A 120,369-nucleotide genomic window follows, 5' to 3' on the forward strand; every position below is an offset into this window, starting at 1 on the left:
TTGGTCTCAGCAGTTATACTTCTCTGCTACCAATACTGTGTCTTGTTCTGTCAAGGTCTTTGCCTCTCCAAAGTTTGTTAGATATTGTACTCGGTCAGAAGCCATAACTACATGTTTAATCCTCACCTGGCCCATGCAGTCATCTCCTGTCTCCAGGACAGGAGATGGCACATATGCATATGTGCACATATGCATATGTGCCTTGATCACTGTCTTGGCTAGTGGTGCTCCAAGATGAGACTGCTTGATGCAGTGGAAGTGAGTCTCACCAGTGCCATACTGCTGCCAGATCTCCTTCATCCCCAGTGCTTGGAAATATGGGGTGTAGTATAGCAGTAATGTGAATGAGACAACAACTCTCTGGGGTCCGCTCATAGTTCCGACATCCCATTATTCTGACCATTAGGTTAGTGAAGGTTAGGGATAGGCTTAGTTATAATGGAGGGTGTACATGCACCAGGTGTCAGCCTCCTCAATCCTATTCAAGATGTCTGGGATCTCTTCTCCACTAGCCAAATCATCAACAGAGACAACAGAGCTGATAATGGTAAATGCACTGCATTTACAGTATATAGCGCTCTTCTCCAAAGCGCTGTACAATGTATTTCACATTCGCCCATTAACACACACATTCACACATAAATTCACACCATGAAACCATGCTTTGAAACCGTACTTCAGATTCCAAGGCAGCCGTTCTATCTACACCGCCACAAGCTTGAATGGACACCATATTCCGAACACACAGCTGGAGAGCTGTTTGTTCTCCTCAGACACCCAGAATTTGTAAAGTTGATGAAGGATGGGTGCGTCTGTCGACTCTGTTATCTCTGATGATGATGAGTGGCTCCCTGCAAAAGGGGCTGGAGGTGAAGAGATCCCAAAGATTGAACTAGATTGAGGAGGCTGTCACCAAGCTGCTGGTACATGTGGAGTCAACTGGCCCTATTATAACTAAACCTACCCATAACCCTAACCTAATGGAGGGAATAATGGGTCACCAGGATTATGAGTGGACCCCAGAGAGTTGTCGTAGTGATACTTCCAAGAACTGGGGATTAAGTAGATCTGGTAGCATTATGGCACTAGGTGTGCAGCGGCACATGCTTCTACAGCATCAAGCAGTCTCTCATCTTAGAGCACCACTAGCCAAGACAGTGATCAGGGGACATATGCCTTGGAAACTGGAGATGACTGCATGGACCAGGTGGGGACTAAGCATGCAGCTATGGCTTCTGACCGAATACAATATCTAACTTTGGAGAGGCAAAGACCTTGACAGAACAAGACACAGCATTGGTAGCAGAGAAGTACAACTGCTGAGACCAACAAGGCACCTTTCTAGTGAATGTCTTGCCACCTGCTTGCAACAGCCAAGGAACCTGAGGAAAGACTAGAACCAATGGAACATGGATGGATGCAAGGAACACTTCGACTCTCGATGATATGGCTGCCTTGCTGATGGATATCGGTGCATCATATTTTGCCATGGAACAATGGCAAATCCATCCTGTAAAAACACATCATACTAACTTGGATGCACACAATCACAATATGGTGCACTTTGAGGGAAATTGTTATTTAATTTTGTGTGTGCTTTTGTTGTGTGATTTTATTTGTCACTTTTATTCGTAAATAGTCTTATTTGCTCATTTAAACACCCATTTTAAACCCCCCTTTAAAGTTAAATGTGGCTGTTTACGTGTTGTATTTCTCACTAGTATGTCTTTTGTTATAAAGAAAACAAACTTACTATAAAATAGTAACAAACCTACAAAAAATACTATAAAATTGCAAGTAATGAACAAAATCGTTTTTGAAAAATGGCATTGACATTGATATTTCAAAGACAAGATGATCCTTAATGGTCAAAACAATGTCAGAAATGAATTATACATGTCAGCATTAGTTGATTTAGACCTAGTGCTCCTGTTTTTACTCCTAACAATGGCCAAGTTATGGCCCACGGTCTTCGGAATAGCAAAATGACCTTGACCATGACCTTTTGAGGTCCAAATCACCCAAAATGGTCAAAACAATATCAGCAATGAATTCCCCACACCACAATTAGTCCAAATAGAGGTATTACATGTGCATATACACCCAGAAACAGAAAAGTTGGATTTTCGTCATAGCCAATGGCAGCCATATTTGATTTGGCCATTGCGCCATTCCTGGCACTATGGCGGACGAGCACCTCTGTGATTTTTCATGTCTAGGGACCCACTGACTCAGTTCAGGTGAGAAACTCCCCTAACACCAAATTGCGAACAGGACTTTAAGCCAGATACTGTATTAATAGTGTAGCTTTAATGTGGGATGGAACAATAAGGAGTAAAAGAATGCAGACTCAGACTGTACATGCTGCATGGTACAGCTTGATGCTACAGAATTAGCTCTGTTATGCTTGGACTGAACCTACCCAATATTTGGCTGCTTTGCATCAAGGGATGTGGATTATGAAAAAAGGTTACCTACCCAAACAACCTTACGTAAAACTCAAAAAGATGTGCTACAGTGTACAAACAAACCAACACCATAATCATCTCTGTCTGGTGGAAACCTCATTATGTGCAAAACTGTTATTTTTCAGGATTCAGATTCAAAGGGAGCAAAAGTAGCAGATCTACAAGCTCTACTTTTGATGCTTTAGTGCAGTGACGCTGTAGTGTGAAGTAGGGGCATTAATTTACAAAAAAATGCCACGATTTATACAAGCTGTAGAAAAACAATATCCAAAATGCAAACAGCACAACATGCGAGTATTTTCATAATGGTGTATATATACAGTTACAGCGTCTACCACTTGTATCATGGCTACAGAAACATTTCTTCGTGGGCCTTCCTTGTGCAATAAAACAGAATAATTCTGCGACACAGGCCAGGGAGAGAGAGAGAGAAGCAAGGAAGGAACGCAATAAGGCATTCAGCCACTACGTGTTATGATGAAATAAAACAGCATTCCATCAAATGACGCTCAGCTTATGTTGGGAAGACTGCTGCAGAGCCTCTTATACCCAACTTAACCCTACATAAACCTGTGTATTATGTTGACCATTTAAAGGTCATATGACGTCAAATTATTTTTTAATTTTTATGTTTCCTGACCTTAATTACACACAAAATAAGAAGAACTTTCAACATTCTGTGTTTTTTCTGCAATCTGTAGTTTTTTGAATAATTAGGATCAGAAAAGTGAGTTCATTGGCCTCTGGATGTAGGCATCATTGTCCAGGGGAGGGCGTGGTTTTATCACATTTGCTGTTACTTTACACCGTGTTTGTATCGTTGCAATTTACCATTTACCCGTTACTTTCCACTTTGTATCGTTCCAATTTTTACCATTAACATTTACCACTGTGGTTGTTGCGTTCCAAAAGAGGCGACGATTAACAGAAAGTTCCTGAACTACGACACCTATATGAATCTAGGTATATTATCTTTGCAAGACAAAATGCAACAGAAATCCTGCCATGGCTCACTGGAGTGGAGTTTTCCGTTTTAACATTTTAATACACATTTTAAGGACCAGGACAAAGACTGATGTGATTGGTAAAAACAGCATGTCATAATTCCTTTAAGTTTCTAATTAGTTTACCTTGTATTGAATTGAAGTACAATCCTGGGTGTTTTATATGTGGTGTATATTTATGTATTGTCTTGTCTTGAATGTACAGTATGCATTGACCCGAGCAAATAATCCCTTGTGAATAATAAAGACATCTGGCCCTGGTGGTTGGCATAACCATCTGGGCACCTATAGGCTGCTAATCCAGCCTGACAGCCAGGGACGTGCTGGGCCCCTGATTCAGCCCGGGAAAAAGAGTTGGAGAGGCCCTCTCCAACTTTTTTTAGTTATATTTCGTTGTTGTCGGGTGGAAACCTTGTATGTCCAAAACCGTTTGTTTTGTATTTATCATTAAAAAAAAGTGATTTAAACTAGTGAAAACAGCCGATCTACAAGCACACAACGCCTCGCATCGCGAGGCGTTGTGTGCTTGTAGATCTGCTGTTTTCACTACTTTTGTGCAACAGCCTTGTATGATGAAGCAGCCGCACAGCCCCCAAAATGGAACGAAGGCCGACATTTTATTTTCATTTTTTTCCTAATGGCCGGCCTGGACCGGCCCGGGAATGAACCGGCCGTTCGGGAGTTGTCCCGCTTTTCCCAATGGCCAGCACGTCCCTGCTGACAGCGTGTCGCGGGTTCAAGTCAAGATCCCTGCGACCTTTGCTGCGTGTCACCCCCCCCCCCCCCCCCATCATCTCTCTCCCTATTTCATGTCCTGTTTACTATAAATATATCAATAAAGGCACTTTAAGGCAGCTCCAAAATATCTTTAAAATAAAGACATCTACTGTAATATAGTCGCCACCAGAGTCGCCACCAAAAGTCATTTCAGCATAGGGTATGAATGAACCATTTGAAGGTATAATCTAGGCACAAATATAATGTGCATTGTGCAATCTATCACCATAAAAAAAGAACATGGTAGATATGCAGCAATAGATCAATATGTACATAATACTCAAAGCTGTTTGTATTTTAGACTTTTGAAAACTTGTGAAATGGTACATTCTGCATATTTTACATTTGTACTTTTACTCAGGTACATTGTGGTATTGATATTTTTACTTAAGTAAAACAAATATATATGTTTCCACCATATATTTACCACTGGTTTGTATTAGCTTCTGTTGAAAGGCCTGTTCTGTGGCTCTACTGTGAAGCTGCTCATGTGAATCCAGACACTAAGTTGTTGATAGGAGTGACTCTTAAGTAGGAATAAACCGGGACTAGAAACCACTACTCCTCCTGCCACTTAATGTGTTATTTAAAGGAGGCATTCTGTTCTGTGCTGCAGTTAATGGGTCCACGTTAAAACAGACAATATTGCTGCTTTACAGTGCATTAGCTTTATATTTACTATGTTCTCTGTATACATTACAGATTTTGGCACAGATCTCAATAAACAGATCTCAGTAAAAGAGGACCAGTGGTTCCCAAACCTTTAAGCTAATTTGTGACCCAAAAGAGAAATTAGACGTTTGCCCAGGACTCAAAACTAGTGAAAACAGCAGATCTACAAAAAAATAAGGGACCCACAAAAATATGTCCGCGACTCACAAATGGGTCCCACGGAGCTGGATTTTTCATATATCCTGGTTTTTCAGATATCCACATAGAAAGATATCTATGTCCACACAACAAAGATATCTACCTCTAAAATAATCTGATTCCCCAGACCTCCACTAGGGGGACAAGCACACACACAGTAAAGTCTTCAGAGATATCCGGGTTCCATGTCTACACGGATCCAGATATCCAGATATTTTTCAATGTCTCCACTTATTCATCCGGATTGAAAAATATCCAGATTCACTGCCAAAATATCCAGCTTCGTGTGGCTGCAAGCCCCAACAGCACCAAAAAATGTCTAGATTCACAAATATCCAGCTCCGTGTAGCCATGGCCTCAGTGTTGGGGAAAACAGTGGCGTTTACAGTATGCAGGCAGTCCCCCCCCGTCCAGGAACCCCTCCCAAGCCCTCAGAGTGAGAATGGCTTGAGAGAACTCTCAATGGACTGTTTCCTGGGTCAGAGGCCAACTCACACATCCAAAGCACCAAAAAGATATATATCGTCGTCATTGTCGGGTGAAAACCTTGTATGTCCAAAACTGTTCGTTTTGCATTTATCATTTTAAAAATGATTTTAAACTAGTGAAAACGGCGGATCTACAAGCACACAACGCCTCGCGGTGCGAGGCGTTGTGTGCTTGTAGATCCGCTGTTTTCACTACTTTTGTGTGACGGCCTTGTGTGATGAAGCGGGGCTTTACTTTGCGAAAGAACGGACACATTTGAAACTTGGAGATACAAGGTTTCCACCCGACATCGACGATATATATATAGAAACAAAACACAGTGGCACTGAGAAATATTCCTATAATCCACAAGCGTACATTTGTCACAGAGAATCGCAGATCTACAAGCTCACAACACATCAATATACATGAGCTTGTTTATTGGCTATTCTTGACATGCGGACACTGTCAAGTACAAATCAAGCGTAACTGCATGTGTAATTCCCTGCGAAGGCAAGGCAACCTTTTATTTGTTTCCGGATTGGGCTTTTCACTTCGAGTTCTTTGTTGAGAGGGACGTTAAATCAAATAATAAACAGAACATTTGCTGTTTGAAATGTGCACGCGAATGCATTAGTCATCTGCCATGTACAATTCACATTTTGAGCGCTGAGAAATATCCCTTTTGTCTGGCTCTGAATGCATTATGCAACAACCTAGATACATTCTAGATGCTCCATTCCAGCGGTGATCATCAAGCAATTCACTCTCTGTCTTTTGTCTTGCTCTTTATTCTGAAATGTGTTCATTTTTGGGGGTCTATTAGGGTTACATTTGTACACTCTCAAGAGTTACTGGGTACACCTTATAATGGCTGCCGTTTTGAAATTATTTTTCATTTTATCCATGTCCACACAAAGGAAATGTCATACATACAACCACACATGCACACACAACACGACCTTGCAGGCTTATGCAAAGGCTAAAATGTAATTTAGATAGCATGTTATGTAGACAGATGCCAAGCTCATTTGTAGATCTGGCATCCTATAGTGTGTAAATCAGTTATTGGTTTACCTACTGTATGATCCTAGATGACTAAGTCTACGCATTTGATGTATTACCTTATGTTGTTGTTGCTTAATGTAAAATCGCTCTGGATTAACGCATTATTATGCATTATTACTTTAACCATTATTTGATGTTTTAGCTATTAAGAAATAGCAGATCTACAAGCTCACAGCGAGCTTGTAGATCTGCTATTTTTGAATAATCGAGTCTTTGAATATATTGACCCAATTATATAAATGTCTTCTCCTTCTTCTGAATCAGTGGTTCTCAAACTTTTTAGCGTCAATGACACCCAAAATTACATGTATTTGCCCCCATCTCAAAATATGTTGTTGCAGGGACCCCCCCAGAAGCAGATATTTGACTTATAAAAGTTTGCTTTGAAAAATATCAAAGATTTGAAAACATTTATCTGCTGTTTTTCAATAGTTAAACTATATTGTGAATTGATGTCTTCTGGTTGTTGCATCCATAATACCAAATGACAAGCTGTGTTTGGCCTAGTAATGAAAGAAAACCACACCAGCCGGGACAGAAGCCAGTGAGCAGAGATGTCAGCTATAGGCATCATGTCAACAAAGCCAGGCAGTTGGGACTCGAGTTGGGGAGCATCTTTTTCCCTCATGTGCCAGCAGCAGTACAGCATTAATAACAAACCAACGCACGTACGGGCAAACGGCCAACGCCACTCTGGCTCCTCATCTAAAGCCTACGATTGCATTTCAACCAGGTTCTCTCTCTACTCCCTCTTACCAAACATCAGCAGCCCCCATGCACTGCAAGCAGTCAATTAAAGAACGGTAAACATTAAAAGGCAACAGCCAAGGGCGTCACAAGGGGTAGGAAAGTGGGACTGAGTTACTAGGGCCCAAGGTGGAGGGGCCCTAGTAACTTTAGCTATTGAAAAATAGCAGATATACAAGCTCACAGCGCGGCACCGAGTGCCGCGCTGCGAGCTTGTAGATCTGCGCAAATCTTTGAATATATGTATTTTTTAAGTGAACATTTGTAACTCAAAGTTTGCTTCTGGGGGGTCCCTGGAACTAAATATTTTGAGATGGGGGGGTCCTTCACATGAAAAAGTTTGAGCATCACCGACATGGAAACATAGGTTTCTTGGCACACATTTTCAAGATTTTTCAAAAATAGCAGATCTACAAGCTCGCAGCGCGGCACTCGGTGCCGTGCTGTGAGCTTGTATATCTGCTATTTTTCAATAGTTAACATTCATGGGGGGCCCGCAGTGAATCCTTGTACCCAGGGCCCAGAATTTGGTGTGACGCCCCTGGCAACAGCTATGGCAATAACAACAAACATTGACGACCCATGCAAATCAAACGGAAAAGAAGGCACGTGCGAGGAGAGAGAGAGAGAGAGAGAGAGAAAGAGAGGAGAGCGTCTCTGTTGCTTTGTGCAGCTGAGCTGAACAGATGAGCGTAGCGCTAGTCATTAGCCGGGGTGTACTTTAAAGTAACCAAGTACATTTACTCAAGTACAGTACACTTCAATACAATTTTTGAGGATTTCTTTTACTTTAGGGTACGGTCACGCCAAACGTATCCGCAAATGTCAGATTTCTCAAAACATCTGCTCCATTCCCATTGAAATGCATTGGCAGAATCCGTTTATCAGCTGGCAACCATACTCAACCACTCATTTCCCTCCATTAGCCCCCTTCCAATACAAACCCATTGTAACTTCAAACTCCATTTTAACCATGATAGATTCAATGAAAACACCTGTTCTTTTTTTCTGATGTATGAAATATGTATGACAAAAGTTATCGAAAAAACTCGGCCTGTAGGTGTTTTCATTGAATGGAGTTTGAAGTTACAATGGGTTTGTATAGGAAGGCGGCAAATGGGGGAAAATGAATATCAAATATCTAAATGCTGAATCAAGCAATTCAAAAACTGTCCTTGGTGCTCCCCATACTTGTAAAAGAATAATTCTACATTTCTACTGAAGTAAAAACATGTGAGTACTTTTTCCACTATACTGGTCATTAGATGCATCAGGCTGCACCGTATCCACACCGACCGCCGAGACATTTTCCAGAGCGTGAAAAAGCTTGTCATCCCACACAGCTGAAATACAAGTCCTATGTAGAGAGGAAGAGCCGCGACTGATCTATCTGTCTGGATCTGCTACCGTTGAATGCTTTTGTGTGACGCTGTAGAATGATCACGTAGGATTCAATTTAATTTACCAAAAAACACAAAAAGTTAATATTGAGATGAGAGGTTTCTGCAATATACGATTATGCAATATCAGGAGATGAATCGTGAGATAATCAGTAGGTGGCACCATGTAACTACACTTTTATAGAGTTAGGACTTTATTGCAACCATAGGTCGCAGTTTAGTATGAGAAACGGTACATCATGTCTCCGTCCTCCAATATTAAGTCATATCTAACAGGACTTCATATGGGAATGCCCTTATATGGAGGACAGCCCATATCTGTGTGGCAGGTACAGTATGGATCTCCATATGTATACGGTATGTAACTGGTCCGATATACATCACTGGCCAGATGGCCAAGAGAAGGCGCGACCTCGCCCTTTTGGGAGAGGTCGTTTGTCCCCCTGAGGCGTCTTACTGGTAGTGTAAATTGTAAATTGCATCAATGAATGCATATCAAACCGGTGGTCCATGAACATTTGAAGAGTTTGACAACCACTGGCATAGGACTCTCCATAAAAACCAGGCTCGGCATCAGATCCGAACATTTGCCATGGGCTGGGCTCTAATCCAGACCGTGGAGACATCTTCCAGAGCGTGAGGCAGCTCATCATCATCATCAACCCACACACAGACAGCTAGCTGTTACTGTAAAACAAAGTCGTTGCCGCTGGCAGCGTTGACACACTTACGTTCCGAGGGTCTCTTTGAAGTCATAGTTCTCCTTTACATCTGAGGTCTTCTTTTTCCAGTCGTGGCATTCGTCACCCAGTGGCATCTTCTTCTTTCGGTGATGACGGTCGGCTACAATGCTGGTGTGAAGGAGGAGAGAGAAGAGGAGAGGAGAGGAGGCAGATCATTAACACCTATGGGGTTTAAAAGAAACGCACAACCCTTTGGCAAGAGAGGTGAGATGATGATGCAAGCTCTCTTCTAGTCTAGGAATGTTGGAAAGGAATTAATATACCCGTTTGTGTGTTTTTAAACTACAACTATCTTCTAGTCTAGGGAAGGTTGGAAAGGAAATAATACCTTTGTGTTTCAAACTACATCGCGGCACATATCGCATTTCAGTCCATAAAAACTTACAGATGGGAAGAGGAAAATCCAATTTACAATTTAGGCATTTAGCAGACTAGTAGTAGTTAACCGGGTCAAAATTCTAATTTTCACGATTTTTCAAAAATATTTTTTTATATTTAAAGCATAAAATATTGCGTCATAATATGTTCAGGCCTAAATGGGTTAATCCAGAGTGACTAACAATAAGCAAGGACAGCACAAGGTAATACATCAAATCCATAGAAATAGTAATCTAGGATCATATGTAAACCAAGAACCTATCATCAGTCAATAATCTGTACATTGAAACTATACACACTATGACTATAGGATGTCAGGTCAACAATGACCGGCGTCTGTTTGCATAACATGCTATCTAATTACATTTTAACCTTTGCCTAAGCCTGCAAGGTCAAAGGAAAGACCTGGAACATTGACCACTAAGCCAGAAGTGGAACGTTTATGAAAACTAAATTGTTTTTCCAACTGTTGTTGTGCATTTCTATTGAACTTACCTGTACCACAACTAAGCCCAACAACAGAACACAATAGGCAGTTTACAGGCACGCGACGTTGTAAAATCTGAAACATTCAGGCAACACAAAGGAGTGCTGCTCCAACTCCTATGAGACGACAGAGCTGATGACCTAGTAGTTAGTAGATCTGACCCCTTAACATCTGTGTAATTTTAGATTATAGATATATATTTTTTTTATATTATCTGTTTATTGGTTTTATACAGGTTTTTTAAGGACATACAGGCATACAAATGAATCTATACAATATTGATTATACTTTGTAGAAGAGTATACCACACAAAACAAGCACACACCCTCCCCCCCCCCCACCCTAGAAACATACAGATTATAGATATATTTTAAGCACTTTTTAAATACCGGTATATCATGTTTTGAAAAATCGTGAAAATCGGCGCAAATCTTTGAAAATATACTGTATGTTGTTTAAAGCGAATCAATTTGGGGGTCCGTGACGTGAAAGGTTTGAGAACCACTGATACAGCATCGCCAAAAGATGCCTGGTAAAAGTATTTCTGAAAACTGTTAGGATTTAGAAGACATTTTGTACAATGGGGTCCTCAGCAGGTTTTAACGGAACAGACATGAAAATATGCCAACTCGGCGGCAGCTAATATTTCCGTGTCACTTTTTGTCTGTCAACTGTTCACATTCCATGACACGAGTCAACGTGCCGTTTTGTCCTTAGGGGACACGAGGAAGCACAGAGGACAGGCACAGAGCTCCATATCATCATTATGTAAACCCATAAAAGCCTAAAGCACAATACAATGTATATGTTGTTGTATGCAGCGGCGTTATCCCAACTTGTCGCACGCACAGCGAAAATAGCGGATCTACAAGCTGCTGCTGCTGCGCAGCCTGCGCCACACCACAAACATTAAGGGGGAAAAAAGGTCCTTTATTGTCAGTCTACTGTTGATGTATTGGTGATAGGCATCAAAAGTGATAATCAATGGACAGGCAACATTCTCAATTTTTGTCCATTAAAAAATTATTATAATACAGATTACAAATATTTAACAGTCATTTGTATGGCAATGTTTCGCGCACCAAGCTGGAATCGAACCCTGGCAGGTAACAGGCAATGCCAAAAGAGCCTCTTATGACTACTGTACAATCTCTCTGTCTCTCTCACACACACACACACACACACACACACACACACACACACACACACACACACACACACACACACACACACACACACACACACACACACACACACACACACACACACACACACACACACACACACACACACACACACACACACACACACACACACACACACACACACACACACACACACAAGCAGGTTACTGTAAGTGGTGTAGCCGGCTCTAGCTGCCTCCACTGAGGCCAGAAGTTGGCTTCATGTGAGTGGTCATAGAAACCCACAGGAGACGCTACATGCTATGCTATATTGAGAGGCAGGCATTGCACTATAGTGTCTATAGTGGCAGGTGGCACAGCTTAGGTGGGAGTCGCTTCAGTCACTTTGGTATAGCTGGCAGCAGCATGGTGAGTAATTATGCTTTTCCCTACGTTACACTGAAACACACAGAGGGAGCAGCTAATATTGCATAGGCCAGTGGTTCTCAGCCTTTATAGGCTACGACCCCCTAAGACCTGAGGACCCAATTCTACAAAAATGTCTTCTAAATCAGATTTCTGAAAAAACGTATGTTTCTATACTGTATCTGTGTTGCTTTTTAATGTCCAGGACCCCTAGAATTATATGCATTTGACCGCGGGCCCCCATCTGAAAATATTTTGTTCCAGGGACCAAGAGAAAGAAAGATTTGCGTTTCAAATGTTCGCTTTAAAAATATATACATTCAAAGATTTGCACAAAGGTTTCTAAAAAATAGCAGATCTAAAGCTCACAGCGCGGCACTCAGTGCCACACTACTGTATGAGCTTGTACTGTATATCTGCTATTTTTGAATAGCCAAAGTATTACAATTAAATAATGGTTAAAGTGGTTACGTGACACAAATGCGTGTTCCCGGTCTTGACGGGTTTTAATAACCATAATTTGAACTGGGGGGGCTCACACCCTGACAAGCACATGGAATTGTAGGAGTTGAGGCATTACATTTTTGTTTGACTAAATATTGTGAAAATAGCCTTTCTAACTTTTTTCTTTCTAACTTTTTGCCTAGTGATAAAGTAGGGAATGATTATTAAATAATTATTTTATTAAGTTATCTACAATCTATCTTTTTTATAATCTATTAAATTGATTAGTTTGAATAACACCCCTAGAACCCGCACAATGATATTAATATAGTTCTTTATGTTACGGTTTTGACCACTATACAGTAGGTGCTGCTGCATTCAGTACATATTCTTTAAACACATTTTAAATCTGAGGCTTTTTTGTATACTATTAAAATAGTTTTGAGGAAAGAAATGCTACTATTCATCCCAAAGTGTCACTACAAACAAAAAGCTTCATACCCTATACATGTATATGCAACATGTATATAACGACGCAAGGTGACATATAGCTCTGTTTACACAATGCTGTAACCCCTCCAACTGTACAAACATTCCCCATTTTCAACTGTTTTTATCATATTGTGACACTGGCTGGCTTTGGCAATGTAAACATAATGTGTTCTCATGCTCCTTTGAATTGAATTGAAATTGTTCCATATACCGCGTGGTGCCCCTGATTTGCCTGATAGATCTCATGCAAACTCATCACCGTATGTCTATAATAACATAATGTCTTCACTGAACTAATCCTTTGCGTATGTTGGTCCAAGTACAGTAGGTTGGATCCTGTTATGACAATAAAGTTGTGCTTAATGCCTTATTGAGTCAACAACAGTTTCATGAACAAGAAGAAGACCTGACCTTCCAGTTTGCTTGTCATTTCATTTATGGAGGTATTTCTTTTACAGCATTTTTACTTCCTCTACAACATTAGTTCTGCCAGCTCTGCTGTGAAAGCTATTTAAATATCAAATGGACAGCGATCTAAAGTGGTAGACCGGCATGCAAAGCAGTGTGCTTTAGGGGAAGTGGTGCAGAGGAAGTCACACATCTGTGTAAGAGCTTACACACTTACAGTACTAAAGGAAATCATCAATATTGTTTGTCTTCTGGCCTATTCATTTGAAATATATGTTTTGTTTTGTTTTAGCTTTCCATGCTGTACTAACTGGTCTTTGAAACAACACCTTAAAGGGATCAAATTATCAAATTATTGTCTCTGGAATGCAACAAAATTACAAAACATATCCATGAATTCGACTTAAGTTTCCATGGGGTGAGTAATCGATGGGGAAAAAAAGTCATTTTGGGGGAGAACTATCACTTTAAGAAACATTGTACGATACTGCTGTTACTTTTTTTTTACCTAGCCTCATTATGGCGTCAATGTTGGTCATGCATATGATGCAAATGTTCTAAATACTGTGTATATACAGTATATGTATACAGTATAGGCCTACCTGCTTTCACATACAGTATGCTATATCTGCTCCTATAGACCTAATGTATAAACCTGGGATGTGACAAACTAGAAAGATGCAATTGGAAATTGCAAGTGTGGTGACGCAAGTCACACTTGCAAATGAATTTCGTCTTACCATTTGAATTTTCCCCATTCAAGTCAATGGGGAAAGTTAATTCACCAATAAATTAATGGCCATATATGGAGATCTCTGTGTCAGTCCTTGTCCCTTTTATGCCCATATATAGAGATCCCTGATGTCATCAATATTAAGCCCATATTATCTTGGAATGCTTGGTTTGTTTGGTAACAGGGGTGTCCCCCATCTCTCCAACTCTTTGGCAGACAGAAAATACTTATTTCAGGAGGGATATCAATTTCATAGTGTCTACTCTTCTTTCATTTGTCCCACTCCCATCACCTCCAGCCCCACTAGACTTATTTATCCTGTACGTGTTCTCTATCCGTCATGATTGGATGAAATTGATATCCTGTCCTGAATGTTTTTTGTTTTTTTTTCCTGTTTACTAAAGAAAGAGCTGGATAGATGGGAAAATCCCGTTTGGCCGGTGTAGCGATAGGGCGGTGTAGTGACGGCGAAGTGGACTAACAGGGGCAAATGTACGAACGGGCTCTCCTACCGTACTGATGAGCAATACAATGGTTATATGTCACAGTTATTGTCCACGACATTGCAAGCGGCGCGAAGGCCAGCGGACCTTGGTCCTGCTCTTCGCGCCCGAGCGCCGCAGTCGCGAGTGCCCGCGAAGAGCGGGCCAGGGCCGCGCGGCCGGCGGAGCGCCGCGCGAGTTACGAAGCCGTGGTGAATGCACAGGCCGTAAGGCCTGGGCAAGCGCACGATAAACGCATGAATGGGATGAAGATCGCTTGCTTTACAGTCTCACTACACCGCCTTATCGCTACACCGCCTTATCGCTACACCGGCCAAACGGGACTAGCCTGGATAGACAGGGATAAAACCCTGTAACTGAGCAAACAATCTACTGTATCTACAGCAATAGTTACTCTGGGAGTATACAGCCATTTAACACTTATTTTAACATCATCACTTAGAGCTCCTATTTAACCACTGTCAACCGTGGGTCCATATTAGACGAGTAGTGAACTTGTAGCTATTTACCAGTATTCTACGATGACAAGGCTGTAGTGGTTAACGCTATTCCAAAGTACTCCACTATGTTGATGATCATGGTGTTATTTTTATGCTATGTTGATGAATTGAATACATAGGACCACAATGGAAACAAATCCCCGGGACTTTTTGGTGTTATATCCTTTATCCTCTTAGCTCAAATGTCTGACTTTACCTAACAAAGTATTCAACCAATAAATCAATCCTCACATTTACATAACTATCTTGCGCTAGACATTTAGAATCCATTTCTAGGCATAATGTTTTATACAATAATCCACAAATAAACACATCTGAAAGAAGAAAAAAATAATAAACAGAGCATCTTTGGGGTTTTAAACTGTATATGCTTTCAGTGCAATGAATGCACCAACCTCACCAAGACAAATTCCTCCTATGTGAAAAACATATCTGGCAATACAAAGAATTCAGGAATCGAATTCTTCCTATGGACTTCTACCAGCCCTGCTTTTCAAATGTTGCTCAAATTGTTCCAGTTCGAACAATTCCTGGAAGATTTGATTTGCGGTGCAACGTAATTTCTAACACAAGCTTGAAAGGGCTTTGACCCAAATGTATGCCTTGTAATAGAGGTTTTGGACTGGACAACAATGGACTGTAGATAACAGCTGTGACCAATAAGACAGGTCAGTGGCAACACAATCTGGCTAGCCATCGTCAAAGAAAAGGTCATTTTCTGGAGCTCAGTCTGTTCTCGAGAGACAAGTGGCAACAAGACCAGCAAGTTTGGGGACAAATGATTATTTTGTCCCCAAACTTGCTACTGTAACTCTGAACTAAAGTCATCAGAAACTATAAATACATCAACACCGGACGGTAATAACCTCAGAGCTGCTGTGATATAATTGTCTATATTCAAATAGAAAATACCTAATTTTACACAAATGAATGTACACAATTCAAATGCTTAACCACATTTGCTCTTATACACACACACACACACACACACACACACACACACACACACACACACACACACACACACACACACACACACACACACACACACACACACACACACACACACACACACACACACACACACACACTATGTGACATACCCCCTCCAACTGTATATATGTTCCCCTTCCCCATTTTCAATAGTTTTTATTATTTTGACACTTGCTTTGGCAATGTAAACATGTTTTCTCGTGCCAATAAAGCTCTTTGGAATTTAACTGGTTTCCTGCCGTGGTGTTCAGCACCTCACCATCAACACTGGTCGGTCGTGTATTCAAGATATCTGACCTCTGACCATTGACCAAGAGTTAAAAGGATCCCCTTAATACATGATATAATTGCCCTCTATAACTAAAATTTAAAATTTAAAAAACACCTTAAATATTTTATTTATTTCAGAAATAGTTAATCTTTGACTAAATAGAACAGCTCCCATCGCAAATTGATGATTTGTCCCATCATGTATGGTCCAGCCCTATGGAAAATAAATACAATATTTAAGGTGTTTTGAATTTTCAAGTTTAGTTATAGAGAGCAATTATAATGTATTAGGGGGCATATACAGCTTATTAGCCAGGCATCCTTTTAAGAAAGTAAAAGATCAATTGAGAGCAAAGTAAAGACTTACACAGGACAGTATATAGTACATACATAATACAGTACATAGTGATAAGGAGATAGGAGAGATTGATTCATGCAGGTACAATAGTACAAACGACCCGTAAAAGCCTCCGTTCGTTTGATGAAATAACTTGTGTCTAACAATGGCACAAGTTAAGCCTGATGTATGTTGTTGCTCGACAAAAATACGATTACATTTGAAAAATGTGTTATTTTTGTGGGAAAAAAAGAGAAAAGAAGAAGAAGAAAAAAAGCAGAGGCATAGATCAGGCTTTTTTTTTACGCCACTCAAATAACCTGGAGGCGTTGAGGGCAGGATGAGGGCTGAGTCTTCAGGTGTAACAGTCAGGGAGAGGCACAATAACTAAACTGAACAGAATCCCATTGCCTACGTTCTACTAGGGCTGGGCAATTAACCCAAAAATATAGAGAAATTCAAAAACGATATTTAGAAACCAATAAAATGTATCTTCGGGAATCGAGAAGGACAGTTTTTTTTGTAATAAATGTACGAATTGAGCCAATTGACACGACAGAAATCGAATAGTTTTATCATCGACTATATCGAATTGTCAGATTAACCACTTAACCCTGTAATAAACTTATTTGTACAATGATGGCGTACACAAATGGTGAAAATAGCTGAGCTTGTAGATCGGCTATTGCTGTGATTTAGATTTGAAGTCATATCGCCCAGCCCTACGTTCTTCTACTAAACATGCAGCATTCATATACACCCTCGGGAATTACAAAATAAAAAAAATGGTTATTCATGGATAGAATTGCTGTGTACTCACTGATTTCCCATTCCTGTGAAGAGCAGTGGATAGAAGAAATGCACACACAAACAATACACACAAACACAGTAAGGTGGCTGTATGACATATTAGATGAAGACTCTGAAAATGATGATGTGTGTGTGCATGCTTATGTGTGAAGCCCTGCAGTCCTCGACACACCAACGATTAGCAGTGAGTGAGCAACTTGCAACCAGTTGCAGGCAGCGGTCTCTGAATTGACCCATTCACTGCAGGTCGGTGCAGTTTGGGGATTCTGTTGCAAGTGGTTGTTGCAGTTGCAACTTGTTGAGTTCAATGAGTTGCGAATCATTGTTGTGTGTGGAAGACCACTGCTTTTAGATAGATAGTAAACCCCCAAGCACAAAGAAAATACTCATATGCAATAACACAGTACTAGACAGTAGACACGCGCAGACACGCGCAGACACGCGCACGCACGCACGCACGCACGTGCGTGCACACACACACACACACACACACACACACACACACACACACACACACACACACACACACACTTACTTCCTGGGTGGTATAGAGCTTGTGGTTTATTGTAATTGTCAGGGGGGGATGTGCATAAAGAATGTATCACAAAGGAAAGGGTTATAGAACAAACATAATGCTGCCCCAGTGGCCCACTGCAAGAGATGAGCTGATTCATTCATATTTATACTCATTAATTATGAATGACATGATATGAATAATACGAATTATCATCATTAGGCTATTATTGATTGACTTACTTAACTTCACAAACAAGAATCCACTATAAAAGCCATTAACAGACAAAAACAGAAAACCGCAAATGGCAACAAAAACAAACCGCTCCATTCCAACTGAAATGCATTGGCAGAATGCACCCTCATAGGTAGAATTATAGTGCGGTGTGACCGTGCCCTTAAAGCCTTTTATCTCCAACCAATGAGTCTAATGGAGTTTGAAGTTACAATGTGACTTTATATTATAGGAAGGGTGGCATGTTTGATAAAATACATATCAAATATCTAAATATTTAATCAAGCAACTTAAAGAAAATGCCTGGGGGGGGTGCATAACAAAAGGCCTAGTAGACGTAGTAGTGTTTTAAAGTGAAACATTCCCCTTTAGAGGAGTAATTGATAGAAAATAAGTAAATTATTTTGGGTGAACTACCCCTTTAACAACCAGGGGTTGACATTAACTCACCCACTGCCTATGACTAGTTTGACGAGTTATACCAGTAAGACTCCCTAATCGGGAGATAAGCGACCGTAGGTGGCTTATCTCCACAAATAGGGCAAAAATGTGTTTTTCCCAAATCTTCCTGATCCATGTTGATGACATGAGTGTAGACATGCTGTGTAGTGATATTCGTGATTTTAGGGCAAAAACTGTAGGAGCAGTGTCCAAAAATGTGTTTTAAAAATCGGCCTGAAGGTGGCGCTAGAATAGGGCCATGTGAGAAATGAGGGGTGGGGTCTCCGCGTTGCCTTGGCGGACGAATAGGTACCGGCCCCGGCTCTCCCGGACGCTCCTAGCCCGAGTTACGGCATTTTATGTGCGCTGCAGTGGCAGGGGGTCCTCCACTGGGGGCACCACCACTTTTGCATCCGTTCTGGAGCACCAGGAGTCGGTGGTCCCCGGGAATTCCCCGTGAGCAGCCCCGTTGGGGTGGTCATTTGGTCATTTTTGCACATTTGGTCATTTTTTACGGTCCCTGGGGCTCCGGGGGTCCTTGGAGGTTGTAGTTTGGCAGGCAAGGACTGTGTGTGTAAAATCTGGCATGGATCGGGTCAACGGGTGCGGAGATATAAGCAGGGAAAAAGTGTGACGTGTGACGTGTGAGCACATTTGGTCATTTTTTACATCTGGGGGTCCTTGGAGGTTGTAGTTTGGCAGTCAAGGAGTGTGTGTGCAAAATTTGGCATGGATGGGGGCAACGGTTGTGGAGATATGAGCAGGGCAAAAGTGTGACTGACGGACTGACTGACTGACAGACAGCCCGTGGAGCTTTTGGTAGTAAATGCGACCTACGATCGCAATAAGTGTGTCCACTCTGCCAATGACGAGTATGACTAGTTAAAACGATTTCAATCGCGATTTTGCATGTTTCACCCCCATACAACCCCATCTTTCAAACAGGGCAGCCATTTTTGTTTACATAACATGTAAAACATAATGGCATCTATCTCATGAATGCCTGAACGGATTTCCAATCGGACTTTTTTGTTTGAAAGCTGTGAACAAACTGCACAAACATGGTGCATCATCTGTGCATGGGCGTGCATGATCCGTGCACTATAAATTACATGGAAGTCTATGGAGGCCTCTTGGCAGGGAGCCCTGAAAGTAGACCATTCAAAATGGCAGTGAATGAGTTTTTAAGGTCTCAGAGGAACTTGCCCGTTTGGGCAAGTACAGGTCAGGTTCTGCTTGCCCAAAGGCCATGCCCACTTAAAATGTAATTACCGTACAATTTAACACTTAATTATACCTATATTTTTATGCCAAATACCTACATAGCTATGAATGTTATAATCTCAAGTGTAGCAACAGTGAAAACAGCACATTGTATAGGTAAACAGTCCTCTTATTTTTTACATTCCACACTAGACCAGAAGACAGAGCGCTCTGGCCAGGTTCAGGCGTTTACTTTGGACAGATATCTGGTGTTGTGTTCATATAGACGGTTGAGTCCCCTCTCAAACGAGCACTTTCATGCCCGCTCAGGCAACCTGAAAGCAAACTCCTCCACCTGCCCAAAAGGTTTATTCACCTGCCAGGGACAGGTGGGCAACCCTTAGTGACAACATCTGACAATCATTTGTCTGTGATGGTTATTTTTACAGTTACTCCACCACGAGGAACCTCACTACAATAGGAAGCGGAATAAGAGTGTCTGTTTTACCACATTGTTGCCACATTGGTTCTCTATTTGCTACCAGGGCTGTCATGATTATGACATTTTACACGACGATTACTTGTCACACAAATAATTGCGTTTGTGTTTTTGTCGCTGAACATTGGCGCATATGAATAAAAATTACATTTCTGTTTCAGTTTGGCTTTGAAGTTGCACAGGACAGATATGACAAATAACCTAAATATACAAAGGAAGGACTGGCATGTTTAATAACTTTATTCTTACATTTATAGTAGAAATAGCTGATCTACAAACTCACAACGCATCGCATCGCGATGCGTTGTGAGCTTGTAGATCTGCTATTTCCACTACTTTTTCTGCTTGAAACTATATGAACATTTCTCAACATGGAAATGAATATGACGACTATGCAAAATAATTGCGATTAGACGGTTATGTAATCATTGTGACGGGCCTATATTGCCACGCCGTTAACGGTCTATCGCAGACAACCATCGTGAAAACAAACACTAGGCGTTAGAGGTCCCTCGACAGCCGCCGAGCACTTGGGTGTCACAGTGGTTGCCTGTCCTGTCTGGAATGTCCTTGTTGTCACTATCAAATTCTAAACAGCAGCAGCACGGCCACCACGCATGCAGGCGGCTGGCAGGGTTCCACTGGGACTGACAGCGGTGTCAGTGACTCCCTTCAAAAATAATGAGCTTATTAATTGATTAAATTGGGTTGAGGGGTGGTGGGGTCAACGTTGATGGAGAGATCTCGCTATTTCTACGTGTCATTGTTTCGACTAAGGGTTAGGGTTAGGTTTAGGCATTAGTTTTACTGAGGTTAGGGTTAGGTTTAGGCATAGTGGTTAACATTCACCACCAGGTTAGCATTCACCAGCGTCGGCAGGTTAGCATTTCACCAGGTTGACATTTACCCTCGTCGAAACAAATCATGGAACGCTGAACAAATTTTATGTCGAAATATCGACGCCCTCCCAATGTTGATTCCGGATGGGGACCCAAATGCATTTGATTTTGGGAATCAATGGGGGCCAATTTACTATAATAAATGTTGTGTCCTGCGACAAATACAAACATATATTATTGAACTCAAGTCTCCATGGCGCGAGTAATCAATAGAAAAAAAGTCATTTTGGGGGTGAACTACTCCTTTAACTAAGGTCTAATATTTCTACAATTGCTGTATGCAGTCATTTGGAGGTTGAAGGATACAATTAAATCTGATTATGATGTACCGTGCAACAAACAAAAACACATTTTGACAATCGAGTGTGTGTGTGTGTGTGTGTGTGTGTGTGTGTGTGTGTGTGTGTACAACTGTACTTGTAGGGAAAGAGTGTAGGTGGGAAGGTGAGAGACAGGGCGAGAGGGGAAGTGAGAGGGGAGGAGAAGGTAGAGAGAGATAGAGAGATGTAGGGATAAAGGGGGGGGGGGTAGAGAGAGATGGAGGAGGGATATAAAGAGGGAGAGAGAGATAAAGGGGTGGAGAGAGATAGAAGTGAAAGCAGGCAGGGAATCAGGGAAAGTCAGAGAAATCCCCAAACGCCCAGTGGTATTTGAACTATGAAATATGAAATCATATACAGTAGGCTACACAACATCAAGCTATTACCACAGCCTCAGTCTCCTCCAGTGACAGTCTACACAGTACATACAACAAGGACTTTCTGTGAAGATTGGACTAATACTGTTTCTTTCTATTTCTGTCATTTGTAGGGTTGACTTCACATAACTGGAAATATAGAGGAGTCTAGCCTACTTCTGAAGTCTATCAGAGCGCAAGCAGTCACTTGTACATACATTATTGCATCAACCAAGCCACAGCGCAAGGTGTTGGAACGAGCGCACCATCATAACAAATGAGCATTGAGCCCAATAAATAAGTTTGTATTTCCAATGAATTTGATATGAATAGGATAGATCGCTACATTGGCAGAGCTGAACCCAAGCTGCTCTCAGTCCTGCTCTCAGTCCCATAGCAACGCAATTCTAAAGATAAGATAATACAGTAACACAAGGGAGCCTGTAGAGATGATAAGGGGGTCAGCTGTCAGAAAGCAGCAGATATGCATGGGGAGCACAGCACGGGGAGGAGGAGCGCTCCTTCTACATTTCCAGTCCCAACGTGATTCCCCTCTCGCATCATGTGGTAAAATAGAAAACAATTGAACATTCAAGTTCATAAGAATATAGTAACAAAAATAACAGCCCGGGCATTTACCTGCAATGTGACGGTTGGTTTCAAAGGTCGGATCTCTCTCTCTCCCTCTCTCTCTGCTATGTGCGTTGCTTTCCAACTCGTTCAGAAACAGAAAGCTCTTCTCTGCTGTTACTTGACTCACCAGCAGCACCACGCCCCCTCGTGACGTCACTGTAGGGGGGTCGGGTGGAAGGGGCGGAGGCTTCAGAGCTGATTGAAGGCTGCGGCAGCCAATCAAAGCGCGTACTGTAGCTACTGTACTGTACTGTAGTGTGGTACAGGTAATGTTGTTCTGCATGAGCAGGTGCGTCTTGTCAGCAAGAACACTTTTTTTTAGAGTGGTGGAAAAAGTAGGCTAATACATTTTTCAAAAACATTACATACAATACTTTTATAAAATCAAAACATCATAAAATAACATGACAACATCAAGAATCTTCGAAAAGGAGTAGGAAGAAGTATAAACTATCAATCAATCAATCAATCAATCAATAGCCTAAATGTTGTTTGAAATGACCAAAACTGCCTACTTGTCACTAGGCAGATTTCTGAACACAGCCCTCCTCTGAGATTCAGACTGAATAGACAGAACTCGTATCTTTATAATAAGCATAATACTGAGGACCAATTATATGAAAATAGGCTGCAAATGGGTGAAGTGAAACAACATGCTACCCTGGAGGTAAGATGGGGTGGGATGAGGTGATGTAGCTCTCATGATGGGCTGAGGTTAGGTGGGGTGAGGTGGGCACAGTTGGGGTGGGGTGAAGGGGGGGTCCCCAAATGACAGCAAAGTGGCAAATTAAGGACATTTAAAGGAGTAGTTCACCCCCAAAATGTTTTTTTCTTTTCTTTTTTTTATAATTATTTTTGCATTATTTGATATAAATGTGATCATGATAAATGTACTCCCATTGATAGACTTCATGAACCCAAATGCATTTGGGTCTCCATCCATAATCAATGAGGCTAAATTTATTGAAATCAAATTATTCTCTTAACAATGCGACAAAAACTAAAAACTATTATTGAACCCAAGTCTCCATGGGGTGAAAAAAGTCATTTTGAGGGTGAACTATCCCTTTAATATACCTATTTCTTAAAAAAGGGGGGAAAAGATAAAAAGGAGAATAAATGAAATTAATAAAGAACATTACTGCATCAAAAGTAACAACAAACTATACTACAAAAACTAGTCAAAAATGATATAAGAAAGAGGCAAATTTAAATAGGCTAACTGATCCACAAGCTCACAACGCCTTGCAATGCAAGGTGCTGCATGGGGGTCCTCAGTTTAAATACGATTATTTTGGGGGGTCCCAGCTTGAAAAGTTTTAGAACCACTGCTGTATTATAGGAGCATAATTCCAAACTGTTATTATATTCACTATTTCACATAAAGTTAGGGTTGTATTTTATGTGTTGTCTACTTGTGGTCCAATGCACCATCTAGTGGAGGGAAGGCAGTATCATAATCAGTCAAGAGACTGTCTTCCATTCAAAAACAAACATTTAACAAAATGCAGCACACCACCAGGAACCAATATAGGCCTACAGTATTTAGCATTTCAATTCAGATGTATCAACAGTTGTATCAACTGTTTGTGTTCACTGTCACTCTGGTGAATAGCCATCAATTTAATGCCGCAGTGATGTCATTACGTGCGCATCCCGCATCAAAAACTCATTCAAGTCGCCCAGGGACTCATTCATGTCATGGTCCTGGGGTCCCGGGGATGCGCCTCCATTGGAGTCCATGTTAAAATAATTTACTTCTTCTACTTAAGTTGCTATATTAGTTTAGATAGTTGAATTTGTTTTTTAATGTATTGTGTAAGATAAACAGTTAAACCTGGAACAGCTAAAAACTATTTTCACTAGTGGTTCTCAAAGTGGGGTCCTGGGTCCCCCTGGAGTTCCAGGGGGTCCCCAGATAAATGTAGTCTGGGATCACTTCACTTTACGAGGTTTGATCCTGTCGGGAGCGGAAACCACTTTACGTCATGTTGTAGTCCTAAGACGGACTACACTTTGGCCGGAACTATCAACCGGATTCAGTTTTAACCCAAAATTTCCCCTGCACCCAAGGACATAGTTTTAGGGCCTACCTAATAAACACCTTGATGCGACGTAGTTTTGCTTTCGAAAAATTCGTTTGGTATGTGATCTTTTAGTCAAACTCATAGCGACTGGCAAGACTACACTAGGCTTCTCGAGCATTTTAATAGTGATTGGGGAAACAAACAAGGGGAACTGAATCAAAGCAACGCCGCTTCTTCTAGTGGTTTCCGTGCTTTAGGCGGAAACCAAACGGTCTGTTGTGAACGAACACCAGGCTTTCTCCCGATAAAGACTGGTAGGCGAGGTTAGATAAATGATAGTTAGGAACCAAATAGAACTTTATGGGTCTGTAACTCGGTGAACAAATGGAACCAAATGGACCTGTTCCATTTGTACTCTAGTATTTTAACATTTAATATAAATTGGGGTCCCAGTGATATAAATATAATTAAATGGTGTCTGTAGCCTAGTCACTAGGCTACAGACTTAGAAATAGGATTTCTAAATACACTAGGCCCTAGTGTATTTAGAAATCCTATTTCTAAGTTCAAACATTAGCCAAATTGTAAAATAAATATAAGAAATAGGCAAACATTTTGAAAATAGCCGATCTACAAGCTCACAGCGCTCGAAAACATTGTATTGAGGACTCATAAAACTTTTCTGGGACCCATTTGAATGACCACCTGTGGGTCCCGGACCCATTACATTGAAAACCTAGTAACATCACTGAATGCCCATCATAATTCACCCGATTCACCTTACCCTCCTTCTCCAGGGCGGTGCCATTGCTTTGGCCTTTTCTGCTGCAATATCTGCAATATGTCCGTACACAGACAAATGTGTCCGTGGCAAAGATTGTCCTTGTCTGTGGCAAAGTTTAATTTTCTTTTTTACACACACCAATATAATTATTTTGATCATAAGACCCAATTAGGCCTACTGTATGGCCATGTTTTCATTAGAATATGTGACACTGATTTACTATGACAGTATGACACTATGGCACATGTGCCACTAGTAGGCTTACTTACTTCTCAAATATTTTATTTGCAAGGAACACCATGGGTCCATTTGGTTCCTTGTGTGAATCCACGTTCAGTCTGGCTAATGGCAGGTCCACACTGTGATACTATGGCCTGTCAGTCTGTGGTTTAAAGTACATTTGATTTACTCAAGTACTGTACTTAAGTAAAATGTTGAGGTATTTTTTACTTTAATTATGTATTTCCAATTTTCAGTACTTTTCCTTATGAGGGTGGATTCTGCCAATGCATTTCAATAGGAATGATGTGGAATAAAAGTATGAATAAAGGTACATTGTGACATGCCCTTACTCCGTTAGATGACACAAAACACTGTACATTAATACATACAGGATCCCTCTCACCAAATGGTATTACAAATACAACAAATATGAATCTATTTTTCAGTCATCGTCTCATTCTCAATTAACTTAAAGGGGAGTACCACTCATTTTCAATTTTGAAATATGTAGTTGTGAAAACGGTGTGGTCTGCAAGCCAAAGAGTACATCTTCATGATGTCACTGATCACATGACCCCATAATCAATCATCCAGTTCTATGCAACACAACAACTCAACACAACAACTCTAAGGTATATTAATAGTTCAATGTTGAAAATTAGTGGTATTCTTTAACTTCACATTAAATGAACTGTAAACAGTATATTTTATATTTGAACTTAAACCTGGAAATATCGTAATAACATCTCAAATCACACCTAGTTTCAAATGTTTAAAGAATTATATGCACCACGTTTTCTTCTGTTCAAAGCTGATTCAGTATATCTTTTAAATAAAGTATAGAAAAAATATAAAAGTTATGTATTTTCATTTACTGTTGAATCTCCTTCAGTCATTCGCTGACATATGACAAATCAGTTTGATCATCATATACAATGATGAGTTCACACCAACATATATAAATATGTTCTTATTATAATAAACAGAAAAACACATTCCTTTGTGTTCAATAACATCTTTATTTGTTTGACCGTTTGCACAAGTTTGACCGTAATCAATACCGATTGATCATCAATACATATAAAAAAAAATGATTACCTGCAGGCAAACCTAGCTAATTTAACACAGTTTAATATGTGAAACGGCACATGCTGACTCTGTCTGTCTGTATGGACGTGTACACCTTTTTACGGTCTGTGGGTTTGCCGCTCTGACATCACACTTTGACATCACTGTGATATGGGAACCACTCTAACAGAATCCCTTTTATGCCCATATACTGACTGTACATGGAGATCCCTGATGTCATCAATATTAAGCCCATATCCAACAGGACTTCATATGGGAAAATTGGGAATGCCCATATATGGAGGAAGACAGCCCATATCTGTGTGGTTGGTTCAGACAGGGATCTCCATGTATGGGCATGAAAGGGATTCTATGTATGATGTCAGATGTGATAGAAGTCATTGGATTTTCACACAACGAATAACTGAGTAAGCATGTTTGGGGTCTCACAGCATATCTCCATATACAGTACATGGATCTCCATGGGTACCAGGAGTCTCCATAGATGGGTAACTGGACCGATATACATCACTGGCCAGACGGCCAAGACATGTCGCCCTAAGGCAGGGGTCGGCAACCCAAAATGTTGAAATAGCCATATTGGACCAAAAAAACAAACAAAACAGGAGCCGCAAAAAATTATGAAAGCCTTATATCGTCGTTGTCGGGTGGAAACCTTGTATGTCCAAAACTTCGTTTTGTATTCATCATTTACAAAATGAACTAAACTAGTAAAAACAGCCGATCTTCAAGCGAGGCGTTGTGTGCTTGTAGATCTGCTGTTTTCACTACTTTTGTGCGTCAGTCTTGTATGATGAAGCAGGGCTTTACTTTGCAAAAACAAAAACATACAAATTTGAAACTTGGAGATACAAGGTTTCCGCCCGACAGTGACGATAAAAAAAAAACGTTAAAACATTTTCATACATTTTTGAAAAAGCTCCAGGGAGCCACTAGGGTGGCGCTAAGGAGCCGCATGCGGCTCTAGAGCCACGGGTTGCTGACCCCCGCCCTAAAGCATCTTACTAGTATAGAAATACATTGTAATAAACACCATGACGTTAACAGCAATGAAACCAACCTCAGGTTGATTTGATCAAAGTTTACAAAAGAAAATAATGAAAATATTCCTGTTTTCCATCATAGTTTATGACAGACATAAAGGTTATTATTACCTAAGGTTTTGAAGAAGCAACTTACTTTACGGCTGCTTCATGAGGAAGGGTAGACTTAAAGCAAGTTGCTTCTTCAAAACCATGTGACTTCCATAGGGAATGAATTGGACGCTGCTTTACTCCCTCACCTAGAGTTTTATTATCTGCTGTAACATGACCGTGACCATGGCTTGTCCTTTTCCTAGGTTGTTTTTATGTTGCTTCATGGCCTCCTCTTGACCAGATGTCACTTGTAAATGTAATGACTCTCTGTGTGTGTGTGTGTGTGTGCATGCGTGCGTGCGTGCGTGCGTGCGTGCGTGGCACTTTTGTTACAAATACGGGAATGATTGTGAATTTAAACTTTACAGATGGTCGGAATAATAATTTTAAATGTTATGAGATTTACTGTTCAATATGATTTTTCTGACATATAGTCTTTTTATGAATAATTTAATCATACGATTTACATTTTCTTGTTTTCTAAAGTATTTAATTGATCTGTAACTTCTCAACTATGGTCAGAGACAGTTGTTTCAAGTTTCAAACCCGGCTACTTGAATAATTAATTTAGTAATTCATTCTATTATGATTATGTACAGTATATTTTGAGTTGCTTATAGTAATTTGTAATTTTCCACCAGGTGTCTCCAGATCAGTTGACTTGCAAGTGTTGTTGTCGAGTCCACCTAAATCAGGGGGTCCAAAGTGTTGCCCGGGGGGCCAAAAGCTGGCAGGGCTGGTTCTTCTGGCTCCGTCACCACAAACTTCAGCAACTTCTCTATCATCTCCTCCTGTCTCCTCCTCCCTTCCTCCTCTCTCTTCTGGATTTCTTTCTTGAAATCTTCTTCTCGTCGGTTCCATTCTTCAGCAGTAAATGTTTTCTTTCTTCTTAACAGTGCCATCAGTCTTGTGTCATGTCCATCCCTGAAGTGTCCTGTGTCTCTCACAGATCTCTCTTCTCTTGAGTCTGAAGGTGCAAAGTGTCCTCTGTGCCTCGTCACCATGTGTTCTACTTTCTCCATCAGCTCTTTTACTTCTGAAATGTCCCCGTTGCGGTCTAGAACATGGTACGTGTAGCCACATTTATCCAGGAGCCATCTCAGAGGTTCTCCTTCAGACTCTATGTACTCCTCAACACATTTCTCTCCCAGCCAGCATCTGTCTCTGAACAGAACCAGAACGTGTCTCCATACTCTGTCCCCCAGCAGCTCCATAAATTCCTCCACTAATCTCCTGTCAGCTTCAGAGAAACTGGACGAGAAAGGAACAATCACCAGGACAGCATGGGGTCCAGGAGAACACAGAGACACACCGTGTAGAAGGACATCTTTGATCTTCTGTGATGGAGGTGTAGTTGGCCAGTCTGGAAAGATCACCACACTCACATTTCTGTCAGCAACTTGTCTCTGTTGTCTGACACATTCTGTCTGTTCAGTCTGGAATGTGAATTTTACAGCATGTAGTTAATAATAATCAATACTGTGACTTAGGAGGTGTTAAGCTAAACCATAAATTAAACGGCTATGTTGTTTTTATTGACACCAGTCAATAAATAAAGTTCATATAATAATACTCACCTTCCATACTTCCTCCTGCAGTATGTAATTTCCAGCCCCATACCGGCCTTTTCCAACCAACATCAGCCTCACATCTGGTAGACTCTGATGTTTTCCTGACGTGTGCGTGCACACACACACACACACACGCACACACGCACGCACGCACGCACGCACGCACGCACGCACGCACGCACGCACGCACACACACACACACACACACACACACACACACACACACACACTCTATTAGTTCACTATTTCACTAAAGATTAAGAGATGTAGCTACAGTGCTTATACCATATCCAATCAATATTTGTCAATTTGGCCATTTTTGTATTTAAAAGATCTTAAATGTCATTACATTTGAACTTACCTACACTTACACTGTACTGTATTTCGGTTTGTTTACTGTTGAGTGAGAAAACAATGTTGCACATTCAGATAATCATCTGGGGATCCCCAAAATAATTTAGGAAACCCCTAATCTACAATGGATGTATTATTGTTATTTTATCAATTTAATAATTTGCTAGCCTGACTAGAGTTCTCAATGGGCCTGAAAATTAAGGCCCAGCCATAACTGGGCCCTAACTGGGCCGGTCCGAGGCCATGTCCGGCCCAACTAATTAGCATACATTTTAGACCCTATACCCAGCACGACATGTCGGGTACGGCCGAGTTCAGGCAGAATTTTAGAACTCTAACTTGACTGACTGACTGACTGACTGACTGACTGACTGACTGACTGACTGACTGACTGACTGACTGATTGATTGATTGATTGTGTAAAGGTCACCTTCAAACAGAGCTTTCAGAATAGTTCTCTGTTTGTGTGTCTTGGTCATCAACGTGTGGACACGTTCCTTTATGTTCCTCTTCCTCTCTGACAACTTCTCTGCAACATCTCCATCAACTTCATAGTGTCCACCTCTGTTTCCTGCCACCATCTGGTCTATCTTCTCCAGCAGCTGTGTGACCTGAGTGTCATCTCTCTTCTCATTGTTGAAGACATGAAACCTGCTCCCACATTTGTCGACAAGCCAGTGGAGGTCTTCCACTCCAGCCTCAATGCGCTGCTCAATGCTTCTGTCTCCAAGACAGTCTGCATGGGTGAACAGTACTGTAGCGTGACTCCACACGCTCTGTGGCAGAAGCGACATGTGTTGCTCTACTCCTACTTTATCGATTCTGGTGAATGCTTTATCAGCACGAACCACCAGAAGAACAGCATGTGGTCCAGGAGGACAGAGACACACACTGTTCTGGATCTCCAGTTTGTCCATCTCTGGAATGTACCGTAGTGGTCTGGAGAGGACCCAGTTTGGTGTGTCCACTACTGTCAGTTGTCTCCCTGCTACTTCACCATGTTTTACGTCACACTGCGCTGACCTGTGACCTAACTGACTAGTTTTAAAAACACTTCCTCCCAGAATGGTGTTTCCTGCTGAACTTTTTCCAGACCGAATCCCTCCCACCAACACAATCCTGAGGTAAGCCATTCCTGTCAAGAGAAAATATTACTTAGTCACATTGTAATTAGTATTATTATCCTTTCCTCCACCTTTTTATCTAAATATTTGTGTACACTGGTGAAGTCTATTACAAGTCTACTACAATTTTAATCTGTAGGCTACTTCCATCATGTGATCTACTATAATGAGAAGAATTTGAAGATATACAACAATGAGACACACAATGGTCAAAATTGGCCAGGACAACCGTAACTTAACTTAACTTGGAATAAAACTCTGACCTCTAATGACAATCCTAGGGCGGGGTTCTTGTGCTGCTTTTGCTGTGAGCACATGCACACCTAATGCTTTTTGCACTGACCAATGGACACTTTTCGATTGGCACTGCGCTGATAAGTATTGTATTATTATATTGTTATGACGAGATAACAGGGAGACACTTACAGTATGAGGCACTGTTATGTTGTGGACACTTTATTTGGCTTTACCTCAGTTTACCTTTGCTCTGTATTGTTGATGCTTCTTACGTTTTAGCTTTGTTTGCCGTTTTTTCTCCGTACATAATAGTAGGCCTACTTTTTCTTTTTCATACTTGTACCTAACTTTGTAACCTTAACTGCTGTCCTTCTCTGGGCGACGCATTGTCCCCCGTGGGATAATAAAGGTATCTAATATAATGTGATATACGTATAAAAACACATCTGTAACTCAATATATATATATATATATATAATGTTTATAGTCAGATCAGCACTTACCTTCTAGTGTCTACATCAGAGTTTGTCTTTGAAGAAACAAGTCCAGACTTTATTTATAAGCTTTGTCCTCCGGTGTCAACATATACAACTGAGAAGTGATTCCTTGAAGCGAGTTTATATGCTGCATGACTTATATAATCTTCCATCCACCATGTATTTACTGTAAATACATGGAAATAATTTACAGTAAACAACGATACCTATCCCACAGGGGGAAATCAGTCGCCCAGAGGCGGTACAGCAGTCAAGGTTACAAAGTATGAAAAAGAACAATGTACTAGTATTTCTATCAGTGAAATAAATAAATGTGTTCTTCAAGTCAAAAAATAATGTATTGGTACAGTATTTAAAATAATTAAAAAAATAAACAATAGGCCTATTATATCCTGAAGACAAAAGTTCATGCATGCTCAGCCCTGGACAAATCAGTTAGCCTGGAATCAATATGTTCTTAGATAAACTATGGATACATTATCAAACATATGTCTTTTCATTTGTAATCATTAGCTGACATTAGAGTTCACACCAACACATAGAAATATGTTCATAATATAACAAACAGGAAAACACTTTCATTTGTGTTCAATAAAACCTTTATTTATTATTTCATGCAGGTTCAACCGTAATCAATGCTGATTGATCATCAATACATAGAAACAGTGTTTACCTGCAGGCAACCAAACCTTATGGAAATACATTGTAAATGGCATGCAAGTTAATAACATTTAAACCAACCTCAGGTGGATTTGATCAAAAGAGTCGACAGATCTGACAGTGTGGAACATTGCTTATTTTAAGTTATTGTTCTCGTGTTGTTCTTCTGCACTAAGATAAGATTTAAGATTCATTTTGGAAGTGCAAATATTTCCCTTAATGAAAGAAGGAGTTTGAAATAGTGCTAATAGTCACCCTCACCACTCTTCACCCATGTCTTCACCTCAGTCAGTGTCTAGCTGGCTGGGAGCTTCAGTGTCATATCCTGAAGAGGGCGCTCTTGATCCAGCATGTCTCTTCAGCAGCCAATCACTAACCTTCTCATTCCATCCCTCTGCTTCAGAATGTTCAGAAGGTGTTCCCCCACTCACTGCAACACAAGACAACGCACAACAAAATCGTCATCGCCATGCTGGCTTGTGGTAGACATTTTGTCAAAATTCAAGATTTGCCCTGTATTTTCTCCCTTGTCGCCCTGCGGGGGCAACGGGGCAACCACACCCTGCTAGAAAAACCAGCACAGACCAGCACAATTTTCATGCTGGTCTGTGCTGGTCTATGCTGGTTTATGCTGGTTCATGCTGGTCTGTGCTGGTGCTGGTCTATGCTGGTCTGTGCTGGTCCCATGCTGGTCCACCAGCACAGAGCAGCACCAGCACCAGCACAGACCAGCATGAACCAGCATAAACCAGCATAGACCAGCACAGACCAGTACAGACCAGCACCAGCACAAACCAGCACATGTTGTGTTTTACTGCTGGTCTGTGCTGGTACTGGTGCTGGTCCAGCATAGACCAGCACCAGCACCAGCACAGACCAGCATGAACCAGCATAGACCAGCACAGACCAGCACCAGCACAAACCAGCACATGTTGTGTTTTACTGCTGGTCTGTGCTGGTGCTGGTGCTGGTCCAGCACAGACCAGCATGAACCAGCATAGACCAGCACAGACCAGCACCAGCACAAACCAGCACATGTTGTGTTTTACTGCTGGTCTGTGCTGGTGCTGGTCCAGCACAGACCAGCATGAACCAGCATAAACCAGCACAGACCAGCACCAGCACAAACCAGCACATGTTGTGTTTTACTGCTGGTCTGTGCTGGTGCTGGTCTGTGCTGGTGCTGGTCTGTGCTGGTCTGTGCTGGTCTAAGCTGGTCATATATTTTAACTAACAGGTTAACTAACAGGTTCCAGTGGCGCCAAGGATAAGTGCAGGACTGAAGTGCCAGAGGTAGTAAGTTCGAATCCCACTCACACCCACAATGTCAAAAATAATGTCACAATCTAATATGGTCAAATACAGAACAGGATTCAAGCACCAGAGCAAAGAGCAAATTAAACCAGCAAAGACCTGGTCCACTTCTCAGGGGGGTCCCCTGGGGGTCCCTGACCACACCAGCACAGACCAGCACCAGCACAGACCAGCAGTAAGCGCTGGTTTGTGCTGGTGCTGGTCTGTGCTGGTTCATGCTGGTTTAGATGGTGGGACCAGCACAAACCAGCACCAGCACCAGCACAGACCAGCACCAAAACACAACATGCGCTGGTTTGTGCTGGTGCTGGTGCTGGTCTTACTGCTGGTCTTGTGCTGGTTTTTCTAGCAGGGCACTAATAACTCTATTCACGGCCCGCCCACCTACTTCCGTTTCTCAGTTTTCCCCGGGTGCTGACTTCAATTTAGAAGGGGAAACTATACTGGACCTAAAGCCAGCAAATCGTTATTTCTAACGGTAAAGTAAATTATAATGCTTTGTGCCGTTTACTATCTTGTGTTCTTGATCATGCTAGCCGTATTTTATACTTTACTATTCGGAAATTGCATTAAATTTGCGATTTCTGTGCTAACTCTATAGGCTCTAGTAGGATTTACCCCTTCAAAACGGGACTTCAGCACCGGGGGATGCTGAGTGGGCGGGTCGTGAATAGGGCTAATTGTGTGTGAGTGTGTCAGTGTGTGTGTGTGTGTGTGTGTGTGTGTGTGTGTGTGTGTGTGTGTGTGTGTGTGTGTGTGTGCGTGCGCGCGTGTGCGTGCGTGCGTGCGTGCATGAGTTTATCTGATTGAAGTAACTAGAGGTTCGCGGCCCTTCGGGCCGCTCACATCTAGAGGCGCTCACAGCTACGTTGCAGCAGTGATCCACCCACATCCATCCATCCATCCATCCACATCCATCCATCCATCCATCCACATCCACATTGGTGCGCTGGTACAGGGGCTGCACCGCGACTCAGCGTGTCACGTATGCCTTGATGTGTTACAAATGTTTGTATATATGTTTTGAATACATGACTGCTGTGTCGTAAGACAAATTTCAGTGTGAACTGACAATAAAGTACTATATCATATCATATCATATCATATCTATCCATCCATCCATCCATCCACGCATCCATCCATCCATCCATCCACATTCATCCATCCATCCGATCCATCCACATCCATCCATCCATCCATCCATCCACATCCATCCATCCATCCACATCCATCCATCCATCCACATCCATCCATCCACATCCATCCATCCATCCACATCCACCCATCCATCCATCCATGCATCCATCCATCCACATACATGCATCCATCCACATCCATCCATCCATCCATCCACATCCATCCATCCATCCATCCATCCACATCCATCCACATCCATCCATCCATCCATCCATCCATCCACATCCATCCATCCATCCATCCACATCCATCCATCCATCCATCCATCCACATCCATCCACATCCATCCATCCATCCATCCACATCCATCCACATCCATCCATCCATCCATCCACATCCATCCATCCATGCATCCATCCATCCACCCATCCACATACATCCATCCACTTACTGTACTGTACTGTACTTTACTGTACTCTACTGTACCTTACTGTACTTTGCTGTACTCTACTGTACTCTACTTTACCTTACTGTACTGTACTTTAATGTACTCTACTGTACCTTACTATACCTTACTGTACTGTACTTTAATGTACTCTACTGTACCTTACTATACCTTACTGTACTGTACTTTAATGTACTCAACTGTACCTTACTATACCTTACTGTACTGTACTTTAATGTACTCAACTGTACTCTACTATACCTTACTGTACTGTACTTTAATGTACTCAACTGTACTCTACTTTACCTTACTGTACATTGCTGTACTCTACTGTACTCTACTTTACCTTACTGTACTTTGCTGTACTCTACTGTACCTGACTGTACCGTATTGTACTTTGCTGTACTCTACTGTACCTTGCTGTACCGTATTGTACTGTACTTTGCTGTACTGTATCTTACTGTACTGTAATCTACTGTATTTTACTGTACTGTAATCTACTGTATCTTACTGTACTGTACCTTACTGTACTGTATCTCTCTCTCTCTCTCTCTCTCTCTCTCTCTCTCTCTCTCTCTCTCTCTCTCTCTCTCTCTGTGCAGCTGACCCCCCCCCCCCCCCCCCTTCCCTCTTGTAACCTGAGACTTTGGTGATGATAATGACACATTGCTCTACAGAGGATTGCGCAATAGGTATTGCGAAATAAGCATATAAACACAAACTGTACGGTAAATATGCATTTTGAAAAGATGACACTAAGTGGATTACGTTCAGCATAGCATGCAGTATATATTTCTGTAATAATGGTGACTTCCAACACGACCGTGAAAAGATGACACTAAGTGGATTACGTTAAGCATAGCATGCAGTATATATTTCTGTAACTCTTACAGTGCCAATCCCGAACTAGTTCGGCTTTATTTGGCCGTATCAGAGTGCCAATCCCGAACCAGTTCGGCTTTAAAAAAAAAAAGAATTCGTCATCTGTTTACACGGCCCGTGAGAGCGTCGCGCCGCCGATATTTACCATCCACTCCAATGCAATCCAGGATCTTTAGAGCTCATTTTCTCTGTTCCATGCATATCCATATTCCATGTATGAGGTGTGCAAGGTTTAATCATGGCTAAATTGACGAAAATAGGTCTTCTAAAATGCTTGGTAGCCAATAGCTAACTTCAAGCTAACTTCAACCTCTTCCTGTACATGCACAAAGGAAAGTGTTCAGGCAAGTCATGGCTGCAGGGCTTTTGCATATACCAGCATATCTCTATGGGATTTTCTATGGCCACTGGGCGCCCTCTAGTGGTGAAAGGGTGGCATTGAATAATGGTGACTTCCAACACGACCGAATGTTGGGAATAGCCGAACAAAAACAGTCTTTGGCCGTTTTGATTTGGTGTGGCTAAGATGTTTCATTTAGAAAAGTCACTGAAAGAAACAATCACATTGAAGTGTGTTTGCAGATACATTTCTATTGATACTCACTGCTCGGATTAACTTGGTCATCTTTGCTCATCCTTCTCCTGACAGTTGGCAGGGCTGGTTCTTCTGGCTCTGTCACCACAAACTTCAACACCCTCTCTATCATCTCCTCCTCTCTCCTCCTCCCTTCCTCCTCTCTCTTCTGGATTTCTTTCTTGAATTCTTCTTCTCGTCGGTTCCATTCTTCAGCAGTAAATGTTTGCTTTCCTGTCAGTCTTTCAACCGGTGCCATCTGTCTTGTCTCATGTTCCTCCCTGAAGTGTCCTGTGTCTCTGACAGACCTGTCTTCTCTTGAGTCTGAAGGTGCAAAGTGTCCTCTGTGCCTTGTCATCATGTGTTCTACTTTCTCCATCAGCTCTTTTACTTCTGAAATGTCCACCTTGAGACAGTCTAGAACATGGTACCTGTAGCCACATTTTTCCAGGAGCCACCTGAGAGGTTCTCCTTCAGACTCTATGTACTCCTCAACACATTTTTCTCCCAGCCAGAATCCGTCTGTGAACAGAACCAGAGCGTATCTCCAGACTATGTGCCCCAGCATCTCCATGTGTTCCTCCACTAATCTCCTGTCAGCTTCAGAGAAACTGGACATGAGAGGAACAGTCACCAGGACAGCATGGGGTCCAGGAGAACACAGAGACACACCGTGTAGAAGGACATCTTTGATCTTCTGTGATGTAGGTGTAGTCGACCAGTCTGGACAGAGCACCACACTAAGATCTGTGTCAGCAACCTGTCTCTGTTGTCTGATACATTCTGTCTGGATGTAAAATGAGGTTTATATGTTAATAATCAATACATGTGACTTAGGAGGTGTTAAGCTAAACTATAATTTAAACGACTATTCCAGGGGTAGGCAACCTTAGGCACGGGTGCCAACAATGGCACACTGGCAGAAGTGTGAGAGAAAGGATTTATATTTCTGGGGACTTACAGTAACACAAATCAATTAAACTGTAGTGAACTATACCTATAATCTAACTATATCTGAAGATGGTTAATTGCGACCATAGGTCGCAGTTTACTATCAGAACCGTCACAGCATGACTGTATCCGTCCGTCCGGACGGGTAACACCTGACACTGTGGTTCCCTGACAGTGTGACATCACAGGTGACAGCATAGTGATGTCAGATACTAAGAGCAGGGATCTCCATATATGGGCATAAAAGTGATTCTGCTATGGATCTCCATATATGGGCATATAAAAGGGATTGTATCCCAGATGATTCCCTGTTAGGAAAACCACACTAACAGAATTCATATATGGTCAAGACAGATGGCCAAGTAATTACCAGTAAGACGCCCTTAGGCGTTGTATTACAGACAGATCTACAACATTGAAGTAAGACCACGGACAGGGATATGCACAATGTTAGAGGGATTAAAAAGGGTACTTTTGGTCGGAATTTTGTATGACATTTCTAAGCTGAAAATATCCGTTCTGCAAGCTCACACCACGTCGAAGCTCTGCAAGTTGTGAGCTTGTAGATCAGATATTTTCAGTGCGTTACACCACGTTCAACTAAGTACCAGTAATATGCAAAAGGGTGAAAAGCGACCTCGCCCTAAAGGGCAAGGTTACGCCATCTGTCTTGGCCATCTTTCTTGCATGGCCATATATGGATTCTGTCGTCTGACATCATACATACAATCCCCCCATACAATAGAAATGTCGTACAGTACAAGTAGGCCTACAGTTAAACACCCTGTCTAAAAGGAACATTCCAAATAAGTCATTTTACGGTCTTTTTTACTTTGGAAGTCCTTGGTATTAATTAATTCATGGACAACAAATAGCAAGCAAAGAAAACATTCACTAATATCAAAGTTATAAAAACACTATATGTACAGGATAGGGGAAACAAGGGGGTGGGGCTAAGGTAAGGGGGTGCTCACTTCTGGCCTGTCTATGGGAGAAGTGATAACTACTTCCTTCTCTGGCCTCCTGAAAGGTGAGTTTTCAGGGCAGTTTTGATGGATGCCAGCGAGCTACATGTTTTAAGGGAGGTAGTCAAGGAATTCCACACCTGGGTGGCAGTGTTGTAGAAGGAGAATTTACCCATATTTGTCTTATGGATTTGTGTTATCAGATCATTGTGTGCACTCCCTCTGGTGTTGTGGCTGTCGCTAACTTTTTGGAGATGTTTGGTCAGATAGACCACTGAGGGGATGGATGGCAGATTTGCATTGACTATTTTGAAAGTCAATCCCATTTTTTGTTGTCTTCAACGCTGAGCCAGCAAAATGTGTGGGAGAAACATGGGTCATGTAGATTCTACAGTCAAGGTTTTACAGTGTAGCAAAATTTGTGGGAGAAACATGGGTCATGGGCCCCAGGTCCAGAAGTAGCCAAATCAGTTCGTTTTGGGAGGTTTGGACTGGAGCTTAGTCTTTAGTGGCGAGTACCACAAGGTGCAAGCGTAGTCAAAGTGGGACTGAATTAGCCTGGTGGTGCCAGCCTCTATCACACACTTAACACCACCACCGCCATCTGGTTTTTACCAGGCTAGGGCTGAATGAGGGCCCCAGCAAGAGTCTTGACTCCTGAGGGCACTTTTGTTGACAAAAGTGGAGATTCTGCCCAGGAATCTTGTTCTTTGATTTACTTTTTTGATCACCATTGTTGCCATGCTATCCCCAGACAGGTATTTGCCAAGAATACAGCCCAAATAGGTAATGTCTTCCTTGCAAGAGATTACTGTGTCATCAACTTTGACCTTGAAATTGTTTACATTTATCTCACTTAGAGAATGTCTGGTCCCAAAAAGAATGGATTCTGTTTTACCAAGGTGTAGAGACAGTTTGTTATCAGTAAGCCAAGTACGAATTTTGGTGGCTTATGAGCTGAGATCTTCCTCAACCTGCAATTTGTCCTCTCCTGAGATCAGGAGTGCTGAGTCATCAGCGAACAGGAACAGTTTGCAGTTACAGGCAGCATTCATGTCGTTAATGTAAAGTAGTAACAGTAACGGCCCTAGAATGCTTCCTTGAGGAACGCCGCAGTTCACCGGGAGGAACGAGGACATGGTTCCATTGCAACAATTTGTTCTCTTCCCTCCAGGTAGGATATGGAGATCCCTTTTATGCCCATATATGGAGATCACTGCTCTTAGTATCTGACATCACTGTGATGTCATCTGTGATGTCACAGTGATGTGTCGGCCTTTTATGACCATGGAGAATCCCTGCTCTGAGTATCTGACATCACTGTGATGTCACAGTGATGTGTCAGGGGAACCACAGTGGCAGGCATTACAGACAGTCAGACAGAGCAGAGCCCTAGAATGGAGAGTTGCGTCACTCCCGTTCACTTCATGGGGCCAGGTCTTCTACGCACACATCTATTGGCGTATAGTGACAAACGGCCAACCGGAAGTTTACAAAATGCATTGAAGTCTATGAGGTGTACAGCATCGATATTGGCATACACAGAGCTCTAAATGCTGTGCAAAAGAAAATTCTGTATTCAAGTTCAGAGCAGTTTGGAAAAGACAATTCTCTTGAATGCAGCCTTCGAGTACGGCATGGAAAGTTTTCAATTATTTCACCAGAAAATGCTGAATTCGTGGTCTGGAGAGGATAAGGCGCTTAAAAGGGCACGGGCTCAAGCCCCCTGTGTCTATATGTGCCCCTGCCTAACCACAGAAGGAAATATTACAGGGAGAGTGAAAATATATATTTTGTTGGACTTTCTACAAATCAGCTTTTAACCACTGAATATAAATTAAACAAGTGTGTGTGTATTCATCATTGACAGTTCATGATGGCTCAAACATTCATGACAATATACTTTGACATAAGCATCAGTAAACATTGATATTTTATCTATTCATTACATCAAGGTCATTCATTATTACATGATTTCATATAATAATACTCACCTTGGCTTCCATCCTGTAAACACATTCTCCTGCAGTATGACATTTCCAGCCCATCTCCTCGTGAACTGGTCTCCTCCAACCAACATCAGCCTCACATCTGGTAGACTCTGATGTTCTCCTGACACACACACAAACTCTACAGTGATTGTATAAACTTCAGCTTCAAACAGAGCTTTCAGAATAGTTCTCTGTTTGTGTGTCTTTGTCATCAACGTGTGGACACGTTCCTTTATGTTCCTCTTCCTCTCTGACAACTTCTCTGCAACATCTCCATCAACTTCATAGTGTCCACCTCTGTTTCCTGCCACCATCTGGTCTATCTTCTCCAGCAGCTGTGTGACCTGAGTGTCATCTCTCTTCTCATTGTTGAAGACATGAAACCTGTTCCCACATTTGTCGACAAGCCAGTGGAGGTCTTCCCCTCCAGCCTCAATGTGCTGATCAATGCTTCTGTCTCCCAGACAGTCTGCATGGGTGAACAGTACTGTAGCGTGACTCCACACGCTCTGTGGCAGAAGCGACATGTGTTCCTCTAGTCCTACTTTATCTTCTTTGGTGAATGCTTCATCAGCACGAACCACCAGAAGAACAGCATGTGGTCCAGGAGGACAGAGACACACACTGTTCTGGATCTCCAGTTTGTCCATCTTTGGAGTGTTCTCTAGTTTCCTGTGGCAGAGCCAGCCTGGTGTGTCCACCACTGTCAGTTGTCTCCCTGCTACTTCACCATGTTTTACGTCACACTGCGCTGACCTGTGACCTAACTGACCAGTTTTAAAAACACTTCCTCCCAGAATGGTGTTTCCTGCTGAACTCTTTCCAGACCGAAACCCTCCCAACAACACAATCCTGAGGACAGCCATTCCTGTCAGAGAATTCCATGTTTAGTCACATTGAAAATATCATCATCATCATCATCATCATCATCATCATCATCATCATCATTATTACATTATTGTTGTTGTTGTTGTTGTTGTTGTTGTTGTTGTTGTTTATTGTTACAGGTTCATATGATAAAGTTCTATAGATTTAGACATTTTTCATTTTTTATTTGTATAATTTATATTTGAATGCACTTGTATGCATCTGAAATTATAGGCTACTGTAAAAAGAACGTTTTTGCAGACAGCCAAATCATGCAGCCAAAAGACAAACGAACACACCAGATCACAAAAAGTGCAGCTTGTAAAATTAAACATTCAACATTCTACACAATGAATTAAACAGCATTTAGTTTTGTTGCTGGTAGTGGTAACAGGGCTCATAAGTAAATATGACTAGATCAGTTGTGCTAAAATGTTTCCATACAGGACACACAAATTAATATCTATTTGACAGCGGACCCCCATCTAAAAACATTCAAGTTTTGTGTTGTGGTTTTGAAGCTACATTAACCCATTTTGACCCCACTTGGAGAACAATACTAAACTATTCATGTTATTTAAGTTTTTCCAGTCCCTTGATCTGGGAGTAGAAACTGTTCCTGAATCAGCAGGTTGTACGAGACCTGATCACCATGTACTTTTGAACAGACGTCAGACGCACAATCGTAATCTTTACATCATGTACTATATAATCTCATGTGATCTACATATAAAAACACATCTGTAACTGGATTGAATTTTATATATTTGTATTGCCAGTGCTTACCTTATTAGTGTTTACAGAGTTTGTCTACAGAGCTTGTTTACTGAGTTTGTCTTTGAAGAAGTCCAGACAAACTCAACAATGTAATGTGCAGTAGGTGCAACAAAGCAGTGCCAGGAATTGATGGAATGATGGTGCAGATATCTCAGGGTTAGGGCAACCACTGGAACTGGTTTATCTTGATTGGTGCGAGAGTGTTGGTTTACCGCAGAGAATTATGTTGGTTCCATTTGTTCCCTCTCAGAGAGATAAATTAACACTGCAGGATAAGCTTCGTCCTCCAGTGCCAATGTAGGCTACGACTGACAAGTGATTCCCGTAACTGAAAAGATTAAGTCCTCAGTCTTTATTGTTTTACAGAGAGCTGGAGATAGGCCGATATCACCAGATAGCCTATCGTTGCTACACTTGACATTTGAAGTGCATTTATCCTGCATGATCCTCCACCATGTATTTACAGTAAACAAAATTGAGTAGTAGCCTATTGTAACTCATAACAGAGGTCCATGTTCACACATTAATAATTATACGGAATGTCACAATAGATAGATACTTATCGGGCTAAAATCAGTCGCCCAGAGGCGGTACAGCAGTTAAGGTAGTTCCACGTAAAAGTATGAAAAAGAAAAAAGCACGCTAAAACAAGCCAAATGCTAGGGCCGAATTCATGTTCCAGCCCAGCCCTGTTTTTTATCATGTAGATCGGCTACAAATCATCAAATGTATGATGATAGTGATGCTATATTGACTCATTTTAATGGGGACCCCCCTCAAAGACCCCTGGTGGTCCCCGGACCCCACTTCGAGAACCATGGGGCTTGATTACTTTTCATCTGCACAGATATTGGTCTGATAGAGTCCAGCACAAATGAGTTTGAAACTTTGAACACATTTAGGGGTTGAGTTCAAATACTTTGGGTTGAGCCAGTCATGTTTTACCCCAGAGATGCAGGTCAAACTGCGGGCCCCCCATGAATGTTAACTATTGAAAAATAGCAGATATACAAGCTCACAGCGCGGCACCGAGTGCCGCGCTGCGAGCTTGTAGATCTGCTATTTTTGAAAAATCGTGAAAATGTGTGCAAGAAACTTATGTTTCCATGTCAGTGATGCTCAAACTTTTTCATGTCAAGGACCCCCCAAAATGATATGAATTTGGCCACGGACCCCCATCTCAAAATATTTAGTTCCAGGGACCCCCCCGGAAGCAAGATTTTAGTTACTAATGTTCGCTTAAAAAAATACATATTCAAAGATTTGCACACATTTTCACAACTTTTCAAAAATAGCAGATCTACAAGCTCGCAGCGCGGCACTCGGTGCCGCGCTGTGAGCTTGTATATCTGCTATTTTTCAATAGCTAAAGTTACTAGGGCCCCTCCACCTTGGGCCCTAGTAACTCAGTCCCACTTTCCTACCCCTTGTGACGCCCCTGCTTGTTCGAGCCCTGATCATCATATACGTGAACAGTCCATTGTACAATTGTAATCTGTAGGCTACTTCCATCATGTACTGTAGGCTAATATAATCTGAAGAGTTTTAAGATATACAACGAGATACAATTGTTGCTGCACTTGACATTGAAGTGCATTTATCCTGCATGACTTATAAAAGTCTTCCATCCACCATGTATTTACAGTAAATAACATTGAGTATTATTGTAAATCATAATAGAGGTCCATGTTCACACATTAAAACTGAATGTCATAATGGATTATCATACGGGGGAAATCAACAAAGTTCCAGGTAAAAGTATGAAAAAGAAAAAAGTAAGCAAAAAACAAGGCAAACAAATGCTTCATTTGTTTTATAGAGAGCTGATAATAGAACTGCTGACCTCACAATACCTTGCTGCCCTTTACTGTATAAAGAGAACAGAACACAACAGGTGTTCACAAACATGTCCAGGTGAAGAACCAAAAGACAAATGCGTAGTGTCCCCATGGGACCAAAACTTGATCTACAGGCTTGAAACACGTCACTATCTTCTCTATTTCATTATTTCTTAAAAGTTTTCAATTTAGTTTTTATTTTATTATTATTCTTTTTATTTTCTGAAATTCTTTTGAAAAATGTTGATGTTAATTGATTCCTGTTATCTCTACAGAGGCACAGTGAAGTTGTACATGGAGCTGCCATGAGAAGACTGAAAACATTCACAATATGCAGGACTGATATGACATTATTTTAGAGGGACAAGGACATTTCATCTTCCATATTGTCAATTATTTGAGGGCACAAAGGTCAAATGCCAAATGCCAGGGCAGCCAGGAAGGAAAACATGGCTACAATCCAGGACTGGAATGCTCAATGCTATCATTTTAGGGAACTGACAACTTGACCTTATAGGGCTGGAGGGCATGCAGGAAGGTCCTCAAATCAAACAGAAGTCCACATAAATAAAATAGGTCTACTTCACTTTTTTACATAGTAGGCCTATTTCTATCAGTGAAATATTTTTTTTTTTTAAAAGTGGTTAATGTCACAAAAGAATGTATTGTACAGTATTTAAAATACATAAACAATATTAACTCCTTGAGTCAAAGGTTTGTGCATTTTCCGCCCTGGACTAATCAGAGTCACTGGTACAGATGAGGAGTCAGAGGTTGATTTTGATTTTTGCTGGTCAGACGTGCAGTCCTGCTCAAATGGAAGCTCAACATCTACAAACGTTTGTAGATCTGCTATTTTCAAAAGATAATATTTTTGAACATTTGAAATGGGACATTCTGCACAATGAATACTTTTACTTTTGGTACTTTTGATGCCAATACCTTTGCACATTTGCTCAAGTATGCAGTATTTCTACATTGCCGCTGACACTTTTACTAGGACTTGTCAACCTACCTTCATATACAGTAATTGGTCCTCATTAATGTTCATGATAAAATAGCACATTTCTTTTCTACTCGGTCTGTGTCTCATATAGGGCTGTGGGCAGTTGAAAATCGTCTACCAGTGACATCATCGATGGGGAACCCAAGCTAATAGAAACTGCAGGCTTTCCATTCCTGATAAGCTACAATGTTATAATGGAAGCCATTGTTCTTGTGGTAATAAAAATCTAAATATAAAAATAAAAATCTTGTTTAAAAAAAAAGAAATCTTCCAAACGAACTGTCACTGGCAGACGGTTTTCTGAACTCCCCTGCAGAGCCCTCCTATGAGACACAGACCGAGAGAATTGTAGGCTACTATTTTATCATCCAAATGCATATGGGTCAGAATCAATGGGGTAAATTTAGGGTCAAGGGTCAATTAAATTTACCCCCATTGATTCTGACCCAAATGCATTTTGGTCCCCATCCAGGGCCTTGTATTTGGGTCCCCATCCAGAATCAATCAGTTTTTTTTTGTCTTTATAGGAATGCGACAAATACAAAAACATATTATTGAAATTTAACTCAAGTCTCCAAGGTGTGAGTAATCAATATAAAAAAGGTCATTTTTAGTAGGCTACTTCTTCTTCCATCACTGGTATAAAATAGAACAGTAGACAGGTACATACCCTCTGCTGCCTGCAATCAGTGCATCTTCCATCCAATTTAGACCATTTTCCTTAGTGTGGACACTAGGTGGGGCTCTACCATTAAAAAGCATTTTATTTGGGGTTTAGTAGCCCCCCTCACTCCCTCTCGTTGGTGCAGTTGCTTAGTGACGGAAAGCTGTGTATCAGCTACTGATGCGATTTCCTGTGTTTTCAAAGTCGTCTTGTTGGCACTCTGCTAAAGAAAACAGATTTATTTAAACTCCAGATTCATAAAGTCCACCGCTTCATGTGTCCACTAGATGAGAACAAATCATCATTTGTGCTGACCTCTCTTTGTAAAACGTTAGCCTTTCGGACTTTGGTTGGATTATTAAGCAGGACTTTGGGACGATGAGTTGATGATGAATAATTATCTTTTCATCAGAGTCGTTGGGAAAGGCAGCTATGGAGAGGTGAACCTGGTGAGACACAAGACAGACCGAAAACAGGTGAGGAGAACGAAATAAACGTTTATGACAGAACAAAATCTTTTAAAATACCCAATTCGTCAAGGTATAGCTAAACGTTGAGCTAAATCAGCTAAAGCTAACTATTCAACTTTTGTTTGACAATAAATCTCAAACGACTCATTTATAATCCGCAGTACGACGGTGTCGCTTGGATACAAAAAATAATAACAAATAAAAAAAAAAGAAGAAAGAAAATGGTTTAGCTTTGTAGAATATAATTTCTTTTTGACAATCGACACTATAGTAAACTTTGGACAACAACGAATTTGTTCAGTTTAGCTGTTTAGTTGTTTAGTTGCCAGTCTTGCTATGGTGTACTGTTAACGTAGGCCTATTGATTATATATTTTACATCTCAGTCATAATAATATACAAAACTTATCTTTGTCTTTAAATGTATTGAATACACAGGACCATAATGGACACAACTGCCCCTATAGCCTTTTGTGTTATCCTTTTAACAAAATCAATCAATCAATCAATCAATGCAACTAAAATGTGGTTATGTCCAGTCAGACCAGGCCAATCAGCATCAATGTTAGATTTACATAAAATAAAATATAAAACCTGATGCCTCATCTTACTGTACAATAATACTTCACATGGAATTACTAACTCCAAACACAAAGCAAATTATGAATATTTTTTGGGGGGGTCACAGTCTGGGAGTAAAAGTACATCAGAGGGACAGAGCAATGCCATGTTAGATGTTTTGGAGATAAATCAGAGGCCACACTGAGATGGTTGGGACATGTATAGAGGAGGGATAGTGAGTATATCGGTAGACGGATGCTGAGGTTGGCGCTGCTAGGCAGGTGGGGACAGGAAGTTATAGTTGGAGTGAAAGAAGAGGAGGCAGAGGACAGGGTGAGATGGAGGCAGATGATTGGCTGTGGTGACCCCTGAAGGGAACAGCCGAAAGGAAAAGAAGAAGACCGTCTGAAAAGGATCAGAACCACTTCTCCAGTGGACTGTCCTACTACATAAACCAGTAGGATATCAGGTTTAGGAATTGGTAAAACCTCTGTAACTTCCCATGATGAATCCAGAAAGGATTTCTTAATGTTCCTTTTTTTTGTTTTCTCGTCTCTTTCCTCCTCTACAACCCAGTATGTGATAAAGAAGCTGAACCTGACCACCTCCTCCAAGAGGGAGCGGCGTGCGGCCGAGCAGGAGGCGCAGCTCCTCTCACAGCTCAGACACCCCAACATCGTCAACTACAAGGAGTCCTGGGAGGGAGACGACTACCAGCTGTACATCGTCATGGGCTTCTGCGAGGGAGGGGACCTGTACCACAGGTAGGGATCATGGGACCATGATCCTCATTATCGCTTATCGCAGTGGTTTTCAACCAATGGACATTAACTTGTTTACTGCCAAAGACGTAGACTGACAAGAGTCCTTACATAAGCTTTTGTGATTTGCCCCCCAAAAAATAGAAGATCTACAAGCTCACAAAGCGTTGTGAACATGTAGATTGCCTATTTTTGGCAAACGTTCCCCGCAGAATAGGGATGCTCGGGGGGTCAAGTGGTTAAACAAATTGCCATTTTAGGTCTTAACCATATTTAGGTTGTTGTGATAACATCGTTAATCGCAATAATGTTTTGCCACAATAATCATGACATGTGCATTTCATATGGTCCCGTTCCTATGACGATAATCGTTATTATCGTTCATTGTGATAAAAAAAACACTAATTGTATCGTGGAGATTTAAATTTATCGTAAAATGATCCTCCGTCATGCACTGGGATCAATTCACCTTTTATTCGCCGAGCTGCATTTCCGGTACCATTTAAACCCTCTATAATTGGAAAAAACAGACTTGGAAATAACATACTTGATACAGTCTTTTCTTCACTTTCTACCAAATCTCTTTGCAAAAAAAAAAAAAAAAGCCGATCTACAGCTAGCTCACAATGCTGTCGGAACGCTTGTAATGTTTTGAGAATTGTTCCGCCCCAGGATAATGGATATTGGGGATATTTTGATTATCGTGATAATATTTTAAATCACAATTTCTTCGGTCACGATAATCGTGACATGTGATTTTCCATCCCTAACTACAGGCTGAAGCAGCAGAAGGGAGAGCTCCTACCAGAGAGGCAGGTGGTGGAGTGGTTCGTCCAGATAGCCATGGCACTTCAGGTATGTTGGCATTAGGTCTATAGATCAGTGGTTTTCAGCCCTTTTCACATCAAGGTCCATTATGAAAAAACAGTGGCAAAAGAAATATATACAATTAAATGTCCACGTTTCCTGTTCTACTCTAACTCTGTATACAGTATCTGCATGAGAAGCACATCCTTCACCGGGACCTGAAGACGCAGAACATCTTCCTGACCAAGACCAACATCATCAAAGTGGGCGACCTGGGCATCGCGCGGGTCCTGGAGAACCAGAACGACATGGCCAGCACGCTCATAGGGACGCCTTATTACATGAGCCCCGAGCTGTTCTCCAACAAACCATACAACCACAAGGTAGGCTGCCACAGCTGTTCTCTATAGCAAACCGTACAACCACAAGGTATCTCTAAAAAAACATACAACCACAAGGTATCTCTTAACAAACCGTACAACCACAAGGTATCTCTAACAAACCATACAACCACAAGGTAGGCTACCACAGCTGTTCTCTAGCACAGTGGTTCTCAACCTGTGTGATGATCTACACACTGAGCTTGTACAGTATATCTGCTATTTTTGGCAAAAGTTCTCCTCAGAATAGGGATTCTATGGTTCAAGTGGTTAATTAGTTCCTATCACAAAAAGGATTTGGCCCACCCCCTGTTGAAGACCTCTGCTCTGCTCCTTTGTGTGTTTCAGTCAGACGTGTGGGCGCTGGGGTGTTGCGTCTATGAGATGTCCACACTGAAGCATGCCTTCAACGCCAAGGACATGAACTCCCTGGTGTACCGCATCGTGGAGGGGAAGGTATGTGTCCTCTCTTCCAGCTTGTAGTTGTGTTTGAACACATTGTGTGGGAGTTATTTTTTCCTGATAAACCTGCTTGAGGATCACTTACTTTACAATCAAAAACTAGCTGACCTGCTAACCGGGAAATCATCTGGGTCATTTAGATCTTAGCATTATATTTAATAAAGTACATTGTTTGGCTGTTAAAAAATAGCAGATCTACAAGCTCACGGCTGCAAGTCCTGTTTTTAAGTAGTAGTAATACATGCATTTGTATTTTTTGTTTTTAGCTCAGACAGGACAGGGTAAACTGTGAGTTTATGCCTTGGTTAGCTTTTTTTGTGTGTATTCAGTTGCTAAATTCTACCATTCTTGCTAGGCCTTTTGATATCTAATGATTTTCTGGATTCAAATTTGTGTCATGAGTTAATTAAATGGTGGCTATGCGGAACAGTAACACATTCATGTGTTGCTTTCTCTTCAGCTGCCTCAGATGCCCAGTAAGTACGACCCCCAGCTGGGAGAGCTGATCAGAAGCATGCTGTGCAAGAGACCTGAGGACAGGCCTGACGTCAAGCTCATCCTACGACAGCCATACATCAAACGTCAGATCGCCATGTTCCTGGAGGCAACCAAAGAGTAGGTGATGCTCTCACTGACCAAAGAGTAGGTGTAGGGCTGTCACGATATGACATTTTACAAATAATTGGCGATTAACGATTTAATTGTGTTTTTGTCATTGATAATTACATTTCTGTTTGGCTTTTGGGCTTTGAAGTTGTACATGGCAGATATGATACTTAACCTAAACACACAAATACATTACTGACATATTTGACGACTTACTACTTAAAAAATAACATTGATAGTGGAAATAGCCGATCTACAAGCTCACAACGCGTCGCGATGCGACGCGTTGTGAGCTTGTAGATCTGCTATTTCCACTATTTCTGACATTTTTCAACATTCGCGATTATGACGATTATGACAAAATAATTGCGATAATGTCAAATAATCACGATTAGGCGATTATGTAATAATTGTGACAGCCCTAAGTAGGTGATACTCTCACGGACCAAAGAGTAGGTGATGCTCTCACATAATGTTCCTAGAAGCAACCAAAGAGTTGGTTAAATGTTCCTGGAGGCAACCTACTCACACTATATTGCCTCAAATCTTTTAAATTGCTAAAATGCATCCCATCCTGATGCTTTGTGAGTAGGGATGGAGCTCGTTAATCTTTATTGATAATGAGCACCTTATCGATCCTGCTTATTGAGCCGGGCTTTTATCGAGCCCACTATTGAGCGTTTTCTAATATTTTGTGGAAAGATGTGAGAGGACAAATTCAGAACAGAACTGGTATCTTTTTTTATTGGCCAGTTGTTGTGACTGTGAGTTTGTGGCTGACCACCATCTATGAAATGACAAAAGTAACAAATTGATACCGGCTTATTGATACCGGGTACTCAATACATTTGTTATCGAGTTAATAGCGGGCCATTGTTTTGAGCTCCATCCCTAGTTGTGAGCTTGTAGATCAGCTTTTTTAGTTACTTTCAAAATGTTTTGAAAACGTGGTTAAATAATTCACTGCACTACAACTATCCATTCCTGCCCGCTTCTTCTCCCATTGCTTTCTGCTCGGCTGCCACAAGCTACTGCTCCTAATTAGAGACGACTGATCCCGTCTTGGATGTCGGTGTTTGTTTGTTTTGCTTCTCGCTACAACCCAGGAAAACCGCCAAGTCCAGGAAGAAAGCCGCGGCAGGCGGCAGCGACGACAGCAGGGCCAACAGTGCTAACAGTGCTGCGGTTTCAGCAGTGTCACCTCCTCCTCAAGCCAAAGCAGAGCTGCAGTCCCAACAACAATGTCCCCAACCTGAGCCTTTACCCAGGGGAAGACGGGTGAGAGAATGAGGAACATGTCACTGGTTTCATGTAGCAATTTTAATCCAGGGAGTCTCCAGCTAAATGTGTTAATATAGAATCAAACTCAGTTTACCGATAACCACTTTACCCCTAATGAGAATAAAGAAGAAAGAAAAACTATGCATAATATATTTGGGGTCCCTGGCACAGTGGCACATTATTATCAGATGGAGGTCCGTCCGTGGTCACATTTATTTGGCGATGCTTGACATGAAAAAAACTTTTAGAACGAAACAGTGAAGCCTGCACACTGCTAATGTGATCTCAGTTCATTCAGGATTCCTTATGAAATTGACATGAAATGTTGAAATGTCGGCCTTGCATTTAACTCTTTGAGTGCCAGCGCCCTCTAGGGGCCAAAGAATGCCAGCGCATCTCTCATAGGCGAGCGCTTTAGCTTCCAGGACTTCACCTTCCAGGACCTGACGTGCTCACGTTCATGCACGGCATGGAAATGTCCCGGATGAAGATGCTAACAGAATGGCTATTCCCATTTTGTCATCTAAAAGATCATTTTTGGGCGATTTCGCCGTAAATAAACCTCGCGCCGCTTCCCTAAAACACAAAAAAGAGATATAAGCCTTTAAAGATGCGGTCTTTCATTGGATTAGGCGGAGATTGGCGATTGCGTTCGCAAATTACGGCCGGCCGGGAGGTTGCTAGCTTTCGGCTAGTAGCTAGAAAAATCAGGCCAGGCTTCAGAAGGCCTCTTATCATTTTATTCATTTAATTAAATAAAGCCGAACTACTTCGGGATCGGCACACTCGTGTACTCATCGGAAGCGGCGCCGAACATCGGGTGAACATTGGGGAGCTCAAAAATGTATTTTAAACCATTTTTAATGGAATATATCGTCGGACAGAGTAGAACGGCTAGCTGGCTAGCGGCTAGCGAGCCAGGACCACCCACGACTCTACAAGCAGCTCGGGGTAAGTGAATTAATAAAAAAAAGATTGTATTGGATTGAAATAAAGCCGAACTAGTTCGGGATCGGCACCAGATGAGTTAAAAGTGGCACCATACTGCAGATGTTGTTGTTTTCTTTAGTATCGTCGGTGTGAGAGATACCAACTCACTACTACCCCATTGTAACTCCCCACGTTGTAAGCAGCTAATGTGTTCATGTGTGAAATGACACCCTCCTGGTATTGTTTTGCTCTTCCGTGGCACTGTGAAGGGATGTAAAACATATAGGTCAGGGGTCCTTCAGGAGAATGAGTTAAGATGCCACATTAAACAAGCTGTCTGGTTTTTCTTCCCTTGATCTTCAGAAAGAGCAGAGGTCACAGCAGAGTAAAGTGGAGAACGGCGTCGCGGAGCGTCACCAAGTCCAGACACCTTCACCCACCGACACTCTGCAAGGCAGCGTCGTTTCCATGGCGACTATAAGCGGTGTCGACATCGCCTTCCAGCCGCAGCAGGATGCCGACGAGGACCGGGAGGAGAGACTGGTTCAGAGGCCACGTTCGGCCGGGTCAAAACCGCCGGCTGCTGATCATCAAGAACCTGTGACTCACAGTGGCTCGAGAAACAGGAAGGCCAGAGAGAAACCACCGGATCCCTCCTCACCTCCTCCTTCATCCCCCTCAAAACAGCACCGCGTGAAGCCCCCACCCTCATCATCAGGTGTTGTTGGGGAGAGGAGACCTCCCAACGGCTTGCGATACCATCGCTCACAAGCCGCCGCACTGAAGCCCGGGGACAATAAATGCTTGGCGTCTGTAGTGGACGATGAGATGTCAGACGCAGACGATAATAAGGACGATACCTTGGAGTTACTGAAGGGGGCGGCGGTGGTGGAGGAGGAGGGTCTGAGTCCGACGCATGCTGACCTCCACAGAGAACGTGCTGTTTCTCCTCCCGGCGGTGCATCTTCTGACTGGTGGTCTGAAGACCCTAAACCCAGCAGCACAGAAGATGTCAGGAGGGAGGGCAACTTGGACAATAGAAATAATGACACCGTCATTCTCCTCAAGGGGGCGCCGGCACAAAGCCACGGCACGTCAGATATACACGTAAGTAAGAGCGCTCCAGTGATGCCGGCGTGCCGGGACGGGAGAATGGCCCGTCTGCGGCATGGGGGGGTTTGTGACGACTGACAACCCCATGTTATTGTATCGTCTCTGTCGGGTGGAAACCTCATATTATGTCCAAAACTTTTAGGATTCAAATAAAAGAAGCAGATCTACAAGCTCAAAACGCGTCTCTTTCGAGCCCGTGGAGCTGCTTCTTTTGATGCTTTTGTGTGACACTGTATGATCAATCAAGCATTCATTTAAGGGGGAAAAGAACTCCACAAAAATATGGAGATAAGGGGTTTCTGCCCGCCTTGAGATTTAGACTTGCCCATTGGTGTGCCTTGTGCACAGGAAGTTTTGAAAACCACTGCAATAGAGTAGTAGTTTTCCCTTGTTGCATTAGGAATAGTACTTCTACTTGTCTAATCATACACTCATCAGGTACTTTCTTTGCAGGAGAGCCTAGAATCCACAGAAAGACTATTGGAGCCCTTTGATCCCGTCGCAGCATTGGTGAGAATCCAGGTTCTCTTCTCCATGATCCATGACCTTACTGTATCACTTCTGCAATATAGTCCACCATAAAAATCAAGGATTCCCCTCAGAATTGTTGAATAATAATAATATACTATTTTCCTTTGACTGTATTTGGCTATAATGTATACACCTGCTGACTACATTTATATCTGTACCTGTTAATAATTAATAGCGCATACAACATGCAAATCTAGGATGGTCAAAGTGAAGATAGGGACAAAATGCACTATCCACTACAGCCCAATATATATATTTCGGACATTTGAAAATAGCAGATCTACAATCTCACAATGTGCATTGTGAGCTTGTAGCTCGGCTATTTAAAAAAATATTTTGAATACATTTTGAACTTGTGAAATTGGACATTGTGCACTTTGAGTACTTTTACTTTTAGTACTTTAAGTACATTGTGATGCTGATACGTTTGTACTTTTAGTCTTTTACTCAAGTCAATTTTGAATATGGGACTTTTACTTGTAACAGAGTACATCTACATTGCAGTATTGATACTGCAGTACTTCTTCCATCACTGGTACCAATAAAGTTCTCTTTGTATTGGTTTAGGAATCTTTTCAGGAGGAATCTCTCCAGCATGTGACCAGGCCGGACCCCTCTGCTCCGTACCCGTCCTTAGAACCTTCCATCTCCCAGAGCACCAGACCCAAGGACACAGGACAAACACATGGCGCACAACACAAGGTATATACATACTTGAGATGGTTTGCCCTTAGAAACCTTCAGGAATGGAGATGATTGACTTTAACAATGAGCTAGAATAATTATGTGGATCACAGAACCCACATAGAGATGACGTGGCTCCAATGTCGATCTGGTCACTTCACGTGCCCAGCATCTAGGACGTATCTAGGACTCCACATTTATTTGGGCAAGGTTTCATCATCGCTACAAATTGGGGAGGTTCTTCTGTGGATTAACTGGTAGCGTGCACAAGAACTTTGGTGCTGATCGGTCCAGTGGGTTTGTTGTGACTTTAGCTACAGACAGACAGACAGGCAGACACACTACTACATTCCTTCCAAGTTTATGAATCACATAACTTGATGAATGTTTATGTTGAATTGTGTTCGTCTCTTGTCAAGTCTAAGGTGACAGTTACTAGACCTCTGCCTCCCGCTCCTGTTGACGCTGTTGCCGTGGAAGCGAGGAAGAGGAGCAAGTGGACCACAGAGAGGAAGAATATGACTTTAGAAACATCCTCCTCCTCCTCCTCATCGGTTTGTTCTTCTAAGGACAGACTTTTACCACTGCCACAGGTTGGTTAGCCCCTGTTTTACCACTGCCACAGGTTGGTTAGCTCTGTTTTACCACTGCCACAGGTTGGTTAGCCCTGTTTTACCACTGCCACAGGTTGGTTAGCTCTGTTTTACCACTGCCACAGGTTGGTTAGCCCCTGTTTTACCACTGCCACGGGTTGGTTAGCCCCTGTTTTACCACTGCCACAGGTTGGTTAGCTCTGTTTTACCACTGCCACAGGTTGGTTAGCCCCTGTTTTACCACTGCCACAGGTTGGTTAGCCCCTGTTTTACCACTGCCACAGGTTGGTTAGCCCTGTTTTACCACTGCCACAGGTTGGTTAGCCCCCTGTTTTACCACTGCCACAGGTTGGTTAGACCCTGTTTTACCACTGGTTGGTTAGCCCCTGTTTTACCACTGCCACAGGTTGGTTAGCCTCTGTTTTACCACTGCCACAGGTTGGTTAGACCCTGTTTTACCACTGCCACGGGTTGGTTAGCCCCCTGTTTTACCACTGCCACAGGTTGGTTAGCCCTGTTTTACCACTGCCACAGGTTGGTTAGCCCCTGTTTTACCACTGCCACAGGTTGGTTAGCCCCCTGTTTTACCACTGCCACGGGTTGGTTAGACCCTGTTTTACCACTGGTTGGTTAGCCCCTGTTTTACCACTGCCACAGGTTGGTTAGCCTCTGTTTTACCACTGCCACAGGTTGGTTAGACCCTGTTTTACCACTGCCACGGGTTGGTTAGCCCCCTGTTTTACCACTGCCACGGGTTGGTTAGACCCTGTTTTACCACTGCCACAGGTTGGTTAGCCCCCTGTTTTACCACTGCCACAGGTTGGTTAGCCCCTGTTTTACCACTGCCACAGGTTGGTTAGACCCTGTTTTACCACTGCCACGGGTTGGTTAGACCCTGTTTTACCACTGCCACAGGTTGGTTAGCCCCCTGTTTAGTGTTTTACCACTGCCACAGGTTGGATAGACCCCTGCTGTGACTCTCAAGTTATGACAGTTAGTTCATCTCTCTGATACAAAATAAACATGATTTGTTGTTGTCCTCACAGCACCGTCCACTCACTGCCAGAGAGAGAAGACGATTGAGACAGTCCCAAGACACTAACATCATCAGCCAGCCAGGTAATCAGCCAGTCACTTTGTTTTATTGTGAACGGGGCCCCATCAAATATTTGTGGTATAATCTTATTTTTTACATTAACCCCTGCATCCCTATTCTAATGTGAGCTTGTAGATCGTCTATTATTTTATTTTTTTTGGTCAAACAGATCTATGAAGCTATGCATGAAATCTATTTAAAGAAATCCAATATGTATTGGGGGTCCCTGCTTCATCTCTCTCTCAGCTATGGGGTCCTTGGGCTGAAAGGTATTGAAGACACTGCAGTAAAGCAAACTGGTGTCATAGGGTTGGGACTTGTGGAAAATGTATAACCTCATGTATTTAAAGATGAGATAAACATTTTGTTTTAAATGGTTTCGGTTCCCTTAATTATGGGAAGGAACAACCTGTTTCAAGTCATCATTAATCCGCTGCTTTGATTCTCTGCTCTTCCGCTGCTTTGATTCTCTGCTCTTCCACAGCCGACACTGCAGTAAGAAGGGCGTCTTATGATGTCACTTCCTCCACGGCGGAGGAGAACTACAACACATCAGTTGTCCGTTCTGTTTCTGATTCCATCAGTGAGATCAACAATAAGGTGTCTCTCTAAATCCCTCACTAGATCTAGGTCTTATGAATGTCACTAGAACTAGTTCTTATGAATGTCTTGTATTGCAATGCATTGTGTTTTCAACCCATTTAGACGCCTTCTAAATCTAAGTTTACTACTACTGGTACTACTAGTACTTCGACTATTACTACCAGTAAGACGCCCTAAGGGCGAGAAGCGAGCACATGGGCAGAATTAATTTGCAAGTGTGACTCGCGTTGTGGTTGGTTGTTTAAGTTGGACACTGTGACGCACATGGGCTTAAAAGGGACAATGACGGAATTCATTTGCAACATCATTGTGATGTCAGAACAGATCAGCTATATACTTCTGCTGAGCTGGGATGAGGTGATGTCAGAACAGGTCAGCTACAGTATATCCTTCTGCTGATCTGTCATTGTGATGTCAGAAGAGTGAAGGACAGACAGACAGACAGACATGAGATGGAGGTTTTCATACTATGTAGCGACCTATGGTCGCAACTACTACTACTACTACAACTACAAGTTTGTGTGGTTTTGGGAGGTTGAGATCTCGTCTGCCTTAAGCTGGTTGCACACTGCTGCGTTTTTCAGGCCGAATATCGGGGTGAATTTCGGAGAGCGTGAATAAAAAAATCAACCTCATGTTATGTCAGTCAAGTTTGCACACTGCTGCCCGTTTCGTGCACCACTCGGTCCCTTGCTCTCTCTATCTCTCTCTCTCTCCTTGCCCTGAAAAACGCATTTCGCAACGAAAAACGCAGCAATGTGCAACCACCTTTACTCAAAGGAGATATGGTTCCTTCTTTAACGAGGCGTTTCCTTTCCCAGCAGGACAGGTTGCGGCGGCGACCGTCAGAGGAGGATTACTGCAGCTCCTCCACAAGTTCCACAGAACGCTCCGAGGGGGACTGGCACTGCAAGGAAGGGTGAGAGCACTGCCAATTACAAAATGTTGCAGTGGCTGAAAAGATCATTGTTCTGTTCAATCATCACACTAAGAGTCCATCATGGAGTTGCTTCACTGAGTACCAACTTGTGAAATGGGACGTTCTGCATAATGAGTAGCCTACTTTGTTACTCTTAGGTACATTTTGATTACCGGAATTGTACTTGTAACAAAGTGTTCCTACATTGCAGTATTAATTTTCACAATTTCTGACAATATTTGAAAAGATTCACCTATAATGACATCCAAATTACAGACACCAAAGGTTGAAAGTGCTTAAAATGACTTTGCTCTGAAAACCCCCCAGCTTGTTCTCTGTGCTGCTGCAGAACCTAATCTAACTTTACAGGTCATGATGTTTGTGGTCTGGATTGTTTCTCAGGAAGAGTGAATGCAACGACATGCAGGACCTGGTCCAGATGATGACCCAGACGTTGAGACTGGAGGGCAGAGAGGGTGTGAGCAGCGAGCCAGACGCAGACAGACTGGGCTCTACTGCGTTGCCTGAGTTCAAGCTGAACAGGAAGTACAGGGACACCCTGGTGCTTCATGGGAAGGCTCAGGAAGACAAGGACTTGTCACTGGGTGAATTACCACTGGGTGAGACTGAAGCACACACACACACACACACACACACACACACACACACACACACACACACACACACACACACCCATCACTAACACATACAGTAGTTACCTGCTACTATTAAGACCTGAGATCAGATTCTACAAAATAATGTCAGTTTTCTGAAAAACACATCAGTGGTTCTCAAACCTTTTCATGTCAAGGAACCCCAAAGTTATACCGGTTTTATTTGGCCGCGATAGATAGCAGATCTACAAGCTCATAGCATGGCACAAAAAAAAATAGCCAACCAATGAAAACCAGGTTGTCTTTTATTACTAAATCGGTGTGTATATAACATTTATATTACCTCAGATATCTTAGTTTTAGCAACATTGTTCATGTCAAGTAGTTAGCTTATTTGTTGAAAAGATAAAAATTGCTATGGTGGTCGGTGGATTACCACCCCTGCTGCTGGGCGGGTGAATGCTGGATTCCAGCCGCGGAGGAGGGAGCTAAAGACGGACACATATAGTGGTGGTGCTCGGTGACCATGACAAATGTGGCTCTGCCTGTGCGGTGCTCTCATAGTGATTTTGATCATTATAATGAATAAGCATGAACAGACTAGTTCACGTGAACGATATCGATGTAACTAAGATATTCTATTGGGCACATATATTTTATTTGCGCAATATTACAATCAAAATACATTTTATGTTAGGCCACTTCCTCAATTTCCTGGTCAGTGCGAGTCAGCAAGAGGCGCTGCTCTCTGCCTATTTCAGACCGTTTACAGAGGGACCACGTGACCTACTGTATCATAATGTAACATTTCTGGGCGTGACATCTCACCTTTAATGGGGTTAATAACTTCCATAATATTAAAATATATAAAAAATGTAAATGAAAATGAAAAATCACCAATCAATCATCCAGATCGAAGATCCATATTCAATGTTAATTGAGTTAAATGATGCTTAGTTTTGTGCACAAAATTAGCCGAGCTTGTAGACCTGCAATTTCTGTCGTGTAAATAAACCAGGCTTTATTATTGTAGAGGAGAATTCTTGCCGCAGCCACCAAGGTCTACACATAATCGCTAAAACAAAACAAAAACACATAACCAACAGCGTTCTGCTCTCGGTCCAAAGGTTCCAGCTCTGGTCCGGCCAAGATCCGGAGGGCCATCGAACACCTGAGGACAGACGTGGTGAAGGGTCTGGGGGTCAAACTACTGGACAAAGTCCTGGACATCATGGAGACAGAGGACGACGACGACAGACTAGAGGTACTGTATGAAATCACACCGCTGAACTTTTAGAATGGCATGATGTAATAGTTGATTTGAATTTGAAGCGTTTTGTAGAGATTTGTGTCTCTACCGCTCTGCCCTGATCAGCATTTTTTGTAAACTGCACTAAAATCATGGCAGCATTGTTCAGGGAATTATTGAGACACTTTCAGAATTGAATATCTGTAGGCTAGGATTTTGAATAGTTATTCTAATTGGTGTAAAAAATTAAGTCCCACTGAATAAATGATTTCCGGTGAATTTATAACATACAGTGAACTGGTCGCCTGGCATTGCCAGACTGATTACGTGGAGGAACTTGACTGGCGATGCCAGGCTAGTGAACTGGAACTTCTCCATTACAGTTTTTTTTTTATATCCACATGCACTTCACATAAATCAAGGGCACTGTTTAGGGCTTGACAATTTGAAAGTTGCCATTAACAAACATAGGCCTACTTGTGAGATTGTTTATATGAAACCAAAGATTCATATTGATCTCAGGCTAAATTAAATAGCATTTGTTTACAAAACAATCTTGTGTGACTTTGCAGCTGTGCCTTCGAGAGCAGATGGGAGAAGAGAAGTATCAATCCTTTGCTGTGATGGTCAGACAGTTGAAATTCTTTGAGGACGTTTCCTTCAAAGGTTAGGAATCACAATATATGCTCAAGCATTAGCTGACTTTGTATAGGCAATAGTATGCTATGCAATTAGAATTTTCTTTTTGTGCCTCACTTCACTTTCCAGCACATAGCAGAAAATTGTGCGACTTGCAGGCTACCTATGCAACTGTATTGTGCGTTCATTACAAAGTAGATATTGTGGGTTCATTGTAAAGTAGATATAAAATTCTACCTACTGTGTTAGAAAAAAAAAAAAAAATGTTATTTATAATTAAAACTAGAGTTCACAAGAATCTTTAGAACCCACATTTCATTTGTGCAGCCTTTTGTATTTTATTTTACAAAATGGACTGTAGATATTTTAATTGCAATCTTTCTAATAAACATAAAAATCTTACATGTTCATTTTTTTCTGTTCTCATTGTTGCCATTTTTATATAATGGTTGGAACAACCTTAAATTCACACCACATCTTTTACTTTGTAGCAAATAAAGGAGGTCTGAAAGAAATGTTACGACTACAAGTCATACACAACACTGGATGTTTATTGATTGTATGTACGATTGCGTGGCAGACACTATAACGGTTATATTTTCAAATGCTGTTATTAATGTTTTTTAGACAAAATAAAATCAGTCGTTTCCATTGTAAAAAAAACTAAAGAACGAAAAGCAGCTGCAGCGGTACAACGGTTCTGGTCGCGAGTTCTACTACTTGTGCTTCTTCTTCTTGAGGCTCTCCTGAGGTTTCTGGCTGACTTCCGCACAGGGGTCTGGGAGGGTGGGCTGCCAGGGGAGAGGGTTGGTTCTGTACATGGGCCACGGGGGCAGCGTCAGCTACAGGGGAGAGAAGAGGAGAGGGTTGGTTCTGTACATACATACCTCCAAAGCCTGATCAACCCAACCCGTTCACTCAGATCAGCTAACACAGGGATGCTGACAGAACCCTCGCTAAACACCCCAGGAAAAAACAATCCACTCGTCCTAGACAATTCGCCATCCTGGTCCACAAACTGTGGAATAAACTCCTTGTCGCACTTAAAACGACAGACTCACTCCCTAGCTTCCGCCATGGCCTGAAGACTCACCTGACCTCTTCAGACTTCACCTAAGCCCGTAGCACTCGCCTACCCTCAATGACCACACATGAAAGCTAGATAGCATTCTTAAGTTTTATATCAAGTTTTTTACTGATTAGGTGCTCTGTCTACCTACGTAATTTTTTTCTAGATTGATATTTCTATGCAATTGATGTATTACCTTGCTATTGTATTGCCTTGCTTGTTGTCAATTGCTCTGGATTAAGAGTGTCTGCTAAATGCCTAAACTGCCACGGGCCACAAGGGCAGCAAGATGTGGTTAGATTATAGCAGTGTTTCTCAAACTTTCAAATTTCAAGGTCTCCCCTTAACTCTGACAGTGCATAAATGGAACCAAATGGACCCATTAGGGTTCATTTGATTCCATTTAGTATCATTTAGTCCATTTAGTAGCTCGGGTAGCTCAGTCGGTAGAGCTCTTGCCTTTGTACCGCAAGGTCATGGGTTCGATTCCGGGCACCGCCAACTCAGCGTATGAGTAGCACGGCTTGGCAAGTCGTGCGGCAAGTACTGGGAGCTGATGGTAGGTGTGGCGCTCCACCTCAGCAGTCCATCTCTCAGGGGTCTAGCGCATTGTAACGGGGACAGACTCCCGCGTGTTACCGGCTGATACCGACAATAAGCCACTCCCGACCTACTTGATTCCATTTATACACTGTCAGAGTTACAGTCTTGTATGGGTCAATTTAGACACCCCTAAAGGAACCCACAGAGTCCCTGGAATCTAGCCTGGCATTAGCCAAACTGATAACGTGGATTCACACGCGCGTTCCTCCATGGTATCAGTCTGGACTTCGGCCCATAGGCAGAGAGTAAGAGAAATCAGAAAACGACCGGGCCAATCAGTGACTGCATTTGAACTAAACAGTGTAACACAGTCACTGATTGGTCCGGTCATTTTCTGATTTCTCATACTCGCTTCCTATGGGCCGAAGTCCAGACTGATACCGTGGAGGAGCGTGTGAGTGAATCCATGATATCAGTTTGGCTAATGCCAGGCTACCTGGAATCCACATTGAGAACCACTGGATTATAGTAATGATAAACAACTGGTTATACCATATATATATGCCCCCCCCCCCCCCCCCCCCCCCGACAGAGACCACAAAGAAATGTGAACAAAAGAAAACGTACCACACAGGACACGGCAAAACCTGCCAAAACGATGTACACCGTCCATCCAAACTGTTCAATGACGTAGCCATAAATGAATCCAATCACCTAGAAGACAATGTTGACGGTTTAGCTTTCAGAATACAGGCAAAAATAATAATCACAGTATAATGATTTTATGACTTATTTTAAGGGAATAATATCTTGTGTGCTTACCGCTGAGACGAGTATGATCCCCTGGAAGATCTGTTCGGCAAGCTTCTGACCTTTATAATCCTGTAACAGAGAAATACATCAATAAATAAAACATACAAAGTTAAATACAAAGCAGATAGTTAAATCCTCAATGTGGTTATCCACCTGTAACTATTGAGTGTACAACTGTAACCTAATGGACCCATGTGTATTGTATACACTCTGAAGAGTTAAATTAGGATTTTACAGTGGATAATTAGTGAATATGCCAGACAAAGGTTGATTTGAACAACACTCAGAGGGCAGTAGATTGTCGACAATAAAAGCTCAACACAAAATATGTAATCTTATCCCATTTTCTTGCACTCTGGCTGACATGCACAAGGACACTTTTGGCACCATTGGGTGTGTACTGTGGACGTCCAAATACCATAGGTTACATATTGCATACACATCAGCATCACGCAACATGACATAATGTGCACGTACATTTCTGAAAGGATCACATTGGAAGAGTGTTTTTTTTTGGTATTTTATTCTTTTGATAATGGTGTAACAATGTATGTATTTTTTACATTATGTTTATTATCAATAAAGATATCCCAGTCATAGTCAGTGTTCTCTGAACATGGGATGATGTCTAAATGATTAATAATGAATCATGAAAGTTATTCTGGATCAACTGACAGACCAAATCAATCTCTAACAATAGATAAAAAAAAAGATTGGTGTTCCAGAGATGATGTTAAATAGGATTCAAGGTGGCCTAATGCAAATCACACTGACTGGAAATCACTGAAAAGTAGCCTTGGATCAAGAATATCATAGATAATCCTTACCTCCCCCTGACCATAGTATTGTTTTATTTGTCTGTCATTTTTAATGTTGTATCAGTATTTATATAAAATACATCCATCATGATAGTCTTCAAGTCTACTTGAAATTAAACGTTTTAAAAAGCACTGGTTTGAACGAGGCAATGTGAAATCTACCAGATGGCAGGATGGCACAATGTGTATTTGAGAGGTTTATACAAAGCAAACACAGTGTGTTGTAGGCTAATATACATGTTATCTCGAATGTAAAATGTTATTTCATCTCAAATAAACAGTTGCTGAGGTGTAGGTAAACTGCAAGACTAAACATGGTAATGTGTCTTCTTTAGCAGCATAGCTACAATGTTGCAGTTTATCTACAAACTACAGCAGGAAACAGCAACATTATATCAATAGAATGATGATATAAATACAAAGTCTTACCATATGTGTTGGGATTGAGTTAAATATTGACATTGACAACATCTTTGTATCTTTTTGACAAAAATTACCCAAAAAACAAATGAAATGAACGCAGGTTAAACTTCCGGTTTCAATAAAGCTACGTCGAGGTTTATGAAGGACCCCGCAGGGTTGTTGGTGAGCGTCATAACTGCGCCTGGCTGCGGCGCATTCACAGAGCTACACAACATAAGGATTTGCCTTTGGTCTAAAAAATATAGAAGCCAACTTTTCCTTATGTGTTGCAGTTTGAGAAACGCTTTAATATTTTACGACAGGCGAACATACGAGATTAATATGCGAATGTTGTTATAATATTCTATTTATTTATGTATTGGATGATTTATTTAAAAAGAAGTGTGCAAAGTCATTCATTCATTCATTCAAAACTTTTGAATGAATAGTTATTTTGAAAGGAATGCTCAAATCAGATTTGTACATGTAATAAACAATTTGCTATTTTTTTGTACATTATATTTCGTAAAGGTTTCATGATAAAACAATATTATATTTAAAAGTATAAATACACACAAAACATAAGGTCTAGCGCATAAAATAAACTATAATTAAAAAGAAATACGTATAAAATCAGTTGGCATTTCCAGTCAGGCAGATGTCGGGGCGTCTAACAGACAACAACACATAACTTGATGATGTTGAGTTGGCAGTTTGGCTTTAAATGTGTTTCAGCTTCTGTTTAAACTGCAGCTTCTGTGTGTTTGTGTAAAGAAACTAAACTAACGAGCACTTTCAGACAGTTACATTTCACCTGGAGATTGAGCCGTTTGTTGTTTGCAGACGTTTAATTGATTTGTACCAAGAAAACAATACATTGTAACGGTTTTCATTCACACAACAATAGAAAGCTGCAGCTGTTGATTGTGGTTCAACAGTTTGTAGAGAATCTATGAGGACGTTTTATCATCATCATCATCATCATGACACTGAGGAGAGGTGAGTTTGTTTTGTTTTAACATTATAGTCTTGTGTTTTTGTTGGATGCAAGAACAAGAGTGGGCACCTCGGTGTAAAAATAGGTATTTTATCCAAGATGTTGAATGAAATCTTTGAAAATGTGTCTTAAGTATTGTAAATTATACATTATGTGAACCTGGACGGCTCATCATTTTCAGATTTAAATGTATCCTTATCAACTTATTGTTTATGCACCAAAATTACTTGATATACAGGTTTTGTAGTTAGCAATTGTAGAAATATTAGACATAAATTGTCATCTATCATTTTCTAAATATGTGTATACTTACTTTACATTAATATTATATTTTTTTAAATATATATATATATATATATATATATATATATATATATATATATTATATATATATACACATTTACATTTTGGATCAAATGTCCAATTTTACAAGACGATGCCCACTCTTTCTTAGTGCCCGCACTCCTTTTTGTTTTGTTTGTGTAAATATTATATACACACTGGCAAGTTCTAAGGTGAAATAACATAATTACACTATTTAAACAATATCTCTGAACTCTTAAACGCTGCAATAGACATACTCTAAATAGTAATGAAACCTTAATTGCTATTTAGAACCCCTCTGCTTCTGTAACACACACACACACACACACACACACACACACACACACACACACACACACACACACACACACTTACCCCCTACTTTATTTGCATGTATCCTGTTGACAAAACACATGTTAAATATGTATTGGTTTATGTGTGTGTGATCATCTCTTTCAGTGAACGTGGTGATTCTTGCTCTTCTGGCTGTGGCGTTTCTGATCATAGTTCAACGGAACCTCCTGAATCTCAATGACTTTCTGAGGAGCCGACAGAACCCAGGTACAACAACTTGTAAATGAAATGTAGTGCTCTGCTTTGTCATGCAACAGTGTCACACAAAAGTAGCAACAATTGCCTAGCTAATGTTCTTTTTCGTGGGTTTTATAAATATTGAACAGATGAAAAGTATTAACAAGAGCTTGTGACTAAATAATAGTGGTAATTGGACGGCTCTCCCCAAAACACATTTGCCCCCATTTTCTTCATGGACAGCTCGCCCCCTGCAGTTCGTGAGGATAAGCTTAGCATTAAGGTTAGGTTTAGGCATAGTTTCAGGTTGTTGTAGAACTGTGATTGAATTTAGGAATAAGGTTAGGTTTAGGCATTGTTTTTGTGAGGTTACGTTTAGGAATACCTGGTGGCGACCAGTTCGAGGTCACCGAATTTGACCCGGGCGAGCATGGAACACATGTTTATTCATCTTTCCTTTCTTTCTTTTTATTTTATTTTATATTTTTTATTTTTTTGCATTTCTTGAAAAGTAAGTTTATGACATGCAGTGCTTCCACCTGACAGCAACAGGATGTTAAACAAATATTTGCAGTGTATTGTTAATATGGCTGCAAGCTGTTCTGTAAGTTTACATTTTGCTGGTCTCCAGTGCATGTACGGTATTCGATCATGGAAACAAAAGATGGCTCATCTCTCTCTTATCTTGTGAGTAAAAGGTCCTCAACGATTGTTGTCTGTCTTCACCAGATGCAGTGCCAGGCATGGTTCTTCCCTTCGAGTCGGAGCTGTCCCCGAACCTCCTCCGGACAGAGTCCTGGAGGACGGGGGAGGGGGAGGGGGAGGACATCTCTGTGGTTCTCACTGCTGCTGAGGAGAGGCTGGGTGCCGTGGTGGCAGCCATGAACAGCATCTACCACAACACCAAGGCCAGCGTGGTCTTCAACATTGTAACCATGAATGACACTGTGGACCATCTGAAGTATGTCAAATAGATTTAAACAACTATATATAATGTATATTAATTATGCTATAAGCGTTGAATGTTGTATTTTTGTAACAGCCAGGAACAGTTCAGATATTAGTGTAGACAGCTGAGTCGACTAATAGTCAGGAATTTGTTGATTTACCATACTCAATAAACCTGTAAAATTGTATTTGCTGCAAACAGTCTCGTAGACTTGGGAACTGAACATCCTAATTTCACAAAAGCTACTCGCTATTGAAAGTTGTATTGACTGGCAGAATTGAAGGGTTATACCAGTAAGACTCCCTAAATCGGGAGATAAGCGACTGTCAGGTTGAGCCTCATGACTCGGCCGAGTCATATGGGACTCATGGCTCGGCAAGGCTTACTTACTTACAGGTTGCATACAGAAACTTTAGAAGGCAATGGTAGCAAATCAGTAGGGAATATGGGAAATGAGATCCATGTTGATGACATGACTTAAGAGATACAGTGTACCGCTTTGCGTGATTTTAGGGCAAAATCTGTAGAAGCAGTGTCCAAAAATGTGTTTGAAAAAATGGGCCTGATGGTGGCGCTAAATGGGACAGATCCATGTTGATGACATGAGTCTAGACATACTGTGTACCGCTTTGCGTGATTCTAGGGCAAAATGTGTAGGAGCGGTGTCCAAAAATGTGTTTTGCAAGAATCAGCCTCATGGTGGCGCTAGAAGAGGGACATGTGAGAAATGAGGGGTGGAGGTTGTGGTTTGGCAGCCAAGGAGTGTGTGTGTGCAAAGTTTGGCATGGATAGGGGCAACGGTGGCAGAGATATGAGAGTAGGGCAAACGTGTGACGTGACGTACAGACTGACTGACTGACTGACTGACTGACAGCTGGTGGAGGTTTTGATAGTAACTGCGACCTAACGGTCGCAATAAAGTTGATACAAAATAAAGCCCCCCAAATGACTAATAATCAACACAAAGTCTTTGTTGACTAAGACCATACCGGCCAATGAATCCACCAGCCCTAAAAACCTCAAGAAAACAATGGCCAAAATTGTTAGAATTTTCAGTGAGCTGTGCTTCTAGGGACAATGTGTGAGTTTTTTTTTCTCTTTCTTTTCTTTCTTTCTTTTTCAATGAACAGGTTGTGGATGAGTAAGACGGCACTCAACAATGCCAAACACAAAATTATTGTTTTTGAACCTCACATCCTCGATGGGAAGATCAGCAAAGATCTGGAGAGCTTGGAAACGGTGAAACCGGTGAGACAATTTATTCCATCACTCACCACTGCTATATAAATACTGTTTACCTACTAGCTGGATCTAAAAGTAGAGCTTTTCTCTGACGCTTTTGCTTTTGTTGCAGTTGACCTTTGCCAGGTTCTATTTGCCCATGTATGCACCCAACGCAGAGAGAGCCATCTATTTGGATGATGATGTCATCGTACAAGGTAGCAAATAATGGACAAATAATGTCTGATGTCATTTTTCAGTTTCTCTCCAAAACCACTAGGAGACTATTTTTGTCTTGTTTTTGCTATTTAGTTTGTTCCAAAAGAACAAACTTCATCATTTCATCATTCATCTTTTTGTTCAATGAGGCATAGCTGGAAATGTGTCTGTTTTCTGTGTTTCCTTAATTTTTAGACTACTCATGTATTGTGACAAAATTGTCTAAACGTCCAAAATAGGACCGTCATTTTTAGCTTGCAGCCCTTGGAGTTTTTGTAATTTGCAGTGTGGCCCCTGAGCCATCTTAAGTTGAGTAGCCCTGAAGGAACAGTATAGAGCAGGGGTTTTCAAAGTGGGTGACGGGGCACCCTGGGGTGCTGCGACGGAAGTCCAGGGGTGCCGCGAGATCATTTGATAATATTTGGAATTTATTTGGACACTTGAAAAAATATTTAGTATCATTTTAAACTTGAAGTACAAAGTTATTTTCAGTCGGTTCTAACCAAAATGGCTATTATCTCAACGTTTTCCTCGCAACATAATTACTAAAATATCGTCACTGTCGGGCAGAAACCTCGTATCTCCAAGTTTCAAATGTGTACATCTTTTGGTAAAGCAAAGCCCTATTTCATCATACAAGACCTTCGCACAAAACTAGTGAAAACAGCTGATATACAAGCACGCGATGCGAGGCGTTTTGTGCATGTAGATCTGCTGTTTTCACTAGTTTAGTACATTTTATTGACGATAAATGCAAAACGAACGGTTTTGGACAGGGTTTCCACCTGACAACGACGATATGCTATAAATATAAGGTGCTGGGAGTGAAAATTATAATGTAGGGGTGCCTCGGATTAAAAAAATATTTATGGGGTGCCCTGAGACAAAAATGTTTGGGAACCCCTGGTATAGAGCACAAAGTCTGACATAATTTACACATCCTACCTTGGTCGCGTTTCCCCCCCCCCCATTCTGAATTCCCATAGACTTTATTTTGTATCGCGTTACCGTCAAACAAGAACTGTGTCCCAAAAACAAACAAATGATCCCGGTGGTTTGACTCATATAGATTTGAAGCATCAACTGCTGCCCAATTAGTTAATTTTCGCGAGAAACGGACTGTACATGAATGACTGACTAACTAATGATACAAAACCACCTCCCTGACAATATCACCGGGACAGTTTGTTTATCTTTGGATCACAGTGCTTATATGAGACCACTCTAAAGTGGCCCATTGTTATTCTCCATAGAGGGAAACCTCTGCGACCTCAGGGGAGGAAGGAGTGACGTCAGGACCTCGGTACTCTATTGATAATGGGTATATTGTATTGTGTGTTGTTCCAGGGGACATCCAGGAGCTTTATGACACAGTCTTGAAACCAGGCCATGCTGCTGCCTTCTCAGATGACTGTGACTCTGCGTCTGCTAAGGGCATCATACGAGGAGCTGGGAATCAGGTAGTTGATTCTGAACACTGTATAGATAGACAGATAGTTTAGTTTAATTCTCAAACTTGTTGTGACAAGGACCCACCCCTTGCCCTGAACTGGGAACCAAAGTGGGCGTGTCACTATTCTACAGGTTGGAAGATGCAGATGTGATATAAACAATGGCAAAATAAAGCGAGAAATAAAAAGTGAAAAAAAAAAGTGAAACTGTATCTGCTATTGTCATTTCCCCCGTGAAATGGACAGTTCGACCGATCATATTCAACACATTGCTGGCCAGGCCTGGAATCGAACTTGGGACCAATGTTCACCTAAAACCAGTTTTAGAACCAAAGTTCTTTTGGTGGAAAAGGGGTCTGTGAGAACTGCCCTGTAATTTGATCCAGGTTTCAGTAACGTTGGGGAGAAGTTAACCCAAGGTAGATTATAGATAGCAGGCCATCATAATGACTAAATAAAGACTTTTTTCCCCCCAATCAGAACAACTACCTGGGCTTCTTGGACTTCAAGAAGGATTCCATAAAGAAGCTAACGATGAGAGCCAACACCTGCTCCTTCAACCCAGGTGTCATGGTGGCCAACCTGACCGAGTGGAGGAACCAGAACATCACCGCCCAGCTGGAGCACTGGATGGAGCTCAATGTCAAGTAAGACATTCAGTGTGTGGCCAAAAATCTAAAATTGCAGATCTACAAGCTTCGTGCCGTGCTGCGAGCTTGTACATGTGCTTATTTTTGAATAGCCAAACATATTAATGGATAAAGTGGTTACAATTAATGTGATGATAAATCCAGCAGATTCTATGCACTACAAATGCCTTCTATACCAATAGTTCTCAAACCAAAATCATGTGTTTGGCCGCAGACCCCCATCTGACAATGCTTTGCGCCAGGGGGCCCCCATAAACTTACATTAGCGACTTTAAGCAATGGACGGCTACGGCAGACAACAACGGTAACCGGAAATGATCAGCGCTCGATATATAAACCTGTCGCCGTCGCAGCCAACTCTAGAACGCCAGAAGCTCCCTTTCCAGGTAGCGTCTGCTGCATAGATGCATCGCCATGGGAACCAAAGAGTTCAGTAAAAGGGGTGGGACCCTGTCTCCAACGGCTGTTTGCTTAACGATTTTGACTGCTGCGGTTACGTCATAGCAGCCGTACTCCGCCTGGCGTTGCCGTCCTGAAAATCGTCAAGCTTAAACTCTATTGTGTCACCACCAGGGAGGATCTGTACAGCAAGACCCTGGCAGAAAGCGTCACTGCTCCTCCAATGCTCATTGTCTTCTACAAGCATCACTCCACCATCGACCCCATGTGGCACGTCAGACACCTGGGTGAGCATTGGCTGTTTTTTATTTTTAAATGAAGGAAACTCTGATTTGTTATCCAGGGGATGGTCATCTGGTTTTCTGCACAAATAATCCTGTTCTTTTCTTAGTGGAATATTGGCGTCATGTGCTGCCTTGGGCAATAAAGCAAGACATTTTTTCAGCCTGGTGTCCCCATCTTGGGATTGTGTTGTGATTACTGTATATAGTCAAATTTACCTAATATTTTCCAAAATGGTGAAGCGTTGTGAGCTTGTAGATCTTCTATTTCCACTATTTGTTGTATTATGAAGTGTATATAAGGCTGAAGCATTGGGATTCCAGCTGGACGGATGGTACAGTGGGCAGGAAAGTGGCAACATGTATCGTGGAATGGCCACAAAATAATACTGTGCAATCCTTGTTTGTTTTCTTTCCTCAAAGGCACCACAGGTGCAGGAAAACGCTACTCCCCCCAGTTCGTCAAAGCTGCCAAACTCCTCCATTGGAACGGACATTACAAGCCGTGGAGTGGAACGGCCTCCTTCTCCGACGTGTGGGACAGATGGTACCTCCCAGACCCCACAGGCACCTTTAACCCTGTGAGGAAGCACTCTGCAGACAAATGAAACCAGACTGGGATTGACTTTATCAACAATGGGCGACCAGCTAAGAGACGGTCATGATGATTCACGCAGGACCTTGCCTTTCTTCGACTTCTCAGGAAAAAAACACACAAGTGTGATGAGAGTAGGGTTGAGATCCTTTAGCTTTAGGATTTTTAAAGATTCCGGTTCCTTAACAATTCCTATATACAGTGTATAGGGACCCTCTGGGTTACTTGATGGCGGTTCCAAATGGACCCTCAAAGGTCTGTAACTCTGAGAGAGTTATGGTGGTCCTTGAAATTAAAATGTTTGTGAACACCTGGTAAATAGTAATTGTCACATTTCAGCTCTTGACAGTGTTATAAAACCTGGTTTCGAAAAAAAAGGTTCCAACTCAATATCGGAACCGGTTCCGGATCCCAACCCTATACTGTAGATGCGAGACCATTCCACGTGCCAGTCCTGTATTTGTGTCTTACCCTGTTGAAGGGTAAGCTGGTTTCGAAAAAAGGTTCAACTCAGTATCGGAACCGGTTCCGGATCCCAACCCTATTAGGCCATGGGCCATACGAGTTGTTGGTATCAAAAAGGTGGCAAAGGTTATCGTGCATTTTATAAAAGCTCTATATCTGTAGATTATATTTTGGTATGATAACCCTTTCTTAGACACAGCTAAATTGGTGTTATCAGCCACTAGATTTGTTGTCCCATTAACTTTACATTACAGGAAAAAAAGGCAAAAAATGAATCTGCTTTAAGTAGCATATGAGGGGTCAAACTAGGGGGTTTTCATGATGCTGAATCCATTGCAAGCATCTGTTTTGCACAAAAAAACATTCCTTGGGCTAAAAACAGTCCCACAAGACTATGGTTTAGTGATGAAAAGTGATTAGTCATCACTTTTCACACTTTTGTGGGGGGCGTTTTAGCCCCACAGATGTTTTTCGTGCAAAACAGATGCTTGCAATGGATTCAGCATCATGAAAACCCCCTAGTTTGACCCCTCTTATGCTACTTGAAGCAAATTAATTTTTAGCTTTTTTTTACTGTAATGTAAAGTTAATGGGACACGAACTCTAGCGGCTGATAACACCAATTTAGCTGTGTCTAAGAAAGGGTTATCATACCAAAATATAATCTACAGATATAGAGCTTTTCAAAAATGCATGATAACCTTTGCCACCTTTTTGATACCGACAACTCGTATGGCCCATGGACTATATAGGGTGTGCCAAATGTAGTTCTAAGAGCGGCCATTTCTTGGGTAAACACAGCCTTACACAGGTGTTCTGATTGGAGTAAAGCATTAGTTCTATGCAATCAAACAATTGAAGCGCCTGTGTTTTTACCTAAGAAATGGCCGCTAAGGACTACAATGACATAGCCGCTGGCACACACTATACTGTAGATGCGAGACCATTCCACGTGCCAGCCCTGTATTTGTGTCTTACCCTGTTGAAGGTAGTAAGACACCCCAAAAAAATAACTTTTTTTTCTATTGATTACTCACCCCTTTGAGGAACTTTAATTCATGGATTTGTTTATTTTTGTATTCCTAAGACAGTCATTTGATGACCAGCAGTGGTTCCCTATGGAGACACAGAGGGCTCTATTATGATCTAGGTCTTATGCCTTATGCCTTAACTTCTTTGCCTTTTTTTTTTACTATATATACATATTTTTTTAATATTTCAAATAGCTGATCTGCAAGCTCACAACGTGCAGATGTAGATCAGCATTTGAAGTATTAAAAAATGTTTTTCAAAATAGTAAAAAAAAAGGCAAAGAAGTTAAGGCATAAGACCTGGATCATAATAGAGCCCAAAGAGTCTTCTCAAATTATTGGCTCATAAATGCGACAAAAACGAAGACATATTCATGAATTCAAGTCTCCATGGGGTAAGTAATCGATGGTGAACTATCCCTTAAAAGTCACGTAATCATTGCCTTGGTACAGTAGCTGCGGTCAGGGGCTTCTTCAAGCATTTAGAAGTAGTTCACACAAAAAATTACTTATTTGCTTTCTTTTTTGTTGCATTTCTGAGCCAATAATTTGATGACCGTAGAGGAGACTACCGAGTCTCCAATTGAGTGTTACATTATTGGTTTAGAAATGAAAAACAAAAACTAACCTCAAAACGCATTCTATACAGTCTAGTACTATATGTATATACTGCAGAAGATGAACTAATTAAATGTAAGGGAATTTGTCTTCAACCCGAGCGTCATTTCAGCTGTTTGAAAATGGGTTTCTCCATAAACAGTCAGCCCTTATGTCATTTACAAGTTTCCGGAGCTTCTTTCAGAACACAATAGTGTTTTCATTGGGTATTTAACATTGCATTTTTCTTCTCACAGATTTGAAATATTATTTAAATATATCTTAAGCTGTTACATTTATTTTTGCGTTGTTTGCAGGATTTCTTTTTAATTATTCTTTTTTAGTTTTGTTTACAGGTCAACTCCATAACCAAGTAATTTGCTTAATATATAAAGTCAAAGTGGCATTTATACAATTTATCCTCTGACAGAGATGCACGCCAGACATGTTTCTTTTTTTGCTGTGCAACACAGACTAAGTATAAATCAGGCGTTAGTGGTTTAGTACAGTGGTTTTCAACCAGTGGCCCTTGAGGGGGTTCCAGATGGTCCCCAGCTAAATGGAGAGTTGGTAACCAAATGAACCCTTATAGATCTTTAACTCTTGAGAGTTTAAAATAAAACCAAATGGACTCTTAAGGGTCCATTTGGTTTCATTTTGTGCTCTTGTTAAATTATGTTTAAACATCTGCATTACTTAATTTGATGTAGAAGAATTATTTTGATCAATGTTTGCCTGTTACCAACATCAATACTGCCTGTAGTTGTGGACAAAATCTTTATCCAACCATAAAAAAGTATTGGGTCTGAGAAGCTCAATGTCATCAAATGGTGGTCCGTGGCTCAAATGCTGAATAAATGATGGACCTTGATATGAGAATGGTTTAATAGATGGGCAAGTTACAAGTTGATGGGTTGTATTTTAATGAAGTTTCCTGTGTTTCATAAGTATGTGAACCACTTCCTTAACTATGTGTTTGTAATACAAGGCAAGTTTTGCACAGCTATGATTTTATCCCTTTTTCATCAGGGATTTTTGATTTGTTTTTAACAATACCTTACTGATGTAAATATTTGTACTTTTGTAAGGTAGATTTAAATAAAATTGCTCACTGTTTTAAATTCTTCAAAAATGATAATTATTTTGACTCTTTAAAATTGCCTGTAGTAACAAGTCTTTCCATTTAGACCTAACCTATAGAATAGGGCTAAATCAGAAATTAGCCTACAAAACAAATATGTTGCTACATACTGTACATGTACTGTAAGCCCCTCCCAAACAGCAAAATGTGTTCCCGGCCTGAATGGGTTAAGTTCTGGGCTTGCTAGACATATTTTATACATTGGCTATTAAAAAATAGCAGATATACAAGCTCACAGCGCATCACTTTGTGCCGTGTTGTGAGCTTGTACAGCAGACCTATTTTTTACATTTTTCAACTGCTTATCTGGAATCAGATCACGGGGGTAACAGTTCCAACTGAGATTTCCCGAGTTACCTATCCTAAGCAACTTCCTCCATTCCCTTTTCCCATTATCGAAACGAAGCGGATAAAAGCGGCAATTTTTTAGGCTTCTTTAGGACCTCCTGATGGATTCTACCCTTGGGTAGCAAATTCATTTTGAAAATTATCCATATCAATATCCATTAAAAAAAACTGTCTGATTAACCTTTTGGCCTATATCTCTTGAACCGTAGGTCATAATAATAATATTTTTTTCCTTGTTAATTTCATTGCCTATACTGTCTAGCCAGATCGATTTATCACTAAAGGCCCATTCCCACTGGGACAGATAAAAGATAAAAAATCTCTCTATCCAGATAGATATTTTTCCATTCAAGTGGATGGTAGATACAGATAAAAAATATATCTGTCACAGATAAAACAAATATCTGTGACAGACAGGCCTAGAATTTAGTCATTTTAGGGACAAGGCCACTTGGCCTTTGGTGTTGTCCATCTTTTTATGGCACAAAGGCCAAATGCCAGGGCAGGAAGGCCATCAAATGAAACAAGGTTTTTGTCCATTGAAAGAATTAATTGAATTTAAGGGTTACGGAGGATTTAAAATGTAATATGTAGACTATCTGCTGTGAAACAAATAAATTGGTATTTACAATGTGATCCATGCTCAGCCCTGCACAAATCAAAGATACTGGATTGGTTAAAAAATGGGGACTCAACAAAAGACACTGGTGTCTACATGACAAGAAAGAGACAATGGTGCCTACATATTGACTAGACAGAGAAGAAAGTAGTACAGTCAGCTAGGGCTGGGTGCAATAACCGTTATAACGCCATACCGCGGTTGCAATGTATACTGTGTTCATAACCGCGATTATACCCCGATTATATTTTATAACTAAAGATATTATTTAAAAAAGGTTCTAGCTTAAGTTGATGAAAGAGTTCACAGCAGTATGACAACAGTTATCGCTATAGTGCTAGGCGTGAACTTCCCTTAAGGCCAGTCCACACCATTGCAACTAGTCGCAACTCCTTGTAATAAAACTGTTGCATGCAACTTTTGCAACGATTATCCCCAATGGCTGTTGCAAGGAGTTGCATTGGGTGCGACATGGCCTTAAAACTGTTATGTTGCAAGAGTTGCAACTATTTGCAAGGAGTTGCATTGGTGTGGTGACAGTCTAGGACTAGGTACAATAACTGCAATACAGCGGTTGAGTAATGCATAGGCCTACTACGTTTTTCTTTTCTTTCTTTTTTTTCTTCTTTTCTCTATCATTCAAAGAAACTTTTTGGGGGGGATACCGCCATACCGTTGTTAAACAGTGACTTATTACCGTGATAATTAAAAATCCATACCGCCTGTAAAAGAGAAATCTGATAATATCCAAGGTGACGAGTTGTAGATGTTTGGTTTATTTAGAGACAATAGCAACAAGTCCATTAATACAGCATAACTCAAATCTAAAGTCTTCTCTGCCCTCAGCCTTGTGCCAAGTACAGACCTCCTTCTCCCCAGCCGCGGCCTGGGTATAGTACTCTCTCAATACAAGTCATACAATCAGCTATATAGATAGGCCAGGCCTAATTTTAACACCCTTTGACAGCCTGTTGCAGCTGCTAGTCCTAATAGCCTACCTACACAAGGCACAGGTGACAATAAATAACAAGAACCAGGATATAGGAACTCACATCACTATGCTATATCAAGAATATGTTAACAGCTGCCGGAGATCCACTCATGCATCGTGCCACGGGAAAGAGTGACACCTAATAGTCACACAGTATGACAGTCATAGATCAAATAACATTTTTGTTCATTACAATGTTTTACTAAATACTTCATAATTTCCATGACACGCCCCAGGCCTACAGTCAGCTACTGGGGCATTAAGGCCACTGTGGCCTCGGGGTCATTTTTTGGAGGGGCACAAAGCCAAACTGAGGGGCAACAACGGCCATGGCCTTCATGGCCTCCCTGAAATTCCTGCCCTGGTGACAGATATATTTTTTTATCTGTATCTACCATCCACTTGAATGGAAAAATATCTGGAGAAAGAGATTTTTTTATCTGTTATCTGGCCCAGTGGGAATGGGCCTTTAAATGTATCCTTCAACCTCTTGTTTATGCCCCAAAATGATGGATACATAGGTTTTGCAGCAATTGTAGAAATATTAGAACTTAATTGTCGAATGTTAAAGCATGTAATGATCGCGTATACTTTTAGGCCACTGCAGATCTGCTATTTTCAAATAGGCTACATTTACTTTGGATCATCATCTGTATATTTTGATGCCAATAGTTGTACCTTCACTTACACAGGCCGTATTTTTATATTGTGGTATTGATACTTTTACTCACTTTTTCCATCACTGGTTAATAGAGTATAGGAGTTTATTTTATTTTTATATATATATATATATTTTTTTTTTTTTTTTTTTTTTCTGTAAAAAATGTTACAATCTCTAGTCTCACACGCCAGTCCAGTTGGTGGCAGTAATGCACCTCAAAACAAGACAAGATTTCTCTCGCGAGAGTTGGAGGTACTGCGAGAGAGGGGCGGGGCTCTCCTCAGTGCTTGTTTTCTGAACGCGCCAAATCAAAATAGCACCCAGCTGCGGACTCGCAGACCGCGTGAGCGTGAGCGGGAGCTGACCCTTCTCCGCCAAATAGATGATTGTCAAGTCACGCGACGAAGTGAGGTTTTTATTTCTGTCGAGGAAACAGGAAATAAACTTTTCTTCATTGAAACCAGAGAGAGACATATTGTAGACATATATGAGCACAAGTATTCTCTGGTTGTTTGTAAAGTCCAGTGCCTCGCTGCAGTTTAGTTTAAACGGCGTCCACTACAGTCCACTTTTAGTCTCGGAAAAAAATAACACGGAACTCACACGGACTGACGAACGCTGGGCCCAGGGTGGTCATCGCAGGGCCGGGTGGTCTATCATCGCCCGTGGCGTGAGCTGTGGGCTATTGGAGACCTGTCCGCTTCGCTGAGACCGTGAGACGTGAGTACTACTCTCACTCACTGAGTAGGATTGTGTGCGTGTGTGTGTCACCGTCTTCTTGAACATTGACTGTGGATGATTGACAGTTAAACAAACTGCCAGTGTATGTGTACTATTTGGGGTATTATTTATTAGGGACTTGCTAAAGGACGTTGTGTGTTATTATTGCAGGGGTTTACACACCACTGCAATAATCATTTGCGCCACGGACCACCATTTGATGACATTTAGTCCCCCGAAGTAGAATATTGTTGTCGTTGTATAAGATTTTGTCAACAATTCCATGCTGTATTGATGTGGTGGCATAGGGGAGATAACAGGCAAAACGTTTATAAAAATAACAACATTCTCTAATTGTATAGCCTACCTAATGGCCTATACTTTCTTGTAAATTAATTAATGCAGGTTTTTAACGGGTCTGTCCATTTAGATTAATTTTACACTCTCAAGAGTTAAAGAGATCTAATATCTCTCCATTTAAGCTGGGGACCACCTTAAACCCCCTCAAGGACCACTGGTTGAGAACACTGTACTAGGTGAACCAGCGAGTTATGCGTGTATCAAAAAAGCACCTCGGTCAAGGCAACCCGCGGAAGCTTGCGATTGGCTGAACCGCGAACCGGAGGCGATAATGGTGTCCGTAGGAGATCCGTGGTTTGCCGCGCTTGTGATTGGCTGAACGGTTCAGTCTGAACCGGAGGTAGGGAGCGCTCCACTGTGTTCACTTGGACCAAAGCAAAGAGATTCTATAATAAGAGACGGTGTCGGTAGAAGATCTGCCCTAGCTGAGAATCTGGCTGGGGTACGTCACTTCCGTTGCTTGCGCTGTTGCGATTGGCTTTTGGCTTTGAATAACCTTTATTGAACACGGAAACGATACATTCCCAAAACTACGGCAACTCTATAAGGCCAAAATTCTCCCCCACCTCCAGTGATAGCCTGATTTCAGACTCAGCTCACGCTTTAGTCTGAAACTGTGCTCCATTCTGAGCGATTTACGGGGGACTTTTTTGCGAGCATGCACGCGCGTGTCCGCGCGCGAGTGATCGCGACGCACGGTGATCGAGACGCACGGTGGACGCGACGCACCGTCGGGGAGTGTGTGTGTGTGATTGTGTGTGTCTCTGTCTGTGCCAGTGACTGCTTCCACACAGAACTGCGACCAGAAACTTGTAATCAACATTAAACAGCTTGGTGAAATCAGTGCGCTCGTGCGTGTGTGTGTGTGTGTGCCTTCCTCTGCCTGCCTGTGTGTGTGTGTGTGTGTGTGTGTTTGTGTGAACTTCGTTTGAATCGTTTCAACTGCTGCGCGGATTGGATATTCGTTAGACCCACCCCACCCCCACCCCGCGCGCTCATTGGACAGCCGAAAATAAAAACCGATTCATGTACTAAGCTCCAGACCAGAGAAAGAGTCCACTCTGAGAGTGGGCGGGGTCTCTGGTCTGGAAGCAGGCTACTCCAGTGAAGCTCTGTACTAGAGCAGTGTCTGCGTCTTTTATTGAATTCTTTATTCTACATTACATTATTATTTCTTGCAGTCGAATGAGAACATGATAGTGATGTTAACATTAAAGTTATACCATGTAACTTTTTTTATAAAACAAATCTTAAAATTGTCCTAACTGTTAAATCGCTAAAGTTTTAGAACACCCACTCTGTTATTTTCAGCTTCTGAAGCCTTCTCTTTATATGTTTTCTATGAGTTGTGAGGGGGGTAGAATTTCCCGGCAAAATGATGTCATCTCCCACATGATACACTACCGGCCAATCACAGCGCTGATCATACACCACCGGCCAATCACAGCGAGTCTTGCTGTCTCTAAAGGAAGTAGCTTCCCTCAGCAACTGTGTTTACATTGGTGAAGGAATCTTGCTTGCTACTCCCTCAATCCTGGTCTAAAAATGACGGGAGACGGCTCTACGGATGCGTATCGGCGAGGCGGAGGTGCTCGCGACGGCCGCGGTGGTCCGCGGACCCCCGTTCTGGTGTTCCGTGGCGACTCCGGCCAAAAAAGCAATGCCGCTACTGACCACTAGTTGAGCAGCTTCCACAGTACAGCTTTAAGAATTATATTGCTTTGAAATCTATTGCTAGGCCTTTTTTTAATCTATTGCTATTATATTTGAAATCTATTGCTTTGAATTTAGCATTTATCACTTTAGCCAGTCTGCTTAATTAAAATTGTTTTATCACTGGCAGTAATTAACAGGGTTCATGAACGAGTATGTTAAATTAAGTCTTTTTATGATCTTTTATTATTATTAGTCACATTTCCATGCACCACAATGCTATTTCTGCCAGACATCCATGCACCACAATGCTATTTCTGCCAGACATCCATGCACCACAATGCTATTTCTGCCAGACATCCATTCACCACAATGCTATTTCTGCCAGACATCCATTCGCCACAATGCTATTTCTGCCAGACATCCATTCACCACAATGCTATTTCTGCCAGACATCCATGCATCACAATGCTATTTCTGCCAGACATCCATTCGCCACAATGCTATTTCTGCCAGACATCCATTCACCACAATGCTAAGACATCCATTCGCCACAATGCTATTTCTGCCAGACATCCATGCACCACAATGCTATTTCTGCCAGAAATCCATGCACCACAATGCATGATGTCAGAACTAGCATTGTGGTGCATGGATTTCTGGCAGAAATAGCATTGTGGTGCATGGATGTCTGGCAGAAATAGCATTGTGGTGAACGGATATCTGGCAGAAATAGCATTGTGGTGCATGGATGTCTGGCAGAAATAGCATTGTGGTGAACGAATGTCTGTCAGAAATAGCATTGTTGTGGTGCATGATTTCTGGCAGAAATAGCATTGTGGTGCATGGATGTCTGGCAGAAATAGCATTGTGGTGCATGGAAATGTGACTAATAATAATAAAAGATCATAAAAAGACTTAATTTAACATACTCGTTCATGAACCCTGTTAATTACTGCCAGTGATAAAACAATTTTAATTAAGCAGACTGGCTAAAGTGATAAATGCTAAATTCAAAGCAATAGATTTCAAATATAATAGCAATAGATTAAAAAAAGGCCTAGCAATAGAATTCAAAGCAATATAATTCTTAATGTTAACATCACTATCATGTTCTCATTCGACAGCAAGAAATAATAATGTAATGTAGAATAAAGAATTCAATAAAAGACGCAGACACTGCTCTAGTACAGAGCTTCACTGGAGGTGGGGGAGAATTTTGGCCCTACAGAGTTGCCGTAGCAACGGAAGTGACGTACCCCAGCCAGATTCTCAGCTGGGGCAGATCCTCTACCTACAACGGCACTCCCTATACATCCCATTACAACAAGCAGAGCCCATGTTGCTCCGCCATCTTGGAATGATGACGACTTCCGGTGGTTAAAAATAATAACATAATAAAGTCATGCTGTACAATCAAAAACTTGCTTTTATTCTGTTCTACTATGATATATTTAATGATTCTATATAACTGGTCTACGTGTTGAACAGCAAAAAAAGTATTATAGCCTATATATGCATACTACTATAATGATTTACTATTTTATTTATAATATTTATCAATGGATCAAAACTGGAATGACTTACTAATAATAACATTTCAGGGTGCATGTGTGCACATGCGTGTATATGCTAATGCATGTTTGCGTGCAGGCACACATGGTAAATATGATGTGTTAATACCAAATAGAAATGATTAAAACGCATCATTATAAAAGGTGGGGAAACTCTGTCCTCTGCTGCTTTTTTGGCAGCACTGAATCTGTTCCTAAGAGATTATGAATGACAAAACCATAAAACATTATATAGACCTAATGTAGGCCCACATGATAAATTATTGTCCACAAAAGCCAGACTAATGTCAAACAGATAAAATAAATTAACATTAGACCAAGTAGAACAATTCGAAATGTATTATTCATACCAAATTATTACTATTTCTTATAACTGAAAAAAATACTATTCTATGCTTCTATTGATCTGTTTAGCAGTCTATGATAATATGTAATATCAATGGTGATTTTCACTTTGTTGGGTGATCAAGACAGCTTTGGAAAACGTTATTCACACCCAATTTAATTGTTTTGATTAATTTAAGAGCAGAGCCATCATTCCAAGATGGCGGCAGCACTACAGCTGCGCCATCTAGTGGTGATTCCATATATTTAAGGACTGCCGTCTCTTATTATAGAATCTCTTTGCTTGGACCGCGCAGAGGTGCCGAAAGTTGGTGCGACGAAGATTTACTGTTCTGGCCCCCTGGTTTACAACTTCTAACGCCGCTGAGTCGGCTCATGCGACCTTCGCAACGCTCGTTGCGGCGACTCGGTCGCTACCACTCGCTCGGTGGTGTCTCACGTGGCTCAAGGTCGCCTGAGATGGCGCGCCTCTGTCGTCATCACTCACAATTCACATTCACAATAATTCACAATAATAGTGAACTGGAGGTCAGGAGCGCTCCGCTGTGTTCACTTGGACCGTGCGGAGGTGCTGAAAGTCGGGGTGGACGAAGATTTACTATTCTGGTCCCCTGGTTTACAATTCAGTAGGCTCAAGCGGACTTCACAATGCTCGACACGGTGCCTCGCTCGCTTTAGCTCGCTCTGCGGTGTCTCATGTGGATCAATTCCGCTTGAGACGGCGCGCCTCCGTCGTCTCCATCGAAAACAAGTGTCCACGGGCGGGGTCTTGCCTTAACCAAGGTGCTGTTTCGATACACGCGCCAGGCGTGTTACACACCAAAACGGCTGAGAACACAGGATATGAGACATTTGGCCCATAACAGTGAGGAAAGGCTATATCCTTGTCATGTAGCTAGTAGCTACTGTTCATTTACATATTGTATGTTTGGCTATAAAGCCTGCATGCTTTCAGGGAAGATAATGTTCAATTCAACATTATTAGTGAAATGATACCTGGTTGTAATTGTGTCTAAATGTGACACAGACATGGTGGAAAATGCATTCTCCTGTACTGCCTTCAAAATGTGGAATGCCCTGTCAACAGCCACCACTCTCCATTTCAGATTTAAATCTGACCAGTAACTTATTACTAAGTAATATAGGCTATTACTGTAATATTATTAGTTGACCTAGTAAAGAGTAGTGTAAGGCAAAACAGTAATATTATACCATATTACTGAGTAAAGAAATTGTACATATTACTTTTTTTCCCTCTCTGTTGTTTGTGTTCCTCTAATATGAAATGAAATGTTTAATATATCTTGCATGTTCAGAACTTGAGCCAGAGGCGGAATTTGCTGCCGACAGAAATGCCAAAGGCAGTGGGGAAGAACAAGCATGGTGGTGGCCGGGGGTGTTCCTACACACAGGCTCCCATAACTGGGCGAAGTAGGCCAAGGGATCCCGGGCCGTTGCGCCAGCGTACACTGCTGGAAACAATGCGGTTCCCTGGCCAAACAGCGGCCAAACAGCCAACGCCTGATGCCACATTTCCATGTGATGACAGTAACACTAGGGGTAAGGGCTTTCTCTTTCAACATTTTCACAACAGAGCTCATGCTTGTAGCATACAATAAGGTTGCATTCACACCAGCATGTTTTAAAGCGATTAAAGCGGCATTCACACAGGCACGTTTTATTGCGATTAAAACAAATCCTGTAACGTATTGTCGGAAAATACACAACGTTTGGGCATGTTTGAAGACGCATCCGTATTCTTTTTCGAATCAAAGAAACAAATGCAAATCCACAAAAAAACTGTGGTTTCGATTCGATACAGCAAACGCTTCACTGTTGGTGTGAATCCATCCGTCTCAAATACAGGCAATGAAACATTGTGGTAGGCCATATAGAGCCATGTGCGGGTTAAATCCATAGTTATATATAAAAGGTTAAATCCCCCTCCAGACCGTCCGCTCTTATTAGATTTCTGACCATTCTGGCCACCCTCTCCCCTCATTGATTTAATTTCTGATCACCACTCCCTCGATCGCGCATAGTGTATTATTTGTGAGGAGTTGCTCACAGTCAGATAAAAGGAAAGTGCCACTGGAGTCACTATTGTTAGTATTGTATATCATATATAGGCTATAGGCCTAATATAATATAGGCCGATGTGTGGGTCTCTCGCCCTTGCTCGCACGCTCTCGCTCTCTCTCTTTCTCTCTCGCTCTCTGTGCCAAATCATGTCCAAATGGAGACGGCGAGACGCTTTACGCGTGGAGCGCAGAGAGGGAGCCAGGGAGGGCAAGACGAGGGGCAGAGAGAGAGAGAGAGACGTTGACGTTCTCCTCTTAGATATTCATATCTTGCTAAAGTATTTGCTGTCTGCTTTATTGCTGGTAGATTCTGTGAGTCCCGTCGGCCGGCGCCGCCGCTGGTTTTATTTTTTGATCCCCCGTTTCCGACCGCAGATAAATAGGCTAACGCCTGTGCCGCAATTTTGCGGGGGTCCTGCGGTTACATTGTGAGTTGAAATTGAAGAATTAATAAACATAGGGAGGTGGAGGAGGCATTATTATGCAGCTTGGATACATACATGTCCCGTGGACAGACGTGGACTCAGCGATTCCTTGTTTCGGGTGACAAAATGCAGTGCGAGCGCAAACGTATCAATTAAATATGCAAGAATGTGGCAACTTCACCCCTCCCATTCGCACGACTAAACCGAATTATATTATGAGAATGTGGCCTAAAACGAATCCTGAAGCGTATTATTGTCGGAAAGTGCGCTTCATTTGAGCAGGTGTGAGCAGATGTGAAGACTCATGCGTATTCTGTTGCGGATCATTTCTTTTATATTTGTTCTTTGTTTCATTCAAAATAACTTTTATGGGAGATACAGCCATTCATTGGTAAACAGTGACTTATTACCGCAATAACTAAAATCCCATACCACCCCAGCCCTATCTACAAGCTCATTGTGAGCTACATGTGTATAAGTGTCTTCCTCTGTTTAACACACTGCTGCTATAAGCACCATGTGGATGTAAAGTCAAACCCTACAGTAATAATTTTAAGATCTGAGTATTTGAATTGGCAAAGACTAACAACATAACTTAATAAACTGCTTCTATAAAATGAAGCACATTCACAGTGAAGGCAGTTGAGAACTTCAAGGAAACACCATTGTTATTAGTTATACAGCTCTTCCACCGACATTTTATCCCTGTTTAGGACAGGTGTAGACTGATGCAAGGTCGGCACTTTCACCAGGTTTCACAAGTCACATATTATACTCAACAGGTGGAACCCCTCTCGCCAGTGTAACTACTCCTCAGCTGCCATTCCCACCCAGAATAGACGCCAAGGAAATGAAGTCCAAAGAAATTGATTCCAAGGTAATCTTGTATTACATTTCCAGTAGCTATATCAATTAGCCTACTATATCTAATTACTGTGGTCTAATATACATTCTTAAACCAATCAATAGTATTCCTCTCTATTCCACTTGTGAATATGTACATATTATGATATAACAGCCACGAATGACTCACTGATATGGATTTATCACAACCTAACTAACCCATTACAGCATTAGGGTGCAGTCACACCGAGCCAATGCTTTTCAATGGTAACGGAGTGTTTTCTTTTGTGGAAATCCTCAAATGGCAACACACCACTCCATTCCCATTGAAAAGCATTGGCAGAATCTGCCCTCATAGGCACAATCAAAGTTCGTTGTGACCGTGCCCTTAAAGTGCGGGTGCCATGATTTTTCCCCCCTCTAAAACATGATTATCTACTATTATGATTATACTAGGAGAAAGATTTTTTCCAAAAAAATGTACAGAAAGAGTTAAAATGATGTTTTTATTTGGCCACACCCACCAGTTCATTGGTATGCATGGTTGTCATGGTGGGTGGTGACCAGGGGCATAGTTCCGCCGATTTAAAACGAATCCAATACGGAACTAAAACCTCCTATGTTTGGCCGCTAGTTGCGCTGTTTTCCCCCCGCGAGGTACCAAAAAGAATTTGTCTACATTGGACCCCATTCGTTTTCCCCTTTGATTTTCTAACCTTAATAAACATTGTCATAAATACTTTATGGTTCCTGTCGCTAGTGAAAAACTCCCTTTCAATCACCATGATATGCGTTTTGAGCAAATATGGTCCCATTTATGTTAAACTTGATGATAAATTTGCGAGGGGAGGGGTCAACTAAGCTGATACCAGCCGGCTGTGTTCTTCTTTGTGTGCTGTATTTCGGGAGGCTCCGACCACATTCTCCCATGTATCCCTGCGGTTCCACGTGACCGTTGGCAGCCAATAGCATTCCTTATGATTCCTGGGGTACCTTTCAAACAATGATGGCGACACCAGTACAAGGGACAAAAAAACTAATTTTCGCTGCATAGAAAGCAATGGCGTCGCACTGTCCATATTTTTCTACAGTCTATGGTGGTGACCCAGCTGAAGTTAGCCACACCCACGTATGTTGGGTGAATGGTAATTAGGGGAGGGGTTGATTCTGTGACGTAATAAGTATGGGTGTTTTTGGACCGGCACGTTTGACCCCACAAGGTGGCAGCCTCCAGCTAAATCCCAAACAGAAAGGCAATACATAATTGCTTATAACAACCACACCAGGGGGTCTAATGAAGTACTGTCAACCTCCTAGACACATGAAAACCAGAAAAGTACAAAACTATGGCAAAGGGGAATGGAATTATCTGTTGCTTCAATTGCGAGCAACAGATAATCAAATTGATAATGGGTGTGTTAGAATACTGTTCAGTCTATGCTTGTACATTGGTACACCCATGACTCTACACACCCATTATTCAGTACTTCAGCACTAGCCTGTCCAAACAGAACAAGCACATAATATCTATTTCTCAGTCTCAAGTTTAATGAATTTAAATTTTGGTGAAAACTCTTATATGCACTGATTTATAGTTTTTACAGTAGCAATAAAACAAGCAGCGCTATAGATGATACACAAAGCCACAACCAATTAAACCTTCTTCACTCATTTCCACGTGGCTTCTTTTGGTGAAGGGCCGATGTTACACATTGTGTTGTGTTTATATTCTGAACTGAAAGGAATAAGCTGGTAAGACTTTCGTTATTTTCTGTGCACAGGATCTAGAACTACATGAAGATGAAGAGCTGCATTCCTTTAATTATTCCATTGGTCATAAAGGCAAGAAGGGGACACTAAACTGTGTCAGACGCCAGACCATTTTGGAAGCACTAATGACATGCCCAACATTTAAAGAGAAAGCCATAAAGAATGAAGGAAAAGAACTTGTAATCGTGAGAGGTAAACCTGGTAGTTTTAAAGCCATCGCCCCACACTTTCCATGCTGTTTAATTGATAAAGAGGAGCATCTTGTAATTATATATCTAAAAGCTAAGAAAAACGCTCAACGCATAAACCGTGTACGGGTCCGTCCAGGAACAACCCGAAACGACCTAGTTGTTTTTCATGTAAAAAAAAGAGATGGAATTCTGGTGAGCAACACGGCCCTGACAACAAAACATGCTGAGTTACTTAGTGTTTATGCATACAAAATGGAAACGATCCAGGAAGCTCTGAAACGGGACGGGCGATGCAAAAGTCATGTTTTTTCGAAACTCAAAGATATAAAAGAACTTGACACAACCATTAATATTTCCAGTCATGTCATTGATGATCTTAATGGCAAAACATTCAAGGTCATATTGGATGAAAAGCAGCCAAATGGTTCAGTTCCCAGTTCTAGTACCAATACCAGTGCACCTAGTACCAGTTCTAGTACCAATACCAGTGCACCTAGTACCAGTACCAGCTCCCCACAGCAGTCAGCAGCAGATGTGCCAGTTAATACTGACAGGCCAGAGCAAACAGCAAAACAAAAACCACGTCCAATTGCAGATTCTGAGAAAATCCTAGCTCTCCTGCGTATACAGTTTCCAGATTTAGTCGAGCGCATGAAAGAGCGCATGGAAGACACAGAAGGAAAATCAAAAACTACCGAAGAGCTCTTCCGTGTAGAACATGGAAAGAGTAGCAAAATATGCAAGACAGTGAAAATACAGAGGCAGTTAATGGACCGGGCTAACTGTGTTTGTCAGGTGAGACTAAATGGGAATGCTCTAGGGAGTGGCTTTCTCCTGTTTGATAATTATGTCCTCACATGTGCTCATGTGATCTATGACGATGAAACAAAACATCTCAGGCTGCCGCTCACAGTCTCTTTCGGTTTTGAAGATCTAGATGTTCAGCCATATTCAGTGCCAGTGAAACCTGAGCCAGTTGTCTTTGAAAAGCTTACGGATGATTCAGAATGTTTTCATGATTTTGCTTTGTTGGAGCTTGACTCAGCCCCTAACCTAAATGGATTGTTAAAAGACATTGCAACTTCACCTCACAAGGGTGGAATCTGTATTATCGGACACCCAGATGGAGGAGTGAAAGTGACAGACCCATGCTTTATTATTCCTGTTGATGACCGTACAAAGGTTGTAACGGATCGTTATCAAGACGTTCGCTTGCAGCTCATTACTGGTCAGTACTTTAACTTTGCACCCCTGGTTAATCAAAGCCCATATTTGGCATATGATTCATGCTTTTCTGAAGGGTCGTCTGGCTCTCCTGTATTTGATGAGTTATGTAATGTTGTTGCAATGCACACAGGGGGCTATGCCTATAAGACCCAGGGAAGAGCCCAGAAAGAACATCCCCAGAGTTTCATTGAGTACGCCCAAACCTTGTCAGGCATTCTACCCAGAATCATCATCCAGATAGTGTACAGAATGAGGTTTGATGTACTGGAGGCATACCTCCACTACACCTCCATTCACAATATTGACACATGTGACAAAGTGAAGGAGGATGTGAAGAGAATAGTGGAGAGACAGAATCTCAATGAATTTGAAAACCATCTTAAAAACTATGGTGGAGATTCTGAGAAAATCATGGAATTCATCAAATTCTTCTGTCCACAAGACGAGCCCATGGAGATTGCTTCTTCAGGACAAGGGGTTGTAAACACGTCCGATTCGTGTCCCTGGTGAAACAAGCAATGTCCGTGGCAAAAGTTTCAGATTGAGGGAAAAAAAAGAGGAGAAAAGAATTCCCCATAATGTAAAAAAAAAAAAATGTATATAGGCTACTCTACACACAATCCAATCTTTTCTTAATTCATCCTGTATTAATTTGTGTTTATGTTGGGTAAACATGTCAGCGATGCGGCCAGGATCAGTGGCAACTATGCCACTGTAGCAAGATAAACAGCTGTGTTAAAACTATGCGATTGTGGCTCAAAACTGGAACTATAAGAGTGGATCAGGAGGAGATTATTTGGACCAGCAGAAGCAGAACTGTAGAAACTGAATGGTGGGTCGTGTCTAGGACCACAGAACTTGAGAATAGTAGCAACAACTAGTTTCTTCAGGACAGGAGCGCCAGTGAATTCGCACCCAGCATCAATGGTGGTGTTCAAATGGCACAAAAAATGGGAGTCTGGCGGCGTAGCCTACAGACAACATGGTTGTAATACGAACGCATGAAAAAAGGCATGTATCACGCTTGCGCATCGCAAAGCCAGTAAAGATAGTCTAAACTAGCTCTCTCTCTCTCTCTCTCTCTATATGCGTTTCCTGTAAGGGAGATGGTCTTTATATATCACCTCTATGGATACAGTAGGGATTTCCTGTCAGCATACGAATAATGTATTTTACACTGCAATTGTATTTGTTGTATTTCTGTCCTTTTATAAAGTTTATCTTTATCACTCTGTGCCTTAAGGAAACGTGAGACAAACACTGTTCAGGGGACTGGCATGGTTTATTGCTTTCTGCTATATTAATTTATTTTAGTTTTAAGCCATACTATGTTTATATCTTCATCTTATGTTCTTTCTTAGTAATGACCAGAATTCAGAATCAAATGAAATGTGATTTTCATAGGCAGCGTATTTTGTATGCTCTATTATATTGTGCTGAAAGCCAAATAAATGTGTCTTGTCACTTGTCACTTGTCATCCTTGACTTGGTATTTGAGATGTGCTTCCTTTTTCACAACAGTTCTGTTTTCTCCTCTTGTTCCAATTTAAACATGCAAACTTATTCAGTGTTGGACAGTGAAATATTACAATTAGAGGTTTAATTAATCGTATGTTTACCTCATTTCACTTTTTTGAAAAACATCTTCCTAGTATACTATAATACCTGACGATCATATTTTAGGGGGCGGAAAATCATGGCACCCCATCTTTAAGCTTTGGGAAATGGTGGCACATGGCAGTGTAAGCTTAATGATTAGCCCAAACATTAGGGTAATAAGGAACAATTTATTACACATTCAAAGTATATACAATGATCTGCATGAACACAAGTTGTAAGGGCACTCGAATGATGTAAGAAATTACCTCTGGACAGCTTTTCACATGCAGTGAGTACACAACCACACAGTGTACAGGTGTTGCTTTCAGGGTTCAACAAATTGGTGACAGCATGGCTCATGATGAACACTGAACTAGATTACAACTAGGCAGTCTCATCCTAGCTCCTTTAGCCCAGGGTTTCTCAAAATTGTTTTTGCTCAGGTCACTCCACAAAATAACTATCAATTATGATTTTATAAATTTCTTTTAACACATATGGTGCCAACCCCGAGTTTCCCGAGTTTGTATTGGTACCACCGCTGTGCCAACCCCGAGTTTCCTGAGTTTGGGCCGTTTTTGAAGATTTTTTTTTTCAATTTTCTTTTTCAAAAATGTTTTTTGGACCTCCAGAAATGTTAGGCATGATCGCGATCGCGAAATTGCATGTTTAACCCCCATACCAACCCATTCTTTCAAACATGGCAGCCATGTTTGTTTACATCTGAAGAAAACATAATGGCTGATAAATCATGAATGCCTGAACGGATTTCCAAGCAGATTTTTTTGTTTGAAAGCTGTGAACAGTGGGCACACACGTGGTGCATCATCTAGGCATGGGCGTGCACGATCCGTGCACTATAAATTACATGGAAGTCTATGGAGACCATGGCATCGCGGGACATTGAAGAGAAAAAAATCATGGCATGTTTCACTGAGATCCAAGCAGTTTGTTCAAATTAGCCAAAACGTTTACCTGGGAAACGCTTGAATTCTGTAATGTCTACAATGCTTTTATAATCTCTTTTATAAGAGATAAAAAAGATGAACAAAAAACACTTCTGTACAGTACAGTACAGTACAACACATGCACAGTGCACTCAAGTTTCTCAATCAACCAGAGCCATTGGTATATCAGATACCAATGGAGCTTTCAACCAAACACCTAAACTCCAAATGTTCCGAAATGATCTATCAGGGCATTTTACTTTTTCTTGTGGGGTGCACAATTGCATTACCCGACAGCTAGCTGTATCATTCATGGGACGTCTAAATATTCTTTTACTTCAATATTGCCGAATGAAAACCGTTGGATTCGTCAGTGCTCTGGGTGGCCAGAGATGGTGAAACAGAGGGATGGGACTTGAGGATGTGGTGGGGGTGTGTACTGTGTGTGGATGACTCCTAGAAGGTTACGTAGAAGGTATGTTCTATTTGTTAAAAATGCATTTTATAATGGTGCAATGTTGTCTCACATTTACACTTCACGTTTTGCTTAATTTGAGTTTTGACAGCCTCTGACAGACTTGAAACAATGAAATGTACTCACATCTGTAATTTAAGTGTTAAAAATTCAAAAGCTTGTAGATTTGACTTGAGCACACAAAAGGTGATTTATCTACACAAATGTACATTGAATATTGATATGTGTAAATTGACATGTGAAGTCACAGAATAAACAATTGATTCTTGTGAAACTGTCAATCTACCCTTCTTTTTTGCAGACTTCAAATTCAGATTACATGTGTGGATCACAGGCCATACTGTAGGTTCAAATTCTTGAGTGCTCACATCAAATCTGCAAGTTCTCAAAATGTCCAACATATCTAGCAACATCACAAACTGCAGGTATCCCTTTTCTTTACATAACCTTTTAGGAGTGAGGATAGAAGAGCACAGAATAAGGACCTGAGATGCAGCCCTGGCCTCAAACCACTAAATAAAGGATGCAGTTCAACCTGCCAGGACAGGCATTGGGCTTACAAGCACCGTACATTAACACTGACAGACCTTTATTTGATCCTGCCGTGCAAACATTCCGGTGTTATCAGGTTAAGAGCAGGTCACATTCTTTTGACAAGCACAGCACCTGCCTATGACCACACTAATAAGGACTTTAAGAGTGCTCTGGGCATTAAGTTAAGAGTTCAAAAGGCTGTACATAAGAAGGGCAATGATCATTTGAAATCGGTGTTGAAGTCATAGGCATCAGAGTCTGTCTTGGTTGTAGTGAGACTGATGACCTCCACAGGGACAGACTGGAACTGCACCACCTTGGTTAGGTCCACAGGGACTGATTGGACTGGGGTCAATTCAGGGACTGATTCATCTGGAAGAGAAGACATCAATTATTTAAAAACACAATCAAATGTTAGCAAAGGTAATCAATTTATCGTTGAAGTCATGCAGAAACCTAATTTCTCAGTTTTAACGTTTTGTTTTTTCGTAAATGGATGCCCCACATGATCACACTAGAGCGTCACACATCAAAGTATCAAAAGTAGATATACAGTACAAAGCTCAAAATGTTGCACATATTGACATGTTTAGAGCATGTAGATCTGCTGCTTTTGAATTTTAATCCTGAAAAGGTAACAGTTTTGGAAATAAGAAGTTTCCATCCGACAGAGATGATAATATCTTTACATTTTCAAAGGTTTTTTACCTTCTTTGACTGAAGTCTCCTGAAGTTCCTCCGCTTGTTCCTCCTCTTCTGGTTCTTCCAGAATATCTTCAAGCTGAAAAAGGTGCAGCGCAAATTAAAAAACCTTTTATCACTTAAGCTGTTTTTTGTTTTTGGAAAAGCCGTATATCATACTTTTCCAAAAACAGCATATCTAAAAGCTCACAACGTGCTGTAAATCATCTGCCATTATGATTTTGTTAACTAATTCGGCCTATAACATGCCCAAAATAGAGACACCAGGGTTAAAATACCATTTATTAAGCACAGATTGCCCTCAAAACAAGGTCTAAACCAGCAGGATCAGATTATTGATACAATTTTAGACTTCATTGATGGTCAAGAGTTGGTTTTATCATCATTTCCTTGCTGGTATACTATGCAGTCTATTGTGTGTTTACTATGAATGACAGCAGATTTGCCTTCATGCAAATCAGTGTTACATCTTCAGGGGAAAGTCCTGTTCTGGCGAAGCCCGAACTGGCGAAGTGGGGATTTGTCTCCTACCGTAGCGATCTGGCGAATCGATTGTCCACGACACTGCAAGCGGCGCGAAGGCCAGCGGACCTTGGTCCTGCTCTTCGCCCCCGAGCGCCGCAGGCGCGAGTGGCCGCGAAGAGCGGGCCAGGGCCGCGCGGCCGGCGGAGCGCCGCGCGAGTTACGAAGCCGTGGTGAATGCAATCGTTATATTTATGCCCAGGCCGTAAGGCCTGGGCAAGCGCACGATAAACGCCCTGTCCAGAAGACGTTCGCCAGATCGCTACGGTATCGGACATTTCCCCACTTCGCCAGTTCGGGCTTCGCCTAAAAGGTACGTGCCCATCTTCAGCTAAGCTACCCTTGACCCAACGCTTGTAATTCTACTTAATGTAATTACCCCTTCGTTCTTCATCTCTGACTCTTGGTTATTGTTCATCTTTGAATCCTTCTGGATGGTTTTCTCCTCAGGGATGTCGGCGACACTTAGCAGGCCAGCGGACGGGCCTTTAGTCACGAAGCCTATACTACTGGCCTTGTTAGGACACCTCACATCTGAAGAGGGAGAAAGAAAATCATTATGTGAAATAAATCCAGATGAAATGATAGGGGTTGTCAAGTAGCACAGGTCACAGTGTTTACACACAATCCCATTCATGAAGCACTTATTACCCTCAAAACGAGGTCTAAACCAGCAGGATCAGATTGATACGATTTCTTCATTGGCTTTGAAGTCAAGGTTTTATCTTCACCCCAAACGATTCCAGACAATTTCCTGCAGATAATTGGGTGACGCTTCCTAGCATCCCTATAGAGCAGTGGTTCTCAACCCCCCCCCCGCAACCTGACGAGCACTAATCCCACGACCATAATAGACAGCGAACCTCTTCAATTATTTTTAAGCATCCTGCGCGATAGAATCACATTTACACTGCATCTAAAGACTCCACCTTTTGCACAAAAATCGTGCATTTTTACCCCAATGTTCCTAGCAGCTTCTCCTGAAGCTATTGTATTTGCACGATGCACACTTTGTAGAAAAGTAATGTGTGGGTTTAGTATGCAAATCTTTCCCCAGAGGTACTGCCACGCAATTTTCGTCAGCAAAGTATCAGGTTACAGGGACCGAGAGAGAGAGACAGAGAGAGAGAGAGAGAGAGAGATGAGGGGAGGGAGGAGGGGGGAGCAGCTAGCTAACAGCGTGCAGCAACGGACGCGAGCGAGCGAGAGAAAGAGAGAGAGAGGAGGGGAGAGGGGAGCTGCTAACAGCGTGCCGTGGAGGGACGCGACAGAGAGAAGAGAGAGAGAAATGAGGGGAGGGGATGGAGCAGCTAAGCGTTAACACAGCAGACCTCTCTATGAGCAGTACAATATCTAGAACAATATCTTCATTGTTGGTGTCAAAACATGAGGAACACATGCGTTCAGGTACGTCCCCGAACACAGACCAACAAAAGTAACAAGTAAAAGTACTCCAGCCCAGCCTTCTTCACAATGATCAAAGAAAAAGTCGCCAATTCAACAAGTAAAAGTACTCCAGCCTTCTTCACAATGATCAATGGACAATGATCGCCAGCAATAAGGATTGGAAGAAGTGTTGTTTTCTACAGTCACAGCTGCCGTTGGATCCACTTTCATGAAGCAATGTTTTGGTGTGTTGACTCAAAGCCGTGAAAAGGAAACATGTCAGACAGACGCAAGGTTTATATGCTGTTGCACACGCACGCGTGCGTGCACACACAGCGCGTATGGTACGAGTCCATTTGGTACCAGAGTGAAGTTTTTCCGCGGAATAGGACTGCACCATGCTAAAAAGTAAAAGATATCCCTGCCGTCTCTCTCTCTCTCCCTGTCTCTCTCTGTCGATGTCAAGCTGTGTTTGTGTGTGTGTGTGTGTGTGTGTGTGTGTGTGTGTGTGTGTGTGTGCGTGCGTGCGTGTGCGTGCGAACGTACTGGGCTGTTACACCGCAAATGTTGACCTATAGAATCTGGTGACAATGATTGCGTTCACTGCATATAATATAAACAGACGTTAATAAAGTATTGGTGAGGCGATGACGTGGTGTAGGCCTATACTGTTCTCTCCAACCCCCCTCCTCCCTCCCATCCTCCCTCCATCCTCCCCCCATCGGTAAAAAAAAAAAATGTGTAGGAAAGATTTGAGTGACTGTGAAAGAACTTTCTCCCAATGTAAGATTAAGACATCATACTTTATATAAACCCTATTATATTAAGCCTAAACGGTTCTGCCGCTGTGTAGAACTGTTTTTAACAGTTTTTTACTTTAAAAGTAGGACCCCCAAAGGAGGACCATACAGATGTATTTAGATGTATTTCCTTTTGATTTTAAATCACATTTCATTTGTACATTTCCTTCATAAATACAGGGAAATACATATACATTTCACCCCTTTAAGACAGTTTTTCAGTTGCTTGATTCAGATTTAGATATTTGATATTAATTGTATTAGACACACCCCTTACAACACATTGTTACTTCAAACAACTTCACACTTTGGAAACAAATGCCTATTTAACATTGATGGCAACAACATTGGTTACCTGTCCACTGGACCTGTATTCGTCTGCATGGATTACATTGCATATATATATATATATATACAGTGTGTATATATATACATTTGTTTAAATCTCTGTGGCAAAAAATAGCGGTCGACAGAGATCTCCATATATGGACAAATCAATTTGATTGCTGGTATACGGTGAGGGCCCCCGGAGGGGGCCCGAGCTCTAGATTTGAGGGCCCCCGAAGGGGGCCCGAAATTCTAGTAGCACTAATAGTTGAGGCATTACATTTTGTATAACACGGTTCTATAGTGAAAATAGTCGATCTACATGTTCACAGCATGTAGATCGTCTATTTTCCCAATTCCTTCCTCTAATATTTGACAATTTGACCAATGTTTAATTTCCTTGAGTTGTCACTTAAGTGTGCAGATACCCTCTATATACACTTATACTGTATGTTGGTTAGTTTACTGTTGAGTGAGAAAACAATGTTGCACATTAAGCTAATCATCTGGGGACCCCCCAAAGTAATGTGGGGACCCCCCTGGCCTGGGGCTCCCGACCCACAGGTTGAGAATCACGACTCTAAATGGCTGTTTATTTTGAAATGTTAAGATAAAGAACTGCGTACCCTTCAGAGTCTCCTCGTTGCTCTTCTTCAGCTTGTCCAGATCCCAGGCCTTCTGCATCTCAGCCACCAGGGCTTCAGTCAGATAGGGGGCGGGGCTACAGCTCTCCGGGGCCTTACAGTGGTAGCTCAGCTTCGCTCTGTCAACAAACAAACTTTAGATTTTTTTTACGATTCTGAATGAAGAAGTTAAGAAACCCCTAGGCCTAGAGTATTCAAATGTGGTTAGACTTTCCAGCACAATAAGTCATAATTTAGCCAATTACACTGCTCCAAACTAGGGATGGGACGATATATGAAATGACATGTCACGATTGTGGCAAAGAAAGAAATATTGCGACAAATGACATCACCATAATCAAAATATGCTTAAAACTTAAAAACACTTGAACCCCCCCACAGCTTCCCTGTTCTGGGGGAGAATGTTTGCCAAAAATAGCAGATCTACAAGCTCAACACGTTGCAGCGTGTGTAGAGTGAAATCAGAGCGTGCCAAATGTGCTCTTTTACAAGTCTGTTTTAAAAAGTATAAAGGGTTTAAGTTGGACTGAATTTGCAGCTCAACAAAAGGCAGTATATGACGGAGGACAATTTCGCGATAAATTCACATCTCCACAATCCGATTATTGCGAGCGTTTTATTTTTTAATCACTATAAACGATAAAGATTATCGTCCCATCCCTACTCAACACTGGAAAGCAGCCCTGGCAGCAACGCATTTGGATCAGAGTTGGATTAAAAGTCTTCATTATTGAATCAAGACTACAAAGTGTTGTCCTCATTTCCAATGCTGATGATGCACAAGCCAACCATGGCCACCCAACACCCAACCCTAGAGCGCAAGTTAAAGCATTTACACGACTCACCCTGTCCAGTCATTGAGGAAAGCATCGGCAGCCTGGTCCGTGTTCAGGACCCCACCCTTAGACATATAGCCACGTTTCTTAGCAAAGAGGCTCAAAAACTCCTGATAGTTTCTGAAGTCTGGGATGTTGTACTGGAGCATGATCTGAAATATACACATGCGAGTTTAACTTACATCTGACATTGCTATTGTATTAACTTGAGACTATAGTGTTACACACAATCCCATCCATGAAGCACTTATTACCCTCTAAACAAGGTCTAAACCAGCAGGATCAGAGTTAGAACAGAAGTCTTCATTTGTACGAAGTTAAGGTTTTATCATCATTTCCATGCTGGCATGCAGGAATTATATATCAACTTGATGAAATTTTTCAATAGCAAAAGTATGAAATAATTAAGGCCCCTCCACCTTGGGCCCTAGTGACTCAGTCCCACTTCCCCCCCTTGTGACACCCCTGGTTCTTGTCACATTGTTTGAGCAGGTTCTGACCTGGTTCTTGTCACATTGTTTGAGCAGGTTCTGACCTGGTTCTTGTCACATTGTTTGAGCAGGGTTCTGACGGCCTCCAGAACGCTGTCCTGACCCTCCTCCACCTGCAGGCTCCTCAGGGCCATGGAGACCGGGGGGTTGGAGGGAGACGCCACGATGCCTGGGCTGTCCAGGAGCTTCACCGTCCTGGAGATGTGCACCTCCTGCATGTTCCTGGAAAGGATAACGAGATTTTCAGGATAAACACATGCAATGTTGGCTGCAAACAGGGTTCTACGTGGAATGGAAATCAATATGCTGTTCAGGTAGATTCCCACAATCCCATGAAGAACTTATTATCCTCAAAACAAGGTCTAAACCAGCAAGGATCAGAGTTAGAACAGAAGTCTTCATTGGTACGAAGTTAAGGTTTTATCATCATTTCCATGCTGGTATGCAGACATTTTGCAGACAGTTTCTTAGTTCTTTCTTCTCCCGCACAATGTCAACGTAACAGTAACTCACTTGGTGATGCCTCTCTGGACCCCAGCCATGCACGCCCGGATCCCCTTCATACTGTTGACCAAACTGCTCTTCCCCACGTTAGGAAAGCCTGGGGATGGAGGGAACAAGAAGCATAGCAAAAACAGTGATGAAGCAACACATAGATGCAGCCATATTTGACCAGATAATCCCTATTTATACATGTATGGTGGTGTGGTGTGGCTGGTATGACTATCTACTACAAGCTCACACCACGTCGCTTGCTTGTAGCTCAGCTATCTTAGAATAATGGATGTGGAGCTAGAGTATATAAAGTTACATTTCTTCATCAACATGTACACTGCGTGGGTATATTTGGTGTTCACAACACAGCCTTCAGCTCCGCTATAGCGTAACAGAGCCAGTAGGCTGCGCTGTTTGTTACTTTAGGAGGTTAATAACCAGTTGAAGCAGCACATCAGCTGATCAACCTTCTCAGTCCTCCTTCACAAACACAGACATGACACTCTAAAAAAGGGTCAGACGCGTGTTAAGGGTCAATTTAGAACCCCATCACAGACCTCTGAGAGTCCTTGGACCCCACTTTGAGAACCACTGAGTCTAAATGTCTCAGTTTATAGTAAAATAGCAAGTGAAGAGTGCAGGTAAAGCTGCGACATGCCAAAGCCTAACCACTTGTGCAAGGACGTGCTGCGATTGGCCAGTACACTTGTTCAAGGGCGCGCTCCGATTGGCCAGTAGCCACTTTGAGAGGCAGTTGGGGCAAACGCTCACAACACCACGTCACGATTCTGTGCCAATCGGGGCATAACTGGAACGGCGGCGAGTCTGCTCAAGCAGGGCGTGGGTTTAGGCTTCAGGAGAGGGATTCTTACCAACGACACCCACTTTGAGCATGCCTTCTTTCTCTATGGAAGCCAGGTAACCCTCCAGCAGCTCCAGCAGACAGTCGTTCCCCAGACACTGCGCCGCTCGAGATTTGTCCAGAACTCCATTCTGTGCGGCAAACCTGTTTTTCCTTTCATTCTGAGTAAAACAAAAAACAGAATGAGAAAACGGTTAATGTTGACATGCTAGAAAATAGTTTAAGTGCATTTGTATTGCCGTACAATGTCCATAAATTTCCAGGCAAACCCAACACCCCAAACCAGACTATGCAGTGTGTAGTAGGACCCCAACGTAAACAAACTTTCTTGGGTTTAAATCCTCTTAGTAGACCTTGTATTTGAACTGTACTGTCCTTTTCCTATGCAAACTGCTAATACAGTATTCAATAGTAACAGTAAAACAATAATATCAGACTATAAAACTACACACTTCAGGGTAAAACATTAGCAGAAAAGGCAACAAGTTAAATACAACATTGTACACTACACTGGGTGTTCACAACACAGCCTTCAGCTCTGCTATAGCATAACAGAGCCAGCAGGCTGCGCTGTTTGTTACTTTAGGAGGTTAATAACCAGTTGAAGCAGCACATCAGCTGATCAACCTTCTCAGTCCTCCTTCACCAACACAGACCTCAGATGTTTAACAGAATCTTTCTTTAGCCGCAAACCACCAAAATGCAAAAACACTAAAGAAGGGCTATCTATGTGCAAGCAGCTATTCATGGACTTTAAACCCATTTAGACCGGGAACGCAACACTATTTTTTTAGCCATTAAAAATAGCGGATATACACGTATATCTGCTATTTTTCTAAACTCGAGTGTCCAAGTTCTTTGAATATTCTTTACCCGATTCTATAAATGTCCTCTAAATCCTCTCCAAACACTTTCTATGTCAACGGTTCATAAACTTTTTGATGTCAAGGACCCCTAGAATTATATGTATTTGGCTGCAGACCCCCGTTGCGTAATATTAGGCATCAAGGATATTTTAGTTACAAATGTTTGCTTTAAGAAATATATATTCAAAGAATTACACACATTTCAAAAATAGCAGATCTACAAGCTCGCAGCACAGCACTCTCCGCCACACTGCGAGCTTGTACGTATATCTGCTATTTTCAAATAGTTAAAGCATAAATTAATGGTTAAAGTGGTTAAAATCTAGAGTGACATGATGCAGGGCTAAATGGGTTAATGTGGCACCAATAAATAAGCACATTGTTTTCTTGCATTTCATAGCTTCCTGTCTTTTTCAGTCAATTCTTTGAGTGCCCGTTTTGACCCTTTCCAACAAAAATAGTTGATCTACACTCTGATCTTGTATCGTTTTCCATGCAACGTCATTGTACGACAAAGTATACAATAGGCCCTTAAGTTGGTTAAGGACTATCCTCTCCCAGTCTACGATTCTCAGAATGAATCTGTACTGTCATGATAAATACATCCAAGCGATCACTGAGGTAAGAGAATGGAGGCCCACCACTGTTCTGTCCTGGAGCTGTATCGCCGCCTTGAATGCCAGAACGGGAAACTCCTGCTGTAGACACTGAATCCACCTCTCCACATTGTCTTTTGGGACCAGATCTAAAAATAGAAGATTAAAAACCATTTAGGCCTAGAATTATTTAATGCTTTAACAATTGAAAAAAATAGCAGATATACAAGCTCACAGCGCACGCTGCGAGCTTGTAGATCTGCCATTTTTGAAAAATGTTTTTTATTTTTTGGTAAGTCTTTGAATATTTTTGAATATAAGCGAACATTTGCAACTCAAATATTTGCTTCTGGGTGGTCCCTGGAACAACATATTTTGAGATGGGGGTCCGCGGCCAAATACATGTAATTTGGGGGGTTCCTTGTTTGAGAATCACTGATTTAGAAAAAAGATTTAGAAGACATTTACAGAATAGGGTCAAAAATATTCAAAGACTTGCACAAGTCTTGTAGATCTGCTATTTTTTAATAGTTAAAGCATAAAATAATGTTTAAAGTGGTTCAAATCTAAAGTGACACAGATTTGCGTTCAGGTCTAAATGGGTTAAAGTCAAGTTACAAAGAAGATTAAGATGAGTCTACAAAACTAGCACACATCATGACAAACCTTAATTGTTTATGGTTACAATATCTGGCATCCATTTACCTATTTTAGTTAAAACAAAGAGCAATTTCTTGTTCTTCTGAAGCGCAGCCTCCTCCAGCTGTGGGCACCTGTAACCCAGGGGGTCCCTGGCATCCAAGACCTCCAGTATGACGTCAGATGCTTCTATGACCTGAGAGAGGCGGTAGAGTTCAGTTTCAAAACGATCAATGCTCACAGAAACAACTGAAAAAGCAGCCTGGCAACGCATTTGGATCAGAGTTGGATTAGAAGTCTTCATTATGAGATCAAGACTGTTCGCTTTTGTCCTCATTTCCATACTGGTGCGCAGGCCTCAAAACAAATCAGGATTATTCTAAATATACATTTCTGAACTATTCTTCACCCATTTTCAACCTCATCTTCATGTAAGGGTCCTCAATAGTAAGGACCAAATAATATCAAGATGAATGAAAATGGTTGATGACTTGCTCCTTTAAGGTCAAAACTTAGTATTCTATTGTTTAGAAATGAATATGAACTTTGCTTTCTTTGCGGTCTGAAATCCCCTCAACAGGTGTCACTTTGTCAATGTTTGGAAAGTCCTTCAAATATTTGGAATTTTAATCAATAAAATAAATTTCCAAATTATTCTAACAGACAAAGCTTACAAAAATGATTTGGAATTGCTTTCAATTTTATCTAAAGCTGAAAAATACATGCCCGTTGAAATGCATTTGTAGATAGATTTACAGCACAATAGTAATGTATATCAGAACCTTTTGCATTCATACAGACACGTATGAATGTCAAAACGACTATGAAAGGACTGGGGAAATATGCTCCTATGATCTGTATCATCCACTATAAAAAGTAATATTATAGAAGTGTAATCAGAATCACGTCAGATTCTGTCCTCTAATGAACAAATCACTTGATGTAGTGAAGTGATAAAAACTGATCGTCTTACCTTGTTCACCTCTGAACAAATAAACTTTTTTGAACTTTTGTTTGCACTCTTTTTCTCTCTTTCTACTTTCTTCTTCTCAACCTGTGAAAAAAGAAACCCAAGTGAAATTCAAAACTAATCCAGTTACATTCATTCCAATTCTTGACATCATTTCAGTCTTTTTATCAATTACCGTCCGAGCCTTCTTGGCCTGGGGCGTTTCTTTATCATCTGAAGACCCCTTCCTCTTGTTTTCTGCCCTTCTTTCTTTTTTGGCCTGCTTCTTTTTCTCCTTTTCCTCATCAATCTGTGAGAGATTATTCATTATCATTATTTAGTCAGTAAGTACAACACCGGCACGACTCCCCATCAACTCCCACACGCTGTAGTGCACAGTAATTTAGTTACCAACAGTCTTGTAAGGCAAAAGAACCAGCATTCATTAAAATGATTGCTTGATTGAATACCTCATTAACAAGATTGTACAGTCAAAGATTTCGCTAAACGGGATAACACTATCTCATTGCTCACACACTGAAACTGAAAAAGAAGCCTGGCAAAGCATTTGGATCAGAGTTGGATTAGAAGTCTTCATCCTGAAATCAAGACTGTTCGCTTTTGTCCTCATTTCCATGCTATTGCACAAGCCTTAAGATATTCAAAGAGCAATTCCAATTATTATTTTCTTAACCCATTTAGACCGAGAACACATTATTATGCATTATTGCCTTAACCATTATTTTATGCTTTAACTATTAAAAAATAGCAGATCTAAAAGCTCGCAGCACACTGTGAGCTTGTATATCTGCAATTTTTTTAAGAAATCGTGAGAAATCTGTGCAAGTCTTTGAATATATTTGACCCGATTCTACAAATGTCTTCTAAATCCTTCTTCTTAAATCAGTGGTTCTCAAACTTTTTCATGTCAAGGACTCCCAAAATTACATGTATTTGGCCGCGGACTCACATCTCAAAATATATGTTGTTCCAGGGACCCCCCCCCCCCCCCCCCCCCCCCAGAAGCAGAGATTTGAGTTCAAAGTTTGCTTTGAAAATGACATATTCAAAGATTTGCACTTATTTTCACAATCTTTTCAAAAATAGCAGACCTACAAGCTCATAGAGCTTGTAGATCTTCTATTTTTCAATAGCTAAAGCAAAAAATAAATAAAAGGTTTCAGCCCGACAGCAACAGCATGATGATGATGATGCCCCTACCTTCATTCTCCTCTGTTCTGCTTCTCTGAGCACCTCGTCTTTAAAGGGGGCGCTGTTGGGCACGCCCAGATCCTTCTTGGTTCGCATGTGGCTCACTCCTTTCTTTTTGGCCTCTTTTCGGAGTTTTTTGTGATGTTCCTTCACCTGAAAATTATCACAACAAATGATGTCTTAATAGTTAATACATTAAACGAGTCTCAAATAGAGACAGTGGGTGCAAACTCAAAGCTCATGCAAATAACTGGGGGGGGGGGGGGGGGGGGGGGGGGGGGAAGCCTGGCAACGCATTTGGATCAGAGTTGGATTAGAAGTCTTCATTGTGAAATCAAGACTGTTCGCTTTTGTCCTCATTTCCATGCTGGTGCGCAGGCCTCAAACAAACCAGGATTATTCAAAATATTAATTTGCGAGCAACATCACCCATTTACAACCTTATTTTCATAATTAATGGTCTTCCCCTACACTAAAAAAGGCTCTAATTCGTTCTCCAGCTATACCACCAACACGTGGAACGCCCTACCGCAGGCCTTAAGGAGTGCAAATCCCTAGCCTCCTTCAAAATTGGTCTGAAAAGTCACCTTCAGACGGATGCTACTCGAGACTTGTAAATAAAGTAATAGACTAAGCCCCCTTCTGCCCCCCCCCCCCTTTCTGCTTTATTGATGTTATCCTATGCAAAGTACTCTGTTCTATCCGTCTGTCTTTCAATGTTCTGAGATACATAAAGTGGTTCTTGTGTAAATAAGCCGTAAAGCTTACTAGGATCTCATGGGATGGTGTTTTCCTCTGGTGTTTCAGTCCGAGTGTATCAAAGGGTGCGTTCGGAAATGCGCACCGGACTGCGCGGGCGTTTATCGTGGGCTTGCCCAGGCCGTAAAAATATAACGATTGCATTCACCACGGCTTCGTAACTCGCGCGGCCGGCGGCCTTCGCGCCGCTTGCAATGTCGTGGACAATAAAACGAGCGCACCCTTTGATACACTCTGACTGAATCACCAGTAGAAAACACTCTCAGGATCTCATTTTAGTTGACCTTGTACCAGTGATGTCATGAAATTGTACTTTTTCCTATTGCAAAGTTCTAATAAATTCCTCTTCTACCAGTGACATCATTGTAGACAGTAGACCTATTTATGAGCATCAGTAAATACATATAACGAGAAGATTGAAAATAGTTGATGTGCTCCTTTAAATTAAAAACGGTATGTAGGCCTACTGTGTTGATGAATATATATTAATTAATATGAACGTGCTTTCTTTGCATTAATCTTGGTCTTAACTAGTCTAAAAAGTCCCCTAAAACAGTTGTCATTTCAGCAAAGTGCTCCAAATATACATTTTGATATGGATTTAAAAACTAAATTCAACAGTATTCAAACACATCATACATGGTGCAATGCTCTCAATTGCATCTAGAGCTCTATACATAATACACACGTGTTGAAAATCAGCGGAACCAAATGGGTACACTTTGTCTGGTTACTTTACCTTCTTCTGTATCTTGTACTTCATGGAACATGATATCCTCTTGCTCGCCTTCTTTAACTCTAAACACAACAGTGAAATTAGTCAGGTTGGTGACATTCATGTTTAGATCATGACGGCTGTTAGCAGCTAAATGCTAACAGCACAACGTAAACTATTAGTGCCTTAACGCTCAAACTAAAGCACTTATTGGGTTCCTTTGAGCATGCAACACAAACAAGGGATAAAGAATAGTTGAAAGTAGTGTTTGTAAGAGTCATATAAACAGATAAAATGTACTTACTTGGTCGCTTCATGGTGGATGTGTGTGTGATGGACTCCTGCTCGTACAACTGCACGTGGAAGAGTGGAGTCTGTGGAGGAGAAACTGCATCCGCTTACTGGTCCAAGGATTGTGTTTTCATGTCGCCACCTAGTGGACTGGAGTGAGTTTGATGTGATAACTTATAATATTACTTCACAATATCGACTGTTTGATTGAAGTATTTATTAGAAGTTTGCATAGGAAAAACTAAAAGGTACAGTTTCATGACAGCAGACAGTTCACTGGTACAAAGTCAACTAAAAGAAAACCCAGGTAACGAGGTAAGTCTTGCGGCTTATTTCCATCGAGATCCTTCTCTTTATAAACTCATATAACATTGAATGACAGACGGATAGAACACGTAGATATTTATCAGAAAAGCACTTGTAAACAAAAGAACAAAAACAAACAGCGCAAAATAAAAGTTATTTACAATAACAAGGAGGGTCAGGGGGAGGGTTTAAGGGCGGTTTAAAGGATGTTAGGGAAGGCCTTCGGTTGGGCGTTCCACATTTTAGTGGTACACTATAGAGTATAGACCCTTTGTTTGAGCCGAATCTGGGTTGTACGTTAGCCTTACATTAATTCTTTCCTGTAGTAGCTTCTGCTTTGATGACGTCTATTAGACGTCATCAAAGCAGAAGCTACTACAGGAGAGAATTAATGTAAGGCTAGGTTGTACGTGGTCTGTGGCGCTGTCTCTGGTAGTGTTGTAATTGTGGACATCCTTGACATTTAGGAAGTATTTTGTCAGGTACATGGGTAAGTCGGTGGTGTAGTGTATCTTGTACTCCAGGCCCATTGCAGAAGCTGTACTCTGTCAGCTACCGTAAGCCACCCCACGCTTATATATAGTGATAAGCTAGACTAGAGAAGCTTGAGAAGGAAGGCCAAGCAGGACCCTAATCAGTTACTTCACATCGACTGTTGGTATTTTATTTTTATTTTTTTGTATTTTTTTGTATTTTTTTTTATCATAGTAAATCTGAATGGACCTTGGACAAGTGCATTTTACAATACAGTGATGCATGATTATAATAGTCATTGTCAACATTTTGCTCAGTATACTTTTGTGATAGGCTATTTGTAACAGAACTTAAAGTAGCAACCATCTGCAAACCCCAAAGACCAGGCGTTGAACTTGAGGTTATAGGGCACCTTCAGTTACTGCCCCCTCCCTGTGGGACGCACTCCTTAACCCTACCATCCTTCATAAATGCCCCCTAAACCCACCTATTCAGAATTGCTTTCCCCAGCTAACCGTCCCAACCCCCGGCCCCTTTGTTTTTACTTTTAGGAAATTATTTTATTCTTTTACCTAATAAAGTTGTATTTCTCTTTTATTCGTTTCCCATGTAAAGCGACAAGTAAAAGCGCTATATAAATCTGAGTCCAGAATGAACAGGTTTGTTCAAAAACACAATATATATGCTGAATTCCAATCCGAAGGGTTCGCACTTTGAAGTGCGCATTCGAAGGGCTATGACGTCACTGGGCCGCGCCAAATAGCAATCTACAAGCTCACAATGCGTTGCGTTGCGACGCATTGTGAGCTTGTAGATCTGTGACCAGTGACGTCATAGCCCTTCAAATGCGCACTTCAAAGTGCAAACCCTTCGGATTGGAATTCAGCTAAATGTATGTCACCTCATGTCCATATATGGTCACTCCAGTCCAGAATGAACAGGTTTTTTCTGTCCTGTACATCCAGAATATCAGTCCAGAATGAATAGGCTTTTTCAAAAAGCAAAATGTGTGTATATTTTTTTTTTTTTTTTTTTTTACCATATCAGGCAGCAAATCCAGAGAATGCAAGTGAATAAGTAGCACAAGCAGCTAAGCATCTCTCTTTCTCTCCATTTAGCTTAGAGTTGAAGGTAGACGGTGAGGCAGAGGTATGGGATCATCTCCAAGTCTTTACAAACATGGCTTTGCTTCGATATCACTCTCGTTGTAGTCTAGGAAAACGGCAAGATGTTTCCATACCTTCTGTACATTCTTTATCTTGTTCCTCATGGACTAACATGCACCCAAAGCCATCCCAGGACTGTTCCGTAGAACCAGGTCCTGGCATATAGTTTCCTGCCTGATTCAGTAAACAGCAACGGCAGTGTCAATGCTCCCAAGATCATCACTGATGGTACAGTCTTTGTGATGCTTAGTGGAGAAATGTGGGTTTTGCCAGGAAACTTGCATTTTTTGTCTGCATCCTCAGATTCATAGAAAGTGGTTAGAAGCCGGTCTTTAACCTCAAATCTTTCGTGCAACCACCTGCGGAAAAACACAGGCTCCTGAGGAATCTCCTTGATATCCACACGTTCAAAGTGTATGTGGACTCTGGGGCATTCTTTGCACAGGAATTCTGGCATCGATGGAGCAGGTCGTCTTTGACCAGTGGCAGTCAGTGTCCCCTCATATGCAACCGTGACGTCGTACACAGCATCCAAGTGGTCTTTCATGGCCTCTATGGCGACGTGACAGGCTCTCATTCTGGGAGTTAAAGTGTGCTTCAAAACAGCCAGTCCTTCCTTTGCAGCAAAAGCCTGACTGTCGGTGATCACATTCTTGAGTTCTGGATTATACCGGGTTCCTTCTGGGAAGATGACAAGATACATTGGTGTTCCTGCTTCAGTTTGAGTGAGCAGCTTCTTTTTCATGGCCCTCACATCAAACCTTGCACTTCGTTTGACATAAACACCTCCATGCTGAGAGAAATACCATCCATACAATGGTAACCACTTGAGTCCATCTTTAAGAACGTATCTCACATGACCAAGGGCCTCCTGCCTAATGGCCAACATGTCAGCAATTATCCAGTCCGCTGTACACTGATGATTTGATAGGTAGACAACATTCTCTTTGTTCTTTGGTATATCTCCATATATAAGAATATCCACCCCTGTGTAGTTTTCAAAGAAGAACAGGACCATGCTCTGGTAGACACAGTAGAGCCGGTCGTCCATCCTATGATACACTCTGGCAGGCAAAAACGTTGACAGCAACTTCCAGAGGACCCATGACAGCAGGTAGGCTGGTGCGGTCCCCAGCATGACCGTGGCCGGGAACCAGTAACGCAACGAGTACGTGTGCACAACCAGGGAAAGCAGCATCTTTTTGGTTCTCCTCCTCCTCGCTCAACCAAGCTAATAAAGAAAGAAAAAAGTGTGGCCCACTTTGTTGCAACCTCCACGAGGCACCAGAACACCCTGGACAGGATCGACAACGTGTACACTTTTGTACAGTCTATGGGTTTGCACTCTGACATCATGCTCTGACGTCACTGTGATGACAGGGGAACCACTCTAACAGAATGGGTTTGCCACTCTGACATCATGCTCTGACGTCACTGTGATGTCAGGGGAACCACTCTAACAGAATGGGTTTGCCACTCTGACATCATGCTCTGACTTCACCGTGATGTCAGGGGAACCACACCAACAGAATCCCTTATTTATTTATTCATTCATTCATTCATTTATTTGTTTATAGCCAGGGGGATCTTCTAAGTGAAGTTTGTGTCCAGCTGTCTATTAATAGTAATTAATAGTAAAAGTTACTTTTGTTCCCCCTTCATTAGGGGCCAAGCACCAAGTGCGTAGCCCCTATTGTATTGACTTTTTCTTCTGCCGTTTTTTGAATAAACGGGCAAATTATCTCTATGGTGCTGTCGCTTTTTATGAAACGTGACAGAATGGTAGACGGTCATGAATACCACTATTCTGAAGATTGACTTCCATTTTTCAGAAAGGCGAGGTTTCTGATTTTTCTATAAGACCCCGCCATTCTGAAATCAGACAAGTGTGAAAAGTGTAATAGCATAATAGGTGTAACGGTTGTAATAGTGCAATAGGCGTAATAGTGTATTAGGTGTAATAATGTAATAGGTGTAATAGTGAAATTGTGTAATAAGTGTGATTGTGTAATAGTGTAATAGTTAATAGGCAGTGAGTGGAGGTGGATTAAAGTGGGTGCAGATGGGTGAAAGTGGGTGGAGGACGTGCATGGTGAAAGTGGAAGGAGATGGGTGATAGTGGCTAGAGGTGGGTGGGTGTGTGGAGGTGGGTGGGTGGGTGAAAGTGGATGGAGGTAGGTCAAGGTGGGTGAGGTCTTCCATGTTTCTATGGCTTATAGTGCATATTGCTTATAGTTATTTTTCTGTGTGCCTGCTTGGCCCTATTATCGCTGCATGCAGCTATATCTTTTTTGTTGAAATCATTCATGTTCTCTGACTCGTGCACAATTTAGCAAAAAATAATAATAGCTGTTATTTGCAGCACTCTGAGATTCCCTGTGAATGAAAAGTGCATTACAAATAAAACGTATATTGTTATTATTATTATTATTATTATCGGCTATTTTCGGCAAAGATGTTTGGTGGGGCAAGAGAGCAGACAAAGTACAGAGTGAAAGGTCAAGTTTAGGCTATTAAGTATTGACGGTTCAATATCTGAAAATACAAATTGAGATGAATCCAAAATGAACTGACGATTGTGCTGTCAGACGATCATGGAACTCTGGAATCTATGAAAAGGTTGTGGGGGTCCCTGGCTGCTTCATCTCTCCCTCAACTAAGGGGTCCTCCTGGGCCTGAAAACGTTACTGAGCTATATGGTGTAAAGTAACTAAGTACATTTACTTAGGTATATTGAGGTATTTGTACTTTACTTGAGTATTTCCAATTTCCAATACTTTCACTTCTACTCCACTACATCTCGGATCCAAATATTGTACTTTTACTCCACTGCATTTATTTTAACACTTTTAGTTACTTTACTGTGCAGATATAAATGATTATATTATATAAAACATACACTATCCACTTTAGACTTTAGACCAATGTTTTAAACCTGCTATTTTCAAACATCCTGTACTTTTACATTTGGTACTTTAAGTAAATTTTGATGCCAACACTTTCCTACTTTTACTCAAGTACAATTTGTGTTAGACTTGTACTTGTAACAGAGTATACCTATTTATATATTGCAGTATTGACACTTTTACTTAAGTAACAAATGTGAGTAATTTTTCCACCACTGTTATTATTATTATTATTATTAATGATAATATTATAATATTATGATTATTATTATTAACACACTACTATGCCCTTTCCCTGTCATTACGGTAATATCTCGCGTCACGTGACCGTCTGGCCCTCTAGCAGCGCTAGCAGACAGGAGACAGCATCTGTGTTTCGGACTCTACGCTCTCCCTCCAGCATCTTCCTTGGATGATATTCTAAGCTCCGTGTGTTGCTCCCTCCTGCGTTGCAGCCAGAGCGGCAAAGCAAACCCAAGCCCAGACAGACACATAAAATGACCAAACTGCAGTTCCTCAACGTCTTCCTGACGGAGCGGCTGATGCTGGCCGCCCAGGAGATCTACAAGTCAGTGGAGGACACCATCCTGGAGTACCAGGAGGAGATAGCGCTGCGGGAGCGGGAGAACGACCATCTGAGGCGCAGGCTGCGGGAGGCAGGCATCGAGATATGGCCAGGTTAGCGTTAGCATGCTAGCATGCTAACTAGTTAGCTAAGCAGCTAGCTAGCAGAGCAAGTTAGCACGGCGTTGTTGTTGTTATTATTATTATGATTAAAAAGTCGCACCCCCCACACTTAACATAAACGTGTCGCTAGCAAGGCAGACTTTTTTCATTATGAAAGAGCCATTAAAAAGGGGACAGATTTGGGCATGTTTTTTCGCTTTTATTGCAGGCCTGTATATACATTCCAATCTAGCTAATGAACGTTAGCTTGTCGGCTAGCTGTAGTTCAACTTCAGCTGGTGTTGCAGGGCTGCTGGCGCTAGCCTCGGTTGCAACCTTTGTTCGTTAGCCTGGCTAAAGCTAGCCTAGTAGCCACAGCCAGCCCAAGTTAGCTGACTGACTGGCTGTAACGCACTGTAGCTTTAAGATATGATGATTCTTCTGCCCATGTTTGGCCAGCCCTCATCGTCAGTGAATGTAGTTTTACTAGACTCTAGCATCTTTGCTGCATGCTTTTATTGTTGTTTTTTTGTAGATGATAACTTGCTACGCTCCCCCTGCTGTGCGTGTGTGTGTGTGTGTGTGTGTGTGTTGGGTCAGACCGTCCGTCCATGATGCTGGAGGATGAAGACGGTGAGCATCCGAGGCGCGAGTGGAGCCCCAGCATGGGCCACGAGGAACGCCTTCCCCTGCAGATCAAGGACAAGCGGGACCTCCGGTCCAACCAGGGAGGGAGCGGTGAGGAACAGATCCGCGGCGGAGGACACAGCGGCTCGTGCGGCACGCCGGACTCCATGTTCACCCCACCCCGAGTCAGCAACGACTACCCCCAGGAGGCCGCCCACACGTCCAGCCTCCCCCAGAGCCAGCAGAGCCAAGGCGTGGAGAACAGGGAGAGGGACTCCGGCGGTTCCCGGGGCTCGTCTCGGCACGTGAAAGCGGAGGGCGGAGGAGGAGCGGGGGGACACAGAGGATCCGCGGGGTCGGGCTCCAACCCGGCCCCTCAGCCCCTGGCGCCGGTCAACCCCAACTGCTCCAACAACGAGAACAACATTGACATTATCGGCGTGGAGAACGGCGGACAGATGGTGGGCTCCAAAGGAGCCGCCGGAGGAGGTAGCCGGGCGGGACAACAGGGCAGCCACATGCGTAACAACAACCCGGCTGCCAACGCGGCGGTAGTAGTAGACCCTCACCAGAAGTCCCCCTTGCAGGCCCACATGTCGTCCTTCTGCTGCAAGGTGTGCGGCGAGGCCTTCAGCCACGTGGGCCACTTGCACGTGCACGTCCAGGTGCACACGCGGGAAAAGCCCTACCGCTGCGGCGTGTGCGGCAAGTGCTGCAGCTCCTCCGGGCGGCTCCAGGAGCACCAGCGCAGCCACACGGGGGAGAAGCCCTTCCGCTGCCAGATCTGCGGCAAGGGCTTCACGCAGATGGCCCACCTGAAGGTCCACATGCGCATCCACACGGGGGAAAAGCCCTACAGTTGCCCCGTGTGCGGGAAGTGCTTCAGCCGCTCTGACAAAATCAAAAGGCATCTGCAGACCCACAGCCGCGAGGGAACCTATTTCTCAGGGCAATGAAACAGGTGTTTTGTTTTGTTTTAGTTTTTTCTTTTTTTTTTTAGTTTTTCCGTTGAAAACGACCCAGTTTTTGTGAATCATTCATGTTGATATGGGACATGTAAAAAAAAAAGAAAAAGAAAGAAGCTAATTTTGCTGCCATTAAGACGAGGCTTTTCTTCCTACTTTCAAAGAACAAGGAATTCTGCATCTCTTAGAATGTTTTTATCTAGCCTAACACTTCTCTCCATGCCATAGTCCAGCAATAGAATTTGTATTGCATAGTCAGTTTAGTACGTGTCATTTACTTAACTTTTTTACTCGTCACTGAATATGAAATCTCTAAAGACACAATTTGATGACTTATTAGCTAGCCTTTTTCTGAATTATTTAGCCTTTCTTTAGTCATATACCTACCTAGCATGATGAACACAGTCACATGTCTTCCACAAACATCGAAACGAGATGGCATTCAGAACTGCAACAATGTGCAGCATTCCACAACGTATAACGTTGCTGTTGGGTGTACACCTTGTATGCCCAAAACTAACTGTTCCTTTTTTATTATCATTGTTTTTAAACACAATAGGCTCTAGTATGCACAGCAGCCATATTGAGAATAAATTGGGTCCTTTCCTTACTTCCTTCACAAGTCTTAACAATGATACTAATGAACTGTTCCACTCTGGTCAAACAGAGACAGGGTGCTGATATTGGCTCACTGGAAACACTGCTACACCAGTGGTTTTCAAAGTGTCCTTGAGGGAGTACCAAATGGTCCCTTATGGGTCTGTGACTCTTGAGAGTGTATAAATGGAACATTGTACACTCGGAGTTATGATGGTCCCTGAAATGAATACATTTGAGAACCACTGTGCTACAATACACTAAAGGGAACAGGGCTTTCATTTGTATCATTGGTAACACCTGTGAAAGAAGTAAGGCAGGGGCTCAAATAGCACTTCTAAGTTTTCACACCTTTTTTTGTAACACTCTTGTATGATGAAGTAGGACATACATTTTATGAAAAAATATAAAAAGGTTTCTGCCTGACAGCAATGATACGAAAAGTAACAGTTGACTTGGAAATTAGACTTTTTGAGACCTCACTTGTAATCGTAAACAGTCTGCTTGGAGATGAGAGCTTTACTACATGAAGTCAATCACATAATTTGTAGCCGAATAACCTTTAACCGGTGAGCATATTTCCAACTAATACAATGTTATGTCCACCCCAGCCTCATTGAATACAAGTCATGGTCATACAGGCATGGTCATATCTGATTTAGTATGTAACATTTAAGGTTATTTAAATGGATAATAATTAAAAGACCCCAAAAATATAGAAGACCATGGTTAACTTGCAAGTAGCATAAGTGCTTTACCCCATGGATTTTATTCTCTATGAAGACGGAGCCAACTCCTATAATAGTGTTGCTACTAAAAAAAGGTTTCTTGCATTAAATGACTCATGTCACTTGGACAGTTGAGGTGTATTAAGTTGGTAATTTCCCTGACACATTGTTGCAGCGCTGAGTACACATGTCGTCCATTGAACTATCGGAGAAATCTATTGTGAGACTGCTCTTTCATAAGATAATGTTATATTATTCTGTAAAATACCACTAGTCCCGACGAGCTATCATGCAATTTAGGAGTTTTGTTGCGTCCTTTGTATGACCAGCACTATATAGCATAATGATTGAGATGATGCAGGAAAGTGACTGCATCATCACAGGCCATACAGTATTATCCCAGACTATGTTGTATAAGCTTTTCCAAGGCGGGGGGATTGGGTCAGTCAGTCAGTCTGTGCAAACTAAAGGTTTATATTATTAATTCACCAATGTTTCTTATAGCGCAGGTCTGTAAATGTCAGTTTCTTTCTTTGAGAGTGGTCGTCTCAGTGGAGGTCATTTGTTTTTTTAGGAAACAATTAGATGATTCATCTTTTAGAATCTGGTGCTTGCTCAATGCTCAGTGCCCACTGCCCAACTCCAGCTAGGGCCGCTCTTGAAGAACTTGACTGTACAGTTACTCTTTCTCAGGACTAAATGCTGCATTCATGTCATCATTGATCAGTGGTTCCCAAACTTTTTAGCTCAAGACCCAAAAAGGTGTCTCCCCAGGGACCCAAACTAGTGATTTTTTTTATTTTTTATCTATGGAATAATATTTGATTTTATATATACATATTTTTTAGTTTTTTAATTCTTGAACATTTAAGATTTTGTTTTGGGGATTTCTTTTTTTTTAAGTCTTTTTAAATAATTAAAAACTAAATGGGAAATTTCACTCGCAACCCATAAAAGATTGTCCGTGACCCACAAATGGGTCACCACCCACGACACAGTTTGGGGACAACCGATATTCGAGGCTGTCAAAATACAAGACCAGATAAAAATCATACACGTAACTGTCCCATGTATGGTGGGAGTTTTGTGGTGGTGGGGGGCTATATGATAGCATATTCTATAATTTGCCCACACCATCATAAAAGATAATGGTACCAAGAAGGAACAACTCAAAACCTCTGTCAGTCAATGAATGAAAAAGTTGCATGTTCTCTTTAGCCACATTAACCCGGGTGTCCCTCATTTGGCCAAGGTTTTCATCATTTCTCCCAAAGTGTAATTTTCTTTTTCTCACAAGGTGTTGCTACGGCAAAATATAAATAGGGCTTAAATGTTCAACCCATTAAAACCGGTAAAGTATATATTTTTTTTTAGACTAGGGCTGAGCTATTCAGAAATAGCAGATGTACAAGCTTGCAGCGCGTGCGTCACTTGTACATCTGCTATTTTTGAAAGTATGAGAACTGATTTAGAAGGCGTTCGTAGACTGTGGGTCCGCAGATGCCTTTTGAAAGGAGTAGTTCGCCCAAAATATGACTTCTTTTCTATCAATTACACCCCTGTGAAACCTTGAATCCATGGTGATTTGTTTAGTTTTAGTCACTTTCAGCAGGAGACTCGGTGAGTAAGGCCGCGCTCACACATGTGCGTCACGCATCGAATCTTATCGCCTGAGAATGGCCACTGGGGGCGCCGTACTAATGCATTGTCAATGCAAGGTTGTTTGGTTTTGTGTCTCTAGCTCAACCGCAGCCTGTCTTTTGGCCAAGAGACACGGCAACGACAAAACACCAAACAACCTTCCATTGACAATGCATTAGTGCGGCGCTCCCAGTGGCCATTCTCAGACGATAAGATACGATGTTTCACGCAAATGTCTGTACAGCGCCTAAGGCCGGACTCACACATGTGCGTCACGCATCGAATCTTATCGTCTGAGAATGGCCACTGGGGGCGCCGTACTAATTCATTGTCAATGCAAGGTTGTTTGGTTTTTTGTCTCAAGCTCAACCGCAGCCTGTCTTTTGGCCAAGAGACACGGCAACGACAAAACACCAAACAACCTTCCATTGACAATGCATTAGTACGGCGCTCCCAGTGGCCATTCTCAGACGATAAGGAGAAGATGTTTCACGCATATGTCTGTGGCGCGCCCAAGAGACTCTGCAAAGTCTCCTACAGGAGACTCCGCTAGTCTGCAAATCTCTTTGTCCCGATCGGGGCAGACCAAAGACCAGATGTAGGGGTTACATCTCAAGTCCACGCTGGCCTGGGAACCGATTCCGGGTAAGCGGTTGAAGATGGATGGGAATGCAAAAAATGTTGGTGAATTCGAGGCTTCGTGAGGCTTCATGGGGTGTGTAATTGATAGAGAATAAGTCATTTCTTGGACGAACTACTCCTCCTGTGGTTGCGAGTGTAGCGTTAGGCCTGTCCTCTTCAAGTTGTCCCCAGTACACGTGCCATGAATGCAGCATGAGGCGTCTGCACAACGTCCTCCAAATGGACCAGCATCCCTGCTCTCCTCTCCTCTTCAGTCTATTAACTCTCTGGGACAACTTTGCTCCCTCCCTCTCTCACACACACACAGACAGACATACATATTATTGTACAGTGTTGTATCATTGTGTATTAAATGTTATTTTTTAATAAAGTAGTAATTGAGTATTTTTGCTTTGTACAGCTGTTTTATTCTTTTGACTGGGTGTTGATTGAATGTCAGATATCTGGGTCGCATCATTAGGGATGACCTCAGTTACGACGACGATGTTGATGTTACTGATGATACTTTGAATTATATGCACAAGCTAACATGCTGTTTGTATGTACTGATGTCAAGATGGCCCTTTTTAAAGCTTTAGTGTACACCACTGTATACTGCCCGCCTTGTGGTGCAGCTATAGTAAAGGTAATTATAATAACTTGACGGTGGCATCTAAAAAAATGAGAATATTGTGTAAAAAAGCATTGCAGATGCCATAGCAGCCAAACTCATAACTGACTGAGGAAACTTCCCACTGGACTTCAAGCAATGCATTAGTACGGCCAATAAACGTTAAGGATGTCCATAATTACAACACCAGAGGCAGTGCCACAGATCACGTTCAACCCAGAGTCAACTCAAAGAAAGGGTCAAACTCGTTCTTCTGCTATACCACAACAATGTGGAATGCCTTACCGAAGGCCATAAAGGAGTGTGGATCACTAGCATCCTTTAAAATTGCCCTGAAAAACCACTTACAGGCAGCAGCCGTTCGCAACTGGTAAAAACCTAGCCCAACCCTCCCCTCCCCTGCCCCTTCCTTGTATATACTTACTGTTTGTTTAGACTTACTGTTTTCTTTTTTTTTTCCTTTTCTTTATATCTACTGCATAGTACTGTGTTCTATTTGTCTGTCATTCAATGTTATATGAGATACTTAAATGGTTTCCTGTTGAAATAAGCTTAGTCTTTTCATGGATCTCCTTTTAGTAGACCTTGTACCAGTGAACTGTACCGTCATGAATCTGTACATTTTCCTATGCAAACTTCTAATAAAGCCTTCAATCAATCAATCAATCAAAAGCAACTCGACTTACAAGGTCGACATTTCTCTATTATAAATCCTTGTTTTGAGTGGTCTCGTGTAATATTGTAATATTTTTAAATATGGACTTTTGATATTCATGAGCTGTATGCCATAAAAAAAGTCTAAATCTTAACAAAAAAAAGTTTGAATAATTCACTGAATGTGCAAAGTATCTAGAATATATGAAAGTTTTAAAAAATATATGAAAGTTTCAAGAAATGTTACTTTTTTAGATAGATCTGTAGCCTATAATGATGCTCTCAGAATCCTGCTGAGGGTCCCGAGGTGGACAGTGGTGTTCCAACTTTAGATGCTGTTTTATGAGAGGTTGGTTACTCAAAAAATGAAATTATAATGACTCTACCTAACCATGCCTAAGAAGAGCAACAGATGCGCCTTGGCTCTGGAGACATTAGTTAGAGTGTATCTTTTTAGTGCCTCTTTTTCAATGAATGTAAGCTAAACAGGGAGGTCAGCCATCCCTGACTAGACTGGGACTGTGGGAGGGAGACACGCCGGGGTATATTCATAGTTTTCCCCCAGCGGAAAGCCTGGTGATGCGAGGTTATATTCATAGGTACATTACGGTAACGGCATGACGTCACCAAGGCAGCCGACGACGCCACGCCACTTTTTTTTTGCGTCAGCCTGAATCAAAGTAGTTGGGAGTGAAAATAGCCGATCTACAAGCTCACAACGCCATGTCGTAGGGTGGCTTTGTGAGCCTGTAGATCGGCTATATTCTGGCGCGCCCACGTGACCTTCGCCACAAGGAAGGCATGCGTTGATCGGATGGAAGAGTAAACAGACCACAACAGAGGCGACCACTGCTTTCAAAACCATAGTAGTTCTACTAAAAACTATGACTAAATTACAATACCTGAACACCTATATGACCGAGCGGCTGATGACCACCGCTGAAGACATCCTGCAGGTGATCCGGGAGACCATCCAGGAGTTCCTGGAAGAAATCAATCGGACGAAAAGTGAGAACCAGTATCTGAGGAGACAACTGGCTGCGAGCAACGAGAGAGGACAACAAGGTAACAATGATAATAATCACACCAAGACGAGCCTTGCTTCTTCCACAGATTCACACTACAGTGACCAGGATGAGAGAGTATAACGCATGGCAAGTTGTTGGATTGGATCGAACTATTTGCTACTTAAAGTTAAAAGCTTCGATGAATGAATTGAATACACCGGATTTTTTCATTGAATAATTTATTAGAAGGTTGCATGCATAGGGGGGAAAAAGTACAGTTTCATGGCGGTACAAATCACTTGTACAAGGTCAACTAAAGGGAAATCCTAGAACGCTTTTCGGCTTATTTACACAGGAGTATCTCAAATATGACAAAGACAGACGGATAGAAGTTGGAACACAGTACTTTGCATAGGATATCATCAATAACAAAAGGGGGAAAAGCATTCAAGAAAAGGAAGATATTTACAGTGGAAAAGGGGATGTAAGTGTGGTCTTAGTCTATTACAAGTTTCAAGGATCCCAAGGGAAACAAGCCATAGTGCTTTCTTGGGTTTAATCCTTTAATATATATGTTTTAACAAACTGTTAATCTATTCAATCAATCAATCTTCAAAAAGCTTTTGTGGATTACAATGGTAATAATCTTCCAAGCACATATTGTACTTTGGAAGAGGTTTGGATTGTAGTTATACCTTGATATATCATGTAAACTCCAAATATTGGTGAGATGTCGTCAGTTTTCTTTGCTCCATTGATTAGAAATTGTCCATCCAATTAATGATTCTCCCCATTGATATACAATACACTACTACAGGACCACAAAGGAAAAACTAGTCCCCAGGACTGTAGTCACTGCAGGGCTTGACTTTTGCTTTTTGAGCCACTTATCCTTCGGACAAGTACATTTCCTATTCACGTGTCCGGGCACAAAAGTCACTTGTCCGGATAAAAATTAGACATTCACTCACTTTATTTCTTAAATGCATGCATAGGAGTCAGACATTGAAATTAATAACAAAAGGACTGCTAACGACCCCCCTTGCTCCCTCCACTCTTTAGCATGGGCAGTCCATTGTCTGCATACAGCACAAAGTTGCTAGGAGCATCACATAAAAAGTGAAACCAAGAGCCACTTGTCCTTTTTAGTACACAGTGAATTCGGTGCCAATGAACCTAATAACATTGTGAAACCAGATTCCTCTTTTTTGCTTCTTCTTTCTGTTCTCCACCCCCGCCCCCTCCCCTTTCCTAAAATGAAAATGTCAACTTCGTTGACGTTTTTTCTAATTGAGAAAGATCCGGGATCCGGGATTATAAGAGACATAAAATTAGGCCCTGGGGCTTTAATGCCTTAGTTAGTACATCACCTTATTTTACCCAAAGTGGAGGCATATTTTTGTTTGGTTAAAACGACACGTTTTTACTTTAGCTCTATTAGGGATGGTCCGATCAGGTTTTTTGGAACTGATCAGCGAGCACCGATCACAAAAGTTTGATCACCCGATACCGATCAATCACCGATCCGATCAAGTTATTATTTATATTTTCTAAATGTTAATGTTTTAACTTTAATTCATTCATTCACTCATGAATTCATTTATATATTTGCCTTGTAGTTATTTACTAGCATTACTATGTATTTATTATCATAGCAGTAACTAATTATTCCTTCAGCACTGTGGAAATCAATACCCCAAAATGGCCTCAAGTGGGCATACTGAACGGCTGGTTGATTGGATGCACCGATCCGATCGGATCGGTGAATTTACCTTTTGATCTAAACCACCGATTATCGCCGATCATGCTTTGATCGGCCCGATCCGATCCATTTCCGATTGATCGGTAACATCTCTAAGCTCTATATATTCTTCTGATAATGATCATCGATAGGGAGCATTTCTTAACAGTGGTCTACCCAAAATATATTTTCAGGTGGGACAATTTCATCCAATCAGAATCAGGAGGCCCCTTTTTACCTTCAGCTTACTGAGCGATTATTAATATATATAATATATAGCTATTTAACACATATTGTAACAAAAAGAAAATACGTCAACCACCTTTTTAAATGTTGCCAATACAACATACAATACAACATATAATATACTACAATCTATACTATAATTTTGCGAATGTCTGAGTGAGTGAGTGAGTGAGTGAGTGTATGTCTGTCTGTCTGTCTGTCTGTCTGTCTGTCTGTCTGTCTGTCTGTCTGTCTGAAACAGCGTTTCTCCTCAGTGGCTGGAGCAATTGATCTGAAATCGCATCACCATTAGCATATGAACACACCTAACATAACTGTGAAGCCCGTTTGTCACTTTCACAAATCGTATGCTGTATATTAGCATTTTTATGGTGCACAGCCTGTTCAGCTCAGCCTGTTGTCAGGGTTACGGTCCGTTCCTCCAGGCCATGGGATCCCATAGCCCCACACACACCTCTCTCACAGTTAGGAATGTTGCAGTGA

General features: G+C 41.7%; 7 protein-coding genes across 7 annotated transcripts in view; 3 read left to right on the top strand and 4 right to left on the bottom strand.

Annotated features, from left to right (window-relative positions):
* The window catches only part of camk1b (calcium/calmodulin-dependent protein kinase Ib), a 91,156-nt gene extending 68,520 nt beyond the window's left edge, over positions 1 to 22,636 (bottom strand). The window contains exons 1-2 of the mRNA XM_080729132.1: positions 22,556 to 22,636; positions 9,534 to 9,653 (exon numbers count right to left, since the gene is read on the bottom strand). Coding sequence (XP_080585258.1) covers positions 9,534 to 9,619 — 86 coding nt within the window. The 5' untranslated portion in view covers positions 9,620 to 9,653; positions 22,556 to 22,636. The remainder of the gene's footprint in view (positions 1 to 9,533; positions 9,654 to 22,555) is intronic.
* Positions 22,637 to 45,926: 23,290 nt separating this feature from the next.
* Positions 45,927 to 59,991, top strand: nek4 (NIMA-related kinase 4; the record flags this gene model as incomplete). Its single annotated transcript, XM_080728113.1, has 15 exons — positions 45,927 to 46,137; positions 47,268 to 47,455; positions 48,229 to 48,307; positions 48,445 to 48,642; positions 48,988 to 49,095; positions 49,562 to 49,716; positions 50,814 to 50,985; positions 52,282 to 53,025; positions 54,666 to 54,839; positions 55,886 to 55,958; positions 56,420 to 56,535; positions 57,363 to 57,457; positions 57,860 to 58,077; positions 59,199 to 59,335; positions 59,893 to 59,991. Exons 1-15 carry the CDS (start codon positions 46,048 to 46,050, stop codon positions 59,989 to 59,991), a joined length of 2,646 nt encoding a protein of 881 aa, XP_080584239.1. The 5' UTR covers positions 45,927 to 46,047.
* Positions 59,992 to 60,492: 501 nt separating this feature from the next.
* Positions 60,493 to 63,759, bottom strand: spcs1 (signal peptidase complex subunit 1). Its single transcript, XM_080727917.1, has 4 exons — positions 63,632 to 63,759; positions 62,394 to 62,453; positions 62,199 to 62,285; positions 60,493 to 60,801 (listed from the first exon to the last, which is right to left on the bottom strand). Exons 1-4 carry the CDS (start codon positions 63,671 to 63,673, stop codon positions 60,676 to 60,678), a joined length of 315 nt encoding a protein of 104 aa, XP_080584043.1. The 5' UTR covers positions 63,674 to 63,759; the 3' UTR covers positions 60,493 to 60,675.
* Positions 63,760 to 64,318: 559 nt separating this feature from the next.
* Positions 64,319 to 71,760, top strand: glt8d1 (glycosyltransferase 8 domain containing 1). The gene is made up of 9 exons (XM_080727705.1): positions 64,319 to 64,603; positions 65,385 to 65,486; positions 66,186 to 66,417; positions 67,536 to 67,653; positions 67,760 to 67,844; positions 69,193 to 69,305; positions 69,777 to 69,943; positions 70,520 to 70,632; positions 71,050 to 71,760. Exons 1-9 carry the CDS (start codon positions 64,588 to 64,590, stop codon positions 71,232 to 71,234), a joined length of 1,131 nt encoding a protein of 376 aa, XP_080583831.1. The 5' UTR covers positions 64,319 to 64,587; the 3' UTR covers positions 71,235 to 71,760.
* An 18,290-nt stretch (positions 71,761 to 90,050) lies between these two features.
* gnl3 (G protein nucleolar 3) lies at positions 90,051 to 104,973 on the bottom strand. Its single transcript, XM_080727579.1, has 15 exons — positions 104,924 to 104,973; positions 104,644 to 104,702; positions 103,155 to 103,298; positions 102,130 to 102,243; positions 101,958 to 102,038; positions 101,051 to 101,180; positions 100,391 to 100,494; positions 98,894 to 99,044; positions 98,040 to 98,127; positions 97,571 to 97,748; positions 97,045 to 97,187; positions 96,182 to 96,318; positions 93,422 to 93,576; positions 92,527 to 92,599; positions 90,051 to 92,190 (listed from the first exon to the last, which is right to left on the bottom strand). The coding sequence occupies exons 1-15, from the start codon at positions 104,934 to 104,936 to the stop codon at positions 92,039 to 92,041; spliced, it is 1,722 nt and encodes a 573-aa protein (XP_080583705.1). The 5' UTR covers positions 104,937 to 104,973; the 3' UTR covers positions 90,051 to 92,038.
* A 1,983-nt stretch (positions 104,974 to 106,956) lies between these two features.
* On the bottom strand, positions 106,957 to 108,054 carry LOC308286511 (1-acyl-sn-glycerol-3-phosphate acyltransferase epsilon-like; the record flags this gene model as incomplete). The annotated part of the gene is made up of 1 exon (XM_080727553.1): positions 106,957 to 108,054. One exon carries the CDS (start codon positions 108,052 to 108,054, stop codon positions 106,957 to 106,959), a length of 1,098 nt encoding a protein of 365 aa, XP_080583679.1.
* A 2,117-nt stretch (positions 108,055 to 110,171) lies between these two features.
* LOC308287576 (uncharacterized protein) lies at positions 110,172 to 116,008 on the top strand. Its single transcript, XM_080728803.1, has 2 exons — positions 110,172 to 110,440; positions 111,029 to 116,008. Exons 1-2 carry the CDS (start codon positions 110,260 to 110,262, stop codon positions 112,009 to 112,011), a joined length of 1,164 nt encoding a protein of 387 aa, XP_080584929.1. The 5' UTR covers positions 110,172 to 110,259; the 3' UTR covers positions 112,012 to 116,008.
* Positions 116,009 to 120,369: the final 4,361 nt, after the last annotated feature.

This window comes from Nannobrachium achirus (genome assembly GCF_963921795.1).
Source record: "Nannobrachium achirus genome assembly, chromosome: 6".
Lineage (NCBI taxonomy): Eukaryota > Metazoa > Chordata > Actinopteri > Myctophiformes > Myctophidae > Nannobrachium > Nannobrachium achirus.

Coding starts and splice junctions, on each gene's coding strand:
- spcs1 (XM_080727917.1), bottom strand. CDS start 63,673: ATGTTGTCAATGTCAATATTTAACTCAATCCCAACACATATG. Junction 62,454..63,631: donor ACTCAATCCCAACACATATG/GTAAGACTTTGT, acceptor TCTCTGTTACAG/GATTATAAAGGTCAGAAGCT. Junction 60,802..62,198: donor GTTTTGCCGTGTCCTGTGTG/GTACGTTTTCTT, acceptor TCTCCCCTGTAG/CTGACGCTGCCCCCGTGGCC.
- glt8d1 (XM_080727705.1), top strand. Junction 67,654..67,759: donor GCTTGGAAACGGTGAAACCG/GTGAGACAATTT, acceptor CTTTTGTTGCAG/TTGACCTTTGCCAGGTTCTA. Junction 67,845..69,192: donor TGATGATGTCATCGTACAAG/GTAGCAAATAAT, acceptor GTGTTGTTCCAG/GGGACATCCAGGAGCTTTAT.
- gnl3 (XM_080727579.1), bottom strand. Junction 101,181..101,957: donor TTTGTTCAGAGGTGAACAAG/GTAAGACGATCA, acceptor CGCCTCTCTCAG/GTCATAGAAGCATCTGACGT. Junction 92,600..93,421: donor CAGAGATGAAGAACGAAGGG/GTAATTACATTA, acceptor CACCTTTTTCAG/CTTGAAGATATTCTGGAAGA.
- LOC308287576 (XM_080728803.1), top strand. CDS start 110,260: ATGACCAAACTGCAGTTCCTCAACGTCTTCCTGACGGAGCGGCTGATG. Junction 110,441..111,028: donor AGGCATCGAGATATGGCCAG/GTTAGCGTTAGC, acceptor GTGTTGGGTCAG/ACCGTCCGTCCATGATGCTG.